Below are 108,795 nucleotides of genomic sequence, written 5' to 3'. Positions count from 1 at the left end.
ATAACTTCAAAGCATTATAAATCTGTTTCTTCACAAGATTTTTAAGGCATAGAAATTCTCTTTTTAGGCAATAAAATTTGGCAGATGAAAACATTAGAGATATGAGGTTAATAAGGAAACATTATGAGCATTTCTAATTAGGTAATATACAGTTCAGTGGCAAAAAGTATTTGTGATGAATACTTAATTAGATCATCCTATTTAAAGCTTTAAACTATAGCTGTCTGTAGTGAAAATATTAGACATGTTTAATTTGTACTCAATTTTCCTTAGGCTCAAGGTGGATACTTTCTACCATGAGTAGAAGCTCAGGGAATGAAAAATAATAGAATACATACATAGCTACAGAAAGTCAGCAGGGCTCTTATGTCTTTATTAGCATTGCACATATATGTATTTTATATGTTAAGTGTATTTTTAGTTTTAAAATGGTTAAGTGTATTTTTAGTACTAAAAGTCGATTGATTTGTCCAACGATTGTTCTGTTGAATATAGTAGTGGAGAACCATTGAAACAAAGTTTACAATAGCCATATTCATTTTTATTTTCATTTAGAAAAATTTTAGTTAAATGTCACAATAGTCATTTCTTTCTATACAACTTTTCTTTTATGTGTGAATTACATTTTTGCCACTAGAGGGTGCTTTTAGATAATTTAAGATTGCTATCCCCTAGTAATGGCCTCTCGGGAATAAGATGCTGAGAAAGATTGAAGGCAGGAGGAGAAGGGGATGACAGAGAATGCGATTTTTCGATGGCACCACCAACTCAGTGGACATGAGTTTGAGCAAGCTCCGGGATTTGGTGAAGGACAGGGAAGCCTGGTGTGCTGCTCTCTGTGGCGTCACAGAGAATTGGACAGACTTAGCGACTGAACGACAAGAACAACTGTAATAAGTAGGTTTTTTTTGATGACATGAAATGACAGAGATTTATAAGATGTAGTTTTTTGTTATATATTTTGCTCTGATTTTAATAGCCCATGTGTTTTTTGTTTGTTTTTAAGAAACATAGTTTAGCTCCTTTGGGGCACCAGCCGGGCAATATTTGATAAAATCTTTCATATTAACATCTCACAGAATTTTGTTAGCAAAATTATGCTTCTCAAACGTATTACTCTTGCACATTACCACATAATTCTTATACTATTTCTTTAACATTTCATCCTAGGACAGGGAAGCTTAAAGTTATAATCCTTAAGGTGGGTTTTTTCCTTCAATCAGCTAACCTTATCTAATGAATGCAAATGAGATCAATTTATATAGGAGCTAAATAAGTGCTTAGACCAAATCATATTAGATGCACAAAGCTAAAACTTTATAAACATTTTAAAGAATGCTTTTTGTGTTCTTTATTCTATGAAATGCTGGGAATCAAGAGTTATACATAAGGTGTGATTTAGTCCCTGTCCTATAGTTGATAATTTATTTGGAGAAGTCATTATATAAACAGATACTTACAGTTTAGGACAAAACAAAGGATTTTTAATTGAAGTATAGTTGACTTACAATGTTGTGAAAGAATTTAACAGAACTTAATTATAAAAACACCAACAAAATTATTTGTAAGTGTTGAAGCTTCTTATCACAAGTCATTCAGTTCACCATTTCCTATTTTTTTTCTCCTTAACCTTGTCCCAGTGCTTAGGAGAAAACTTGCTGGAATATAAAGAGCTGCACTACCTTTTAGTGGGGAGAAGTGGTAGAGAGGGTATGTGAAGGATGAGTGTGCATTCTAAGTCATTTCAGTTGTGTCTGACTCTGTGACCCCATTGTAGCCTGCCAGGCTTCTCTGTCCATGGGATTATCCCAACAGGAATACTGGAGTGGGTTGCCGTTTCCTCCTCCAGGGGATCTTCTTGATGCAGGGATTGAACATGAGTCTCTTACGTCTCCTGCATTGGCAGTCAGCTTCTTTACCACTTGTGCCACCTGGGAAGTCCTATGTGTATGGTTGTTCAGTTGCTCAGTGGTGTCTGACTCTTTGTGACTCCATGGACTGCAGCATGCCAGGCTTCCCTGTCCTTCACCGTCTCCCGGAGCTTGCTCAAACTTATGTCCATTGAGTCAGTGATGCCATCCAGCCATCTCAACCCCTTCTCCTGCTTTCAATCTTTACCAGCATCAGGATCTTTTCTAATGAGTCAGCTCTTCGCATCAGGGGACCAGAGTATTGGAGCTTCCGCATCAGTCCTAATGAATATGTGTGTGGTGGGGTCTATAAAATGGGAGCTGTCAGAGCTGTGAAAAGTGAACTACTTGGATTGTCCTGAGGACTGAGGACAAATCATCATTGAGTAAAAGTCACTGATAATTGCAATTGTTCAATCTTATCTCACAGAACTCTTCACTTTCACTGTCCTGTTTTTTTTTGTTTGTTTCACGTCTCTGCTCAAAGCCTCCGTTTCTATGCCTGTTTTGAATTCGCAACTATGGATAGGCTGCCAGGAGTGGTGAGTATACTTGACAATGAAATACTGATTTTCATTCATTGAATCACCAGTCTTAAAATCTTAAATTATAATACACTTGAAGACTGCCTGGGGCTTTAAGATGAATGACCTTATCCACTGATGATGGAGATACAAATTTATGATACTTTTTGAAGAAGTTGACTAAATTTACTTTAAAAGCCTTTAAAATACACATATCTCATAATCCAGTAATTTTATTCCTAAAATGTATTTCTTCTTGAAGAAATAATCTGAAGAAAAATATTTATGCAGAACACATTTAATAACACTATTATTTGTAGCGATAAAAATTAATTTAGTAAGTTAAAGCATTTTTCAAATAATTTTTAATGGCATGGTGAGGTTATGTTTTGTTATTAGAACAAAAAGCTAGCCTAAAATAGTGAATGTATGTAAAATACAATTGCAGTTGTATAGAAGATGAGACAGATAAAAAGGCTTTTAAAGCATTTATATTCCTCTTTATATTATGTTTATTTCTACTCTTAAGTAGTTATGATGTTACATATTCTTTATATTTTTTGTATTACCAGTTTTTAAATGAATATATAATACTTTAATACATTTTAATCTTTAAAAAATGAAGAGGTTTATGTTTTTCAGAATCACTCGCATTTGATAATTTATTGAAAATCACTACCTCCTCTTCATTTGTTTTCTGACATTCACAAATGTACAAATGAATGTCAGAAAACAAATGAAGAGGAGGTAGAGATTTTCAATAAATTCAGGGATGGGGGAGCCTCGTGGGCTGCCGTCTATGGGGTCACACAGAGTCGGACATGACTGAAGTGACTTAGCAGCAGCAGCAGCCCTATATTAATAGTAATTATTAATAATATATTTAAGCTAGCTTCTGTGATACTTTTGTTAACAGTGGTTTCTGTCAACTCTGTAATTTTAATAAGATAATTTTTCTTGAATTTTCTTGAATACTCATATTCTGATATAGCCCTCCCTTCAACTGTTTACCACCTATGACTTGAAGAATTTTGACAAGTCTGAGAAACACAAATGAATTTTTGATTTATAGAGCTAAAACAAGAATTAAACTTGGTCTAAATGTTTTAGAGTTTTTTTTTTTGTCTTTCTGCTTTTGATTTTTGAGGGGCAAATATATATATGTTTACTTATTATACTGTAAAACTTTAAAGATTTTTCAAAGTTATCTTATTTCTCCCTCTTGTTATTTTAGTCAAGAGGAATAGTTTAAGAAACAAAAAGTTTTAATAATATATTTCCATTTTTACTAATCTTCCCAAACTTAGGAGTTCTAATAAGGAAAAAAGCTCATATGGACCACACAGGAAACATCAGAAATTTTTCATTTTGAACACTAATTCTTCAAGGGTGATTTCCCTTTAAAAAATTGGTATTCAGTTAACAGTGTGAAAATTTAAACCTAAAAGTTTGTTTTCCAGTCTCTTACTATAGACAAAAGCAAAGCACCATTTGAATGAACAACATGTGTTCTAGATCAGCTCTGTATTCTTGATGAGGCACTGTATTCTCATGGTCTTTGTTTTTGATAAAGTGTTATGGTTCTCCCTCTGGTGTTACTAGAAAGATTGTTCGTCACTGATACAGTTACCAGAAAGCTGTTACATGAGGAGGGGCTTATCACTTACTGCCTTAGATACTTTATTTAACTAAACTTTGGACAATACTAGAAGTTAAACACTGCTTAAAACATAGCTAGTAGTGAAAAATTGTCTTGATCTATTTTAAATCTGAGGGTCATTTGTCATGTTTGTGGCTAGCATTTTTTGAAAACCCTGTTTAGTAAGTTTTCTCTACTGAATTCTACTACCTCCAAATCTTAGCCAGAATTTAGTTTTCCACCCTTTCTTGCAGCTACAGAGTAGATATGTAACCTTGGAACTATGGAACAGACTGAGATTCTCAAACAAACAATGTGAGGAAGCAGACCCTGTAGTATGCATCTGTTTTGAGGATGGTGGTGAGACACTGGGCTTTGAAGGGAACTGTGAGAGCATCAAGAAGTGACACCCATTTTGCAAAATACGACCTGTTCCTCTTTAACTCTGAACCAGTGACTATGCCAAGGGAAAAAGCAGGAAGAACACACTGATTCATGTGAAGAAGTCAAATGACATCAAATGGATTAAAGGTAATGGATTATTAAAATATGAGTGTTGAATGATGCTTTTTCAAAGGTAACTGGGATTCCTTCTTACTTTTTATGTTTATATACACAGCATCTGTGACAGCAGCCCTAGAGCCCAGAGCTTCTGATCTAAGTCCAAATGCTAAATGATTTAAAGTTGTTTTAATTTTAAAGTCACATGTCCCCGTGGTGGCTCTCTAGCTGACTGTTCTCCACTGAAGTAGTCTTTCATTATAATTTGGGCATTGTTTCTGGCTGAACAACTGCCTAACTTGATTAGCTGGCTCTTCCAGAAATTTCTGTGAATTATCCAGCAACTTTTAATAAATTCTTTTTTGCTTAAACTAAGTAGGCTGGGATCTGTTATTTGAACTCAAACCGTTTTCAATGGTAAAATTTAGTTTGACTTTGTGCTTCCCCTTTACAATGCCAATACTAATGAGAAAAGTGCTTAAAACCATGTTCTGCAGCAGGAAATCTTCAATACGTTGAGTTAAGACATCTTTCCTCATCCCAGTTATGGTGTGAGATAATCACAAACTGAATTTTAAGAAATATACTTTAAGTTAATATAATTATATTCATCAGCCAAGCCCAATTTGAGGATTACCAGTAATGTATGTAAAATCTTTGCCACGAATGTCTGACATTGGAGTTTTTATATAATTTTAGGTATATGTACATGTTATATATTTCTCAAATATTTAGCTTCTATTTATGTACCAGGCACTGATCTAGGGGCAGTGAACCAACCAGTCAAAAGCCCCTGCCCTTTTGAAGTTCACATTCTAGTGGATGAAGATTGACAATAAAGAAGATAAATCAATATTTTACATTAGAATGTGATGAGTGTTATGGAGAAAAAGTGGGGAAGAAGTGGTTAGAATGAGACTGGTTGGAGAGTGGAAGTGGGTCGCAGTTTTAAATAGGGTTTCAGGGATAATGGCATGAGAGAGTGACATTTGAGCATACAACATACAGAGGGCTGAGCCCTTATTGGTTATTCTTTTTGTTTACTTTGTTGAAATTGTTTACTGGGTTTAAGTGCTCTGTGTTATGAGTATTTAATATCTTGAAGCATGTAGGTGGACAGCAGAGAAAAGAGATTTCATTCAGAAGATAAAGGACAAAGGCTGTAAGGTAGGACCCCTGTAACTAAGGAATGGTGTGAGCAAAGAACAGATTAGAAACTTAAAATTCCCAGATTTTAGTTTTATGTTTTATGTTTAGTGGCCTCCTCATGCTGTGGAGGCCACTAAAATGGTTTTGGCTTACTTATAGGAATAGGGAGTGATGTGATCTGGCTTAAACATATAATCTGAATGTGTGTTCTTTGGCTCTGAATATGTGTTCTGTGGGTTTTCCCGAGGGCTCAGTGGGTAAAGAATCCACCTGCAGGGCAGGAGACACAGGCAGATGTGAGTTCGATCCCTGGGTCGGGAAGATCCCCTGGTGAAGGGCATGGCAATCCACTCCAGTAGTCTTGCCTGGAGAATCCCAGGGACATAAGAGCCTGGTGGGCTACAGTCCATAGAGTTGCAAAGAGTCAAACAAGACTGAAGCAACAGCAGGCACACACAGCCCTTAAGTTAATTAGAAATAAAAGGTAAAGTTGTTACACATTCTACCCTAAAATGTCACATAAACTTTGTTTAAGTTCACTTAGTGTTCTTGCCTGGAGAATCCCAGGGATGGGAAGCCTGGTGGGCTGCTGTCTATGGGGTCGCAGAGTCCGACACGACTGAAGTGACTTAGCAGCAGCAGCAACATTTCACTTTCAGGAAAGAGTTACCTGATACAAGTTACAGTTGAAACAAACAGAAACTTTCCAACCCCACCTGAGTATAACACAGAAGGAGCAGTTTCCTCATTTTGCAAGACTTCCCTATAAAGTTGAAGCTTGATTTCCTTATTGACTCAACTATTTTCTCCTACTTGGGGAGGCAAAGCTTAGTCATTAAGTTTCAGTACAGTTCAGTCACTCAGTCTTCTTAGACTCTTGGTGACCCCATGGACTTCAGCACGCCAGGCTTCCTTGTCCATCACCAACTCGCCTAGCTCACTCAAACTCATGTCCATAGAGTCGGTGATGCCATCCAACCATCTTATCCTCTGTCGTCCCCATCTCACTCCACCTTCAATCTTTCCCAGCATCAGGGTCTTTTCTGGTGAGTCAGTTCTTTGCATCAGGTGGCAAAGTATTGGAGTTTCAGCTTCAACATCAGTCCCTCCAATGAATATTCAGGACTGATTTCCTTTAGGATAAATTGGTTGAATCTCCTTGCAGTCCAAGGGACTCTCAAGATTCTTCTCCAACACTACAGTTCAAAAGTATCAATTCTTTGGCTCTCAGCTTGCTTTATAGTCCAGCTCTCACATCCATACATGACTACTGAAAAAACCATAGCTTTGACTAGATGAATCTTTGTTATCAAAGTAATGTCTCTGCTTTTTCATATGCTGTCTAGACTGATCATAGCTTTTCTTCTAAGGAACAACTGTCTTTTAATTTCATGTCTGCAGTCACCATCTGCACTGATTTTGGAGCCCCCAAAAATAAAGTCTGTCACTGTTTCCATTTTTTCCTAATCTATTTGCCATGAAGTGATGGGACTGGATGCTATGATCCTAGTTTTCTGAATGTTGAGTTTTAAGCCAACTTTTTCACTCTCCTCTTTCACTTTCATCAAGAGGCTCTTTAGTTCTTCACTTTTCTGCCATAAGGGTGGTGTCATCTGCATATTTCTCCCGGCAGTCTTAAATCCAGCTTGTGCTTCATCTGGCCTGGCATTTCTCATGATGTACTGTGCATATAAGTTAAATAAGCAGGGTGATAATATGCAGCCTTGATGTACTCCTTTCCTGATTTGGAGCCAGTCTGTTGTTCCATGTCCAGTTCTAACTGTTGCTTCCTGACCTGCAAACAGATTTCTGAGGAGGCAGGTCAGGTGGTCTGGTATTCCCATCTCTTTAAGAATTTTCCACAGCTTGTTGTGATCCCAACAGTCAAAGGCTTTTGTGTAGTCAATAGCGCAGAAGTAGATGCTTTTTTTTTTTTTTTCTTCATCCAACGGATATTGGCAATTTGATCTCTGGTTCCTCTGCCTTTTCTAAATCCAGCTTGAAATCTGAAGTTCACAGTTCACGTACTGTTGAAGCCTGGCTTGGAGAATTTTGAGCATTACTTTGCTAGCGTGTGAGATGAGTGCAATTGTGTGGTAGTTTGAGCATTCTTTGGCATTGCCTTTCTTTGGGATTGGAATGAAAACTGACCTTTTCCAGTCCTGCAGCCACTGCTGAGTTTTCCAGATTTGCTGGCATATTGAGTGCAGCACTTTCACAGCATCATCTTTTAGGATTTGAAACAGCTCAACTGGAATTCCATCACCTCCACTGGCTCTGTTCATAATGATGCTTCCTAGGGCCCACTTGATTTCGCATTCCAGGTTGTCTGGTGTTGTCTGGCTCTAGGTGAGTGATCACACCATTGTGTTTATCTGGGTCATGAAGATCTTTTTTGTATAGTTCTTCTGTGTATTCTTGCCACCTCTTCTTAATATCTTCTGCTTCTGTTAAGTCCATACCATTTCTGTCCATAATTGTGCCCATCTTTGCATGAAATGTTCCCTTGGTATCTCTGATTTTCTTGAAGAGATCTCTAGTCTTTCCCATTCTATTGTTTTCCTCTATATTTTTGCACTAATCACTGAGTAAGGCTTTCTTTTTTCTCCTTGCTATTCTTTGGAACTCTGCATTCAAATGGGTATATATTTCCTTTTCTCCTTTGCCTTTTGCTTCTGTTCTTTTCTCAGCTATTTGTAAGGCCTCCTCTGACAACCATTTTGCCTTTTCGCATTTCTTTTTCTTGGGAATGGTCTTGATCACTGCCTCCTGTACAATGTCATGAACCTCTGTCCATAGTTTTCCAGGGACTCTATCAGATATAATCCCTTGAATCTGTTTGTTACTTCCACTGTATAATTATAAGGGATTTGATTTAAGTCATACCTGGATGGTCTAGTCATTAAGTTTCCCTTCCTAATATAGTACCTGATATTCATAAACTTACTTTCATTCTTATTTTCTCATTCATCAATGTAAAATCATCTCAATATAACCTTCAAGTATAACAGACAAGAGATCCTTCTAAGACGCCATGAAAAGAAGGATGGAGGATTAATAAAAGATGCATGTGGATTAGAACTGGAACGTCTTAAGGTCCTGAGGAAGCTGTAAGGGTTTGTCCCTCTGCCAGGCTCTATGCCTCTGTTACTCATCTGTCCATTCTCTAATTGTGTATCTCCTTCACTCACTACTGTGTACCTGTTTGTTCCCCCATTCCTTCAATTTGCCAGTGCTCAACTTAATAAAACCTTAAAACATGCTATTTCAGTCTTACTTTGGGTAAATTTATTTGAGATTGTGGCTCAAACTTTTGAAACAGGGCACCTGAACTAGTTCATTTTCTCAAGCTGTGTGACATTTATCACAGATCGTTAGTCTCTCAATTAATTGTACTTTGGGCAGATGCCCTAGAGGGCCCCATTGGTTGGGTTGAGAGGCATGACTTCACACGGCTAAGAACACTTAGCAGAAGACATGGCTGGTACAGACTCCCTTACAGCAGGTGTGGATATGTCAGGGAATGGCTGACATATTTAGAAAAAGTATTTGATTATATTTGTAATAGCCTTCATTTAAAACATTTTTTTTAATTGGAGGATAATTGTTTTGTGTAGGTTTCTGCTGTACAACAGTGTGAATCAGCCATAAGTATACATATATCCCCTCCTCTTAAGCCTCCCTCCCAACCCACCCCCAGCACACCCTCTCTAAATCGTCACAGAGCACCAGGCTGAGCTCCCTGAGTTACACAGTAACTTCCCACTAGCTAGCTATTTTACATATGAAGGTCAAAGTGAAAGTTGCTCAGTCGTGTCCAGTCTTTGTGACCCCATGAACTATACAGTCCATGGAATTCGCCAGGCCAGAATACTGGAGTGGGTAGCCTTTCCCTTCTCCAGGGGATCTTCCCTACCGAGGGATCGATCCCAGGTCTCCTGCATTGCAGGCAGATTCTTTACCAGCTGAGCCACAAGGGAAGCCCAGCCACAAGGAAAGCCCACTTTACATATGGTGATGTATAAATTTCAGTGCTGTTTTCTCAACCCATGCCACCCTCTCCTTTCCCCTCTGTGTCCTCAAGTCCTATCTCTACAACTGCGACACTATTCCTGCCCTGCAAATGGGGTCATCAGTACCATTTTTCTAGATTCCATATATATGCATTAATACACAATACTTGTTTTTCTCTTTGGGACTTACTTCACTCTGTGTAACAGGGTCTGGGTTTGTCCACCTCAGTTCAACTGACTCAAATTTGTTCCGTTTTATGACTGAGAAATATTCCACTGTATAGCCTTCAAAGTAGCAAATTTGAAAACTGAAGTGAAATGTTTTATGTAGAAATGTGTTAATTACTATTAGTATTAATCTAGTGCAAAGATTTTAAGTGACAGTAGAAATATGTGTCCAAATTTTGTGATGATGGAAATGGAGCAATAGATAGTTTACAAAAGCAAATACATTATACCTATTTTTTCATAATACCACAAAAAGTAAAGCCTGGTGGAATTTTAGCTACTGGGACTGTGCTGAAGGTAAATGAAGAATTTAAAAAAAGTGAGATTTTAGAAATTTTTACCTTCATGGAAAACATGATTTTTATTTACAGCTGATAGAATTTGGAAGAACTTCCTAAGGAGTAAGACCATAATGACTAAAAGCATAAAGTTTTCATGGATAGAGTACCATAAAGACCATCTGAATTAGAATAGAGGATGTGTGTTTCCACAGAAAAATTTACAGTAGATTTGATGAAATGTCCTTCTTAAACTGACTAAATGAAAGGATGGCTTAAAGAAAAGAAACACTTCTAGGTGTGATAGAACTATGTTAATCCTGAAAGGAATATCTCTTACTTCAGCAAATTCCTTTAGAGCTTGTTTTAAAAGACTCTTAACTGAATCTCTTTGTATAAAGCAATATTCCTCCAAGTGTGCTAGGTTAGTGGTTTTTACATTAAAGTGTTCTGTAGTCAATTTTGGAAATGGTATCTTGATGTTAAACTTTTTAAAAAAACTTTATGAGTTTACAGAGCTTTTAATATGTGAATTGTGAATCTCCAAGAAAAAATTATCTGATCTCAGAACTAAGGTTTTGTTTTTGTTTTGTTTTTTTTTAGAATCTATAGAGGGTTTCTTGTGACAGTCTTTAAAAAGTGCTGATTTAAGGCATCCACATACATATCTGAAAGACAGTGTCCATTGAAATAAGACAAATCTAACTAGGGGATAGAAATAATAAAAAATGTAGTATCCAAGATCATTACTAACCAACCTGCCATGTCTTTACTTACCTTGCTAGTAGCTAGGAAATGAGAGAAATACAATCATAAAAGCCTGGTGGTTTTTTCCATGAATTTTACATGCTATGCTGAATAAGAATTTTGGGGTGTGAGTTTTCTCTACAATTCAATTCTATCATAAACAAATGCATACATCACAGCAGGATCCTCTATGACCCACCTCCCAGAATATTGGAAATAAAAGCAAAAATAAACAAATGAGACCTAATTAACCTTAAAAGCTTCTGCACATCAAAGGAAACTATTAGCAAGGTGAAAAGACAGCCTTCAGAATGGGAGAAGATAATAGCAAATGAAGCAACTGACAAACAACTAATCTCGAGAATATACAAGCAACTCCTACAGCTCAACTCCAGAAAAATAAATGACCCAATCAAAAAATGGGCCAAAGATCTAAATAGACATTTCTCCAAAGAAGACATACAGATGGCTAACAAACACATGAAAAGATGCTCAACATCACTCATTATCAGAGAAATGCAAATCAAAACCACTATGAGGTACCACTTCACACCAGTCAGAATGGCTGCGATCCAAAAGTCTACAAGTAATAAATGCTGGAGAGGGTGTGGAGAAAAGGGAACCCTCTTACACTGTTGGTGGGAATGCAAACGAGTACAGCCACTATGGAGAACAGTGTGGAGATTCCTTAAAAAACTGGAAATAGAACTGCCTTATGATCCAGCAATCCCACTGCTGGGCATACACACTGAGGAAACCAGAAGGGAAAGAGACACGTGTACCCCAGTGTTCATCGCAGCACTGTTTATAATAGCCAGGACATGGAAGCAACCTAGATGTCCATCAGCAGATGAATGGATAAGAGATCGATGGTACATATACACAATGGAGTATTACTCAGCCATTAAAAAGAATACATTTGAATCAGTTCTAATGAGGTGGATGAAACTGGAGCCTATTATACAGAGTGAAGTAAGCCAGAAAGAAAAGCAGCAATACAGTATACTAACGCATATATATGGAATTTAGAAAGATAGTAACAATAACCCTGTGTACGAGACAGCAAAAGAGAACTGATGTATAGAACAGTCTTATGGACTCTGTGGGAGAGGGAGAGGGTGGGAAGATTTGGGAGAATGGCATTGAAACATGTAAAATATCATGTATGAAACGAGTTGCCAGTCCAGGTTCGATGCAGGATACTGGATGCTTGGGGCTGGTGCACTGGGACGACCCAGAGGGATGGTATGGGGAGGGAGGAGGGAGGAGGGTTCAGGATGGGGAACACATGTATACCTGTGGTGGATTCATTTTGATATTTGGCAAAACTAATACAATTATGTAAAGTTTAAAAATAAAATTAAAAAAAATGAAAGTAGTTAAAAAGGAAAATTTAAAAAATTTTTAATGAAGTATTTTTAAATAATCGCTCTTTATTTTGTCACAATCTCAACCCTGTTAGGAACATTATAGACAGCCTTCATGGAAACACTTTCAAGAACACTTTTAAGAGTTTCCCTTTAGAAACTTAAAACATCCTCTCTTCATAGCCAATGGTTTGCCAACAGCGCCAGTTCGTCAGGGTGGAGGTGTGCCGCAAAGTTGACCTGTTTTGTGGTGGAAGGAAGCATAGCCTTCTTTGAAAAGTCTGTCTGAAGGAAAAGCTTGGTGAAGAAACAGTTGCTCCCAAAAAGTGTTAGTAAACTCCCTTTTCCGGAATTAATAAAAAACCAAAGAGAAAACCCCTTGACTCACCACCGCCTCATTACTGAGATAATCAGTGAATCTGTACAACTATGTGTACAACTCTATACAACCATCTGCACCAGTGAGGAGGAAACTCTGTGTGGGTTGGGGACACAACAGAAAGAGAAGAGAAACAGAAAGAGAAGCTGAGAGACAGACGTGAACTGAGAGGAAGGTCTTCCCTCCACACATTGAGGATGGCACCGGAGCATTGTCTGTAGATTAAATAAGTCAGTCAGCTCTGAAGCAGGTGATGATGAGACCACAGTGGCTATTTTAGAACACTTGGCCTGCCTAGAATAGTGCTTTCAATTCCCTTTGTAAGTGAAGGCTATTGGCAAATCTAAGCTTAGAAGGATTTGCCAGTAGTCTTCACTTTTAAGAATGGAAGCCTGCCTGCCTCATAAGCAAGTTTTCAGGCCCTGACAAAAACAGGCAGTAAAGTAGTGTTCCTATTCTTACTTAGCATGGGGGTCCCAGTCTCATGTACATTCTTGATATTTAAGAGATTAAAGATTATATTTCAATGGAAGTGAACAATCAAATAATGGTGCAGCATTAAAAGTCTTGGGTTTAAAAAATTCTTTTGAAGGACACCCCTGGTGACCCAGTGGTTTGGACTCTGCACTTCCACTGCAGGGGGCCCAGGTTCAGTCCCTCATGGGGGAACTAAGAGCCCATAAGCCACATGGCATGACCAAAAAAAAAAAAAAAAAATCCTGTTGGGATTAATTAAATGAATCTGACAGTGTTAATACATAGGTCATTTATTATCAAAGGAAAAATGTTATCCAAAGTAAGCAATTGTAATACTGTATGAAAATATTTTTATATATAGATATTGTGTCAAAATTAAATATACACATCCCATTAATTAAAAGGCCAACATATATTATTCTCTTAAAAATATACTTCCCAAATTGCAAACTCATGTAGACAAATTTTATTACACATAAATGACAAAAGTAACCCAGTGCTATGGTTTAGCATCCTTAGAGCAGGTGACTTTCTGTTTTGTGAAACTATTCTTTACTTTAATTTTAAAACATCTGTAATATCATTTATCAAAGGCACTGTATTATACATTCATGTTTAACTACACCTCTTAATATCTTTCAGTTACCTTGGACTCCTTTATGCTACTGCTTCTTTACATGACTCATTCTCATGGGCCTTATCCATATCTCACTGTTAACTCTGAAACATTTCCAGCACAGACACTCTCATTGCAGTATACTGATGCATAATGGGCATAAAAGTATATATTTTGGTAATAATGAAATGTTAATTTTTAACCCTCATAACCTTTATATACTTCACAGAATTTATATATCTTTTATATATCTTCTGAAAATTTTAAACACATTTAAAAAGCATTATTGCAACTAATACCTTACATGGATTGTCTTAAACGGTTCAGAATTAATACCAATTAATATATGTCCTCATACATGTGAAATAGTTTTGTTGATTGCAGGATTTTGTTTCCATTGTTTAGGTCCATCTTCTGGTACTACAGTAAGGATTTCTCAGCTGCTGTAATCTGTTTTAACCAGGATGCATTCAGTAACTTCCAGGAGGCATTCTGCCCTCGAAAATCGCATGAACAGATAGATTCTTGGAGGATACAAATAAAGCTCAAGGTTTTATATTGCTACTCCATATTTTCAATGTTCTTTAATGCCCCTCAAAATTTTATTCCAACAAGTTTTTATCTTTTGTAGTAGTATCTTTAGGAAACACAGGTCATTCTGTTTTTTCTGTTCCTTTGAAGATTTATTCTCTTCCTAGAGAAATATATAAAAAAAAGTTTTTAGTTCACATTTTAGTAAAAATACACATTGCAAAACATTCAATCTTAGTTTCCACTATACTAGGTTATACTAACAATTTTGTAATTAAAAAGAATCTTGGGACTTCCCTGGTAGTCCCAGTGGTTAAGACTTTGCCTTCTAGTATAGGGTGTGCAGGTTTGAGCCCTGGTTAGGGAGCTAAGATCCTATAAGCCTTGTGGCCAAAAAACCAAAACATAAAAGCATTATTGTAGCTAATTTAAAAAATGGCCCACGTCAAAAGAATCTTTAAAAAAGAACATTGAATGACATTTTTTAAAAATTATGGTTCCTAGCTGTAATCATTGATGTGTAGGATATACAAGGTTGTTATGATTTAAAATTTAGGATTAAAGAGCTGTCAGGTGGCCACCATTTTTACCAATGCAACATAAGTGGACATAAGAGTACTGTTTAAACTTTTGTGAGAAAGATCTGTACATTATTCAACTGAGTTTTTTTTTACAATGGAAAAATATTTTTATGGAAGAAGTAATACTGAAAATATTCAGTTTATTTTGGCAAAGATTAGTAAGGACATATCCTTATTAATATATATATATCCCAATTAAGTTTGTTCGCTAGTCTTCACTAGAGAATGGAAGATGCCTGCCTTATAAGCTAGCTTTCCTACTCTGTCAAAAATCTTCAAATGGGCTAACTGTACAACCTACAGAAAGTGGAGAAAGAGACACCTCAGATGTAATAGACATAGAAGAGAGTAGCTGTGCATATCCTCAGTTATATTTTCATGAGTCCCAGAGATGTGGGCTCTGGATGCCTGAGAAGTGAATTACTACAGGGCAATTTCTTCATTTCAATAACAACTGATTATTAGGTGTTTGCTAGGTCAGGTACTGTGCTCAGTGCTATACATATATTATTTCATTTTATCTACTTAGTAGCTATAAAATTGATGATTTCACCTTTCACATTTGAGGAAACTGAGATGCAAAGAGGGTAAGTAATCTGCCATGGTCACACAATCAAGTAAATGTAATAGATTGGGTCTTGAGCTTGTTTGTCCTACTTTTAGTTTGGTCACATTCAGATTTCTTTCAATTATATATTTAGTAACACTAACACATACTCTTAAAATAATTCATTTAAAAGATTAGAGGACAGATTTCAAAGGTAAATATGAAGGAGGATTTCTAATATTCTTTGTATTGAGGATCCTAGAACATTTTTTTTGAGGCAAGGAATATGACTATTTTGAAAGTCAGAAGACCAAGAAGATGGCTCTGTCAAAAATCTTCAAAAGGGCTACCTGTACAACCTACAGGAAGTGGAGAAAGAGACACCTCAGATGTAATAAACATAAAAGAGAGTAGCTCTGCGTATCCTCAGTTATATTTTTGTTAGTCCCTGAGATGTGGACTCTGGATGCCTGAGAAGTGAATTAATGTCTCAGAATTAACTAATGTCTCAGGGTTTGGATGCCAGATTCCTTTACAGAACAGAGAGGGAGGGGTGTGAGGAAGTAAAGTAAAAAAGTCATGTGCCAAAACATCTTTAAAACATATAAACTGAAATTTATGTGACTAGCAGACTTGAAAAACATAGACATGAACATTTCATGACTTTTCTACATAGACCAAGGCTAAACATTCATTAAAAAGACAAACATGATTTTATGTCTGTCATTTCAGGAACACATGTGTTATCTCCTTTTTCTAAACTTTCTCTCCAAATTCCCTTAGCCAGAAGCACTCAGTATATTGATACTATTCAGGTATTCATTTCAACTATTCTACTTCAAGTTGGAATACCTAAGGTTTCCTGAGTCCCAGGGTGTGCAGACTCACTCTGCTTCTCTAAGAGGAGTAAGAGATTTCCATACTCCTATCCTGGGCTGGGAAGATCTCCTGGAGAAGGGAATGGCAACCCACTCCAGTATCCTTGCCTGGAAAATTCCATGGACATAGGAGCCTAGTGGGGCTACAGTCCATGGAGTCACAAAGTGTCAGACATGACTGATGACTAACACACACAGAGTGGTCAAATAACATAATAATGGAAATGTGAAAAAAGAATCTTATCACTGTCATGAAGCAGGTGTGTGCATTTTTCCATGCCTCATTCTAGTTAATATATCATTGTCACATTTTGTGAAATATTCTTTTTCATTCATAAATATTTTGCATGCTGCTGCTAAGTGGCTTCAGTTGTGTCCAACTCTGTGTGACACCATAGACAGCAGCCCACCAGGCTCCCCTGTCCCTGGGATTCTCCAGGCAAGAACACTGGAGTGGGTTGCCATTTCCTTCTCCAATGCATGAAAGTGAAAAGTGAAAGTGAAGTCGCTCAGTCGTGTCCGACTCCTAGTGACCCCATGGACTGCAGCCCACCAGGCCCCTCCGTCCATGGGATTTTCCAGGCAAGAGTACTGGAGTGGGGTGCCATCGCCTTCTCCGAATATTTTGCATACTGCTATATAATTTTGTGCAACAATCTAATAGATGTGTGTACATATAGAGTATTCATGTACTATTACACATATACAGTATATAGTGTATGGGCTTCCCTGGTGGCTCAGTATAAAGAATCTGCCTGCCGATGCAGGAGACATGAGTTCAGTTCTGGGTCAAGAAGATCCCCTGCAGAAAGAAATGGCAACCCACTCCAGGATTCTTGCCTGGGAGATCCCATGGACAGAGGAGACTGGCAGACAACTTAGCAACAAAACAACACTAATATATTGTATAATCTATATGAGTAAAATGGATTTAAAAAGGGTCCTTGTTTTTAATATGTATTTCTTCACTAAGCTCGCTTTTTTTATTTGTATCTTGTTTTCTAGTTTATTTTCTTTTATATAGTTTGGTCATGTCCTTTGCCTATTACTTATTGAGGTTTTAATTATCTTTTTTAAAAAAATCAATGCTCTGACATTTTCCCTAGCTTCTTTAATTTTAAAATAGTGGTTTTTAAAAATGCAGTTTAAAGAGGTCCAATTTCTAAGTGGTATCTCACTTCTCCTTTTACCAATATTATAATGACTATTTTCAAAACCAACCATATGAAAGGAAACAATTCAAAGAGAAACATTCAGAAATTGTTGAGCAAAAAGCTGATAGAAGAGATGTTTGCCTTCACATTGGCCTCTGCCAATTTGCATGGTCTCCAGCCCATGCATGCGCATGTGCTCAGTTACTCAGTTGTGTCCGACTCTTGCAACCTCAGAGGCTGTGGCCTGCCAGGCTCCTCTGTCCATGGGATTCTTCAGACAAGAACACTAGAGTGGGCTGCCATGCCCTTTTCCAGGGGATCCTCCTGACCCAGGGATGGAACCTGCGTTTCATGTCTCCTGCGTTGGCAGGCGGGTTCTTTACCACTAACATCACCTAAGAAGCCCCCTCATGCCTGTAGTATGTAGTAGTATGTAGGTAGTATGCAGGTACTACATACCTGGAGTACCAAACTACTAAAATGACATTATAGAACACGGAGTTGGGAAGAGAGGTGCACACTGGCTCCAGCCCACCACCCAAAGGTTACAGAGCGCTGCTTTGGGGAAAGGCCTAGCCTTACAGCCCTTGTGATCCATTTATTTTGAAAGCTTGTCATGTATGAGGACTTCTGCTTTGTTGTTTCATTAACAGGGCTGAGCTTTATCAGGATGCTGTAGTTATTTCAGGCTGTTGAAGGCAAACATCTGGAGGGTGCAATAACTCTTACCAAATTCTTAGTGGGTTGAGCTTCACTCAGGGAAGGTGGTTTTCTTCCTTTACCCTTAAAAACAAAGTCATATTTATAATATTATTAATCCTTTATTACTCCTTCCATTATTATAACTGCTAAATTTCATATTACATTCAGCTCATCTAATCTACTTGAGAATCTAAATTGTTAGTATGGCAGAATATTAATTTCATTTAGAAATATTATCAAATATCAGGGAAAAGGGAGAAACAAGAAAGGTTAGTCCTCCAAATAACCTAGACTATTTTGTAGATGTGTCCTGCTGCTGCTACGTCGCTTCAATCGTGTCCAACTCTGTGCGACCCCATAGACGGAAGCCCACCAGGCTCCTCCATCCCTGGGATTCTCCAGGCAAGAACACTGGAGTGGGTTGCCATTTCCTTCTCCAGTGCATGAAAGTGGAAAGTGAAAGTGAAGTCGCTCAGTCTTGTCCGACTCTTAGCGACCGCATGGACTGCAGCCCACCAGGCTCCTCGGTCCATGGGATTTTCCAGGCAAGAGTACTGGAGTGGGGTGCCATTGCCTTCTCCAGCAGATGTGTCCAGCACTGTGTTAATTGCTGTGAGATCTGAAAAACAAACATGGAAGGGTATACTAACAGACAAAACTAGAATTTCAGACAAAACTAGAAAACAGACAAAACATGAAAATGATATTGCACTAAGTTGTTAAATCCTAACCATAAATTTTATTAAACTTTACCCATCAGAAGCAAGATGAAATACACAACAGTAAAAAGCTTGTAGTATGCCTGACTCATGAAGAAAATTCAATGTGGTTAACCATCTTTAACATCTTGTCTTCTCATTACAAGAAAAAGGTGAATTGTATCAGTTAATTTTGCAACCATTTTAATATTAAGATTTAAATTTTCATGTTATTTCTCTCTCTAAAATTAGTTGATTTTGGAACATGGTGATCCATGCAAAGTTCCTCAGGAGAAAGAATTGCAAACATAGAGCATACTTATGACCTTTAACCCTTCCTGTTCCAAGAGGTGATATTGCTAGTTTGCTCTGCAGTCTTTTCAGTTAAGCCCTGACTTGAAACTTATACTCAACATAAGGCATTACTAAGCAATTGTATTTGTAAGCAACATGAAGTGAACTTCCTATTCCTGCATAAGATAGTACAGTAATACTTCTGTATTTGTAGGGGGATTGGTTCTGGGACCCGGGTGGATACCAAAATCCAAGGACAAATGCTCAAGTTCCTTATATAAAATAGCAATTAATTTGCATATAACCAGGCACTTCCTCCTGTAGACTTTAAATCATCTCTAGATTACTTAATACCTAATACAATGTAAATGCTGTGTAAGTAGTTGTTAACACAATGTAGATGTTGCATAAATAGTTGTAAATGTGGCTCAAGTTTTGCTTTTTGGAAGTTTATGGAATTTTTTTTGAATATTTTTGATCCACAGTTGGTTGAATAAGAGAATGCAGAACCAATGGATATGACAGGCTGACTGTACTTTTTATTTTTTATGTCATCCTCCTCATTTTTTTGTTTTTTAAGTATAGAATAATTGCTTAACAGTGTTGTATCAGTTTCTGCCAAACAACATGAATCAGTCATAATTCCCTCCCTCAGAAGCCTCCCTATCCCTTCCCATCCCACCCTTCTAAGTCATCACAGACTGCCAGACTTGGGCTCCCTGTGTTGTATCAAAGCTTTCCACTAATTACCAGTTTTACACATGATAGTGTATATATATATCAATGCTACTTTCTCAGTTAGTCCTTCCCTCTCCTTCTCCCACTGACTGTACTTTAAATCATTATAAATAAGGATTAAGAGCTGAAATATAAGCTCTTCATGAATCTTAAACTTTGCCTTGAAGGATGTATGGATAGAACACACAAACACACACACAAGTCGCTCAGTTGTGTCCGACTCTTTGCGACCCCATGGATTGTAGTCCACCAGGCTCCTTGGTCCATGGGATTTTCCAGGCATGAATACTGGAGTGGGTTGCCGTTTCCTTCTCCAATAGATAGAACAGGAGAGATCAAATGTGTAGAAAACAGAGCAGAAGAAATTCTATATAAGAAATTAACATGAGTAAGGGGACAAGATTGGAAATAAGCTTGATAAAAACACCACCAGGAGGAGGCTGGCTTGCATGAAATAAATAACCATAAGGATAAATGAAGTAGTCCAGCTTACTAAGATCCAACATGTATTTTCATCACTGTCTCTAGGGCTCAAGGACAGTCTTGCCATTTTACCTTCTATGGGCAACTACTAGTATTAACATTTTTTTAAAACAATCCTTTTTCTATCATAAAAGTGGTAAATTTTTTTTAATATATAAGAAATATTTTGGCTTTGTATGGCAGCTGGTAAAATTCTTAGAGGGTAAAGTAATAATAATAATAATAATAATAATAATTCATTGAAGCTTTTTAGTACTAAGTAGGCTTCCCAGATGGCTCAGTGGTAAAGAATCCACCTGCAATGCAGGGGGTACGGGTTTGATCCCCGGGTCAGGAAGACCCCTTAGAGGAGGAAATGGCAACCCACTCCAGTATTGTTGAGAGGATAATCCCATGGATAGAGGAGCCTGGCAGGCAACAGTGCATGGGGTTGCAAAGAGCTGGACATGACTGAGCTCCCATGCATGCATGCTATATGCATTGTATCATTGAACACTTAACCTTTTCAGCATCCTATAATGTAGATACTATATTTTTCACCACTTTGCAGGTGAAGAAATTGTTGTCTTAGTCCCAAGATAATGTCTTCCAAATTTTGTTTTATTGGTTATATTTCATAACTGCTAGTAGAGAAGTAGAAAAAATTAGCCCTGTACTTATCAAAATTATTGAGGCAAAAAAACTGAAAATTGTTGGACATAAATGCACTCAAAGTTTATATAAAAAGATATTTGTTAAATATTTGATTAATTTTTATAGGTTCTGAGTTCTTACAAATATGTACATAAATGGATTAAAATTAAGATATTTTAGAAATAAAAATTTACCATCCTCATCCAACTTATCACCCTAGCCTCCTTGAAAGTTACTATGGCAATGTGAAGTGAAAGCCGCTCAGTTGTGTCTGATCTTTGCGACCCAATGAATTATGCAGTCCATGGAATTCTCCAGGCCAGAATACTGGAGTGGGTAGCCTATCCCTTCTCTAGTGGATCTTCCCGGCCCAGGAATTGAACTGGGATCTCCTGAATTGAAGGCAGATTCTTTACCAACTGAACTATGAAGGAAGCCCATGGCAATATTATTTATTATTTTCTTTCATTTATTTGTTTTCCTTTTTTAATTGAAGTATAGTTGATTTTCAGTGTTGCTCTTTTTTTAGTCCCCTTTTATAAATGATTTCTTTGCCCTAGCCAAAAGAGGAATAGGTATGTTACAAGTTGAAATTTTCCTCTTCTAGAATTGAGTAAATGCATTTTAGTTTTCTTACAAGCACTTAGATTTCTCTGCTAATGCTTATGATCATCAGAGAATAATAGTATCCTATCACAGGAGGAGTTTATATTTTGGTTCAAAGTAAATAGTCCTCAGCTTACCTTGCTGGTGCAGTTCAGCAGTGTTAATGTGCCCTGTGAAACTGTTGATAGGTGAAGCTTGAAATCGTCACTGATATTCATTTTAAGGAATTGCTTCAACTTTCGAGCAGCACGATTCAAAAATGAAGCTTCCTATTATATAAAAAACATCAGAAGGGCTGTGGTTCAAATAAAATATTAAGAAGTAATAAGCTTTTCTAAAGAGCCTAAAGCCAGAACTGTATTGCTAAATAATGCCCCACCTCCACCCCACTTTTCTTCTATTCCAGTTAATCACATGACTGATGATCAACTAAACTGAAACTGTTTAGCTTCCAGGTGACAGCCTAAAGTGCCTAGAACTCAGTTTAATGATTATGTGACTTTTTAAACTCTCTTTTCTTTGTTATGTATGATCTTATCACTTATGAGTGAGCACATAACAAGTTTATTCAGTTTTAAACAAGATAACTAAAGGAGAGTGCTTCTGAAAGCAGCAATAAGAAAAGGTATGTGTGATTTTTATTATTATCTTTGCCCCTTTGGAGATATGGATGAATAACTGGCAATAATAAAGGGCCTATTTTCCTAAAACAAGTGTTTCAGATGCTTAATGTAAGGAGTTTTTTTAAGGAATTTATGGATACACTCAAATGCCATAAGGTTAACTCAGTTATTGTGAGTTTCAGAAAGACTTGAATAGCACGCTAGTTTCTGAAGAAAGAGATGACACAAACTTTTATTCAAAATTCTGTAAATTGTAACATTATACCAAATAGAGGAGGTAATGATTTGAAGATAAGAAAATATTGAAAGAAAAAATTTAAAAATGCGTACAACTAAATTATGCCCATTAATTATGTGTGTGTGTATGCAAGCAATCATTCTGACAAGCATTTCCCTGAATAAATGTTTCAGAACTGAGATGTGTATCTTTGAATTCAGCAGTTCTACTGTTTTCAAGGTGAAAATGAAATGCTAAAATTGAAAGGAATATTTATCAAATAAGCATAGGGCAATTTGTAAAATAAAAGTATAAAAGACCACAGTATAACAATATATCAATGGCAATTGTCAGGTTAGAACCAAAAGACTATGTCATTAATAATCAATATAATAAACAGATACAAGAAATATAAACTTCTATGATATCAAGTTCAAATGACACATAAACTCCAAATAATTATCATTACCTTATTATCATCACATGAATGTTTTTTAAAAAAGTTAGGTTCGTTATTCAGGCAATTGCTATCAAAGTTTATCATGTTGTCCTGTAATAAATAATATAAAATAATATGGTTAAACTGGGGACCTTTCTAGTATGTTGTAATTATAAAAATAACAATGTTATAATATTTGGTATTTATATGTGCATTTTTAGGAAAACATCCTGGCTCAGCTGACTAGGCAGGAAGAATAGTTTTCTATAATTGAAGAATAAACAAATATATACACAAACCCTTAAAAAGAGCTTCCCTAGACTCCATAGTTTAACTCAAGAAATGAGAGAAACTGGTTCTTGGAAGGGCGTAATGAAAGTATGTATTTTAGTAGTTCTACTATATAGGAGTTGTACTATATGGGAGAAGGGAATGGCAACCCACTCCAGTATTCTTGCCTGGAGGATTCCATGGACAGGGGAGCCTGGCAGGCTGCAGTCCACGGGGTCGAAAGAGTCTTTCACTATATAGGAAACACTATAAATTTTGAAATCACGAAGTTGAGATTCATTTAAGCAGTTATTTGGTCCAGTTTCCTGACACAAACAGCGACAAAGGGAATTAAGAATGATTTACTTGAGAGAGTAAAGTTGAAATTCATTCTACAGCATTTTAAACAAACCAGTTGGGGATGTTTGAGGTAGAATTTTGCTGTGAAAAAGTGAGATTGAATGTGTGTATTGTCATGTAGGAGTGGGAAGGCAGACTGGCACATTCTCATTTTTCTTATCTAAGGAATTTCTTATCTTTTGAAGGTGGGGATTACCTGAATCCAGAATACAGTTGACATATTAGAATTTCCTAAGGATTCAGATTCTTTATGCACAGGATTGGACTAGCTCTGTCCAGCAAACTAGCAATTCCATGATAATCAAAGCTTCTATCAAGCAATCTTAGCCTATGTGTTGTCATCAAAGAAACAGACAAAAAGTGGGGTAATGGCAGGATTTAATCATGGGCTTATAATCTTCATCTGCCTCTCAGAAAAATATGCATTAGTCTTCTCACCTGTGAAAAGCATAAACAGTCTCTGGCTTTATCCTGAATTTAAATGTATATATTATCTGTTTTACCTGTAAGAATTATACAGCCTGAACATGTAATCATTCATTTAACCCTTCAGCACTTCCTACAGGTCAGTGTGCAAGGCTTTCTGTCAAGCTTAATGGGAAAACAAAGTTGCATTTTCTTGTGCCATTTGATATAAAGGGCAGATGCTGCATCCTTTGACACTTGTACATCATTTCTTATGTTTGTAAAAGTATGCTTATATAAACAAGATTTGTTAGCACCAACCATCCTAGTCATACTGAAAATATCTCAAGTGCAAATAGATACATTTTTCTATAACTATGCTCATGTCACTGTAGAAGGTGATTGCAGCCATGAAATTAAAAGATGCTTACTCTTTGGAAGGAAAGTTATGACCAACCTAGATAGCATATTCAAAAGCAGAGACATTACTATGCCAACAAAGGTCTGTCTAGTCAAGGCTAATGGTTTTTCTTGTGGTCATGTATGGATGTGAGAGTTGGACTGTGAAGAAGGCTGAGCGCCAAAGAATTGATGCTTTTGAACTGTGGTGTTGGAGAAGACTCTTGAGAGTCCCTTGGACTGCAAGGAGATCCAACCAGTCCATTCTGAAGGAGATCAGCCCTGGGTGTTCTTTGAAAGGAATGATGCTAAAGCTGAAACTCCAGTACTTTGGCCACCTCATGTGAAGAGTTGACTCATTTGAAAAGACTCTGATGCTGGGAGGGATTGGGGGCAGGAGGAGAAGGGGACGACAGAGGATGAGATGGCTGGATGGCATCACTGACTTGATGGACGTGCGTCTGAGTAAACTCCGGGAGTTGGTGATGGACAGGGAGGCCTGGCATGCTGAGATTCATGGGGTCGCGAAGAGTTGGACACGACTGAGCAAATGAACTGAACTGATGCTCATGTTTCCACTATATTAATACACATTCCTGAAAAGATAGTGGAGAATTAATGTTCTCTAACGTTCTCTCACTTTCTTATTGACTTACATTTAACCTCAAGAAGGACAATAAATCATTCATACATTTTTCTCTGATAAGACATGCATTTTGTTTTTGCCATGTTATTGTTGTTGTTTAATTGCTAAGTCACCTCCAACTCTTTCACGACCCCATGGACTGTAGCCTGCCAGGGCCCTCTATCCATAGGATTTCCCAGGCAAGAATACTGGAGTGGGTTGCCATCTCCTTCTCCAGGGGATCTTGTGACCTAGGGATTGAACCTACGTCTCCTGCATTGGCATGTGGATTTTTTACCACTGAACCACCTGGGAAAGCCTTGTTTTTGCCATGCAATGCCTCCAAAAAAAAAAAAAAAAAAAAGGGTTAAAAAATATGAAGCCAATCTGTATGACATTTTTCAATTTACCAAAAATTATAATATGGAATAGTGCCTATTTCTTGGAGCATTTTAATAAATTGCATGAGACATGAATATTTGAAAAGCCATATTGGTTAAGCCACTGCTCCAGGTATTAAACAAGCCTCATTTTTGGCAGATACAGAAAGGTAATGTTGTACCAGGTGATTTGTTTGCCAAATGTGTGCTTCAGTAGATAAAACTGTTACTTAAAAGGTTGACATAAAAGGCTGACTCCTAAAGAAGTTGCAATTATAACTGAATAGTTAACTTTAGTTTGCATTTTATGAATAAATTTAACATAAACATAAGTGAGTAACAACTACAGTTGCTTTCTGCAATTGTTTTCATTTAAGCCCTATGAAAAAGATGGTTCAGACTAAGATTTATAGAATCATAGAGTTGGAAAGAAGCTTATACATCATCTTTTGATTTAGAAAATAGCAGAATTACTTTATCAGTAGTAGTTTATTAAAGGGATCTTGACATATTTGAATAGTCATATTTATTATGAAAATGAAAGGTAAGAGACAATCCAGGATCACCTTGACTCTGAACTCAGTATTCTCCAATAAAAAAATTATGTTATCTACGTTGTTCCTAAAATACCTAATGTCCTTTCCATTTGTAGAATTACATCTTCTTTCATTGCAGCAGAGTTTTATTCTATCTTGGAAAATTTTCTATTGCATTCATAGCAGTCCCTTCTTCAAAAACACTAACTTCTTACAAAATTAATTTCTATTTCAATTTTTCTTTTATATATTTTCCTTGATTTTTTTTTCCAAGATTCACTTTCGTGTGGTTTTTGCCAACATGCCTTTGATGTGCTTGTTCTAATTGGACACTCATGGTCACGTGTGCTCTAAGTGAACTACTGTCTATTTACAGCTTATAAATGATTCTCATCAGCAGCCACATAACTGATGGCTCCCTCCTTTCTATTCTTCTATTTTGTAGATATGGGATTAAGGATTGGGGTTTTGACATAGAAAAGAAAGATTAAGTCTTATGGCTAACTGCTTTTTGAAAATGAACTTGGTGTCCCTACAGAAATATTCTTTCATTTCTGATTATCACTATTACAACCCACTCATGGTCCAAAATCTTATGACATAAAAAGATTCATTTGGAGGACCCTTTGAAAAGTGAAACTTCTTTTAAATGAAATGTGTAATCTGTATGAAATTTGAAAAGGTCTATATTGTTCTTGGAATCCTATTTCAAATGTTACAAATTTTACCATTAGTCAGGTAGTTTATCAGATTATAGTAAGAATTGGTAGTTAATTCCTAGCTTAAATGAAAAATCATTCATTTATTCTTCAATCAACTACTTGTTGAACATCTACCATGTACCTTATAGTAAATGGGGATAGAACTGTGATCAAGATTACAGATGGTTCCTTCCTTTAAGAAATTTACCTTCTGGTGTTAAAGACAGACATCAATCCAATAACCGCAATCAAATCTCAAGTTGATAATTGTAAATAAAAAGTATATGCTACCATGAAAGCCTATAAAGAATTTTATTTAGGAACTTCAGTGAAGACTTCCCTAAGAAAGGAACACATCACCTGAGATCTGAAGCATGAGTAAACTAGAGAAAAAGGAAATAGAGGAGGTGAAAAGATATAGAAAACAGCATTTACGGCTTCAGGTAAATGAGACGGAACAATGGCAAATATGCTGCTGGATGAAAGAGTAGGAAAGCTAGTATATGGCTGAGAAAGCAAGAGAAATCACTGGTTCCATATGAAACAAAATCTAGAGGATACCAGATTATGCAGGGACTTAAGAACATGTTAAGGAGCCTTGCCTTGATCCTCAAATTAATAATTAATGGATAAATACTTTTTTGAAGGATCATGTTAATACCCGCATGATAAATGGTTTGGAAGTGTTCAAGAAGGTAATAGGAGGCTATTATAGTCAGTGCTTGAAATAATAGTTTATTGGACTCGGTGGTAGGAAAGAATGTAGTGATAGTTAAATTGACTTGAGAAATATATATAAAGAAAATTAAAACATGATTTGAGAATTAAAGTTAATGGAGACTGACAGACCAGGGATGATTCCTTGGTCCCTGGTGTGTGCAACAGAATATACTGTGTTGCCATTCACTGAGATAGGTAGATAGTAGAAGAGATGGTGTGAGTAAAATGTTTGCTTTTAAATAGATTAAGTTGACATTCAGAGATCCAAGAGCATACACAGAGAAGCCAAAAAGTTGGGAAAATAGGGGAATAGATAGTTTTAAGAAGGTGGTGATTCATAATGTACAATGCCAAACGAGGTCAAGTAAGTTGTCTTGTACAAAATCTATGCCCATAAAAAAAGCAAAACAAAATTAGAAAAACAAAACCTAACCTGCTGTGATTTTTATGAGTCTAACCTATCTGGGGTAAGAGAAATACTCAATATCAGTCCTTGCTCCTCATCCTTTCTCACATAAGTTGGTAGAGTTTACAGTTCAGGAGCACAGACACATCAAAAGACTGAGACTTAATTGACGGACTATAAAATGCTTCCCTTCCCATCTCCTCACTTTAAAGCTGGCTTGAAACTAAACATTAAAAAAATGAAGATCCTGGCATCTGGTCCCATCCTTCATGGCAAATAGATGGGAAAAATTTGGAAACTGGCAGACTATTTTCTTGGGCTCCAAAATCACTAGACATGGTGACTGCAGCCATGAAATTAAAAGATACTTGCTTCTTAAAGAAAACCTATGACAAACCTAGACAACGTATTAAAAAGCAGATATCACCTTGCTGACAAAGGTCCATATATGGTTTTTCCAGTAGTCCTGTATGGATGTGAGAATTGGACCATAAAGAAGGCTGAGCACTGAAGAATTGATGTTTTTGAACTGTGGTTCTAGAGAAGACTTGAGAGTCCCTTGAACCACAAGGAGATCAAATCCTAAAGGAAATCAACCCTGAATATTAATTGGAAAGACTGGTGCTGAGGCTGAAGCTCCAATACTTTGGGCACCTGATACAAAGAGCCGACTCATTGGAAAAGACCCTGATGTTGGGAAAGATTGAGGGCAATAGGAGAAGGGGCCAGCCCAGGATGAGATGGTTGGATGGCATAGTTGACTGAATGGACATGAGTTTGAGCAAACTCCGGGAAAAAGTGAAGAACAGGGGAGCCTGGTGTGCTGCAGTCCATGGGGTTACAAAGAGTTGGACACAGCTGAGTGACAGAACAGCAATAACAAAGCAGTTCAGCCATCAATAACCTTACAAAACTAAAGCACCAGGCCCCGATGGGTTTGCTGATTATTTCTATCAAACATTTAAGGAGGAAATCATAGCTATTTTCTATATCTTTCAGAAGACAGAAGCAGAGTGAATACTTATTTTGTTCTATGAGACCAGGCTTGCCCTAATACCAAAATCAAATGAAGACAAGAATAGAAAATCACACATCAATGTATCTTATGAAAATAGACTCAAAAATCCTCAACAAAATATAGGAAATTAAATCTGACAATGTATACAATAATTATACACCATAACCAAGTGATATTTACCCATACATGCAAGACTGGTTCAACAGTCAAAAAATCAATGAATGTAATCCATCCCTTTAACAGGGTAAAAAAGAAAAATGATCAAATTATAAATAGCAGGAAAAAACAATTGAAAAACTCAACACCCATTCATTTATAAAAACCTCAGTAAGTGAGGACTAGGGGGAAGCTTCCTTAACTTGATAAAAAAGCATCTACAAAATCCTATTGCTAATATATACTTAATGGTGAGAAACTCAGAACTTTCCTATAACTAGAAACAAGGAAAAGATGTCCCTCTCATCATTGCTTATCAACACTATATCAAAAATCTTAGATGATTTGATAAGAAACAAAAACGAAATAAAAGATTTACAAAGTAGGAAGGATGAAATATAACTGTCCTTTTTACTATATGACATCTTAATTTACTTAGACAATCCTAAGGAATCAACAGGAAAAAAAAAAAACAAAAACAACAACCCTCCTGGAACTAATAAATGATTATGTGAAGTTGCAGTATACAAAGTAAGACAAAAGTTAATAGTTTTCCTCCATACCAGCAATGAACAAATGTAATTTGAAGTTAAAAACACAATAGTGTTTACAGTACTTAGGTATAAATCTAACAATATATACAAGATCTTTATGAAGAAAACTACACAACTCTGGTGAAAGATCAAAGGAGACTTAAATAAATGGAAAAATCAACCATGTTCATGGATTGGAAGACAACCTTGTCAAAATGTTTGTTATCCCAGCTTGACCTATGGATTTATCATAAACTCAATCTCAGCAAGTTATTATGTGAATATCAACAAACTGATTCTAAAACTTATATGGAGGGGCAAACGATCTAGAATAGACAACTCAATTTGGAAAGAGAAGATTAAGTCATAGAACTGACTCAAAAACTATAGCAAAAACCTGACTGAAAAACTATAGCAATCAGGATTGTGTGACAGTGGCAAAAGAATAGACAAATAGATGTATTTGCAACACAACAGAGAGCCCAAAATAAACCCACAAACTCAGTCACCTGATCTTTGATAAAGGAACAAAGAAAATACAATGGAACAAAGTCCCTTCAAGGGTGCTGGAACTGGATATCCACATGCAAAACAATTTAAACAGACCTTATACTCTTCACAGAATAACTCAAAATGGATCACAGTCCTAAATCTAAAATACATAACAATAAATCCTAGAAGATAACATAGGGGAAATCTAGGTGATCTTGGGTAAAGCTTTGACTTTTTATATAAAATTCCAAAGGCATGATTCTTGAAGGATATAACTGATAATCTGTACTTCACTAAATTTAAAACTTCAAAACACAAACACATACATATATATATACATATGTATATTTCCCCTGATTTTAATTATTATAGTAGCACTACTCATATCCACATATATGGATAGGTGTGTGATAAAGTATATATTATATATATGAAGTATATAATATATATAAAATAATATACATGATAGCAGCACTGTCCATATCCATACCATAATATACTTTTTATATACTACAAACACATGCACACACAAACACTTATCTTTGAAAACAAAATTGGGAAAATAAACATTTTATAGGGACTTGTTTACATAGACAAGTGGGGTACCAACAGAAAATTAACATGCTGTCATTTAATGGCTGCATCTGTGATTAGTCTTGCATGCACAGTATCTGATTTCTTAAGAATTTAAATGTTTTAAAATATCATTTAATATCAGCATTCCAGCCAGAGGTTATTTTAGCCAGACAAGGTGAATACCAAGACAGGAGTGTAACATTCTCTTGCCACCTAGGATCCCATAAGGTGGCCCAGTATACACTGAAACCATAGATTCCTGCCTTAGCTCTATTAAACCACAGACATTTTAAAAACTGAGTCATAACTGACATATAACATTAGATTTAAGCATTCAATAATTAGATATTTGTGTATACTGCAAAACGATCACCACTATAAGTCTAGTTCAGTAAGTTTAACATCCATCACTGCTGCTGCTAAGTCGCTTCAGTTGTGTCTGACTGTGCGACCCCATAGACGGCAGCCCACCAGGCTCCGCCATCCCTGGGATTCTCCAGGCAAGAACACTGGAGTGGGTTGCCATTCCTTCTCCAATGCATGAAAGTGAAAAGTGAAAGTGAAGTCGCTCAGTCGTGTCCGAGTCTTCGCGACCCCATGGACTGCGGCCTACCAGGCTCCTCCGTCCATGGGATTTTCCAGGCAAGAGTACTGGAGTGGGGTGCCATTGCTTTCTCTGAATATCCATCACTACATATAGTTAAAATGTTTTCTCCTATGATGAGAACTCTTGAAATTTACTCTGTTAGCAATTTTCAAAATATATATACAGTATTAATAACTATGGTCACTATGCTGTAGATTACATTCCCAAGATTGAATTCTCAGTTTTATGGGATCATTCTGCTTTATACCAGAATGACAGCTTGTTTGGTTAGCTCCCCCTTGCATTCTTAAAAGTCTTCCAGTTTGGGCAATAAAGTTTTTTCTCACCCTACTTGTATTATGGTATTTTGATTTTGGTTGGCATGATATAGCTTTCCCATCTGTTGGCTTCTTAAATTATTTTGAACATAAAAATATTTTTATGTCATCTATATTGCTTACATGTCATTATTCAAACAATACTAAAATGTATAATGAAAAACTTTCCAATTTTTCTCCACTGCCCCCACTAGAATCACCTCCCCAAGATGATTCATATTAAGTTTGATAAGAATATTTTTTAAATTACTTTTAATTGGAAGATAACTGTTTTACAATATTATGCTGTTTTCTGCCATATATCAACGTGAATAGGCAGCATGAATAGGTATATGTATGTCCCCTCACTCCTGAACCTCTCTCCCACCTCCTATCCCCTCCCACTCATCTAAGTTATCACAGGGCACTGGATTTGAGCCCCCTGTATCACACAGCCAGTTTCCACTGGCTGTTGAATTTTACATATGGTAATATATATGTTTCAATGCTTCTTGCTCAAAAAAACTACGCATATGTGTAATGCGCATTCAAAATTCACATGTATAAATGATATATAGGGTTTATGAAAGCATGTTCCTCTACCATTTAAAATATAGGATCATAAAATATATATTACTCTTCAATCTGTTCTGTATTATTTTCACTTTATATTATGATCTTTATGATCATCATTCTAAGTTAAATATATCTTTTTTAAATAATTGCATAATCTACATTAAGTGTATTCTGAGGTTTATTCAACACTTCTCTCATTGATGAAAAAAGTCAATATTTGTTCCAACAAACAATGCTACAATAGACATCTTTGTGTATTTGTATGTGTATATTGTTGTTATTTAGTTGCTAAGTTGTGTCCAACTCTTTTGCGACCCCATGCACTGCAGCCTGCCAGGCTCCTCTGTCCATGGGATTTTCCAGGCAAGAATACTGGAGTGGGTTGCCATTTCCTTCTCCAGGGGATCTTCCCAACCCAGGGATTGAACCTGCATCTCCTGCGTGGGCAGGAAGATTCTTCACCACTAAGCCACTAGGGAAGCCCATATATATATTATCTCCTTTTATATTAATTTTTGCATTTCTATAGAATTAGTTTCCATAATTGAAACTTGCTGAAGGGAATAGTATATCCATTTAGAAATCATTATGTTCAGTACAAATGATTCACACTTCCACCAGCAAATGTGTCCATTTTGTCACATTTTTGCCAGCACCAGATGTCATAAGCCTTTAACCAATCCTGATATGTGAAAATTTGTGCCTCATTATAGCTTAAATTTGCATTTCCCATGACTACTAGAGGATGAGCATCATTTTATGTTAATTGGCAATTTGCATCTCCTTTTCTATGAACAGCCTCTTCTTAGCCATTTTCTTAAATTGTTTGTCTTTTAATGATCAGTTTCTACATTTTATATTAGGAATTTTTAAAAACTTTCTCTATGTTTTGTTTCTGGTGCATCTCTTATATAACATACTTTTTATATAATTAGTTTAAAGTTCAGAGATTAAAATAATACAGATATTTATTACTATTTTATGCTCCTTTTCACCTGTTTTGTAATTTTGGTATGTTGTTGGCTTTAGTGTTTATTTTTTGTTCAGTTCAGTCGCTCAGTCCTGTCCGACTCTTTGCGACCCCATGAATCGCAGCACGCCAGGCCTCCCTGTCCATCACCAACTCCTGGAGTTCACTCAGACTCACGTCCATCGAGTCAGTGATGCCATCCAGCCATCTCATCCTCTGTTGTCCCCTTCTCCTCCTGCCCCTAGTCCCTCCCAGCATCAGAGTCTTTTCCAGTGAGTCAACTCTTCACATGAGGTGGCCAAAGTAATGGAGTTTCAGCTTAAGCATCAGTCCTTCCAAAGAAATCCTAGGGCTGATCTTCAGAATGGACTGGTTGGGTCTTCTTGCAGTCCAAGGGACTCTCAAGAGTCTTCTCCAACACCACAGTTCAAAAGCATCAATTCTTCGGTGCTCAGCTTGTTCACAGTCCAACTCTCACATCCATACATGACCACAACTAATTAAGCTCTGATATTCAAGAAAGGGAAGATACGTAATACAGTAATTTAGCAGATAAAGTGTTTTGTACTAAATTTTATGCTAAAATTCTAAGTTGAATATATAGTGCTACTAATTAACAACCAAAAGTTAATTAATCAAAGCTCTGAGGTTACCAAAATATAATTATGTTCATTCCAGTCCTTCCTAAGACCAAGAGTAGCCAAAGCAAAGCAATTCTAATGAAATTTATTGTCACTTTGCTTCTTATTTAACTTATATTCATGAAATAATGTTTCATATTGTATGTCTCCAGGAGGTTCTCTGGTGGCTCAGACAGTAGAGAATCTGCCTGCAATGCAGGACACTCAGGTTCAATCCCTTGGTCTGGAAGATCTCCTGAAGAAGGAAAGTGGCAACCCACTCCAGTATTCTTTCCTGGGAAACCCCATGGACAGAGGAGCCTGGTGGGCTATAGTCCACAGGGTTGCAAATATTTGGACACGACTGAGTGACTAGCATAGTACATAAAAGCAGAAATACAGAGTTAAATGCTTTAACAATATTGACAGTCATTCTGTAGAGAGCAATCCAAGAATAAAAGCAAAAATCACCAGTTCAAAAACAATATTGAAAATGACTATATTATCAAATATGGAGTGTCAAAATAATATCATAAAACTACCCTCAATATACTTTTCATGCAGAAAAGTTAGAAAAGAGTCAAACATGACTGAGCATACACGCACGCATGCATGTACACACACATATATATATAATGAAATCACTTTGCTATATACCAGAAACTAATACAACACTGTAAATCAACTATACTTCAATAAAAAAAAATTGAAAATCAGCCAGCAGAATTCATTAGAAACACTTAGTGTTATGTATACAGAACAAAGGAGGATATCACAAAAGGATAATGAATAAATCCTAGTTTTAAACCCATTCTTGTGTAAAATTGTCTATACATTGTATGCCTTTTCTGGAAGTGAATATATATGTTCGATTTATGGGATGCCTTTCTAGTGTTAAAACACACCTTAGATACATAACTTGATGTTTTATTCAGTTATGTTAATCAAGTTGTGGCTTTGTAAGCTTGGGGATACGAAACTGTGTTCCAGGAATGGTATGATTCAGCAGTTGGCAGATTTCAGTAAATATCATTGTTCATGTCAAATAGAAATACATAATAGTTACTGAAACCTGGCAGCATATTCGTCTATAGTTGGTGCAGCGCCATGGATCCAGAGGTTGTGCATATCACTCTGGATATGTAGGAACTCTTATTATGAGAGATATATAAAAGTTTCATATAGGGCATCCATTCTCTGTGTCTTCTAAATAGACTGCAGTCCTACTTCAGTACCATGGAATGAACACTGAAACTGAGATGTGGATAACTACATCTTAGTATTTCCACTATTGGCCTTAAATAATTTTCCAGCAGTAATAAACTTACAGAGATTATGTAAGCCAAATTTCTAACCTTATGAATTATAATAGAAAAGTGAGGCAAAACAGCAGTCAACTGATTTGTCCAAGTCTCATAGTCAAAGTGGCAAAGCTGGGACTCCGACCCTAACATTTTCATTTCAGACCAGTGGCCCTATTAATACAGCACTGTGCTGACATAAGGTAGCTTCTCCTTGAATTTCCTCATCTGTAATATGAGTTTGTTGAACTTGAGCAGTGGTTTTTACACACCATATTCCATGTAATCCTAGGGTTCCACAGGATGACTTGAGGACCACTTGGAAATAAGCAGGAGATGATGCATAATATTAAGTCAAGACTCAGGGCCTCATTGGAGTTTTTTGTAGGATTCATTTGTAAAAAAAAAAAAAAGTTTCATACATAAATAAAAATTAATGCAGAGTCATCATGTATATGTTTAAATTTTAATAGAATTTCACCTTCATAAATCAAGCAATTTATAGTCTCTTTTTCTCTCCAGCTGCTGGGAGCCATTTCAGTCCCACTACTCCTTTTGGAAATGTTCATCTAAGAACTCCATCCACTTAGTATTTACTACTTTTTGTTTACTTGTTTCCAGTGCAAGAGCTACAGTTAACTAGTCTTTAAGTTTTCCATTGTATCTTCATGTAATCAAAATTTACTGATTGAAGAATGACAATTACACTTATCACATATTACCAAAATTTCAGAGAACATGAGTCATATATAAACTCTGAATTCAGAAATAACTCATCTTTCTGAATGCTTGTTTCATGAGCCATATGAGTTACCTTTCTAAATCCCAGACCTAATTCTACTGTTGTGCATGCTAAGTCGCTTCAGTCATGTCCAACTATTTGCAACCTAAGGACTGTAGCCCGCCAGACTCCTCTGTCCATGGGGATTCTCCAGGAAAGAATACTGGAGTGGATTGCCATGCCTTTCTCCAGGGGTTCTTCCAGACCCAGGTATTGAACCTGCATCTCTTATGTATCCTACATTGGCAGGCAGGTTCTTTACCACTAGTGCCACCTGGGAAGCCCAATTCTACTGTTATGGAGTTTAAAAAGTTATCAATGGCTCCTTATTACCTAGTCCTAGAAAGTCAGGTTCACATTCCTCAGGTTGCCATGCAAGACTGTCCAAGATCTGATCACAGCCTAACTTCCAAACCTTATACACACATCTCAACCAATGCTCAAGCCGCATAGGCTGTTGGCTGCTAAATGTGACTTCCTAGCCCCCATATTTAATAAGTTACTGTCTCTATGTATTCTATCTTCAATTATCAGCACTATCCTGTTGTGTTGTAATTCTTTAAGAGTTTGTCTTTCAAAACTGTTAACTTATAGGACTGGAACTTAGTCTTGTGGACTTTTTTTTAATACTCATGTTCAATATCTAATAGATTAGCAAGAAATTAATTTCCAAAATATACAAACAGCTCATACAGCTTAATATAAAAAAACAATAAAAAATGGGTAGAAGACCTAAATAAACATTTTCTCTAAAGAAGTCATACAGATGACCAACAGGCACATGAAAAGATGGTCAATTTCACTAATTAACATGCAAATCAAAACCATAAGGAGGTATCACCTCATACCAGTCAGAATGGCCATCTTTAAAAAGTCTAAAAGTAATAAATGCTGAAGAGAGTGTGGAGAAAAAGGAACACGTTTACACTGTGGTGGCAAAGTAAACTGGTATAGTCACTATGGAGAGCAGTATGAAGGCTTCTAGGGTTGCTGTAGGATCCAGCAATCCCACTCCTGGGCATGTATCTGGAGAAAACTCTAATTCAGAAAGATATATGCAGCCTAGTGTTCATAGCAGCATTATTCCAGGACAGGGAAGCAACCCAAATGTCCATCAACAGATGAGTGCATTAAAAAGATGTGGTACATATATACAATAGAATATCACTGAGTCATAAAAAACGAATGAAATAATGTCACTTGCAGGAACATGGATGGACCTAGAGATCATCTCATGAAGTGAAATAAGTCAAAGACAAATAATTGATATTACTTATATGTAGAATCTAAAAAATGATACAAATGAACTTATTTAAAAACATAAATATATTCACAGATATAGAAAACAAACTTATGGTTACCAAAGGGTAAAGAGGGAGATGAGGAGTGATAAATTAAGAGTTTGGGATTAATATATACACACTGCTGCTGCTAAGTCACTTCAGTCGTGTCCGACTCTGTGTGACCCCATAGACGGAAGCCCACCAGGCTCCGCCATCCCTGGGATTCTCCAGGCAAGAACACTGGAGCGGGTTGCCATTTCCTTCTCCAATGCATGAAAGTGAAAAGTGAAAGTGAAGTCGCTCAGTCTTGCCGACTCTTAGCGACCCCGTGGACTGCAGCCTACCAGGCTCCTCAGTCCATGGGATTTTCCAGGCAAGAGTACTGGAGTGGGGTGCCATTGCCTTCTCCTACTATATACAAAATAGATAACCAACAAGGACTGACTGTATAGCACAGCGAACTATACTCGGTATCTTGTACTAACCTATAACGGAAAAGAACCTGAAAAGGAGTGTATATACATGTATAACTGAAAAAAATAACAGGTTGCATCTAATCACCAGCAGACATTTTATAAATTCATATCAAATTGTATTAAAACCCTGGACTCCAATCTTACTTTCTTAAGACCTATCCATTTTTCAAAGTAATCTTAAAACTGTAATTCTCCCTTTACTAGTCACTAGAAGAGAGAAGGCAATGACACCCCACTCCAGTACTCTTGCCTGGAAAATCCCATGGACTGAGGAGCCTGGTAGGCTGCAGTCCGTGGCGTTGCTAAGAGTCGGACATGACTGAGCGACTTCACTTTCACTTTTCACTTTCATGCATTGGAGAAGGAAATGGCAACCCACTCCAGTGTTCTTGCCTGGAGAATCCCAGGGATGGGGAAGCCTGGTGAGCTGCTGTCTATGGGGTCACACAGAGTCTGACACGACTGAAGTGACTTAGCAAAAAAAAAAAAAAATTATTTTCTTCTTTTTTAAGGAAAGGCTTATGAGTGCTCTGCCCTGTTCATTTTGACAAGGATGCATAATTTCTACCTGTGCACTTTACACTTAAACAATATCTTTGTTGTCATTGTTGTTCAATCACTAAGACATGCCTGACTCTTTGCAACCCCATGCACTGCAGTACTCCAGACTTCCTTGTCCTTCACTATCTCCCAGAATTTGCTCAAATTCATGTCCATTGAGTCAGTGATGCTATCTATAGCTCAGATGGTAAAGAATCCATTTGCAATGCAGAAGACATGAGTTTGATCCCTGGGTTGAGAAAATCCCCTGGAGAAGGAAAGGGTGACCCACTCCAGTATTCTTGCCTGGGAAATCCCATGGACAGAGGAGCCTGGCTGGCTAAAGTCCATAGATTGCAAAGAGTTGGACATGACTGAGTGACTAAGCACACATGTGAGTATATCAACTTGAGTAAAAAAATATCTTGGCTAGATATAAGATTCTTCAAGTCACATTTTATTTCCTTCAGAATTTTGTAGCTATTATTCCAGTAGCTTTTGCCTTTAGATGTATAAAATTTGAAGCCACTCTGATTCCCATCCTTCCCCTGGATGAGGTACCATTTATACCTGAACTCTTTATTCTTTTTTATTTTAGGATAATTGCTTTACAGAATTTTGTTGGTTTCTGCCAAATATCAACATGAATCAGCCATAGTGTACCTGAACTCTTGAATTCTTCTTTTGTCTTAAAGTTCAATCCCACTACCAGGATATAATGTACTGAAAGTCATTTTATATCAGTTTTTTGTAGTATATGAAATTCTATTTTTTTCAGTCACTTGGAGGAAAACTTTCCCCTATCATAGGTTAATTTACTTTTCCATTTGCAGTTTATCTTTTATAGGAACATTTATCCATATATTGCTTTATTACTGTCTATGGTATTTCTATATGGTTGCCATGTTGTTTTTATCTGAAATTTGCAGTAGCCAACTCTGTGCTGATATTTATTCAACTCCATATCTCACGATGCCCTTCTCACCTACCAGAGAATACTGTCTTTTCTTAGCACTTCTAATTGGGAGAAGACATGATATTGTCCGTTTTATCTGTTCTTATGAAACCTGAAAACCCAGGGTGGATTTATAAGGGTGTGTGGAGATGGTAGTGTGGCAGGGAAATGGAAGATGGCAAAATTATGGTCAGTTGTATTGGTGAGCAAGGACTGTGTTCCCTATTAACTATTTTTTGAGTCCACTGTGGGGTTTGATGATTTGCTTTTTTTAGTGAGAGAGTAGTCACTTGGTCTTCAAGATTTCTTTCCAATTAAGAGTGAAGTGTTTTGCTTTTGATGGAGACCATAATATTTAGGGGTTATTTGCCTCTCTGCAACGTGGAGTACTGAGATCTTTTTCAAAATTTTGTCCATTTTTGTGACCATCTGTAGAAGTTTTCTATGGCTGCCATAACAAATGACCACAAACTGGATGGCTTAAGATGAGAAATGTATTCTTTCACAGTTCTGGAAGCCGAAGTTTGAAATCAAAGTGAGTGTTGACAGAGTTCCATGCCTCTCTCCAAGCTTTTGGAGGCTGCTGGTGTTCCTCAGCTTGTAACTGTCTAACTTTGATTTCTGCCTCTTTCTTACATGGCATTTTCCTCTTTGTCTCTTACTCTCTTTCTTCCCTTCCAAGGATGCTTTGGATTTAGGACCCACCTAGTCCATGGCTATCTCATCTAGAGAGTCTTAAATTAATTATATACATCTGCACAGGCCTTTTTTCTGCATCAGGTCACATTCACAGGTCCTAGCTGTGCATATCATTTGTGGTGCCACCACTCAATTCACAATACCACCAATATTATTATTTGGGGGAGGGGCTGTTGTTTTAGATGTTATTCATCAAGTAGGTCCTTGAAAGTTTTTTCTCATTTGCAGGCTGCCAGCTTTTAATGACATTTTTGCATAAAGAAGTGCCTTTTACTTAGTTTGATTCTCTATTTTATACTTTTGTAAGGTTTTAGGCACCCAGTTTTAGCTCGTTTTAATGTGCTTCCACCTGTCATCTTACGCTACTAGTATGTTTTAATTTATGGATAACAGCAATACAGATACCTTTAGACGGTATTGTGGGGCTTCCCATGTGGCGCTAGTGGTAAAGAACTCACCCACCAATGCAGGAGATGTAAGAGACATGGGTTCAATCCCTAAGTCAGGAAGATCCCCTGAAGGAAGGCACAGCAATCCACTCCAGTGTTCTTGCCTGGGAAATCACATGGACAGAGGAGCCTGGCGGGCTGCAGTCCATAGAGTCGCATACAACTGAAGCGACTCAGCATGTGTAATTATTAAAATTATGGTAAAGTCCATTATGAAGTTCAGAATCTATGTTATATTATTTCTTTGTTGTCATGAGATCATTGTTCAGTCGCTTAGTTGTGTACTACTCTTTGCATAATGAGATCACAGTAGTTTTTAAGAGTATGGTGTGCCATCAAAATAGGTATGACCTACTTCAGCAGATAGAGAGCACTCATGATCTCCTATCTTTTAAATTTTTCCAGTTAATGTAGTTTTATCTCTACCTGCTAAATTTCTAGAAATCTCTTTTCAGTCTACTGAATTGTCGGAGAATACAGTTTATTCAGGCTTCCTTGGTGGTTCAGCCAGTAAAGAATCTGCCTGCAATGTAGGAGACCTAGGTTTGATCCCTGGATTGGAAAGATCCCCTGGAGAAGGGAATGGCTACCCACTCCAGTTTTCTTGCCTGGAGAATTCCATAGAGGACCTTGGTGGGCTACAGTCCTTGGGATTGCAAAGAGTCAGATATGACTGAGTGAGTAACACACACACACACACACACATGAGTTTATTCAGTGTGAACAAACTAGGTTTCTTTTCAAATGCCATATAGAGAAAACAGGGTTATCTGAACCATCCACAGATTTTTTTCTGTTTGTTTTTATTTCTGTTGCAGCTCAAAGGTATCAACAGAGAAAACCAGTGCAACATAGTCTAATGTTCTTGATGCTCTGGATATTTGTATAAGCTCTAGTTGTCAAGCCTGGGTCCCAAGTTTATCAATATCTAATGCATATTTATATGCCCAGCATTATCTCCAAAGAGATCTGCAATGTCAGGGTACTTGAATCTGCAAGTGATGCCAATCCATACACTCTTTTCCAAAGTAAACTTTCCCCAACAAACATCTTGAACCTGATGTTGAGCCCAGGTGACCAGTAAGCATTCCTGACCAGTCAGTATTCCTTTTTCTCATGATGAATTCACCTTATCAGTGGATATCAGTCAAGAAAAACCTCACTCTTTGATAAAGAATATCATGAAACCTTAAAAAAATAGGAGGTTGGGTTTAATCTTATTCTTCCCAGGAAACTATCTATGGAAATGTAATTATTTCCTCTTTAGCAACCAGTCATGCATAAAAATACACATTGGATTTCTAGAATTTAGGTCACCATAAAATAAGTAATACTAGGCTTATTTTTAGTTATTTTATTTTGCATCTTTTGTAAAAATAAACTTCACTGTTTTAAAAAATTTTTGTTGACTTACAGTGTTGTGTCAGTTTCTGCTGTACAGCGAAGTGACTCATATATATATATATATTTTTTTCATATTTTTTTCCATTATGGTTTATTACAGGATATTCAATATAGTTCCATGTGCTATAGGACCTTGTTTATCTAAAAATAAACTTTCCTTTTAAAAACAATTTCAGGTTTTCAAGAAAACTAGAAAAAAAGGACGAAGTTCACATATATCCCTCCCTCTTGATCTAGTTTCCTAATGATGTCTTGCATTAGTGGCAGTTTTGTTACAGCCCTTGAATCAATATTGTTACATTATTATTGACTTAAGTTCATCATTTCCATTTGGGTTCACTCTTGTATGGTAAAGTTCTGTGGGCCAAAAGACAAAAATGTATGTGATATATCTACCATTGAAATATCATATTGAATTTTCTCTGTTCTAAAACTATCCTGTGCACCGTCTATTCCTTCTTCTCTCCCTCCCTCCCCGATCCCTGTCTGTTTATTATCTCCATAGTTTTGTCATTTCTAGAATGTCATATAGTTGGAATCACCAGTATGTAGTCCTTTAACACTGGATTTTTTTTTTTTTTTGCACAATATTCATTTGAAATTCCTCCCTATCCTTTTGTGGCTTCATAGTTCATTTCTTTTTATCACTGATTATATTCCACTGAATGAATATACCACATTTGTTTATCCATTTACCTGTCGAAGGACACCTTGGTTGGTTCATTTTTGGCACTATAAATAAATAAAACCTCTTGAACTTTAGCATGACAGTTGGGAAGGATTAATATCTTAACAATAGTAAGTCTTCCTATTGATAAATATGGAATATCTCTCTATCTAATTCTTTTTTATTTCTTTCATCAGAGTTTTATTGTTTTTCACATATATATATACAAGAATATATGTATATGTATATATATATATACACACAGTACCTATTTCATTATTGTACTTATTTTTACCTGATTACTTCATTTTCATGCTAATGTAGGTGGTACTTCATTTTCATGCTAATGTAGGTGGTGGTGTGTTTTTTATTTCAAATGCCAATTGTTCATTATTGGTATATAAAAAGCAATAGACTTTTGTAATTAACCTTGTACCTTGTAACCTTACCTTTCATATAATTGCTTAATAGTTTCATGAGTTCTTTTGTTGATTCCTTTGAATTTTTTTATTAATACAGTCATGTCCTCTAGAAACAAAACTCCTTTTTTCCTTCTGTATATGTGTTACTTTTTTTTCTCTTTTTATTGGATTAGGTAGATTTCTCAAATGATGTTGAATAAGAGAGGTGAACATTAACTGGTTCTAGACTTAAAGTATCTAGTTTCTTATAAATAAGTGTGGTGTTAGCTGTAGGATTTTTGTAAATAAACTTTATTGGTTGTATAAATTGCTCTCTATATTGACTATGCCAAAGCCTTTGACTGTGTGGATCACAATAAACTGTGGGAAATTCTGAAAGACATGGGAATATCAGACCACCTGACCTGCCTCTTGAGAAATCTGTATGCAGGTCAGGAAGCAACAGTTAGAACTGGATATGGAACAACAGACTGGTTCCAAATAGGAAAAGGAGTATGTCAAGGCTGTATATTGTCACCCTGCTTATTTAACTTCTATGCAGAGTACATCATGAGAAACGCTGGACTGGAAGAAACACAAGCTGGAATCAAGATTGCCAGGAGAAATATCAATAACCTCAGATATGCAGATGACACCACCCTTATGGCAGAAAGTGAAGAGGAACTAAAAAGCCTCTTGATGAAAGTGAAAGGAGAGTGAAAAAGTTGGCTTAAAACTCAACATTCAGAAAACAAAGATCATGGCATCCGATCCCATCACTTCATGGGGAATAGATGGGGAAACAGTGGAAACTGTCAGACTTTATTTTTCTGGGCTCCAAAATCACTGCAGATGGTGACTGCAGCCATGAAATTAAAAGATGCTTACTCCTTGGAAGGAAAGTTATGACCAACCTAGATAGCATATTCAAAAGCAGAGACATTACTTTGCCAACAAAGGTTCATGTAGTCAAGGCTATGGTTTTTCCCATGGTCATGTATGGATGTGAGAGTTGGACTATGAAGAAGGCTGAGCGCCGAAGAATTGATGCTTTTGAACTGTGGTGTTGGAGAAGACTCTTGAGAGTCCCTTGGACTGCAAGGAGATCCAACCAGTCCATTCTAAAGGAGATCAGTCCTGGGTATTCTTTGGAAGGAATGATGCTAAAGCTGAAACTCCAGTACTTTGGCCACCTCATGCGAAGAGTTGACTGATTTGGAAAAGACTCTGATGCTGGGAGGGATTGGGGGCAGGAGGAGAAGGGGACGACAGAGGATGAGATGGCTGGATGGCATCACTGACTTGATGGACGTGAGTCTGAATGAACTCCAGGAGTTGGTGATGGACAGGGAGGCCTGGCATGCTGCGATTCATGGGGTCGCAAAGAGTCGGACACGACTGAGCGACTGAACTGAACTGATTCCTAGTTTGCTGAAAGTGTTTATAATGAATCCCTGTTAGAGTTTGTGAAATCCTTTTCCTGCATTTATTGATTTGATTGTTTTTAGCCTGTTGATGTTATTGATGAAAATTAATTGATTTTCAAATACTAAACCAATCTTACATACATAGTTGAAATAAATTCCAACTAATCATGTTGCATAATTACTGCATTGTTGAAATTAATTTGCTAAAATTTTGTTGAGGTTTTTTCCCCACCTATGTTCATAGAAATAGTCATCTGGAGCTTTCCTATCATGTTACACCACCATCAGGTTTTGGTTTTAGGGTGATGATGGCCACATAGAATGAGTTATTGAACAGTCTCTCTATTTCTACTTTTGCAAGACTTGGTACAGAACTCGTATACTTTCTTCCTTAAGTATTTGGTAGAATTCACCAGTGAAACCATCTGGGCCTGGAATTTTGTTTTGGAAAGTTGTTACTTGTTGATTCAATTACTTTCATAGAGAAAATAGACCTATTCATATCATCTATTTCTTCATGTGTGAGTTTTGGTTACTTATGTCTTTTAAGCTTCATTCATTTAAATTATCAAATTTGTGGACATAAAATTGTTCATATTTGTATTAGGCAAGATTCTCCAGAAAAAGAGAACCAATAGGGGGTGTGTATATATATATATATATATATATATATATATATATATATATACACACACACACACACACACACGTATATCTATACACATATATGTTATTATATGTATTATACACACATTACATATATGTATATATACATATATATGATATTTAAATATATATTTATATATGCACATATATGTGTATGCATATATACATTTATACATATATATGTGTGTGTGTATATACATATATATATATTTTTTTTTTTAAGTAATGGGCTCATGTGATTGTGGGAACTGGGAAATTTAAAATCTGCAGGATAGGTCCGTAGGCTGATGGTCCAGGGAAGCTGATGTTTCAGTCTTGAATCTGAAGGCAGCCTGAAAGCAGAATTCCTTCTTACATGGAGAACACAGTTTTTACCCTTACAGCTTTCAACAGACTGAATGATGTCTTACTCTGCTCAGGTTGCTATATTAAAATATCACAGAATAGGTGGCTTAAACAACAGATATTTATTTCTCACAGTTCTGGAGGCTGGAGCATCTTAAGATCAAGGTGCCAGTAAATTTGGTTCCCAGTGACAGCCTTTCTGGCTTTCAGAGGACAATCATCTCACTGTGTCCTCACATGTGGGAGAGAGAAAGCTCTGGTGTTTCTTTCCTTGTGTGTGTGTGCTCAATAGCTCAGTCTTGCCTGACTCTTTTGCAACTCCACGGACAGTAGCCCCTCAGGCTCCTTTGTCCATGGGAGTCTCCCAGGAAAGAATACTGCAGTGGGTTGCCATTTCCTTCTCCGGGGGGGATCTTCCTGACTCATGGATTGAACCCGTGTCTCTTGCATCTCCTGCATTGGCTAGGCGGATTCTTACCACTGCGCCACCTGAGAAGCCCTCTTCTTCTTCTAAGAGAACTAATCCCATCATGAATAGTCTACTCTCATGACCTCAGGTAAAATTACCTCCTGAAGTCCCCACCTAGTACCATCACAGTTTAGTTCAGGGCTTCAATATATGAATTTTGGGAATAATATAGGCATTCGGTCCATAACAAATGAGATCATCTGCACCATGAAGGTAACTTAACCTGTCTTCTTCATAGTCTATTGATTTAAATGTTAATATCACCTAAACTATACCTTCACAGCAACATCTCGACTGCTGCTTGACCAAGCAGGTGGGTACCAGAGCCTAGCCAATTTGACCCATAAAATTAATCAGCACAGTAATGTTCCTTTATTATTCTTTTAATAGCTATGGAATTAGTAGTAATGATCCTTCTTATTTCTAACATTAGTAATTTGCATCTTCTTTCTTATTTTTTTAGTTAGCCTGACTAGAGAGTGGTTTACTAATTTTATTCATTTCAAAGAGCCAGATATCAGTTTCATCATTTTTTCTCTATTAATTTTTTGTTTTCAATTTTTTCTCTAAATTTTAATTCTTTTCTTCTGATTAATTTATTTTTTTTAAATAAAAATAAATTTTTGCAGTATAGTTGATTTACAATGTTGTGTTAGTTTCAGGTATACAGCAAAGTGAATCAATTATACATATATATATATATATATATATACATTGCTCTTTTTTTAATATTCTTTTCTCACATAGGCCATTACAGAGTATTGAGTAGAGTTCCCTGTGCTATAGCGGAGAAGGCAATGGCACCCCACTCCAGTACTCTTGCCTGGAAAATCCCATGGACGGAGGAGCCTGGTAGGCTGCAGTCCATGGGGTCGCTAAGAGTTGGACACGACTAAGCGACTTCATCTTCACTTTTCACTTTCATGCATTGGAGAAGGAAATGGCAACCCACTCAAGTTGTTCTTGCCTGGAGAATCCCAGGGATGGGAGAGCCTGGTGGGCTGCCGTCTATGGGGTCGCACAGAGTCGGACATGACTGAAGCGACTCAGCAGCAGCAGCAGCCTGTGCTATACAACAGGTTCTTATTAGTTATCTATTTTATATGTAGTAGTGAGTATATTTCAGTCCCAATCTCTCAGTTTATCCCCCCACCCCATCTCCTGATAGCCATAGTTTGTTTTCTGCATCCATGATTCTATTTCTGTTTTGTAAATAAGTTCATTTGTACCCTTTTCAAAAATTCCACATATGTGATATATGCTATTTGTGTTTGTTCTCTCTTTTCTATTTTTCTAATATGAAAGCTAGAGGATTATCTTATATCTTTATTCTTTCTATATTAGTGTTCAATGCTCTAGGCATTGTTTTCACTGTGTCCACACATTTTGTTAATCTGGATTTTCTTTTCATTAAGATTAAAATATTTTAAAATTTCTCTTGCGATCTCTTCTTTGATTCATGTGCTATCTAAAAGTATATTTCTTAATCTCTGAATACTTGGGGACTTTCCATCTCTGTTTCTGTTATTTATTTTCAGTTTAATTACATTTTGGTTTGAGAGCATAGTTTTCATCATGTCTATTTTTTAAAAACTTGTTAAGGTATATTTTTTGACTCAAAATGTCTTCAACCCTATTGAAAATCCCACGTTAGCTTCCATTTAATGTGTATTGTGTTGTTGTTGAATGAATTATTAATATTTTACAAACATCAATTAGGTCTGGTTAATTTACTATGCTTTTAGTTCAGTTACATTCTTACTGATTTTCTGCTTGCTGAATCTGTCAGTTAGTGCTAGAGAGGTGTTAAAATCTCCAGTTATAATGGTGGATTTATCTATTTTTTTCTTGCATTTTATCAGTTTTTGCTCCCAAGATTTCAATGCAGCTGTTAGGCACAATCACATTAAGAATCAAAATGTTATCTTGGAAAACTGATCCCTTTATTATTATGTAATGCCCTGTTTATTCCTGAGAATCTTCCTTGCTCTGAAATCTGCTTTGTCTGAAATTAATATAGCTGCTTCAGCTTTCTTTTGATTAGTGTTGATATATCATTCTCCATCTTTTCATTTTTAATCTGTGTCTTTACCCATTTAAAGTGGGTTTCTTGTAGACAACATATAGTTGGGTTGCATTTTTTTTTTCCTATCTACTCAGAGAGTCTTTTAATTGATGTATTTTATTTTACTTTTATTTCATATTGGAGTATAGTTGATTTCTGATGTACAGCAAAGTGATTCAGTTATACATATACATGTATCTATACTTCCCTATCACTCAGCTGGTAAAGAATCTACCTGCAATGCAGGAAACCTAGGTTCGATTCCTGGGTGAGGAAGATCTCCTGGAGAAGGAAATGGCAACCCACTCCGGTTTTCTTGCCTGGAGAATTCCATGGACAGAGGAGCCTGGTGGGCTACAGTCCATGGGGTCACAGAATTAGACACAACTAAGTGACTAACACACACACACACACACACACACATGTATCTATGGTTTTTCAAATTCTCTTCCCATTTAGGTTGTTACATAATATTGAGCAGAGTTCCCTGTGCTATGCTGTAGGTCCTTGCTGGTTTTGCATTTTAAATATAGCAGTATATACATGTCAACTCCAAACTTCTAACTGTCCCTCCCTAATTGGTGTATTTTTATTTCATCTTTACAACTTTAAAAAGTCATTAATAAAACAAAAAAGACTTACCTCTTAAAAGTTTACTTTTCCTGTTAGATTGTAACAGATTCAGTCCTGCCGCTAAATTATATACACAGGAAATTTTTTTTTATCTTCTAGAATAACTCAATTAATAACTACTTTAATTTTTACTTTACTCAATTTAAATAGCTTCTCTGTTAATTATAGTTATTTAAACATAATGTGGGCTTCCCAGGTGGTGCTAATGGTAAAGAACCCGACTGCCAATGCAGGAGACACCAGAGATGCGAGTTTGACCCCTGGGTTGGAAGATCCCCTGGAGAAGGGAATGACAACCCACTCCAGTATTCTTGCCTGGAGAGTCCCATGGACAGAGGAGCCTGGTGGGCTACTGTCCATGGGGTTGCAGAGAGTCACACACAACTGAAATGACTTACAAGCAAACATAATCTATGTGGACTATTTCTAAAGTAATATTTGACTAGAATTTGATCATTTATTTTCTTAGCTACTTCTGTTAGCAAACCAATCAATTGTAGGATAGGTATTAGGGGAGTGAGACTTAAAAATTAAGGTTTTTGAAAAGGAGAGAGATTTGAATTTTGGAAAGATAACTCAAATGGCAGTGAAGAAGATGGATGCACGCAAAAGGTGGTGAGATGAGCCAGGGGCCTACCCAAATGCTGTAGAAGTAGTGCGAGGGAAGTTTGATGACTGCATGAACTAAGACTGTGCTCTGCTTAGTCATTCAGTCCTGTCTGACTCTTTGCAACCCCATGGACTGTAGCTCCTGTCTCCTTGGGGATTCTCGAGGCCAGAATACTAGAGTGGGTTGCCATGCCCTCCTCCAGAGGATCTTCCCAACCCAGGGATTTAATCCAGGTCTCCCATATTGCAGGTGGATCCTTTACTATATGAGCCACCAGGGAAGCCCTGAACTAAGACTAAGATAGTGGAAATCATAGAGTGACTGACTTGACTTTTACAGGTGTTAAGGAGATATACTACTCTCTAGGATTTAATGATGGATGAGATGAAGGAGAAAAGGTCTTAAGAGTGATTCCAGACTTTGATGACTAAATAATTGAGCAAATGCTGTTCCCTAAGACAGAGAATGTAGAAGGAGGAGCAGGCTAAAAGTAATGATAATTAGTCTTCCATTGTGTCACAATATATCCTGGTGGAGATTTCTATGGTGTTTGAATTGAATGATTCTAAAGTTCATGAGACAGGTGTAGACTTGAGGGTATATTTGAGAGTTATCTATGAAATTTAAATCTGTGAGGGCCCCTGGAATAGAGACAGAGACAGTGTTAAAGATATTAGAACTGATAAAAGCCAATTGTTAGTCATTAGATTATATAATTTAATAATTTAAAGGACAATCCTTTATATGGCTGCAATTAGACTGAATCATTCCTAGAAAGTATTTGGCCATATTTAGCAGCCTTTATATTTTTAACCAGATGCTGTTCTGGTGACTAAGAGTCACATCATTCAATCATATGAGTCATGTTTAGGCAAAACAATTTTAATGGATAAAATAATGCTGTATAATGTAAAAGACTAGCTTTATACTGGATATCAGAAAAGTACTTGACATTTGATTCATAAGAAATTTTTAAACAAACAGGTGGTCAAGAAAAAATACTTCTTAGCATATTTGAAACAAGTTCTGAGTTTCCATTAATTTATGGTGTTGATTTACAGTTCATAAGTTATGTATTATATAAGATTGGCCAAAAAGTTCATTTGGGTTTTTCTGTAACATCTTATGAAAAATCTGAACTTTTTGGTCAACCCAATATATTATTACAATTCATATTATTATTTATATGAAAAACTACAATGTGAAAGATACTTTTGCTGCGCATTCTGTGCAATGCAAAGATGAATCAAACTTAAACTGTCCTTAAGCTATCGATGCCTATAGTGTTATATGGGGAACTAAGACAAAAACTTAGTTATACTTACAAGAAGCATAGTTAAGGTTCACAGACAATTTTTAAATAAAATTAAGAGAACAATTTCATTTACAATAGCATCAAAGATACATAAATTACTGAGAAATAATTTTTAACAAAATAGGTTTAAAACTTACAGCCTCAAAACTACAAAACATTGTTAAAAGAAATTAAAGATCTAAATAAATGGGAAAACATCCCATATTCATGGGTCAGAGGCATCATTATGTATTGTTAAAGAGACAATACTATCAAATTGATTTATAGGTGCAGCAAAGTCCCTAGCAGAATCCCAACTGACTACTTCTCAGAAATTAATGAGCTGATTCTAAAATTCATATGGAATTGCAAGGGACTGAACAGTCAAAACAGTCTAGAAGAAAGACAAACCAGAAGGATTCACACTTTCTGCTTTCAAAACTTACTCCAAAGCAATGGTAATAAAAGTCTGGTACTGGCCCAGCGTATATATGTATCTATGAATGAAATGTAAGCCACACATATGTGATCAACTGATTGGTTTTTTACAAGAGTACTAGGACTAGTCAATGGGGAAAGGATCATCTTTTCTTCTCCAATATGGTTTATTTATTGCTTTATAAGTTGCTGAATACATTTCACTCCCGTCCTTGATTATATGTAGATTAGAGACAGATAGCTTATTAATTATTACTAATATTATTAATTTAGAGGTATAATGTTTGACACAGAACATTCCACATAGTAGAGGATTGATACGTGTTTATAAAAGGAGGAAAACAATCAATTGTTCAGGCCAGTAATAAAGTAAGGGAGGAAAAGAAAGAAGAAACTAAAATGTGGTTTTTGTTCCCTGTTTCAAAAAGTTGGGGCACTATGATGGACCCCAGAGATAATTCAGCGTTCATAGTTTGTAGGGGATTGGAAAGTACCAAAGTGGTTAAATGAGGTATCCAAGATTGAACCGGGGTCTGCTGAATTGCAGGCGGATTCGGTACCTACTGAGCTATCAGGGAAGACCTCCAAGATCACAGCGCTTGCTAATAATAAAGCCAGTAACACATTTAGGTCTTCTGATCCTTCACTCAGTGTCCCTTGAACTGCACTGCAATGCAAATTCACTGAAAAGCAGTCTATTCAAGGCTATCAATGAAAGGATATTTTTTCTTGCTGCAGAAGATTGCTTGATTTATCCATAAGATAGATGCTTAATCATGGATGCTAAAATAAAATGAGGAATGAAGGGTTAGTTGCTCAATCATGTCTGACTCTTTGCGACCCCATGGACTGTCGCCCACCAGGCTCCTCTGTCCATGGGATTCTCCAGGCAAGAATACTGGAGTGGGTTGCCATTTCCTTCTCCAGGGGATCTTCCTGACCCCAGGGATCGAATGTATTTCTCCTGCATTGCAGGCAGATTCTTCACCATCTGAGCCACCAGGGAAGCTTAAAATAATGGCTAATGTAATTTATGATGTGTTGTTGTTTATTTATTTTTTTTTTGTTACTGTGGTTGAATTAAACACTGAAAAAGAAACAAACTTCATAGGAGCTGATACCCACAGAGAGAAATATGCCTTTCGAGATCTGAGGCAATAAAATTTAGGTACAAGACTAATATCAGGGTACTATTCTAATTTTTCCTTTAAGTTTATAAATTCTTTCCATATGAGGCAAGGACATAATGAAGTTATCCAGTGGAATTCCCAGATCAAAATTCCTTAAAAAGTCTCTGGGAGTAGGTCCAGCAATCTGTGTTTTAAAAATCCTCTCAGTTCACCTCAAGTACCTTAAAGTTATGAATCACTGTGTTGCTCCACAACCATCAGCAATTTTATCTAAAGTTCTCTGAAGTTGTTCCACACTCTCTCCTTGCTTTCCATGCTAACCTACAAATTATCTACATTGCCAGAAAAAAATTATAAGATATAAATCTGATGATGTTATTTCATTCTCCATTCATTCATCAAATATTTATTGAGAGTTTTAGGCCTTCAGGGAATAGCCGTGAATACAAAGGACAAAGATTTCTATTCTTGTGGTGCTTATATTCAGTGTCTTTTATTCCCCTCCAAATTCCCCAATGACTTCAGGATGCTTAAAAAAGAGGTCCAAACTCCTTTGTATAATGAACCCAGCACTCACTGGTCCAGGCTTTCTCTGAGGATTTGGTTCTTGTCTTGCATCCTACAATCTAACGACACCATGCAATTGGTTTCTTAATTATATTCGTTTGCGAGGTGATCCATCCCCTCCGTAGAGGAGCCCCCCAAGCCTGTTCTATTCCTTTTGGTAAAACCTACATGTGTTTTAACATTCAAGAATTATATGTGGCCCTGATATTTTTAAAATGGATAACCAAAAAGGACCTATTGTATAGCACAAGAAACTCTGCTCAATGTTATGTGCCAGCCCGGATGGGAGAGGAGGGGTTTGGGGGAGAATGGATACATGTATATGTATGGTTGAGTCCCCTTGCTCTTCACCTGAAACTGTCGCAACATGGTTAATTGGCTATACCCCAATTCAAAATAAGAAGTTCTAAAAAATAATATAAAACAGAAAAAGAATTATGTATGACCAAAACACAAGAAGAAATAGATGATCTGAATAGGCCTATGTCTACTGAAGAAACTGAATCAGTAATTAATAACATTCCAAGCCAGGAAGCACCAAGTCCAGATGGGTTTACTGATAAATTCTAGCAAACACTTAAGAAAGAAATTAGACCAATTCTCTACAATCTCTTAGAGGACAGAGGCGAGGGAACACATCCTAAGTCAGTCTATGAGAATACCATTACTTTAACACCAGAACCAGAAAAAGACAAGAAAAAGGGAAAAAAAAGAAAAGAAAACTACAGGCCAGATTCTCCTATCAACACAGATGCAAAAATCCTCATCAAAATATTAGCATATCAAATCTAGTAAATAACAGATTTATATACCACAACCAAGAGGGGTTTATTCCAAGCAGACAAGGCTGATTCAACAGTGGAAAATCAATTAATTTAATCTACCACATCAGTACAGTTTTTTTTTTTTATCACATGATCTTATCACTTGATGCAAAAAAAGCATTTGACAAAATCTAATACCCATTCATGAGGAAAAAACTCTCAATATACTAGGAAAAGAGGGAACTTCCTCACCTTGATAAAGACTACACAAAAATACTACAGCTAATGGCTTGCTTGTTTCCCTGGTGGCTCAGCAGATTAAAGAATCCACCTGCAATGCAAGATATGCAGGTTTGATCCCTGGGTGGTGAAGATCCCCTGGAAAAGGAAATGGCAACCCACTCCAGTATCCTTGCCTGGAAAACCCCATGGCCAGAGGAATCTGGTGAGCTACAGTCCATGGGGTTGCGAGAGTCAGACATGACTTAGTGACTAAACAACAACAGTAATGTCTTAGCAGTGAGGAATTCGAAGTTTTCCCACAAGGATCAGGTAAAAAGCAAGGATGGCCCGTCATACCACTTCTTTTCAAAATTGTACTGAAAGTCCCTGCTTATTCAATAAGTCCTTGTTAATGCAATAAGGCAAGGAAATAAAAGGTATACAGATTGGGAAAGAAGGCATAAAGCTCAAAATGGCAAAGCAAAGGAAACAATATAAAGATGAGTGGTTGCCAGAGGTTGGTGGGGGAAGAAGGATAAATAGGCAGCGCATAAAGGACTTTTAGAAAAGTGAAAACACTCTGTATGTTATTACAATGATGGATATATGCCATTATGCTTCCTCCACATCCATAGAATGTACAACACAAGTGTGAACCCGGAGGGAAATTGTGGACTTTGGGCAATTGTGATGAGTCAATGTAGGTACATCCTTCATAAAAGATGTATTTCATAAAAAGTGAATGGTGTTGATAATAAGGGAGGCTATATATATAGGTCGGAGGATTGGGTACATAAGAAAAATGTACCTTCCTCTCAATTTTGTTGTAAACCTAAAGCTGCTCTAAAAAGTTGTCTTTAAAAAAAATCAGGAGAAAAAAAGTCATGTGTTCCATGAAGACTTGATTGTCTTCTCTCCTTAAAATGTGAAATGGCAGCTTCCATTTTGGTGCCCATATTGTATCCTATTTTATAGGTAATCCTATTTTTATAGATGTGGCTACATAAAATAAAATCTGTATATCAAAAAAAAAAAACAAGATAAAAAGTAAATGTAAACTGGGAAATGTTTTCAACAAATATGATAGTCATAAAGTTATCATACTTATATAATGATCTCTTACTGAATGATAGCCAATAGGAAAATGGCAAAGGATCTTGAGGGCTATAAAGAAGAAGATATTCTTAAACCAGTCTCCATCCTGTCCATTGTCATCTCTTCTGTCCATACCACTGACATGGCCACGATTACAGGTGTGTGGAGTTATGCTGTATAATTATTGCACAGAGGGATGGCATCACCAGAGTTTTGTACTACATTTAAATTCTAAAGCTTGAAACAAAAGAATCCCTAAAAAAGTAGAATAAATATCAACAACAGACTTAAATAAGTGATGAGGATCCATAAGAGCCAAAACAATCTTAAAAAGGAACATAGTTGGAGACTCACACTTACAATTTTAAAACTAACTACTGTGCTACAGCCATCAAGACTGTGTGGTATTGACATAAAGATGGGCATATAAGCAATGGGATGGAATTAAAATTTTAAAATATACCTATACATTTTAGTACAACTGATTTTCAATAAAGGTGCTAAGACAGTTCAATGGGGGAAAAGAGTCTTTTCAACAAAAGGTGAAGAACAACTGGAAAAAAATAAAATTGGACTCCCTAGCTCATATCATATACAAAATTAACTAAAAATAGATTGAAGACCTAAATATGAGCTATAAAGTTCTTAGAAAAAATATAAATGTAAATCTTTGTGATCTTGGATTAGGTAATAGTTTCTTAACTATGCTACCAAAGGCATTACCAAAAAAGAAAGAGTAAATAAGTTGAATTTCATCAAGATAAACTTTTGTGCTATAAAAGACACCATAAAGAAAGGAAAATAAATGCAAAGAATGGGAGAAAATATTTGCAAATTGCACATCTGATAACATCTAGTGTCCAGAATATATTTTAAAAACTCTCACAGCCAAACAAAACACAACTCAATTAAAAGTGAGCAAAACATTTGAAAAAAATTTCTTCAAGGAAGATACACAAATGGCCAAGAAGCATGGTCAATACTGAAAAGATGCTTGACGTCATTAGTCATCAGTGAAATATAGATCAAAGGAACAACGACAACCACTTCACAAGCACTAGGATTACTATAGTAAAAACGTCAGCAAGGAGAATTGGAATCCTCAAATACTGCTGACGTGAGTATAAAACGGTGCAGCCACTTGAGAAATAGTTTGGCATTTCTTCGAAAAGTTAAACACAGCGTTAACCATATGACCCAGAAATTCCATTTGTAGGTATATATCAAAGAGTATTCCACAAAAGCTTGTATAACCAAGATTTGAAGAAACATTACTCATAATAACCAAACAGTGGAAAAAAATTATCCATTCAACTGATGAATGGATAAACAGAAATACAGTATATCCATTCAACAGATTATTAATCTATAAGAAGAAATGAAGTACTGATTCATGCTATAGTATGGGCTAAGCTTGAAAACATTACACTAAGTGAAGTCCAATACAAAAGGCTCCATATTGTATGATTCCATTTGTATGACTCATGGAGAAAAGGCAGATCCATAGAAACAGAAAGTAAATTAGTAGCTACCAGAGTCTAGTGATGAGGAATGGAAAGCTATTGCTAATGGTTTTATCATTCTTTGAGGTGATGAAATGTTCTGGAAGTAAATAATGGTGAGGACTGCACACCCTGAGACTATACGTAAAGTGACTAAATTGTGCACTTTAACAGTACTTTGTATTTTATCTCAGTGCAAAATAAAAACATAAATGATGAATACATGTAAAAAAAAAACAGTCAATGTCACAAGCAATCAAAGAAATGTAAATCAAAACAAGTTGTTTTTCTATTGCCCTGCTAGATATTATCAAAAATAAAAATACTCAATGCTGACAAAAATGATGACCTCATATATTGCTGTAAGAACTGTAAATTCATGCGCCCTTTCTGGAAAAGAATTAGATAATATGTATTACCTAATACATGCCCGAAGGGCGGTGGCCAAGAGGAATTACCCCACGTCTGAGGTCAGGGGCAGCAGCGGCCGAGAGTGCCAGGCTGCAACGGCGCAGGAACGGCCGAGAGAGGAGCTACCCCACGTCCGAGGCCAGGGACGGCGGCTGGAAGGAGCTACCCCACCCAGATGAGCGGTGGCTGCGCGGGCCCAGGAGGGCCTAGAGGAGCTAGCCCACGTTGAAGGTCAGGAAGGGCAGCAGTGAGGAGAGACCCCTCGTCCAAGATAAGGAGCAGTGGCTGCGCTTTGCTGGAGCAGCCATGAAGAGATATCCCACGCCCAAGGTAAGAGAAACCCAAGTAAGACGGTAGGTGTTGCAAGAGGGCATCAAAGGGCAAACACACTGAAACCATACTCACAGAAAACTAGTCAATCTAATCACACTAGGACCACAGCCTTGTCTAACTCAATGAAACTAAGCCATGCCCGTAGGGCAACCCAAGATGGGTGGGTCATGGTGGAGAGATCTGACAGAATGTGGACCACTGGAGAAGGGAATGGCAAACCACTTCAGTATTCTTGCCTTGAGAACCCCATGAACAGTATGAAAAGGCAAAATGATAGGATACTGAAAGAAGAACTCCCCAGGTCAGTAGGTGCCCAATATGCTATTGGAGATCAGTGGAGAAAAAACTCCAGAAAGCATGAAGGGATGGAGCCAAAGCAAAAACAATGCCCAGCTGTGGATGTGACTGGTGATAGAAGCAAGGTCCGATGCTGTAAAGAGCAATATTGCATAGGAACCTGGAATGTCAGGTCCATGAATCAAGGCAAATTGGAAGTGGTCAAACAAGAGATGGCAAGAGTGAATGTCGACATTCTAGGAATCAGCGAACTAAAATGGACTGGAATGGGTGAATTTAACTCAGATGACCATTATATCTACTACTGCAGGCAGGAATCCCTCAGAAGAAATGGAGTAGCCAACACGGTCAACAAAAGAGTCCAAAATGCAGTACTTGGATGCAATCTCAAAAACGACAGAATGATCTCTGTTCATTTCCAAGGCAAACCATTCAATATCACAGTAATCCAAGTCTATGCCCCAACCAGTAATGCTGAAGTTGAACAGTTCTATGAAGACCTACAAGACCTTTTAGAACTAACACCCCAAAAAAGATGTCCTTTTCATTATAGGGGACTGGAAAGCAAAAGTAGGAAGTCAAGAAACACCTGGAATAAAAGGCAAGTTTGGCCTTGGAATACAGAATGAAGCAGTGCAAAGACTAATAGAGTTTTGCCAAGAAAATGCACTGGTCATAGCAAACACCCTCTTCCAACAACACAAGAGAAGACTCTACACATGGACATCACCAGATGGTCAACACTGAAATCAGATTGATTATATTCTTTGCAGCCAAAAATGGAGAAGCTCTATACAGTAAGCAAAAACAAGACCAGGAGCTGACTGTGGCTCAGATCATGAACTCCTTATTGCCAAATTCAGACTTAAATTGAAGAAAGTAGGGAAAACCACTAGGCCATTCAGATATGACCTAAATCAAATCCCTTATGATTATAGAGTGGAAGTGAGAAATAGATTTAAGGGCCTAGATCTGATAGATAGAGTGCCTGATGAACTATGGAATGAGGTTCGTGACATTGTACAGGAGACAGGGATCAAGACCATCCCTATGGAAAAGAAATGCAAAAAAGCAAAATGGCTGTCTGGGGAGGCCTTACAAATAGCTGTGAAAAGAAGAGGAGTGAAAAGCAAAGGAGAAAAGGAAAGATATAAACATCTGAATGCAGAGTTCCAAAGAATAGCAAGAAGAGATAAGAAAGCATTCCTCAGCAATCAATGCAAAGAAATAGAGGAAAACAACAGAATGGGAAAGACTAAAGATCTCTTCAAGAAAATTAGAGATACCAAGGGAACATTTCAGGCAAAGATGGGCTTGCTAAAGGACAGAAATGGTGTGGACCTAACAGAAGCAGAAGATATTAAGAAGAGGTGGCAAGAAATACACAGAAGAACTGTACAAAAAAGATCTTCATGACCCAGATAATCACTATGGTGTGATCACTCAATGTGTCTAGAGCCAGACATCCTGGAATGTGAAGTCAAGTGGACCTTAGAAAACATCACTACAAACAAAGCTAGTGGAGGTGATGGAATTCCAGTGGAGCTATTTCAAATCCTGAAAGATGATGCTGTGAAAGTGCTGCACTCAACATGGCAGCAAATTTGGAAAACTCAGCAGTGGCCACAGGACTGGAAAAGGTCAGTTTTCATTCCAATCCCAAAGAAAGGCAATGCCAAAGAATGCTCAAACTACCGCACAATTGCACTCATCTCACACGCTAGTAAAGTAATGCTCAAAATTCTCCAAGCCAGGCTTCAGCAATATGTGAACTGTAAACTTCCTGATGTTCAAGCTGGTTTTAGAAAAGGCAGAGGAACCAGAGATCAAATTGCCAACATCAGCTGGATCATGGAAAAAGCAAGAGAGTTCCAGAAAAACATCTATTTCTGCTTTATTGACTATGCCAAAGCCTTTGACTGTGTGAATCACAATAAATTGTGGAGAATTCTTCAAGAGATGGGAATACCAGACCATCTGACCTGCCTCTTGAGAAATTTGTATGCAGGTCAGGAAGCAAGAGTTAGAACTGGACATGGAACAACAGACTGGTTCCAAATAGGAAAAGGAGTTCGTCAAGGCTGTATATTGTCACCCTGCTTATTTAACTTATATGCATAGTACATCATGAGAAACGCTGGACTGGAAGAAACACAAGCTGGAATCAAGATGGCCGGGAGAAATATCGATAACCTCAGATATGCAGATGACACCACCCTTATGGCAGAAAGTGAAGAGGAACTCAAAAGCCTCTTGATGAAAGTGAAAGTGGAGAGTGAAAAAGTTGGCTAAAGCTCAACATTCAGAAAATGAAGATCATGGCATCTGGTCCCATCACTTCATGGGAAATAGATGGGGAAACAGTGGAAACAGTGTCAGACTCTATTTTTTTGGGCTCCAAAATCACTGCAGACGGTGACTGCAGCCATGAAATTAAAAGACACTTACTCCTTGGAAGGAAAGTTATGACCAACCTAGCTAGCATATTCAAAAGCAGAGACATTACTTTGCCAACAAAGGTCTGTCTAGTCAAGGCTATGGTTTTTCCAGTGGTCATGTATGGATGTGAGAGTTGGACTGTGAAGAAGGCTGAGCACCGAAGAATTGATGCTTTTGAACTGTGGTGTTGGAGAAGACTCTTGAGAGTCCCTTGGACTGCAAGGAGATCCAACCAGTCCATTCTGAAGGAGATCAGCCCTGGGATTTCTTTGGAAGGAATGATGCTAAAGCTGAAACTCCAGTACTTTGGCCACCTCATGCGAAGAGTTGACTCATTGGAAAAGACTCTGATGCTGGGAGGGATTGGGGGCAGGAGGAGAAGGGGACGACAGAGGATGAGATGGCTGGATGGCATCACTGACTTGATGGACGTGCGTCTGAGTGAACTCCGGGTGTTGGTGATGGAGAGGGAGGCCTGGCGTGCTGGGATTCATGGGGTCACAAAGAGTTGGACACGACTGTGTGACTGAACTGAACTGAACTGAATATATATTAAGAAGCTTAAAGTGCTGATTCTATTTAACTTAGACAACCTAGTTTTAGGAATCTAAATTCCTTACTTAGTAGACCATATAGAAATAGGACCTTTATTATTTATTATGAACTTTCCATTCCTTCTGAGCTAAGTAGAAAAATGAGTCTCGCCCTTAACCTGAACCTTATATGGATTCTATGTCATGGCTTCCATCATTTCTATTTTCTTACTTCCACAACTCAGTTCTACTTTATTGATGTCCTCTGGATGATTTTAACATCCAGATGTATTCAAAATGTCTGTCCAGCTCCGCTTCACCCTTCCCTACAATACAACCAGATCAGTTACCCTCTCAGTGTTCCTGACACCCTTCTTTCATTATGTTATTACCGTAACTGTCTATCATGTGTTTCCCCTACCCCCAGCCCCACCAAAAAAAAAAAAAAACAAAAATCAAAAAACAAAAAAACAGGCTATTGCCTGCTTTGCCTCATCATAATGAGGACTTTTTCTGGAACTAGACTGTTTGGATTTGAATTCAAGCTTTGCCACTTGCCAGCTATGTGGTTCAGGTCTCACTTTCCTCATTACATGGAATTATCTAATTATTATATTAGAATTATATAATTATTACATGGAAAGTGGTCAGAGCAGTGCTGGCACATAGTAAACCCTGAATTTGTGTTATTATTATTATAACTAACAGAGGATAAGATGATTGGGTGGCATCACCAACTCGATGAACATGAGTTTGAGCAGGCTCCGGCAGTTGGTGATGGACAGGGAAGCCTGGCATTCTGCAGTCCATGGGATACAAAGAGTTGGACACGACTGAGCAACTGAACTGAACTGATTATTATTATTATCATGTCATAGAGATATTATGAAGCTCAAATGATGTGTATGAAACCACTTTGTAATGCACTACTCATTACTTTCTATTACAGTAACATGTGTTTACCTTATCCTCATAAATTATAGAAGAACAAGGACTATCTTATTTTCTAATGACTTACATTGTACACAGTAAATTCTCAAAAGTTGCACTGAAATTAAATGTTATTTTATGACCAAATCACTGTTGACTTTTGGTTATGTCTAAATAACATCACATCAAGATAACTCACAATCTTGTTATATATACACTTGTGTCTTCCACTATGTTAGAGGTCTTTTCAAAGTAGAGTCTACAATGGAGAATCCACTGCAAGCATGGAAGGAAAAGTTTTAGGAATTCTATCTACAGTTTTTCTTAATCTTTTGTAAATTTTTATTGTTTGGAATATATCATTACTAACATGTATACAATTACTATGCAAATGCTATAACAGGTAAGTAAATGTATACTGGAAGTGCAGGCTTAAGACAGTTTTACTAAATGGTGTACACTCTAAAAGGTCTGGAGATCAGCACATTAACCCACAGTATGGTTTCTCTCCTGGTGTCAAGCTGATCTATTGAAGTTTTCCTAGCACACAGTTTATATTTCTTTGTTTCCAAATCTGACTCACAACCAGTTTGTTTAAAATGAGAGTATGGCAGCCACTCCTTTTCAAGCTGCAACTTGCATTCTTCACACCAAGACTTAACCATCACCAAATGTAAAGTCCTTAAAAGACAGGACTGTATCTGGTCTATTTTTGCATCTACCCCCACACCCCCACCTCCTCACCACACAACAGGGTTTTCACAACTGGCACATAACAGGCTCCACATAAATGTTGGCTGAATGCATATAATGACACAGTGATTGCTACTGGAAGGCAGGAGAGTGTGCTGGTAAACAGCAGAAGCTCAGATTCTGGCTCTGCCATGTAACAGGGTGACCCTGAGCCTCAGAATTTTCCTTTGGGAAATGAAGGTGATTAAGTAAAGGGACTCTCCTGGGGTGTCCAGTGGTTAAGAATGATGCACCAATGCAGGGGACACGGGTTCAATCTCTCTGATCCAGGAAATTCCACTAAGTCCCTGCACCGCAGTTATTGAAACCCCCATGCCCTAGAACCTGTGCTCAGCAACGAGAGAAGCCATTGTAATGAGAAGCCCTTGCACTGCAACTAGAGAGCAGCCCCTGCTCATTGCAACTGGAGAAAGCCTACAGGCAGCAATGAAGATCCAGCACGACCAAAAATTAAAATGAATAAATAAATAATGTTTTTAAAAGTTAGTAAAGAGTAAAATCCATTTCTTGACTCAAAATATTAATTTGGTAGCATAATTTAATGCAGAAAATGCCCTCAATTCATGAAATGAAAAACTGGGCAATTACCATGTAGTGTGCATTTTTCATCAGCAGTTCTATATATTGAAGTGGTACAGCATGCAGTTATATAGCATCTTGAGTTTCCTGTATCACCCCAAGAGGTAAGACACTGATTTCCCAAGGAGCTGTGCCCCTTCAGTATGAGTATGCAGAGAAAGAGTGAGTGGAAGGAAGGGAAAGATTAGACAATTATTTCTATCTTATGAATGTGTGAGAGAGTTTGCTTTGTCATTTGGGGTTTCAAGTACTGATTACTGTTAAATCAACATATCCTATTACATTAATATGGCTCTTAAACTGTAAAAAAATAATTTTGGTCAATGAATCATTTGTCTATGTTGAAAATCCTAAAGAATAGCAACAATACCAATACCACCTCCTGGAACTAAAAGCAGTTCTAGCAAGATTTGAGGATACAAGGTTATATATAAAAGTCACTTGCTCTCCTATATACCTGCAATAAATAATTGGAACTTGAAATTCAAAACACAACACTATTTACAAAACTACCCAAAATACAATATCCTGTGCTTAAGTATAGTTCTAACAAAATATGAACAAGATTGGTATGAGGAAAAGCACAAAACTCTAATAAAAGAAATAATAAATAGAAGGATATTCCATGATCATGGATAGTAAGATTCAGTATAGTTAGGATGTCAGGTAGGATGTGAGTTCTGATACCTCACCAATGAAGATATGCAGATGGCAATAGTATGTGAAGCATGTTCAACATCATATGACATTAGGGAACTGCTAATCAAAAGTACAATGAGGTACAATGAAACATCTATTAGAATGGCTAGAATTTAAAACACTGACAACAGCAAATGCTGGCAAGAATGTAAGGCAACAGGAGCTCTCATTCATTGCTGTTGAGAATGCAAAATGGTACAGTCACTTTGGAAGACAGCATGGCAGTTTAATACAAAGCTAAACATAATCTTACCATATGATCCACCAATCATTCTCCTAGGAATTTATCCAAATGAGTTGAAAATGTATGTCCACACAAAACCCTGCACACGAATGTTTGTAGAGGCTTTATGCTCATAAAGGACAGAAATGGTATGTACCTAACAGAAACAGAAGATATTAAGAAGAGATGGCAAGAATACACAGAAGAACTGTACAAAAAAGATCTTCATGACCCAGATAATTATGATGGTGTGATCATTGACCTAGAGCCAGACATCCTGGAATGTGAAGTCAAGTGGGCCTTAGAAAGCATCACTACGAACAAAGCTAGTGGAGGTGATGGAATTCCAGTTGAGCTATTCCAAATCCTGAAAGATGATGCTGTGAAAGTGCTGCACTCAATATGCCAGCAAATTTGGAACACTCAGCAGTGGCCACAGGACTGGAAAAGGTCAGTTTTCATTCCAATCCCAAAGAAAGGCAATGCCAAAGAATGCTCAAACTACAGCACAATTGCACTCATCTCACATGCTAGTAAAGTAATGCTCAAAATTCTCCAAGCCAGGCTTTAGCAATATGTGAACTGTAAACTTCCTGATGTTCAAGCTGGTTTTATAAAAGGCAGAGGAACCAGAGATCAAATTGCCAACATCAGCTGGATCATGGAAAAAGCAAGAGAGTTCCAGAAAAACATTGATTTCTGCTTTATTGACTATGCCATAGCCTTTGACTGTGTGGATCACAATGAACTGTGGAAAATTCTGAAAGAGATGGGCATACCAGACCACCTGATCTGCGTCTTGAGAAATTTGTATGCAGGTCAGGAAGCAACAGTTAGAACTGGACGTGGAACAACAGACTGGTTCCAAATAGGAAAAGGAGTTCGTCAAGGCTGTATATTGTCACCCTGCTTATTTAACTTCTATGCATAGTACATCATGTGAAACGCTGGACTGGAAGAAACACAAGCTGGAATCAAGATGGCCGGGAGAAATATCGATAACCTCAGATATGCAGATGACACCACCCTTATGGCAGAAAGTGAAGAGGAACTCAAAAGCCTCTTGATGAAAGTGAAAGTGGAGAGTGAAAAAGTTGGCTAAAGCTCAACATTCAGAAAATGAAGATCATGGCATCTGGTCCCATCACTTCATGGGAAATAGATGGGGAAACAGTGGAAACAGTGTCAGACTTTATTTTTCTGGGCTCGAAAATCACTGCAGATGGTGACTGCAGCCATGAAATTAAAAGACACTTACTCCTTGGCAGGAAAGTTATGACCAACCTAGCTAGCATATTCAAAAGCAGAGACATTACTTTGCCAACAAAGGTCTGTCTAGTCAAGGCTATGGTTTTTCCAGTGGTCATTTATGGATATGAGAGTTGGACTGTGAAGAAGGCTGAGCACTGAAGAATTGATGCTTTTGAACTGTGGTGTTGGAGAAGTCTCTTGAGAGTCCCTTGGACTGCAAGAAGATCCAACCAGTCCATTCTGAAGGAGATCAGCCCTGGGATTTCTTTGGAAGGAATGATGCTAAAGCTGAAACTCCAGTACTTTGGCCACCTCATGCGAAGAGTTGACTCATTGGAAAAGACTCTGATGCTGGGAGGGATTGGGGGCAGGAGGAGAAGGGGATGACAGAGGATGAGATGGCTGGATGGCATCACTGACTTGATGGACGTGCGTCTGAGTGAACTCCGGGAGCTGGTGATGGACAGGGAGGCCTGGCGTGCTGCGATTCAAGGGGTCGCAAAGAGTAGGACACAACTGAGCAACTGAACTGAACTGAACTGAACTGATTCATAATTGTCAAAAATTAGAAGCAACCAAGACATATCCTTCAATCAGTGAATGGAGAAACAAACTGTAGTACATCCATTTGATGGAATTTTATTCAACAATAAAATGAAATGAGCTATCAAGCCACAAAAAGGCAGGGAAGAACCTTAAATACACATTGCTAAATCAAAGAATCCAGTCTAAAAAAGCTACAAACTGCATGATTCTAACTATATGACATTTTTGAGAGGCTAACCGCAGAGACCATAAACAGATCTGTGGTTGCCATGGGTTAAGAGGAGGGAGGGAAGTATGAATCAGTGGAGCACAGGGAATTTTTAAGGATGGTGAAACTATTTGCATGATACTGTCAGGGTGGATACAGGACATTACCCATTTGTCAAAAACCATATAACTGTGCAACACAAGAAACAAACACTAATGTCAACTATGGGATTTAGTTAATAACAATGTATCAATATTGGTTCATCGATTGTAACTAATGTACCACACAAATGCAAGATGTTAATTACAGGGGAAATTGTACAGAGGGAGGGTTGGGTATGTGGGAATTCTCTACATTCTCCTCAACTTTTCTGTAAACCTAAAACTACCCTAAAGAATAATAGCTGTTAACAAAAAATGTCCAAAGTAAGTAAAAAATAGCACAGCAAATTATATATATATATAAAATACTTAAGTATATGCCAATACACACATTCAGATAAAATAAAATAACTATACTCTTTCTCTTCATGATAATTTTTCGATTTTAGTTCCCTGACCAGGGATCAAACACATTCCCCTGTAGTGGAAGCATGGAGTCTTACCACTGGACTTCCAGGGAAATCCCTTCACAATAAATTTTAAACTATATATTCTGTTATTTTCCTTCTTCAAATACAATGCTTTTATATGGACTGTCAATCATGTCCGACTCTTTGCAACCCCATGGACTGTAGACTACCAGGCTCCTCTGTCCATGGGATTTTCCAGGCAAGACTACCGGAGTGGGTTACCATTTCCTTCTCCAGGGGATCTTCCTGACCCACGGATCGAACCTGGGTCTCCAGCATTGCAGACAGATGTTTTACCGTCTGAGCTACCAGGGAAGCCACAGTATAATGCTTTTATATGGACTGTCAATGGAAGATAAGGAGATGCAGAGAGTTATGCTAAATTATGTTCAGAAAAATTTTGGTAGTGAAGGGAACTAGGATTGATGAGTCTGGAGTCTAGGAAAGAATTCTTTTTAAAGGATATAATGATGACAACTCTAAAAAAAAAATAATACTGTTAGCCCCCATTCACTTTTATTTTTTAGTTATTTCACTCTCTTTCAAAGAATATAAGTAAATACTAAAATATAAAACTGCATACCAACAGTACATATAAAATTTTGCCAATGAGTTAAAATGCGAGGAAAACGAACACATACCAAGTCATCGATGTTGACCATTAGAACATTCTGATATGCTCCACCGTCTTTACCGCTAATATCACAATCAGATGATGCTACTGGCAACAGAACAAGGATCAGGGGAGGAATTCCAAAGATATACCTAAAAGAAACTGAATTCAACAGTAAGTAAGAATCAGCCAAATGTTTTAAGTCATATTATATCATCTGATGGCAGTGTTTCAATTGGCCTGACCACTAATTTCTAAGAATTTTTTAAATGTATCTTGCTTCTGCGGAGTGTAGGGAAAAACTCCAAAGTTCATTATTATGTAACAGCCAAAGTAAGACAATATTTTGGAGTCTAGGTTTCTTTCATTTGAATTCAGATATAACTCTGGGATAGTGCAGAACAGGTGTGATGACAGCAAAGTCTCTTTGCTCCGTCGACAGAAAAACAGGTAAACTATGGGTTAAAAATGAGAAATTCTTGAAAGTTTATGATCTATGGCACGTGACTGTATATTTATGTAAAACTTGGTGGCCGATCAAGTGTCCAGCTGTTTCCTGGAGGCAACATCGTAGGAAGTTTATCTCCACAGTATGGCACTATGATTATATTCTTTCCTTTTAATAATGGACCTTAGAAGGCTTACCTTTCCTAGAACTGGTACAAAGTGGACATTTATATTATAAGACCCCTTATCTTTTCAGTATCTTCTATTTCTAAATGCCCAGAGACTCACATTCTCTTCAAACACAGCCCTGTTTAGCTTCTTGACATGTTAGGAAAACAATAAATAAATTCATACCCTGTTAACTAATTATTTATATCTGTTTTTAAATGTCTTCTTATTTAGGGGCATTTTTTAATCAAAAGGGATGAAATTATAAATGACATCACTTTTGGCAATAGTAATACACTGATAGAAAGCTAGGGATTCCCTGAGGGATTAAAATCTGGTTTTATGGGGACTTATTTTATTTCTTCACAAGCTTGCCAGAGTGTCTTGTTTGAATCTTTCTGTAAACTATTGAGTGTTGATGACAATGTATTTCCTGTGACTTTCACCAGTGAACTTTTACTATTCTCATTGAGTGCAAGACATTTCACATGTATGCCTATTCCTGATTAAGATTACAAACAATGCTGCTTGGAACCCAAGGAACTAAAGACTGTCTAATATATCATAAACTTCCCGATAACATTATAATCTATTACATCATTATCTGTCATACAAAAGTGAGTAACTCTCCCCATTAAATTGTGTGCTGTTAGTGACCCATATATTTACAATAGAGAATGTAGACTGGATAGCAGATAGAGGAACAAACATGAATCTCACATCAAATCTTCATACTGACATTTAACAAGGTAAGAAAAACAAAATGAGAAGCAAGATCTACTCAAAGCTCTGACACTAAGTTTCTGTACGCATGATGAGCAAAAATTCACTTAGGAGATTAATGATGCTGCTGCTGCTACTGCTAAGTCGCTTCAGTCATGTCCGACTCTGTGCGACCCCATAGACGGCAGCCCACCAGGCTCCCCCGTCCCTGGGATTTTCCAGGCAAGAGTACTGGAGTGGGTTGCCATTGCCTTCTCCGGATGATGATGCTAGTTACCTTTAACTGAGTACCTGTCATGTACCAAGCACTGTTCAGTGCCTTATACTTACTGTCTCTAAAGATCCAAAGGGTCCTACCAGGTAGTTAATCTTTTTGTTAAACATAAATAGTAGGTGCCAGGTCTGGATTCTAACCTGAGCCAATTGCTTCACCAGGATTTGATCATAAATGCCCATAATCTTTCTAAAAAATAATCTTATTTATTTATTTATTTTTGGTTGTGCTGGGTTTTCCTTGTTGTGTGGGCTTTTCTCTAGTTGTGGAGCACGGGTTTCTCATCACCATGACTTCTCTTGTTGAAGAGCACCAGCTCTAGGGCACACAGGCTTTAGGAGTTGTGGTCCCCAGGCTCTGGAGCACAGCTTCAATAGTTGTGGTGTACGGGCTTAGTTGCCCTGGGACATGTGGGATCTTCCCAGATCAGGAATTGAACTCATGTCTCCTGCATCAGTAGGCGGATTCTTTACCACTGAGCCACCAGGGAAGCCTACCCATAATCTTTTAATAACATGTCATCATTTTGATCTAAATGAAAACTACCTCCAGGTTCTATTATCTATCTCCACCTCTCTTCTACTATTGTCTCTCTCACCTGAAGATTCTCAAACAATGATCAATTGCTAATTATTTAGCATCCTAACTTTGTAATTAGGTTTGTATAGATAGTGCAGAGCCAAACTTTTTCTTTTCTCTGTCATCTTAAAGGTGTCTGGCAGGGATACTTCAGGAGGAATAGAGGATAAGGAAAGTTTATACACCATATAACTTGAAATGAGCTTTAAAGGAATAAAAACAAAATAATTAAACATTAGAATGAAAAGGAGACATTTTTACTATTGTACATAAATGTTATTTCAAAGGTCCACATTTTACACTTCGATTTAGGAGGCAGTTTTATTTTTTCTGAGCACTACTTATTGTGCCCTCTTCATTCCAAATTTCAGTAATGAGTGCTCCCAAAATTCACATTGATCCATTTGGTCATTGGATGGTATTTTATCAATGCTTTCAAATGATGACTTAGTGGGGAATTAAGTCTTTTTTGTGCAATTCTAAAACAATATTTGCCTTATCTGTAGAGTGTCTTTGGCTGCCACTATTGTTGTTAAATGGGCTTTCCTGGTGGCTCAGAGGTTAAAGCGTCTGCTCGCAATGTGGGAGACCTGGGTTCAATCCCCGGGTTGGGAAGATCCCCTGGAGAAGGAAATGGCAACCCACTCCAGTATTCTTGCCTGGAGAATCCCATGGATGGAGGAGCCTGGTGGGCTACAGTCCACGGGGTCATAGAGAGTCAGACACGACTGAGCGACTTAACTTGTTAAATAGGTCAGCCCTGGGCTTCCCTGGTGGCTTGGCAGTAAAGAATCTGCAATGCAAGAGACATGGGTTCAATTCCTGGGTTGGGAAGATCCCCTGGAGAAGAAAATGTCAACTCATTCCATTATGCTTGCCTGGGAAATCCCATGGACAGAGGAGCCTGGCAGGCTACAGTTCACGGGGCCACAAAAGAGTCAGACATGACTTAGGAATTAAATCACCACCAGCAGCTCAGCTCCAGATAGCCTCGGGCAACACAAAGTACAGAGGGAGATTTGGAGGCTTTGTCTTGGTGTGGAAATGGGTTAATCTTGAGACCACTTAAAGAACAGAGCATCTCAAAATCTTCACTTCCCTAATTTGTAAAATGAAAACCTCAGACTAACTGATCCCTTGATATCCCTTTCAACTCGTAAGCACCTTAATTCTAAGAATCTACCTAGCCATCCAAATACAGTAACTCTTTAAACTTGAAATCCCCTGATGGACAATGTTGCAAATACATTGCAGTGCTTCAAACCCAGGTCTCAGAGGTTCCTAGATTTCTCATTAATGACTTGCCTTCAACTGAAGTCTTTTCTCCATACCACATAGAGAGTAACATATTAATATTGCCTAGTTTGAGCCTGCTTTTGACATTGTTGTCACAATAGGAAAGGACTCTGCTTTTACGTTTAGATTATGCATAGACTACCAACCCTATCCCCCCCCACCTTGACCTTTCCCTTAGGTTACAAAAAAAGATAAACCGTAAAGAATAATGCAAGGCAAGCTTGGGCTTGTGGAATTTTCTTTAGATTTCCTGAAGGGATTGAAACTGGAGAATTTGTTTTCAGTAGGGAATTTGGTTAAACCAGAATGATGGCTGTCTAAAAAAGTCTTGTGGTTTTTATATTAAGCCAAATAATACATTCAATCCTCAGATGCTTAAGTTATGGGGTCAAAGTGAACGTAAACAAATTAGTTTCTACAATCCTTCAAATCCAATCTTTCATTACTGTTTAAGACCAATCAGTGTGTATTGACTGTCTACTGTACACATTACATAGACCTATTTTCATGAAAGACATTATCTGAATATATAAGATTTGGCTTTAGTATGAGCAATTGGCATAAACGAGTGAATAAATAAAAAGTAGGAAATAATCATATATGAAAACCAGCTTTTAAAGGTTCTAAAATCAATTTTATGTTCACACAAAGAATTCTAATATTTGCCACAAACATATTGATTAGATTATAAATTCTATCCATAAGTCCTATGATAAACAGCAGATAGACATTTCTGAAGCCATCCTATAATACTATATACAGTATTTCATTTAATCCCATAACCATTTCTTGAGGTAAGTACTATCAATTACTAAACATTTTGGCAGATGGAGAATCTGGGGCCCAAATTTTTCCCCAGATAAAATGAGTTTTATAAGAGTCAGGATTCAAATCCAAGATTGTCAGGTTGAAAAGTCTAGAAACTAAGCTTTCAGCCACTGAGCTACACTGCTTCCTATAAAAATAACTGCGTGTGTGTCCTCAAGGGAAATGTGCAAAAACCCCATCTTTCTCCACATGAAACTCACTGTGGTGCTTCCTTGGCCAAGCTCTGAAACATTACACCACATAATCCTATTTAAGGGGAAAAAGACATTGACTGTTTGGTTTTATTACATTAGGTTATGTGTCACAGGTGCAGCCAGTAAAAGAATAGCTCACATCACAGAGAAATCAACATGTAATGTGGTCCTACAAAGTAACCTCTTCCATTTTTGTCTAAGGTATTTCAGTATTGTTATGATGCCCTGTGTAATTCTCTTTAAACTTCTTCAGGCTTTCTAATCTTCCTCAGTTCTCCATTTGTACCATTATTCCATTTTTGGGTCCTCAAATAATTAAATTATCAAAACGAGAGAGCACAATCATCAAGGACCACATAGGAGGTCCTCAACTACTTCAACTTCCAAAAGAAGTGTCAAAGGGAAAGGATAAAAAGTAATGAAACCTCTAATGAAATCTATTGGAACAAACTGCAGATAGCTACTCAGAGTAATTATTATTAGGAGTTTAGAATTCTAATATTTTGGTTGCTGATAACTTATGCTACATGATTAGTGTAGATATTCAGGAAATAGAGTAATGGACACCTTAGCTTCCTCCTTGTCAGTAATGGACACCTTAGCTTCCTCCTCTTGCTTTACCTCTCTGCTCTAGATCAGAGGTGATGGGAGGATAAGAGCTGGGAGCCATCCAGAAAGAAGTAAGTGCAGAAGCTCGGTGGGCATTGTAAGGAAAACAGGAATATATCTAATTTCTAATTCTATATTAAACTTCTAGAGGAGGCCCATTAAGAATTCTCTATACTCTAAACCCTACTCCTTTATTTTGTTACTGATCAGGTACTTCTGGACTATGTCACTTTTTGATGCTTGAATACCTGTGAGTGGGCAAAAAGCTCTTCTAATCTAAAGGTGCAGCCAGGAAAGGCATCAAACAGGACAACAACCTCCTGTCTATTCTGGCCCCCTCCCCATTCGTCTCCTTTTGATAGAGGAAGTATTTACTGTAAAACAGCAGAATTTTCCTCAGGCGATCCCTCCCTAAGTACATTTCCCTTCCCCCCAATCCCCCCAGCACATCTTTTTTTGTTTTTTTTTTTTTTTTTTTTTTCCCCTAGCCAACTTTTGGACTCTATACTAGCCGTATGGCTGCTAACGCCATCGCTTCAACTCTGTCCTTGCCCATTTTAAATTCGTATTCCACACATGTAAAATCTACTCGGTCTCAGCAAGGGTCTAAAATGTAGAATTATGCCTGTTAATTCTGCCTCCGTCAAGGAGCACCCATTTAGAACAAACAAAACAAAACCCAAAGTGTCCCTTCTCAGTGCCAGCCCAGAGCACTTGGTTTCCCAGCAAAAGACACCGGGTACAGCCCCAGTCGGAAACTCCCAGCCTCAGTAAGTGGGTGAAAACGGGGTTTTCCGGAGACCTGTCCCTTTGGGGTTTAAAAGCGTGTCCCGTGGGAGCTTCGCTTTCACTTCTCTAAGGATTTGGAGCTGTAAGAGCCCACATCCTCGCAGATCCCGGGGCGCCGGTGAGTATCTCGGCGCGACCAGGCGCCCGGGGTGGGTGGGTTGGGCGCTCGGTTGACAGCGGGCGGCGCTGGCTCCGGGAGAAGGACGGAGCGCATTGTTACCCCGGGTCCTGGGCGCAGGCTGCCACCGCTGAACGGCGCGGAGGCTGCAGCGCCGGGTCTCGGGGACAGAGGGCCGGCGTCGGGGACCGAGGCTCCCACGCAGCTTGCCAGGTGCAAGTGGCAATGGGCCAGGGTACTCGGGCGCGGTCGCCGGCTGCCCCGGGGCAGAGCCCGGGCTCTCCGCAGGTCCAAAGTGCAAGGCCAGGCTGTTCCCGGACGTGCCTGGGCGCGGGGCCCCGCAGCGCGTCCGAGTCCCCGGGAGTGCCGGGCGCGCGAATTTCTGCGCCCGAGAGAGGAGCGCTTACCATGGAACATGGTCTGCGGGAGCGGGCGTGGTCATGATGACCGCAACTGCAGCAGGAGCACGCTCTCACCGCCCATAGTCACTCCCAGGACCCTGGTCTTCCGCGGAGTTACCGGGAGTCCGTGCCGGGTAGGGCCGTCTCTGTCGCTGGTTCCTCCTACCCACGCCGAGCCTGCTGTTTCATCCATCCCAAGGGGGGCGGCACACACCAGGGCCCAGCTCTGCGCTTTGCCTTTCCCATAACTTCCGTAGGATCAGCCGGCAGTGTACTTTCAGTTTCTACTTTGCGCTTGGTCTGCAGGTTCGATCTCCAAGTTAATCACTGGGGCGCCTTCACAGCACCCCCCGCCTCCCTTCTCCTGGTCACCTGCGTCCTCCCCGAGCGCTTCCTGTGCGCCTGGACCAAGACCAGAGGAGCGCGCGGATTTCCAAAGCACCGCAGGAGGAATGAGTTGGTCTTCTGATTCCGGGCGATTTGAGGCAAAAGACTTCCCAAATGACCTCTAGCCGCCTTGGCAAAATTAGGCGACTAGGATCTAAAAGCATCGGTTGCTAATGAGTCCACAGAAGCCGCAAATGTGTGGGGCGAGAGCTGGGCTATTGCAAGCGGGAACCAGGGAGGAGGCGTAGCAGCTCTTGCCGCGGATGTGGTGGTGGACGATGCCAAGTCCTCTTGTTTAAAAAAAAAAAAAAGGAAGTAAAGAATGATGAATGATTAAGAGGGCCACGGGCCACTCCCTCGGCCTCTCTAACCTCTCTTGGTCTCTTTCCTCTCTGTCTTTTGTACATGCACCTGCTCAGGTGAGATCTCAAAGGAAAATAAAGCAGTGGGTCAGTCTCCTCTGGTAAGAGCTATCTTTGGACCTAGAAATTAAAGCCCAAATTAGGTGGAGAAAGTGGAGACCGATAATAGCTCCTAACAATGTCTCCCTTGTGCGTTTGTCTGAATTGGCTAATAAATCAAATTATCCATTGTGACTGTGTGTTTACAGAAGCTTATTAGATAAAGATAAGTTTATAAGATAAACAAAAGTTTATCTTTTTTTTTCTTCTAAACCTGAATTATTTAGATATTTTCTGTCTTGGTTCGGTTTCTGATATTCTGCAGAAACCCTGCTTAAATGAAGGTGGGTGATGTAAAGAAATAACAGTGATAATAATATTATGGCTATCATTTACCTAGCATTTGTTCTGTACTAGTATTGTGCTAATCCTTTTATATATGTCATCTCAGGCAAAATTGCCTCTGTGGTAGATAATTTTGTGGGAACTAAGACTTCCTTAAGTATATGCCCGAATTCACTCCCCTGGTTAGTAACAAATGTGGAACACAAACCTACTGTAAATCAGCTCTAGAGTCCACACTTGGGATCCTTGGGTTAGAAGTCCTGTGAACAATGTAGAAATTGATGCCAGGACAGAAACAGAGTCACATGTAGTGTGGGTATGGCTTTGCTCCAGTGTGGGGACCTCAGGACAAGTTCCTGGAATTTGTGAGTTCTCAATTGAGACCCAAGCAGGTCAATTAACTTGATGATGTGAGCATTTCAGATTCTTTGATAGTGTGAACAAAGAAAAAAGGAAAAGAAAGCAGAGAGAAAAAAAAAATGAAATAGAGGGTGAAGCAGTGTTGCTTAAGGCTGAAACTTGGATTTCTATTCCTCTTTTAGCCTCACTTCTCACATCCAGTCCATAGGCAAGTCCTGTCAGCAATACCTCTAAAATAAATTGCAAATCTATTCTGTGAATTGCCTAAGGTTAACCATTAAAACCCTGCTGTCTAGGGACCTTCCAGTTTCTATTCTTGCCCACAACCTCTTCATTCTCTTCATAGCAGCAGGATATTGATTTACATTTGCCATTTTCTGTGACCACCCCCTGACCACTTCCCGCTGTACATGGGGCTTTCATGGCCCTGAGTGATCTGGGCTCCTGCTGCCCTCCCTGGCTCTCTGGTACCCATGACTTTTTTCCTCCCTGTGTCCAGCCAAGCTGACTTCCACTTAGATGAGCATCTAGGACTTCCCTGGTGGTCCATTGGTTAAGACTCCTCCCTTCCAATACAGGGGTTGTGGGTTCGATCCCTGGTCTGGGAACTGGGATTCCAATATGTCATGTGAAAAGAAAAAGAAAGTATCTAGTACACAGCAATGCAGAAAGTGAAAGAATGAGAGAGGACAATTGAGTGAGATGCATGAATGAGAACATGTGTGGAAGAGACAGTTTGTGAAGACAGGAGGAAAATAGGAGGAAAGGGGAAGACAACAAGGGAAACGAACAAGAACAGGAGGCAGAATGTGGCGGGGGTTGGGGGGGTGTCACGTATTTCCATCTGACTGGAACTTAGGGTGGAGATGGGGAGTGGAGAAACAGGAGGCTGGAGTGAAAAGTAAAAATGAATTTTGTAATTAAACACGACTATGTTGGTTATTGATTTATTTAAAATCCCTGACAGCAGAATTGAGGCATGTAACTGCATATAGCCTGCAGTTTTTATTTTTTTAACTTTTCCGGGACAGATAAAAGAGCATCCATCAATAACTTGCTCAGCAGGAAATCCGTCTTCCTTTTTCATGCAATCCCTGTAAAACTTGGTTGAACAAGAGCTTGTGCATAAGTGAACTCTTGGGAAGCATGAGGGAAAATTATTCAGAGCTCTGAGAGGAGATGTAAATTCCTCACCAGACTCTGACCCTAAATGTGAAGAATCTCTCTGAAAAAAATATTCGTAAATCATTGGGCATTTTTATTATTATATGCAAATGGGCACTTTCTAACTTCAAGTTATTCTTTTTCTGTCTATGGCAGAATTAGTACCATTTGGGACAAAATTCCAAAATGTATTCTTAAATTTGTAGTTGATATTTTGATAAAATGAACATTATTTTTTATTAGACAGATAGATAAGGATAAAAGAAATGTCATGAATTTTTATATGCCAATGTTTGTGATTAGAAAAGCTGGGTGGTTACCATCAAGTCCACTTATAGACCCAACAGTGCAGAAAAGCCAATATGGAAACAAAATAGTATATAAAGTTTATGAGTTATAACCAATAAATATTAAGAAAGAAGACAACATTCTCAGAATGATTAATACAATGTACTTGAAAAAATGGAAATAAAACCATATGAATGTCAGCTTAAAGAGAGAATTGTTTGATGTTAATGAATGTCTTTTTAAATGTTCCACAATCTTCAGTCTAAATAGTTCATTATCGGTAATCTGAAAATCTTTTCTTGATAATTATCTGAACTATTTTTACCCAACATAATATGACCATTTTTTATAGTCTGAGATCTGAATGCTAGCTATCATTCTATCAGTATTTTCTGAAGTTCCTGTAGCTTAATTTTCCAGGCATAATATTCAACATATTTCAAACACACACACACACACAAAACAGATTTATGGGCATGTGTTCGTGTAGAACACATGGGACCTGTGCTTAGAAGGGCTATAGATTTGGTTTAATGCTCTGCAGTCACTGTCTTGAAATTCTTAATTATTTTTGGACAAAGGAACTCTCATTTTCACTTTGCATTGGGCCCCACAAATTCTGTAACTGGTCATGCATACTCACACATATTAAGCTACACACTGTGGACAGCAACACAGGTCATCAAGGTGATTTCAGCTTAGTGGAGAAAACAGATGTTAAATGTAGAATTTAACATTAATTTAAAATGTAGAATTTAACATTAATTTAAAAGTATTATGAAAAGGAAAATTTGAGATGTATTTCAAACTAGAGTTTTAAGGAAGTCTAGGCCTGTTTTAAAAATTAGTGAAACTAGGATCCAAAATAGATTAGTTTACCTGGTGGCTCATATGGTAAAGAATCTGCCTGCAGTCCAGGAGACCTGGGTTCAATCCCTGAGTCAGGAAGATCCCCTGGAGAAGGGAATGGCTACCCACGCCAGTCTTCTTGCCTGGAGAATTCCATGGACAGAGGGAGGAGCCTGGTGGGCTATATAGATCATGGGCTCTCAAAGAGTTGGACACGACTGAATGATGAATAACAACACACCCATTCAATGGAAAAATAGCTTTAAGTGAATAAACTTTAATTCTAAAGCAGATCTGCTTGATTTTCAAGCCTGAGCTTGACAATGAATTTTCAGTTATATCAAATGACTATTTAGAATTTATTTACATGGTCATGTTTTTTCTTGTTGCTCCTGCTGTTGCTGCTAAGTCACTTCAGTCGTGTCTGACTCTGTGCGACCCCATAGACGGCAGCCCACCAGGCTCCCCCGTCCCTGGGATTCTTCAGGCAAGAACACTGGAGTGGGTTGCCATTTCCTTCTCCAATGCATGCATGCATGCTCAGTTGCTTCAGTTGAGTCCGACTCTATGTGACCCTATAGACAGCAGCCCACCAGGCTCCTGTATCCACAGGATTCTCTATGCAAGAATACTGGAGTGGGTTGCCATTTCCTTCTCCAGTTGCTCCTGAATAAACCACAAATTTACCATAATGCTAAATTCAATTTGCTAACATTTTAATTTTTCAATTATATTCATAATTTGTGTGTGTTTGATCTTCATATCATATTCAACTGAGCCAGGGCTATTTTTGTCTAATTTTCTTAGCTTGATAAAGGTATTTGGGAATTCTGTTGTTTTCTAGAAACTGTAATGTTTAAGCACTATATGACTGATTTGAGCTCAATAATGAAACCTATTTTATTTTGTGGGATGCAACCTAGGGATAAGATGAGACTACCAGTTTCAAGCATTTCAAGAATGAAAATGAAAAGGATTCTTCTGAAGGCTTAATCAAAATGGCCACTTCAAAATGTCAGGAACTGCTGGAAATATGCATATCAGCATGTGAATAATTGCTTGAACCATGAAAATGAATGAAATCATCCAACCTGCAATTTCAAAGAAAGGAAAGAGTCAGTCAGTGCCAGGAGGAAACTGGAGATGTGGGAATTAAGGGTAGGTGGAGAACTGGGTGCCAAACAGCAAACTGACAAACAATAGAGCATGAAGTAAGAGAGATGTTGGCTTAGCATCCCAGGAGTCAGAGAGAATTTCAAAACAGATTAATTATCAGTATTTCCAAATGTCACAAAGAGATGATGAGGATTGAAAAGCATGTCCACTGAATTGGACAGAGTAGAAGAGAAGTCTGTGGTTCTCATGACAACAGTTTGAGAAGAGCAGTGTAGTGAGACATAATATTCTGGTTTGTGGGATGTAAGGGAAGAAGCAAATAAAGTGAGAGGGGACAATTTTTTAGGATGTCTGGTGAAGATAAAAGGAATCTGATAATGGGTTGAAAGGCATGTAAAGCACAATGGAAGTGCTAGTTTTCATATATGAGAGGTACTACAACATATTTATATATTAATGGTTAAAATTAGGTTTTTCTGAAGAAGTAGAAAAGGATGGAACCAAGAAACCCAAGATATCAGAGTAATTTTTTTCTTACACTCACTCCTCTTTCATCTCATTCCTTAAATTCTGTAATTCTAAACAATTAGAATCTACTATAATCCACTATGCCTAATTTTATGTTCCTTATTGAAATGTTCCCTATGATACTCACTTGTCTACTTCTGGACTGAGTACTGGCTAGTCTGTGGAATCTAGAAAAATGGCACAGATGAACCTATTTCCAAGGCAGAACCAGAGATGCAGATATAGCGAACAGATCCATTGATGCGGTGGGTAGAGGAGGAGGGGAGGGTGAAATGAATTGGGAGACTAGGATTGACATATAGACACTACCATGTGTAAGATAGATAGCTCATGGGACCTTCTGTAAAGGACAGGAAGCTCAGTTCAGTGCTCCGTGGTGACCTAGATGGGTGAGATGGGGGTGGGGTGGGAGAGAGGTTCAAAAGAGAGAGGATATATGTATACTATAGCTGGTTCACTTCATTGTACAGAAGAAACTAACACAAGATTGTAAAGCAATTATATTCCGATAAAAAAAATGCTGCCAAATTACCTTTCAGAAAGAGCAGCTGTAGCATATGTAGTTTGCATTAACCAATCTGTTTGTACACTAATAGATGTGTTGTTGGCAATCAGAGGTCCAGTTAATTCCGTTTACGGATATGGTATATTGAATTAGCTGTACCTATACAATGGGAAAAGCACTGAAAGAGAACGGCCATAGAAATCTACTGGATAGAACAGATTTGCCATAAGGTTTACTGATTTCCTTTGACAGTTTGCCTGTGTGCGCTAAGTCACGTGTCTGACTCTTTGTGACCCTATGGACTCTATCCTGCCAGGTTGCTCTATTCATGGGATTCTCCAGGCAACAATACTGGAGTGTGTTGTTATGCCCTCCTCCAGGGGATCATCCCAACCCAGGGATTGAACCCGAGTCTCTTACATCTTCTGCATTAACGGGCAGGTGTTTTACCACTAGGGCCACCTGGGAAGCCCCTTTAACAGTTTAATATTTGATAAATATTTAGTAGGAGAAAGAAAAGAAGGAATTGTATAAAGTCAAATATAGGACAAATTTGAAACAAGTATTTCTTAAGGCCCTCAAAAGACCTGGAGAAAACTAAAATCATAAGATGGTGGATCAAGATTAATACAAAGCAACTATAGCAATAACAACACCAGCAAAGTATGAATTTGACCTACTGCCTATCTCCTAGCACTTTTCTAGATTCAACTTCCCAAAATTTCTTTGAAAATCTACTCTTTTTTTCCTTCTGATAGTGATCTTTGTGGCTATTGAAAATCCTCAGTTTTGTTTTGTTTTGATTGTTTTTGGATTTTGCTTTAAAGTCACTGATTTAAATCTGGGTGTTACTGGAGAATGCCTGCAAACACTGCTAGTTTCGGAGGTTGATTCTTAAATGAACAGTGTATTAGTACAGGTAAACACGATATCCATTTTTTTGTCCTATTTTTTTTATTAGGTCTCATTGTAGGCCAGCTGCATAAAGCATGCCCTACAAAGTGAAACTATATCTATTGAAAACTTAAATGACTTGAAATAACTTAATACATGTTTGTATTTGGCAAACAGTCCTAATTTCATAAAGCTTACTTTAGAACAAAAAAGTTATAAAATGGGTTAGTTTGGAATTAGAATATAAGGAGCCTTAGTTTTCTAACCTGAATAAAAGTTTAGAAAGCTCAGAGAATGAAAATGACAGAATATCACTTTGAAAGGAGGGAAATAGCAAGAAATATAATGTATCACATTTCACTGGTAATAAAAATAATATATTACTTAAGACAAATCAAATGAAAAGTGTTGATCAAAAAAAGTCTAATGAGGAAGACATGGTTAGAAAACCTGTTAAACATTAGAGAGAATTAGTAACATAGTAAAACAAACAAGGAAATCAAAGCCTATAGCTACCATTTCATAGGCTATATTACTCAAAGAATACATAATACTTCACTGCATTGCTCGAAGGTATCATTATATCTTCCTAGAAATAGTGAAGGTCAGCACATAAATGTATTGAAATCTCTCTCAACCCTAAATAACCCCATTTAAAAAAAATTCAACACACAATTATCAAGTAATATGCCATACACTATTCTTGATGCTTGGAATATATCAGTGCACAAAACAGACAAAAATAGTTTCTGTTGAGCTTACATTCTAGTGGAGGAGATAAACAATAAAAAAGTAAAAATTATATTAAATGTTAGAAATTTATTAAGGTCTATGGAAAAAGGGTAGGATCAAGATAGAGACTTTGTGTATGTGGAGGGGAGTGTGAGTCGGGAAGGGTGCTATGATTTTCAGTGGGCTTCAGTGCGAACCTGACATTAGAACAAAAACTGAAAGGTGATTGAGTGAATCACATGGATGGCTGTAAGAAGAATCCTCTGGGGAGAGGAAAGCCAACACAAAGTCCTGTGGCAGAGAGAACACCTGGAGATTTCAAGCTGACTGCTTCTAATTATTCTCCTTTCTCCTTCCTTTTTTATGTACCTGACTCCTGGTCATTTTCTACTACTGCAACCTGATTTCTGGCTACCACATCCCAGTCATCAGTGAACTGGTTGGCTAGTCCTTGTTGATGGTGTTACTTCTTAAATTGCCTTTTAAAAAAATTATAAAAACAGAGCATGCAAAGTATAAACATTTTAAAATTATTTATTGTTAATTGAAGGATAAATGCTTTACAATGTTGCCTAGGTTTCTTATGTACAACAGTGCCAATCAGACATAACTATATATAAATACATATATATATATATATATATATATATATATATACAGGTCCATCTTCTATGTCTGCATCTTTACTCCTTCCCTAAAAATAGGTTCATCAGTACCATTTTTCTAAATTCCATATTTATGTGTTAATCAATGATATTTTTCTCTTTCTTACTTCACTGTATATAACTGGTTCTAGGTTCATCCACCTCAGTTCAGACTGACCCATACTTGTTCCTTTTTATGGCTGAGTAATATTTCATTGTATGTATGTATGTACCACAACTTTCTTTAGCTGTTCGTCTGTCAGTGGACATCTAGGCTGCTTCCATGTCCTGGCTATTGTAAATAGTGCTGCAGTGAACACTGGGGCGCATGTTGCATGTGTCTTTTTGAATTGTGGTTTTCTCAGGATATATGCCCAGTAGTGCAATTGCTGGTTCATATGATAGATTTATTCCCAGCTTTTTAAGGAATCTTCATACTGTTCTCTATAGTGAAAGAAACTGAAAGTGAAAGTTGCCTGTTCTCTACAGTGGGTGTATCAGTTTACATTCCCACCAACAGGGCAAGAGGATTCCCTTTCCTCCACATCCTAAATGGAGATAAGAAACATTTTAGAAAATCAAAACTCCAGCTAACCATCACATTTGTGTCAATCCTGCTGTTTATATTTTTAACCAGAATGAGGTCATACATATTGCTCTACAGCATGCTTTGTCTTCAGTCATCTATTTCTACTTTTATATTTCAGTAATTTTAATCTAATACCTAGATATTCAAATTTCTAAAACTGACCCCACAACATTCATTACATTGGAGTTCTTGTTTCTTTCAGTAGATTATATTAGAAACCACAATCTGAACACTAGAAGTGCTCATTATTTCTAGGCCTCTTCGGTGGTCATAGCTGGAAAATTTATAAATTAGTGTTCTCTTTCTAATGAAATTTTAATAGTTCAATTTTTTAAACTTAATTTTTAAATTTAGAATGTTATCACTTTTCTCTTCCACTGAAGAAATTAACTTAATGGCTAATTTTTAAACAATATACACGAAGTATATAGTTGCAAATATTGAATCTAATATTACATTAAGTAACATAAATCCTTTTTTTTTTTTTTATCTTTTCTCCCAAATCATCCCACCCTCTCCCTCTGCCACAGAGTCCAAAAGACTGTTCTATACATCTGTGTCTCTTTTGCTGTCTCGTATACAGGGTTATTGTTACCATCTTTCTAAATTCCATATATATGCGTTAGTATACTGTATTGCTGCTTTTCTTTCTGGCTTACTTCACTCTGTATAATAGGCTCCAGTTTCATCCACCTTATTAGAACTGATTCAAATGTATTCTTTTTAATGGCGGAGTAATACTCCATTGTGTATATGTACCATCGATTTCTTATCCATTCATCTGCTGATGGACATCTAGGTTGCTTCCATGTCCTGGCTATTATAAACAGTGCTGCGATGAACATTGGGGTACACGTGTCTCTTTCCCTTCTGGTTTCCTCAGTGTGTATGCCCAGCAGTGGGATTGCTGGATCATAAGGCAGTTCTATTTCCAGTTTTTTAAGGAATCTTCACACTGTTCTCCATAGTGGCTGTACTAGTTTGCATTCCCACTAACAGTGTTAGAGGGTTTCCTTTTCTCCACACCCTCTCCAGCATTTATTGCTTGTAGACTTTTGGATCGCAGCCATTCTGACTGGCATGAAATGGTACCTCATAGTGGTTTTGATTTGCATTTCTCTGATAATGAGTGATGTTGAGCATCTTTTCATGTGTTTGTTAGCCAGCTGTATGTATTCTTTGGAGAAATGTCTATTTAGTTCTTTGGCCCATTTTTTGATTGGGTCATTTATTTTTCTGGAATTGAGCTGTAGGAGTTGCTTGTATATTTTTGAGATTAGTTGTTTGTCAGTTGCTTCATTTGCTATTATTTTCTCCCATTCTGAAGGCTGTCTTTTCACCTTGCTAATAGTTTCCTTTGATGTGCAGAAGCTTTTAAGTTTAATTAGGTCCCATTTGTTTATTTTTGCTTTTATTTCCAATATTCTGGGAGGTGGGTCATAGAGGATCCTGCTGTGATGTATGTCGGAGAATGTTTTGCCTACGTTCTCCTCTAGGAGTTTTATAGTTTCTGGTCTTACGTTTAGATCTTTAATCCATTTTGAGTTTATTTTTGTGTATGGTGTTAGAAAGTGCTCTAGTTTCATTCTATTACAAGTGGTTGACCAATTTTCCCAGCACCACTTGTTAAAGAGATTGTTTTTAATCCATTGTATATTTTTGCCTCCTTTGTCAAAGATAAGGTGTACATATGTGCGTGGATTTATCTCTGGGCTTTCTATTTTGTTCCATTGATCTATATTTCTGTCTTTGTGTCAGTACCATACTGTCTTGATGTCTGTGGCTTTGTAGTAGAGCCTGAAGTCAGGTAGGTTGATTCCTCCAGTTCCATTCTTCTTTCTCAAGATAGCTTTGGCTATTCGAGGTTTTTTGTATTTCCATACAAATTGTGAAATTATTTGTTCTAGCTCTGTGAAGAATACCGTTGGTAGGTTGATAGGGATTGCATTGAATCTATAAATTGCTTTGGGTAGTATACTCATTTTCACTATATTGATTCTTCCAATCCATGAACATGGTATATTTCTCCATCTGTTAGTGTCCTCTTTGATTTCTTTCACCAGTGTTTTATAGTTTTCTATATATAGGTCTTTAGTTTCTTTAGATAGATATATTCCTAAGTATTTTATTCTTTCCGTTGCAATGGTGAATGGAATTGTTTCCTTAATTTCTCTTTCTATTTTTTCATTATTTGTGTATAGGAATGCAAGGGATTTCTGTGTGTTGGTTTTATATCCTGCAACTTTACTATAGTCATTGATTAGTTCTAGTAATTTTCTGGTGGAGTCTTTAGGGTTTTCTATGTGGAGGATCATGTCATCTGCACACAGTGAGAGTTTTACTTCTTTTCCAATTTGGATTCCTTTTATTTCTTTTTCTGCTCTGACTGCTGTGGCCAAAACTTCCAAAACTATGTTGAATACTAATGGTGAAAGTGGGCACCCTTGTCTTGTTCCTGACTTTAGAGGAAATGCTTTCAATTTTTCACCATTGAGGATAATGTTTGCTGTGGGTTTGTCATATATAGCTTTTATTATGTTGAGGTATGTTCCTTCTATTCCTGCTTTCTGGAGAGTTTTTATCATAAATGGATGTTGAATTTTGTCAAAGGCTTTCTCTGCATCTATTGAGATAATCATATGGTTTTTATTTTTCAATTTGTTAATGTGGTGTATTACATTGATTGATTTGCAGATATTGAAGAATCCTTGCATCCCTGGGATAAAGCCCACTTGGTCACGGTGTATGATCTTTTTAATGTGTTGTTGGATTCTGATTGCTAGAATTTTGTTAAGGATTTTTGCATCTATGTTCATCAGTGATATTGGCCTATAGTTTTCTTTTTTTGTGGCATCTTTGTCAGGTTTTGGTATTAGGGTGATGGTGGCCTCAAAGAATGAATTTGGAAGTTTACCTTCCTCTGCAATTTTCTGGAAGACTTTGAGCAGGATAGGTGTTAACTCTTCTCTAAATTTTTGGTAGAATTCAGCTGTGAAGCCATCTGGACCTGGGCTTTTGTTTGCTGGAAGATTTTTGATTACAGTTTCAATTTCTGTGCTTGTGATGGGTCTGTTAAGATTTTCTATTTCTTCCTGGTCCAGTTTTGGGAAGTTGTACTTTCCTAAGAATTTGTCCATTTCTTCCACGTTGTCCATTTTATTGGCATATAATTGTTGATTATAGTCTCTTATGATCCTTTGTATTTCTGTGCTGTCTGTTGTGATCTCTCCATTTTCAGTTCTAATTTTATTGATTTGATTTTTCTCCCTTTGTTTCTTGATGAGTCTGGCTAATGGTTTGTCAATTTTATTTATCCTTTCAAAGAACCAGCTTTTGGCTTTGTTGATTTTTGCTATGGTCTCTTTTGTTTCTTTTGCATATATTTCTGCCCTAATTTTTAAAATTTCTTTCCTTCTACTAACCCTGGGGTTCTTCATTTCTTCCTTTTCTAGTTGCTTTAGGTGTAGGGTTAAGTTATTTATTTGACTTTTTTCTTGTTTCTTGAGGTATGCCTGTATTGCTATGAACTTTCCCCTTAGGACTGCTTTTATAGTGTCCCACAGGTTTTGGGTTGTTGTGTTTTCATTTTCATTCATTTCTATGCAACTTTTGATTTCTTTCTTGATTTCTTCTGTGATTTGTTGGTTATTCAGCAGCGTGTAGTTCAACCTCCATATGTTGGAATTTTTAATAGTTTTTCTCCTGTAATTGAGGTCTAATCTTACTGCATTGTGGTCAGAAAAGATGCTTGGAATGATTTCAATTTTTTTGAATTTACCAAGGCTAGATTTATGGCCCAACATGTGATCTATCCTGGAGAAGGTTCTATGTGCGCTTGAGAAAAAGGTGAAATTCATTGTTTTGGGAAGAAATGTCCTATAGATATCAATTAGGTCTAACTGGTCTATTGTATCATTTAAAGTTTGTGTTTCCTTGTTAATTTTCTGTTTAGTTGATATATCCATAGGTGTGAGTGGGATATTAAAGTCTCCCACTATTATTGTGTTATTGTTAATTTTCCCTTTCATACCTGTTAGCATCTATCTTACATATTGTGGTGCTCCCGTGTTGGGTGCATATATATTTATAATTGTTATATCTTCTTCTTGGATTGATCCTTTGATCATTATGTAGTGACCTTCTTTGTCTCTTTTCACAGCCTTTGTTTTAAAGTCTATTTTATCTGATATGAGTATTGCTACTCCTGCTTTCTTTTGGTCCCTATTTGCATGGAAAATCTTTTTCCAGCCCTTCACTTGCAGTCTGTATGTGTCCCCTGTTTTGAGGTGGGTGTCTTGTAGACAGCATATGTAGGGGTCTTGTTTTTTTATTCATTCAGCCAGTCTTTGTCTTTTGGTTGGGGCATTCAACCCATTTACGTTTAAGGTAATTATTGATAAGTATGATCCCATTGCCATTTACTTTATTGTTTTGGGTTTGAATTTATACACTGTTTTTGTGTTTCCTGTCTAGAGAATATCCTTTAGTATTTGTTGGAGAGCTGGTTTGGTGATGCTGAATTCTCTCAGCTTTTGCTTGTTTGTAAAGCTTTTGATTTCTCCTTCATATTTGAATGAGATCCTTGCTGGGTACAATAATCTGGGCTGTAGGTTATTTTCTTTCATCACTTTAGGTATGTCTTGTCATTCCCTCCTGGCTTGAAGAGTTTCTATTGAAAGATCAGCTGTTATCCTTATGGGATTCCCTTGTGTGTTATTTGTTGTTTTTCCCTTGCTGTTTTTAATATTTGTTCTTTGTGTTTGATCTTTGTTAATTTGATTAATATGTGTCTTGGGGTGTTTCGCCTTGGGCTTATCCTGTTTGGGACTCTCTGGGTTTCTTGGACTTGAGTGATTATTTCCTTCCCCATTTTAGGGAAGTTTTCAACTATTATCTCCTCAAGTATTTTCTCATGGTCTTTCTTTTTGTCTTCTTCTTCTGGGACCCCTATGATTCGAATGTTGTAGCGTTTAATATTGCCCTGGAGGTCTCTGAGATTGTCCTCATTTCTTTTAATTCGTTTTTCTTTTATCCTTTCTGATTCATTTATTTCTACCATTCTATCTTCTAATTCACTAATCCTATCTTCTGCCTCTGTTAGTCTACTATTTGTTGCTTCCAGAGTGTTTTTGATTTCATTTATTGCATTATTCATTATATATTGACTCTTTTTTATTTCTTCGAGGTCCTTGTTAAACCTTTCTTGCATCTTCTCAATCCTTGCCTCCAGGCTATTTATCTGTGATTCCATATTGATTTCAAGATTTTGGATCAATTTCACTATCATTATTTGGAATTCTTTATCAGGTAGATTCCCTATCTCTTCCTCTTTGGTTTGGTTTGGTGGGCATTTATCCTGTTCCTTTATCTGCTGGGTATTCCTCTGTCTCTTCATCTTGTTTAAATTGCTGAGTTTGGGGTGTCCTTTTTGTATTCTGGCAGTTTGTGAAGTTCTCTTTATTGTGGCGTTTCCTCGCTGTGTGTGGGTTTGTACAGGTGGCTTGTCAAGGTTTCTTGGTTAGGGAAGCTTGTGTCTATATTCTGGTGGGTGGAGCTGTATTTCTTCTCTCTGGAGTGCAATGAAGTGTCCAGTAATGAGTTATGAGATGTCTATGGTTTTGGGGTGACTTTGGACAGCCTGTATCTTGGAGCTCAGGGCTGTGTTCCTGTGTTGCTGGAGAATTTGCTTGGTATGTCTTGCCCTGGAACTTGTTGGCCCTTGTGCGGTGCTTGGTTTCAGTGTAGGTATAGAGGCATTTGATGAGCTCCTGTCAATTAATGTTCCCTGGAGTCAGGAGTTCCTTGGAGTCAGGGTTTGGACTTAAGCCTCCTGCTTCCAGTTATCGGTCTTATTTTTACAGTAGTTTCAAAACTTCTCCTTCTATGCAGCACCATTGATAAAACATCTGTGGTGAGGAGTTTTCTGTATCAGCTTAGTTAGGCTGCGGCAGCCAGTTACGCATCCAAACGTGACTGGGCACCTAAGTAACATAAATTCTAAGGGGATTTTAGACCATATTCAAGTTCTTTCTGTTCCTTGAATGCATCTCTCTAAATATATATGTAACATCAAAATGCTGTATTCCAAAGTCATTTAAATCAGTCTGTTTTATGTTTATTTTGATCAGTTTAGCTTATGATAGTTTCAGTTGTTTTCAAGGGTATTCTAAAATTTAGTGGTTTAGAAAGTGTAGTACAGAGTGACAAATTCTCTTTTTCCTCTTCTACCCCTTGTCTTCTTCACCCAGTGGGTAAATATTTTCCCCATGTCAGAAATACAGTTGTTGTGGTTTTTTTTTGGTTTTCAATAGATGCATTATATGTAAATGATTCATAATTCTGTCAACAAAACCTCTACTGCTGGCTACTTTGTTTGGACAGAGTCATAAAAAAGCACTTCTGGTATTTTCACCTCTTAGTTTGCTTGACATCTCAGAAGCACTGGGCCCTTAATTACTCTTTCTTGGGTTTTTATCCCGTCCAATGTTTCCACTAACATCATTCTCCTAATTCTCATCTTATAGACCTACAATCTTCCCTTCTCATCCTTTGTATTCACTTCCTCTGCTTGTCTGTTGACACATTTATCTTCTTCAGGGCTTTGTTCTTGGCCCCTCTCCTCTCATTTCCCGAGTCACCTCCTCCTCTTGGATGGTGTTAACCACTGTTTTATGCTCATTGCTCACCTTACATCTCCAGCCTAGTCCTGCGTGCATGTGTGCTAAGTTGCTTCAGTCATGTCCAATTCTTTGTGCCCCTGTGGGACTATAGCCTGCCAGGCTCCATCTGTCCTTGGGATTCTCCTGGCAAGAATACTGGAGTGGGTTGCCATGTCCTCCTCCAGGGGATCTTGCCAACCCAGAGACTGAATCTGTGTCTCTCACATCTCCTGCACTGGCAGATGGGTTCTATATGGCTTTAAAATCCAACCCTGTTATCCAATAGGCTATGGTGCATCTCTGAGTTTCTCAAAGATAGCTCAAACTCAACATATACAAACACATACTGATTTTCTAGTTCATTCCTCCCACCCTATATCCGTCTAGAATATATACTTTAATTGTACTTTTTATCCTCCATGTTGGAGGAAATGTAGGATTGATAAAAATTAATTGCTAAATCCTATTCGATGCTATGTGCTTGCTTGTAACTGTCCTCTTTCATCCTTTCCTGCTGCTTTTATTTAGGCTCTTTTTCCATGTCCCCTCAATTATAAAACTCCCTGAAAGATGTTTTTTGACAAAACTGCTTCAGTCAATCCATGCTTAAAGGTTTTCAGTGGTTCCTATTTCCTTAGAGAAGTGTTCACAGACACTGCACAGAACTCAAGCTCCTTCATGATTTACTGCCACCCTCTTGCCATCTAATCACTTTGATGCCCCACCTGGCCTCTTGAACCCTCAAATCATTCAGACTTCCAGGCTCCCCAACCTCTGCACAAACTGTCCTTCAGCCTAAAGTGCTTCCCTACTTCACTCTTCAAGTTAAGCTCAGGTTTTATTTCCAGTGGGATGTTCTACTTAGTGTCACTTGTGTGGTCTAGGTCCTTATTTTATCAGATGTTCATCAGCTATACTGTACTTGTTTCAATAATTTTATCCCTACCATGTGAGATCCTTGAAGGCAAAGACTTCTCTTTTCTTACAGTGTCTTTTGCGTCCAGCACAGTGACTGTTTTACATTAGGTGTTTGATTTAAGCTTGTTGAATGAATGCATGACTAATTCTACTGCTGCTTGTGTTACACTCTAGACTTACAATTTCCTGAAGACAGACATCTATCTTGTTTGTGATTCTATTCTCAATGTTAGCACAGTCCCTGACCATCACACTCAGTAAACATATAGTCAATATCATCTTAGACCTAGATGCAATTATCATTGTTGTTCAGTCACTGAGTCGTGTCTGACTCTTAGTGACCCCATTAATTGCAGCACGCCAGCCTCCCCTATCCTTCACTACCTCTTAGAATTTGCTCAAACTCCTGTCCATTGGGTCGATGATGCCACCCAACCATCATGCTAGATGTTTACTCAACGGGGCTTCCTTGGTGGCTCAGTGATAAAGAATCCACCTGCCAATGCAAGAAATGCAGATTCAACCCCTGGGTCAGGAAGATCCCCTGGAGAAGGAAATGGCAGCCCACTCCAGTATTCTTGCCTGGGAAATCACATATACAGAGGAGCCTGGCAGGCTACAGTCCATGGGATCTCAAAAGAGTTGGACACGATTTAGTGACTGAACAACAGTTTACTTATCTGCTGATAATTAGGGTTTAGATTAATTAGAATATCTTGCTCTTCAGAATTCTAGATACCGACAGACTTCACCTTTTAGACACATTCAACTTAGTCATATATTCGAACAATAAATTCACTGTTATGATTTCATCATACATATCTGATATCATCCATGTTATCTAGCATATTTGGCATATTAAAAATGCAGTGCAAGGAAGAATTCTTACCCTAAGGAGTTTAATGTACTCAAACTTCGAATAATCTTGATAGAACAGCATTATAAATATAAAATATTTCTTATTAAAAAATGGCCTCCAGATGGGTTTAATGCCTTGTGTATTGTGTGTTATTGTGTGTGTTCTATAACTGAGAAATAGATATAAGGATATAGCAAAATGGAGGGAAGGAGAATTGAGATAAATGTTAAATAGTTTCTTACATCAAATATATATTTAAAGCATTCCATTTACATATATTATTAAATTGAAAATAAAATTATTCCAGAATCACTCATTTTTATTTGTGACATTTGGTTTATGGGAATCATTTGATTATAGCAATGATTATGATGACTAAAGGTGGTTTCTAGGCAGCATTGTAAATAGAATTTAGTTTGCATGTGTCTTGGCAGATGACAGGTGATATTGCAAAAGCTAAGTCCATGAAATATGATTTATAAACTAGTGTAGGTATTGGTTTTCATGTTGATTTTAAAGTGTGTTTGCATTTTGGAATTGTGAATTGGAAAAAGATATTCTATCTGAATTGCATGGGCAATAATTTGATAACATTTAATAGTAAATTCATTGATGAAAACATACTTTTAATTAATTTGGTGTAACCTCCTACATTTTCAAATATTTATTAAATACTTTCAAAGTATGAAATGCCACTTAAATTTCATTATGTTTCAAAAATGATATGATATTATTCAGGTATGATAAAGTGATCATAAGAAGAAACTGTGTTCTAAAATCAAGTTATGTTGAAATACTAACATATTGAACAATAAGGGTGTCTGTATAATACTATGTGCCTTGATTACTAATATAAGATATTATGAACATTTAACACTGGAAGTTTTACTTCGATTTTTTTCCCCTTCAAAGTGGCAACCTTATGAATTTATTCACCTATTTCATTTTATTCATGCAGTCATTCTTCAAGATGTATTTGGGAAAGCCTTTTAGTGTCTATTGCAGAGCCTCTAGTATATTCTTTAAAAAATATTTCTGTTGTGATTATGGGTTTTGTTTTCAAAAACAGTGAAAAGATAAATCATAGAAGGAATTAAGGAATTATGGAATTCTTAAAAACGCAATTATTAATTTTGGCCAGATCACAAGTTTACATGGCTACAGAGGCCAGGTAGGTAATGTGCAGACAGCCTGCTGGGGAGGGTGATGATTCATTGCAGAGCTCAGGCCTTGTCCAGACGGGGCCAGAATGCAGAATCAGCATTGCCTGGTTTTCTAGTCTTGTGGTCAAGGCTTAAAATTTGCATATTAGCTGGACCCTCCCAGTTTTTAAGTGTTGGCTCAGTTCTTCTTGAGCTTTCCTGTAGCTCAGATGGTAAAGAATCTGCCTGTGATGCAGAAGACCCAGATTTGATCCCTGGGTCTGGAAGGTCCCCTAGAAAAGGGAATGGCAACCCACTCCAGTATTCTTGCCTGGAGAATTCCATGGACAGAGGAGCCTGGTGGGCTACAGTCCACGGGGTCACAAAGAGTCGGACACGACTGAGTGACTAACACTACTACTACTAGTACTACGACTCGGTTCTTTTGAAAACTTGACTTGCAATTTTGGTATATCCTATGTAAGCTCATCTTACAGTTTTCATAAATTCAGCCTTCTTCAGGCCAACTGTTTACCTCTCTTATTAATCAATAATACTATGGCAAAGAGTGAGAGCAGAGAAGAAATATGCAAAGGCCTTTTATCAATGAAGCTTTTCCCCTTATAAAATAGCAATTTCCCCTACCTTATCCCCATATATTTTTCTCCATGTCATTTAGCAACATTTGACAGATTGCATATTTACTTGTTTGTTCATTGTCTTTTTCTCTCCACTGTAACATAAGCTTCATAAAGATTTTATTTATTTATTTTTTGGTTCACTGACATAAACTTAGTTCCTAGAACATTTCTGGAAAATAGTAGGTTCTTAATATCTATTCATTGAATACTCCACAGATAATTGTAAATAACTAAAGAATTAGGGATATTTAACCAGTCCATTCTGAAGGAGATCAGCCCTGGGATGTCTTTGGAGGGAATGATGCTGAAGCTGAAACTCCAGTACTTTGGCCACCTCATGAGAAGACTTGACTCATTGGAAAAGACTCTGATGCTGGGAGGGATTGGGGGCAGGAGGAGAAGGGGACGACAGAGGATGAGATGGCTAGATGGCATCACTGACTCGATGGACTGAGTCTGAGTGAACTCCGGGAGTTGGTGATGGACAGGGAGGTGTGGCATGCTGCGGTTCATGGGGTCGTGAAGAGTTGGACACGACTGAGCAACTGAACTGAACTGAACATTGACAAGAAAAGACATAATCAGGAGTACAATCAAGAATGCGCTGGCTTTCGCTCTACTGGCCTGGGAAAGTTGATGACATTCAGTGAAATGCAGTGATGTCCCATTGGTTGCCTAAAACCAGCTATGGTGAGATGTTTCTGCCACAGAAGACAGCAAGATAAAAATGTTAAATGTATCATATATCAGTACACCATTTGGCATGAGTTGTGAGATAATGGCTTAGTAAAAGAAAGCACTTTTTAACATTTAGAGCTATCCAACAGTGGAATGGTCTAACTCACAGGTGGTATTAAGGTCTGTTTTAGAGATCTGCTTATGGAAGATATAATTGTAAAACTTATTCAGCACATAGAATTGCTGCTGCTGCTAAGTTGCTTCAGTTGTGTCCAACTCTGTGCGACCCCATAGACGGCAGCCCACCAGGCTCCCCCGTCCCTGGGATTCTCAAGGCAAGAACATTGGAGTGGGTTGCCATTTCTAGGTGATAGAATATGTTGCTATTTTGAAATTCATCTATCACTTTCTCTCTGGCTCTTTAAAAATTTATCTTACTGATATTAATTTTTATAAAGTTTTACTATGGTGCGTCTGGATATGGATTCCTTTTTATTTATCTTATTTAAGATTTTTGGAGCTTCTTGAATGTAGTTTGCTATCTTTTATCAGTTCTAGAAAATCTCACCTATTATTTCTTCAAATATTTTCTCTGCCACATTGTTTATGTTCTGTTTCTGAGGTGTAATACTTTATCACTGTACTTACAAAATCTCTTACCATTTCCTCCATATTTTTCATCCTTTTGTCCTTCAGTGCTTTAAATGTTTAGTTTCCACAAATCTTTCTTCCAGGTTACTAGTTCTTTCTTTAATGATATGTAAACAAAAGAAAAATCCCATAGAAATTGTTTTCATTGTGTTCTTCTGTTCTTGACTTTTTATTTGGCTCTTTTTTAGTGTGCTGTGTCACTTTTTATAGTTTATAGTGCCTGCTGAAATAATCAAGCTTGATCTTTTATTTTTTATTGAATAGCATAAGCATATATACCTTGTAGTCTTCTTATAGCTCCAGCTACTGATCATAAAGGTAGTATATCAAGAATTTGTGGCTATGTTTCTATCTCTTCTGTTTGTTTTCACTCATGGAGTCTTGTTTCTTTGTGTGCCTGGTGATGGCACATTACCTTGTGTGCTAGACATTGTTTTAGAAAGCTCATTTGTAAGAATAATTTGAAGTCTGGAATGATGGATGTCATCCTCTAGAAAGGACTTTTGCTTTCTTTTGTCAGGTAACTGAAGGCACTTCCAGTCGGCGATCATCTTAATCTGAGTTCAAAGTTTGAGATTTCTCCGACCATCCAAGTGATGAAAAGCTTGTTTATCTAAGTCTATCAAATGTTGTGTTACTTACAGTGACTGTTTACAATAAGGGTACCCCTATTTGGTGTCATATTTTAAAGCAGTGAGTGGTTAATTAGAGCACCAAGTTTTGAGTTCTTATTCTCTGATTCTTCCCTTTTTTGTATAGAAGACAATGTTTGATTTGTGGTTGCAATATTTTCTTTTATGTTGCAAGACAGAGAGAGAGAGATTTCAATGTCCATTTTTCACTTGCTTTATTTCCACTTGAGTTTTTTTTTTTTTTTTCCTATTCACTGTGTATCTTGCTAAAGCTGAGAAGAGTCTTCATTATCTCTTAGAAGAGGGTGATTGGCATAAAGCTATCTACTAATGTCAGGGCAGAAAGGAGGGGTCTGGATATCTTAAGCATGCATGCAGATTTTTCCTTAACCTCCTTATCTCTTCTCTTTACCATAGTTCCTCCTTTTCCTTTGCTTACTCTTCCACAGTTTAGTCCCTCTGGTCCTGTTTTCCAAGAAAATTATCTTTAGACTCCTATGAAGGGGCTGTGGGGGTGGGTGGAAGTAGTAGTAGTCTGTCTTTGTTTGGTAGGGCTGTGGGACTGAAATCAGGCTAAGTTGCCTAGATATCTCCAATGCTTCATTGTCAGTCACACTTTTTACTACTGCCTTCCATGTATAGAATCTGATGAATGGATTTTTGCTAAGGAGAACCTCTTCTCTTCTAATTGATGTAACTTTTTTCAACTGCTAACCTTTTGTTCTCATTGTCTTTATGTAATTTTACAATTTTTTAATTTCAATTTTTGGAATGCTTCTAGACATAGCAAAATAAATGTACCTTTCAATCTGCCAAGTTTTAAAAAGCAAATTAAATTGGGTTTTTAAATGGTTTCTGTGAGCCTCATCTGTTGTCATGTTTTCTGTAGCTACTTTCATTATTGTTTTTAGTTCTGTATTTCCAATCCAAATCCCAATTCTCTACTACTACTATCATTAAAGAAAGAAAGAAAGTGAAGTCACTCAGTCACTCAGTCGTGTTCGATACTTTGCGACCCCTACCAGACCTACAGTCTGGTAGGACTGTAGCCTACCGGAATCCTCTGTTCATGGGATTTTCCAGGCAAGAGTACTGGAGTGGATTGCCGTTCTTTTCTCCAGGGTATCTTCCCAACCCAAGGATCGAACCCAGACCTGGGTTGCAGGAGACCTCCTGCATTACGGGCAGATGCTTTACCATCTGAGCCACCAGGGAAGTCCAAACTATTACAGATAATAATAGAATCAACATTTACAAAACACTTAATAAATGTCAATCATTGTTTTAGGTACTTGACATCTTTTAACTCATTTAAACCTCAATGCTGTGATACTGTATCAGTTATCTATTGCAACAATAATGCTATATGACAAAATGACAAACCACTCAAAACCTTAAAAAATGTAAAACAATTTACAACAATAGCCATGTATAATTTTTTACAAGTCTCTGTTTCTGCTGATCTTCAGTCAGTTCAGTTCAGTCGCTCAGTCATGTCCAGCTCTTTGAGACCCCATGGACTGTGCACGCCAGGCCTCCCTGTCTGTCACCAACTCCCAGAGTTCACTCAAATTCATGTCCACTGAGTCGGTGATACCATCCAACCAACTCATCCTCTGTCATCCCCTTCTCCTCCTCCCTCCAAACCCTCCCAGCATCAGAGTCTTTTCCAATGAGTCAACTCTTCGCATGAGGTGGCCAAAGTACTGGAGTTTCAGCTTTAGCATCATTCCTTCCGAAGAAATCCCAGGGCTGATCTCCTTCAGAATGGACTGGTTGGATCTCCTTGCAGTCCAAGGGACTCTCAAGAGTCTTCTTCAACACTACAGTTCAAAAGCATCAGTTCTTCAGCACTCAGCTTTCTTTATAGTCCAACTCTCAAGTCCATACATGACTACTGGAAAAACCATAGCTTTGACTAGACAGACCTTTGTTGGCAAAGTAATGTCTGCTTTTTAATATATTGTCATAACTTTTCTTCCAAGTAGCAAGCGCCTTTTAATTTCATGGCTCCAGTCACCATCTGCAGTGATTTTGGAGTGCCAAAAAATAAAGTCTGTCACTGTTTCCACTGATTCCCCATCTATTTGCTATGGAGTGATCATGACTTTGGTCGCTCATTGGTTTGAAGTCAACTGTCAGGGTCTAAGATGACCTTGGATAAGACAACCTGGTGTTTTCTATGTGGTCGCTGATTTTTCAAAAAGCTGTTGTTGTTCAGTCACTAGTCATGTCTGACTCTTTGTGACCCCATGGCCTGTGGCATGTCAGGCTTACCTGTCCTCCACTATGTGCCAGAGTTTGCTCAAATTCATGTCCATTGAGTCAGTGATGTTATCTAACCATCACATCATCTGCTGCCCCCTTCTCCTTTTGCCCTCAATCTTTCCCAGCATCAAGGTCTTTTCCAATAAGTTGGCCCTTTGCATCAGGTAGCCAATGTACTGGAGCTTTGGCTTCAGCAACAGTCCTTCCAGTGGATATTCAGGGTTGATTTCCTTTAGAATTGACTGATTTGATCCCCTTGCTGTTCAAGGGACTCTCAAGAGTCTTCTCCAACACCACAGTTCAAAAGCATCAATTTTTTGGTGCTCAGCCTTCTTTATGATCCAACTCTCACATCTGTACATGACTACTGGTAAAACCATAGCTTTGACTATAAGAACCAAAAGGCTAGCCTGGGAGTATTCCCATGGTCACACCAAGATTTCAAGGGAAAGAGTGAAAGCACCTAATCTTTCCTGAAATCTAAGCTTACACTTCATGCAATTGCATTCTATCATTCTATTGATAAAGGAAATCAAACACTGGTCCAGGCTCAAAAGGTGGGGACAAGCTCTGCCTCTTCATGAGAAGAACTACAAAGTCAAAGTGCTAAGTGTAGGAATCCAGTAAAGAACTGGAGCCATTCATGCAACTTTTCCCCCACAAATAGGCATTATTATTATTATTTCATTTTAAAAGAAACTGAGCTACTAAGTAGCCAGCTCAAGGTCATAGATTAATTAGATAGTGGCACTAGCATTTGAATTCCAGCCGTCTGGCTTCAATCTGTGCCCTTCACTCCTATGATTTACTCTCGAGTGACAATATTGAATCAATTGAAGAGATGATAGAGAAAGAAAGGCAAAAGATATTAAAGGGGCTTTGAAGTAACTCTATAAAGAGAAAGAATGAACAAGCCACATAGAAGGGAAAAAAAGGTTACTGCAAGAAGATGACACTAAAAATCTTCCTCCCTTTGTGAAATTAGAAGAGGAATAAAAAAAAGGTTTGCATGTAGCCTCTGGGTTTTGGAAAGAGAAAAAGCATACTGTCGAAGGAAGCTGGCTTTACTGGAGTCTGCAGCTTGTTAGAACCCATCTCATTTCCACAACTGGAAAGAGAGCACAGGATTCAAAAATGTCACAAGGATAAGATCTTGGTGGTATGAATAGTTGGGGAAAGGGTTTTGCAGCTTCTTGTACCAGCTGCAGTATGAACTTTAAATCCTGTAGTTTGGTTGCCATGCCCGTGGGGCAACCCAAGATGGGCGGGTCATGGTGGAGAGATTTGACAGAATGTGGTCCACTGGAGAAGGGAATGGCAAACCACTTCAGTATTCTTGCCTTGAGAACCCCATGAACAGTATGAAAAGGCAAAATGATAGGATACTGAAAGAGAAACTCCCCAGGTCAGTAGGTGCCCAATATGCTACTGGAGGTCAATGGAGAAATAACTCCAGAAAGAATGAAGGGATGGAGCCAAAGCAAAAACAATGCCCAGCTGTGGATGTGACTGGTGATAGAAGCAAGGTCCGATGCTGTAAAGAGCAATATTGCATAGGAACCTGGAATGTCAGGTCCATGAATCAAGGCAAATTGGAAGTGGTCAAACAAGAGATGGCAAGAGTGAATGTCGACATTCTAGGAATCAGCCAACTGAAATGGACTGGAATGGGTGAATTTAACTCAGATGACCATTATATCTACTACTGCAGGCAGGAATCCCTCAGAAGAAATGGAGTAGCCATCATGGTCAACAAAAGAGTCTGAAATGCAGTACTTGGATGCAATCTCAAAAACGACAGAAAGATCTCTGTTCATTTCCAAGGCAAACCATTCAATATCACAGTAATCCAAGTCTATGCCCCAACCAGTAACGCTGAAGAAGCTGAAGTTGAACAGTTCTATGAAGACCTACAAGACCTTTTAGAACTAACACCCCAAAAAGATGTCCTTTTCATTATAGGGGACTGGAATGCAAACACCTGAAGTAACAGGCAAATTTGGCCTTGGAATACGGAATGAAGCAGGGCAAAGACTAATAGAGTTTTGCCAAGAAAATGCACTGGTCATAACAAACACCCTCTTCCAACAACACAAGAGAAGACTCTATACATGGACATCACCAGATGGTCAACACCGAAATCAGATTGATTATATTTTTTGCAGCCAAAGATGGAGAAGCTCTATACAGTCAGCAAAAACAAGACCAGGAGCTGACTGTGGCTCCGATAATGAACTCCTTATTGCCAAATTCAGACTTAAATTGAAGAAAGTAGGGAAAACCACTAGACCATTCAGGTATGACCTAAATCAAATCCCTTATGATGATACAGTGGAAGTGAGAAATAGATTTAAGGGCCTAGATCTGATAGATAGAGTGCCTGATGAACTATGGAATGAGGTTCGTGACATTGTACAGGAGACAGGGATCAAGACCATCCCTATGGAAAAGAAATGCAAAAAAGCAAAATGGCTGTCTGGGGAGGCCTTACAAATACCTGTGAAAGAAGAGAAGCGAAAAGCAAAGGAGAAAAGGAAAGATATAAACATCTGAATGCAGAGTTCAAAAGAATAGCAAGAAGAGATAAGAAAGCCTTCCTCAGTGATCAATGCAAAGAAATAGAGGAAAACAACAGAATGGGAAAGACTAGGGATCTCTTCAAGAAAACCAGAGATACCAAAGGAGCATTTCATGCAAAGATGGGCTCGATAAAGGACAGAAATGGTATGGACCTAACAGAAGCAGAAGATATTAAGAAGAGGTGGCAAGAAATACACAGAAGAACTGTACAAAAAAGATCTTCACGACCCAGATAATCACTATGGTGTGATCACTCAATGTGTCTAGAGCCAGACACCCTGGAATGTGAAGTCAAGTGGACCTTAGAAAACATCACTACGAACAAAGCTAGTGGAGGTGATGGAATTCCAATTGAGCTATTCCAAATCCTGCAAGATGATGCTGTGAAAGTGCTGCACTCAATATGCCAGCAAATTTGGAAAACTCAGCAGTGGCCACAAGACTGGAAAAGGTCAGTTTTCATTCCAATCCCAAAGAAAGGCAATGCCAAAGAATGCTCAAACTACAGCACAATTGCACTCATCTCACACGCTAGTAAAGTAATGCTCAAAATTCTCCAAGCCAGGCTTCAGCAATATGTGAACCGTGAACTTCCTGATGTTGAAGCTGGTTTTAGAAAAGGCAGAGGAACCAGAGATCAAATTGCCAACATCAGCTGGGTCATGGAAAAAGCAAGAGAGTTCCAGAAAAACATCTATTTCTGCTTTATTGACTATGCCAAAGCCTTTGACTGTGTGGATCCCAATAAACTGTGGAAAATTCTGAAAGAGATGGGAATACCAGACCACCTGACCTGCCTCTTGAGAAATTTGTATGCAGGTCAGGAAGCAAGAGTTAGAACTGGACATGGAACAACAGACTGGTTCCAAATAGGAAAAGGAGTTTTTCAAGGCTGTATATTGTCACCCTGCTTATTTAACTTATATGCAGAGTACATTATGAGAAACGCTGGACTGGAAGAAACACAAGCTGGAATCAAGATTGCCGGGAGAAATATCAATAACCTCAGATATGCAGATGACACCACCCTTAAGGCAGAAAGTGAAGAGTAACTCAAAAGCCTCTTGATGAAAGTGAAAGTGGAGAGTGAAAAAGTGGGCTTAAAGCTCAACACTCAGAAAACGAAGATCATGGCATCCAGTCCCACCACTTCATGGGAAATAGATGGGAAATAGTGGAAACAGTGTCAGACTTTATTTTTCTGGGCTCCAAAATCACTGCAGATGGTGACTGCAGCCATGAAATTAAAAGACGCTTACTCCTTGGAAGGAAAGTTATGTCCAACCTAGATAGCATATTCAAAGTCAGAGACATTACTTTGCCAACAAAGGTCTGTCTAGTCGGGCTATGGTTTTTCCTGTGGTCATGTATGGATGTGAGAGTTGGACTGTGAAGAAGGCTGAGCGCCGAAGAATTGATGCTTTTGAACTGTGGTGTTGGAGAAGACTCTTGAGAGTCCCTTGGACTGCAAGGAAATCCAACCAGTCCATTCTGAAGGAGATCAGCCCTGGGATTTCTTTGGAAGGACTGATGCTAAAGCTGAAACTCCAGTACTTTGGCCACCTCATGCGAAGAGTTGACTCATTGGAAAAGAGTCTGATGCTGGGAGGGATTGGGGGCAGGAGAGAAGGGGATGACAGAGGATGAGATGGCTGGATGGCATCACTGACTCGATGGACGTGAGTCTGAGTGAACTCCGGGAGTTGGTGATGGACAGCGAGGCCTGGCGTGCTGCGTTCATGGGGTCGCAAAGAGTCAGACACGACTGAGCAACTGATCTGATCTGATCTGATAATGCTTAGGTTCTGTATGAAATTGAATGGGAACATCAGTTAAGCTGATAGACATCCTGAATGTGTTACAGAGTGGCTGTTCTTAGTTTATACTTTTATTAGTCCTGCTACCGTGTCTTCCCTGATCTCAGTCTCCAGTTTTTCCACCTTCTTTTTTTTTTTTTGCAGTAACCAGATACATTTTTCAAAATGTGCATTTGATATTAACACTTTCTGCTTTAAAATCTTCAGTAATCCTAATTATCTTCAGAGTGAAGTTGAAATTCTGTAAGGTCCTTTATTAGGCAGCCTCTCTTTACCTCCCAATCTGTTCCTTACTGTCTTTTCTCTCTCATCTAAAGACCTTGCAGAATTCCAAATATGCCATACACTTTCATGTCTGGTTCCCCTTTCTCACACTGCTCTTTTGACAAGAAATATCTTGATCAACACAGATCGTTTCTTTCTTTTTTGTTCCTTCCTCCCTCCTCCCCTCCCTCTTTCCCTCCCTCCTTCCCTTCCTCTGTACCTCCTTTCTTCCTTCCTTTCTTCTTCCCTTCCTTCCTTCTGTTTCTTTTAAAAATTTCTGCCAAATTGAGAGGAATTGGAAAGGTATATGACTTGTACCAGGTAAGGAAGTTGGGAGCAGAAGTGACCTGTGTTACTTCTGGGTCAAAGCAGAGAAGAGGTTACATGTGATTCTCTTCCTTCTTCTCACATTTCTTCATTAGCTAAGAAGGGCATGGTTTCAAATGAAACAGCTGTGAATTGGTGGACCTTCATCAGGCTAGATTCCTAAATGTTGGTGGTGGTGTGAAACAGAGTTCCCCTCCAATCTGTGATAAACTTGTCCCAAGAATGAGAAATCAGTTTTCTTGTACTAAGTGCCAGAGATCTGGGGCTTAATAAAGTACCATATCATAACCTAGTATTTATTAGTTCTTCTTTGGTAAAATTCCTCTCCATGTCCGTTGCCTATTTAGGCTATTCACACTGATTTAGAAGACATCTTTATATGTTATACATTAACATAGACATTGATCTTTTTATGTCATGTGTGCTGAAATAATTTTCCAGGTTATTAATTGCCTTTTGACTTTATGATGTATTTTCATGTTCCAAAGTTTTAAAATAATATGTAATCTACAAATCTTTGAAAAAATTTTCCCCATTTTAGGATAAGAAAGGCTATCTGAAATTTGATGGGTTGATTTTCTCCAATTATATTTATTTTTAATTGAGATATAATTGACATATAATAGTATATTAGTTTTAGGTGAACTGATTTGTAAAGTAATTATCACAATAAATTTAGCTAATGTTCATCATCACATGAAGTTTCAAATTGTTTTCTTGTGGTGAGAACATTTTTTTTTTAATTGAAGGATGGTTGATTTGTAATATTGTGTTAGTTTCAGGTGTACAGCAAAGTGATTCTGTTTTTATATATATATATGTATTTAAATACTATTTATATTGTTTTTCAGATTCTTTTCCACCATAGGTTATTACAAGATATCAGATATAGTTTCCTATGCTATGCAGCATATTTGTTGTTTATTTATTTTATATATAGTAGTGTGTATCTGTTAAGTTTCAGACTCCTAATTTATTCCTCTCATACTTTTCCCCTTTGGTAGTCATAAGTTTGTTTTCTATGTCTATGAGTCACTTTTTGCATTGTACATAAGTCCCTTTGTATCACTTTTTTAGATTCCACATGTAAGTGATATCTTTGTCTTTCTTTGTCTGACTTACTTCACTTCGTGTGATAATCTCTAGGCCCATCCATTGTGCTGCAAGTGGGATTATTTCACTTTCTTTTATGGCTGAGTAATATTCCATTGTATATGACATCTTTATTCATCTGCTGATGGACACTTAGGTTGTTTCCATGTCTTGGCTAATGTACATAGAACTGAAATAAACATTGGAATGTGTGTATTTTTTTCAAATTTTAGTTTTCATCTCTTAATGAGAACTTTTAAGATCTACTCTCTTAGAAACCTTTGAATATACAAAACAGTACTGTTAGTCTGTTTTTCTATAGTCACCAAGCTGTATGTTACATCCCCAGTTTGTACCTTCTGACTGCCTTTACCCATTTCTCTAGTTTACTTCTTCCTTATTTTTAAAAAATGAATTTTATAATTTACTGTGATTTTTTTTGATGCACAGCATTGAGTAGGGGTATAGCTTTGAAAAAATACAACCATCTTGAAACTTACTTTACTCTTTTTTCTGAATCAAAAAGACAATTTGGTGGTGTGCTTTTGAATTATTTCGTAAATAACATCCTCATGACATCGAATGCCCATTCAGCACATTCAGGATGACTTGGCCCTTTAGCACTTCGCTGAAGCCCTGTCTGCTGCACGGGTGCAGAGCACATCAGAGGATGGGAAGGAAGCAGAGATGTTTCCAGTCATGAGGGGAAATGCCTGATCCAGTGATTCAAGCACTCTGGAATTAGAACAGGAAGCAGCTCTCTCCCTTGGTGCTTCTGTAGTGAGCACTTAATTTTTTCACTTATTGATTCAGCCTTTTAAACCATAGTAAAATATAAACTGAGCACTGTGAAGCATTTTGCCAGACTAATGGGAAACACCTTTTTTTTTTTTTCTCAGTTGTATAAGTGAAGCAGTCTGGTAATTTACAATCGTGGGGACTTTCACTATGCTTAGAGATAAGCATGGTATAGATAGTGAAAAATTATCTACTTTTTTTTCAGCTACATGCCACATGTCCTAAGATTTAGACTAGGATGGAGTAATACCCAGGTCTCTAACCAAGTACATGTAGATGTTCCTCCCTTAACACAAAGATCTGATAGGGACCATGAGATCTAGAGGAGCTTACAAGACTGAGACTCTACAAACCGTAATCAGAAATGTGTCTTAGTGATGGTGGTAAGATAAAGGTGGTGTGTGTGTGTGTAAGAGAGACAGAAAGAGAGAGAGAACCTAATCAGATGCAGCCAAGCCAGAGGCAAGTTATTTCCTGGTTGGTCTAAAGTCTTTTGCTTTAGTAGTTGGCCTTCATATTTCATAAGATGGATTCCCCACCATGTCTTAGCCTGACACATTGCAAAGACTTTTTGGTAGCTCTGGTCTACAATGGCTCTAGGAAAAGAGGAAGGCAAACCTTTTTAGTACCACCAACACAGAGAGCTCACGATAGCAGCAACATTACCAGTTTTCTGCATTTGTAGAAACATCAGGTCCCACACTATCATATTAAAATACTCCTGTCCATTATAATTCCCCAGGAAATAGAAATTGGAACTTACCATAGAACTGGTATTTTGGTAGCCTTTCCCTTCTCCAGGGAATCTTCCCAACACAGGGATCAAACTCAGGTCTCCCACATTGTGGGCAGATTCTTAACCAGCTGAGCCACAAAGGAAGCCCAGGAATATTGGAGTGGGTAGCCTATCCCTTCTCCAGTGGATCTTCCTGACTCACGAATCAAACCGGGGTCTCCTGCATTGCAGGCAAATTCTTTACCAACTGAGGTATCAGGGAAGCCCAGGTTTAATATTAGAAAGAACCCAAAAAATATTGGCATTTGCTTTATGTTGCTTGATTATTTAGTTGCTCAGTCATGTGCAACTCTTTTGTGTCTCCATGAACTGCCAGACTCCTCTGTCCACAGGGTTTCCCAGACAAGGATACTGGAGTGGATTGCCATTTCCTTCCTCATGGGATCTTCCCAACCAAGGGACTAAACTCACTCCTCCTGCTTGGCAGGTTGATTTTTTACTACTGAGCCACCTGGGAAGCCCCCTTTTGTTTTATAGTTATTGTATTTTTTTTTAATCTCTTGCATTTTAACTGGTTGAAAAGGTGAAAACAAAACTAAACATATGCATCAGTAATGTTCTTGTGCAGTTAACATAGGTCTTGGCAGATCACATTTCTAAGCTTCTCAAGCTACAGATCAATTCTTTCAATAATGTGGTCTAACTTCTCCAGTTTGAGGTCTCTGAAGGCAGGTTTGTGTATTCCACAAATCAGAAAGGATTATCATCCTTTCTCTCAAACTGATGCTGGTCTTAACATAAAAATTTAGTTGCAACATGTCTCTCCACAGTCAGCAGATGGTCTAAATACTTCCAGTGTTGTGTGGTAAGTCAACTTGGGGCAATTTATACTTGCCACCTCCAAGTGCATCACCAGGCAAGTTATCTGTACCAGGGGTCACAGAGCAGATGGGCTGAGAGACTGAATTATAATATCTTGAGTTACATGTTTTATTAGATAAATTTAATTTAATTTAAATTTAAATAAATATACCATGAGAATCAAAAGGAAGGAATGGAGTCAGTTAACAATCTGAGAATATGGGGTAATCAGGATGGAAATATCACAGCTCCTGAATCCTGAGATATTACAAACCAAACTTGGGTTTCAGCTATTTGGAAATATCAAATTGATTATATCAGCCTTAAATTAGGTATCAATTTTTTTTGGAAAAAAATTTTGCCAACTGTAAGAGTAGAAAGACCTATGGAATAAAGCTTTATGTAAACAGTAAATGAAATGCCAAGCAAATGTAAAATGTTATTTTTTTTTATATATTAGTAACAGAGTATTCTGACAGCACAAATCCTTCTTGTAAATTCTATCCTGGTAATGAACTACTCAATTAGATTCATTCATTCACTCATTTAATTGTTTATTGATTTGTTGTTAGTCACTCAGTCATGTCCAACTCTTTGTGACCCCATGGAATATAGCCCACTAGGCTCTTCGGTCCATGGGATTTTCTAGGCAAGAATACTGGAGTGGGTTGCCATTTCCTTCTCTAGGGGACCTTCCCAACCCAAGGATCAAACCAGGTCTCCCACATTGAAGCAGACTGCTTACCACCTACTCTACCAGGGAACATCAGGGAACTTTATTGGTTTACTAGGTGCCAGATGTAGTTCTGACTATGTGTCTGAGGTAGTTCTGAACAATAGGGGAAAAGTAATAGGGATAAAGCAATAAGCAAAACAGTATATATCCTGCCCTTACTGAACTTCCATTCTGGAGAGGGGGAATAGACAATAAAATATAATAAATAATTAAGTTGCATGGGCATGGTAAGAATACTCTATGCACAATGAAAATGATAAAGAAAATAGAGTTAGGGAATATCTAAAGGATTCGGGGTTGCAATGAAGGTAGATCTGATTCTGAGCAGACTGCGTCCTATTTAGGGGGGACAATGTGAGAACATTTTTGTGTTAAGATCAGATTCTAGAGTTAATCTGAAGGTAGAGTTAGCAGGATTTGTTAACAGGTTGTATATGTCTGTCGTGAGAACAGCAAGTGCTAAGGCCCTGAAGTGAAAGTGTTCCTCATTTCTTCCAGGAACACCATGAACCCATTGTAGCTAAAGCAGAAGGAGCAAGGTGAAGCAACGAGGAGGTCAGAGAGGCAATGATGGAATCAGAGGTGTAGGGCTTTGTAGGCAGTATTAAGAACCTAGCTTTTGCTGATATGACTTACGTTTTAAAACAGTACTCTGTTGTCTTATTGAAAAACAGACCGAAATGGGTTAAGATGAAAGCAGGAGAGCCAGTTTGGAAGATGTTGTGACAATCCAGGTGCAAGAAGTTAGTGACAGTCCAGGGTGACAACAGTGAGACTATTAGGGAGAGGTTAGGTCCTATGTATAATCTGAAGGTTAGTCATCAAAATCTGTTAACAAATTGGATGTAGGGTGTGAAGCAAAGAGAAGAAAGACAAACCTAAGGATTTTGATATGAGTACCTGAATAAGTGGTAATTCCATTCTAAGGTGGGAAGAAAGAGCAGCATTTAGAAAAGAAGAAAGGCTCTGTTTTGGATATGCTAATCTAAATTGTAAAGGTCACTTTAGACTTATGAACATGTAGTTCAGGGGGAAATTGTGAGCTTCAGATACAAATTTGTGTGCTATCCATGACAGAATAATATTGAAATCTGTGAGTGAAGATAAAGTCCCCAAGGCAATGAGGTTAAAGGACTGAGTGTGAGACTCGTACAACTTAAAAGGGCTAGGAGATGAGGAAAGGCTGTGAAGGAAACAGAGCAGGAGTGAGGGGGGAAGAAAATCAGGAGCACTTTTTTTTTTTTTTTTAGTTTAGGTGATTTGCAATGTTGTGTTTAGTCTCTGATGTACAGCAAAATGATTCAATTACATATATATATATGCATACATACATACATACACATATGTGGAGAAGGCAATGGCACCCCACTCAAGTACTCATGCCTGGAAAATCCCATGGACGGAGAAGCTTGGTAGGCTGCAGTCCATGGGGTCGCTTAGAGTCGGACATGACTGAGCGACTTCACTTTCACTTTTTACGTTCATGCATTGGAGGAGGAAATGGCAACCCACTCCAGTGTTCTTGCCTGGAGAATCCCAGGGAGAGCGGGGCCTGGTGGGCTGCCGTCTATGGGGTCGCACAGAGTCAGACACGACTGAAGTGACTTAGCAGCAGCATGTACATATGTATGTATATTCTTTCCATGATGGTTTGTTATAGGATATTAAATATAGCTCCCTGTGCTACACAGTAGGACTTTGTTTATCTACTCTATATAATAGTTTGCATCTGTCAGTCCCAAATTCCCAATCTTACGTTGCCCCAAACCCCTCTTTTGGTTACAAGTTTGCCCTCTATGTCTGTCTGTTTCTGTTTGGTACATAAGTTCATTTGCGTCATATTTTAGATTCCACACATGAGTGATATACTATGGTATTGTCTTTCTCTTTCTTACTTTGCTTAGTATGGTAATCTCTAGGTCCATCCATGTAACTGCAAAATGGCATTATTTCTTTCTTTTTCATGGTTGAGTATATACATCATATCTTCTTTATCCGTTCATCTATTGATAGACAGTTAGTTTGCTTCCATATCTTGACTATTGTAAGTAGTGATGCTATGAACATAGGAGTGCACGAATGTTTTCAAATTACAATGTTGCCTAGAGATATGCCCAGGTATGAGAGGTGCCTGATTTATATGGCAACTCTGTGTGTAGTTTTTTGAGGAACCTCCATACTGTTCTCCATAATGCTTGCATCAGTTTACAGTCCCACCAACACTGTACAAGGGTATCTTTTTCAAGAATGTCTTGAAAGTAAAGAACTATTTTAAATGTTTCTAGTTAATAAAATAAGGTGAAATTTGAGACTTGATCAGGGATTGAGTAACATGAAGGTCACTCATGTTGGTTCAGTGGAGTGGGAAAGGTTGGAGAAGGAAAGGAACAGAGACTGGATAGCAATACACAGGGAGCAGAGCAGTGTTGTGGCATCTGAATAGAGAGATGAGGTCAAGAGAGACGTTTGTGTGTGTGTGTGTGTGTGTGTGTGTATGTGTGTGTTTTAACTTAGTACAGAAGAAATAACAAAGTGCTTGAACACTAATGGAAATGGCATTGAGTAGGAAATTGATGATGCAGGTAGAAGAGATATTTGAGGAGCTGTAGCCTTGAATAGCTAGGTTGAATGTGAGCTAGCGCCTAACTAAGAGGGCTTCCCTGATAGCTCACTTGGTAAAGAATCCACCTGCAATGCAGGATACCTCAGTTCAATTCCTGGGTTGGGAAGATCTACTGGAGAAGGGCTAGGCTACTCACTCCAGTATTTTTGGGCTTCCCCTGTGACTCAGTTGGTAAAGAATCCACCCATAATGTAAGAGACCTGGGTTCAGTCCCTGGGTTGGGAAGATTCCCTGGAGAAGGGAAAGGCTACCCACTCCAGTATTCTGGCCTGGAGAATTTCATAGGCTGTATAGTCCATGGGGCTGCAAAGAGTCACATGACTGAGCGACTTTCACTTTTACTATGGGCAAATATAGTTGGAGGCTGTGAGGGTGCATTCTGATGGTTTCAGTCTTTACAGCAAAGAAGGAAGCACAGTTGAGAGTGATGACAGAAGAGGTGTCTGGCGTGTATATGAAGGGAGACACTTATGAAAGAAGTCATGTAGAAGAGTGGATTAGATAATCAGAGTGTACAAGTACAGGTGGGTGGGAGATGTCCTCGCCATTATTGCAAAGGGTGATTCAGGACTGTAAAGTTAGTCAAAACTTGCTTGACCCCTAGCATCTGTCCTCTTCTGCCTCTGCTTCCTGATGAGTTGTCATTGTTCAGAGAGTCATGTCTGACTTTGTGATCCAATGGACTACAACATGCAGGCTTCCCTGTCCTTCACCATCTCCCAGAGTTTCCTCAAACTCTTGTCCGTTGAGTCAGTGATGCCATCCAACCATCTCCTCCTGTCTTCAATCTTTCCCAGCATCGGGGACTTTTTCGATGAGCTGGCTCTTTGAATCAATAGTGAAAGAAAGTGAAAGTGTTACTTGTTCATTCATGTCTGACTCTTTGCAACCCCATGGACTGCAGCCACCAGGCTCCTCTGTCCATGGGATTCTCCAGGCAAGAATACTGGAGTGGGTAGCCATTCCCTTCTCCAGGGGATCTTCCCCACCCAGGGATTGAACCCGGGTCCCCTGAATTACAGGCAGATTTTTTTTACCATCTGCACCACCAGGGAAGCCTCACATCAGTAGACATATAATTAATCTTCCTTTCCTAGTCTAAACCATACTGTTCACAC

At 37.9% G+C, this 108,795-nt stretch overlaps 1 protein-coding gene and 1 long non-coding RNA gene across 3 annotated transcripts; one reads left to right on the top strand and one right to left on the bottom strand.

The window, feature by feature from the left end:
* Positions 1–13,478: 13,478 nt before the first annotated feature.
* On the bottom strand, positions 13,479–72,906 carry IL7 (interleukin 7). Of its 2 annotated transcripts, XM_006071477.4 has the most exons (6): positions 72,600–72,906; positions 66,196–66,329; positions 22,983–23,063; positions 21,811–21,942; positions 18,249–18,302; positions 13,479–14,522 (listed from the first exon to the last, which is right to left on the bottom strand). In XM_006071477.4, the coding sequence occupies exons 1-6, from the start codon at positions 72,607–72,609 to the stop codon at positions 14,403–14,405; spliced, it is 531 nt and encodes a 176-aa protein (XP_006071539.1). In that variant the 5' UTR covers positions 72,610–72,906; the 3' UTR covers positions 13,479–14,402. The 2 variants fall into 2 exon arrangements, with proteins under 2 accessions (XP_006071539.1, XP_006071541.1); XM_006071479.4 differs by lacking the exon at positions 22,983–23,063.
* LOC102393132 lies at positions 71,866–75,738 on the top strand. The gene is made up of 2 exons (XR_328707.4): positions 71,866–72,192; positions 72,900–75,738. It is a non-coding gene; the product is annotated as an uncharacterized LOC102393132 (long non-coding RNA).
* The last annotated feature ends 33,057 nt before the right edge of the window (positions 75,739–108,795 follow it).

This window comes from Bubalus bubalis, chromosome 15 (genome assembly GCF_019923935.1).
Source record: "Bubalus bubalis isolate 160015118507 breed Murrah chromosome 15, NDDB_SH_1, whole genome shotgun sequence".
Lineage (NCBI taxonomy): Eukaryota > Metazoa > Chordata > Mammalia > Artiodactyla > Bovidae > Bubalus > Bubalus bubalis.
The sequence above is the reverse complement of the archived record's forward strand: the minus strand, read 5'-3'. Positions and strand labels throughout refer to the sequence as shown.

Coding starts and splice junctions, on each gene's coding strand:
- IL7 (XM_006071477.4), bottom strand. Junction 21,943..22,982: donor ATTCATGTGATGATAATAAG/GTAATGATAATT, acceptor TTTATATAATAG/GAAGCTTCATTTTTGAATCG. Junction 18,303..21,810: donor TGCTGAACTGCACCAGCAAG/GTAAGCTGAGGA, acceptor TTTGTTTTTAAG/GGTAAAGGAAGAAAACCACC.